Raw genomic sequence first — 144,179 nt, 5'->3', positions numbered from 1 at the left:
TTACAGTAACTATATCAACTTTCTGGATCTGTTGCCTACTCAGAGACTGTGAGTTCCAGGAAAAGCTGTGTGGGTGTTAGCAGGGAGAATTATTTCTTCAGTATGCATAAGCCAATGCTTTTACCAAAAACTTTTGGTCTTGACAGATGGATACCATAGCTCTCTATATACTCCTGTGCTCCTCCAGGGCCACTTTGTGCAGTACAAGAGTTAGTGGTGTGTCAGACTGTGACATGGGACGTGTGTGGCACATGGAGCAGGGAGGACTGAAGCAGCTCCATTATATCTGCACAAATCCACAGCTATCCACAAGTGGCACACATGGTCATGGAGCTGGAAGGGGAATATGAGATTGTCTTGAGTGAACCATGAAAAGAAATCTAAATGCCAGTTTCTGCTATGCTGTAGCAGAGCAGGTGAGTGTGCTGTGAAACTGAAGATGTCGTGAGTGCTGCTCTGTGAGCGATGCAGTGATGTCTTACAGACCTTGGCTTTCATGGATAATGCTGAAATTTTCAGAATATTCTAGGGAATTTGAATAACTACTCCCAAAGCACCCCAAAAAGAGAATTGTCTATGCTTTTCCTGCCAGAATGAATGGAAAATGTTCTTCTTTTCTGTGTTCTGGTTTACACAGAAGTAAACCTCTTTAGAGCTGGTGAGTGTGACGATGAGCCTTCCACGCAAGCATGAACTTCAGATGGGGTCCTTGGGGGCACCGGGTAACTGAAACATAGAAACAGTACACAGGCATATGGAAGTGTAAACCAAACTTTGTAGCTCAAATAATTTCCACAGGAATGAGCAGAGGGACTAAAACTTTAGTGGTAGAGAAAACATCATGGAAATATGGAGAGGGGAAAAAACAGAGAGGAAAACCAGATTATAGTGTAGGGGAAAAAAAAGCTGATGGAAAGCTTTCCAGGCAGAGAGTTGGCTGAAAGGAGGTTTGGAGCTGTGACAGAAGAATCTAATTCCTCTTTGACTCTTATTCTATTCAGGAAGACAGGCAGTTGTAAATTATTTCTAAATGGGGAGGTTTGCATCATAGGAATATTTTATTTTCTCCTCAGAGAAGAAAAGAAAAAGACTCAAGTTTGGTTCAAATAGCTCAGGTCAAATAGATAAAAAATATTTATCAAGACTTTTCTACTTGTGTCTTTACAGTGTGCCCTTGCTGGGGTTTATCAATGCCAAGAGCATATCATAATTCTAGAAGAAGGGAGGCAAGGGAGACCTAATAAATAAGTTACAGGGAAATTTATGCTTCCAGCCACCTGCTACCCAGTCAACTGTGTTAATGCCTGGCAAAATCGAAGTCCCTGTGAGATTTCCTGTCTCCTGAATATTAGTTTCCCCTGTAGTAGGTAGATACCTCTCTAATGGGTTTCTGGCCACCTGCAGACCTGTCCAGCTGGGTAAATTGCATTGCATTGTAATGAACCTGCTTAAGCAACCAGGAGGAAAGTTGCTTCAAAATTATTTCCATGATGGGAAAACAACCCCCTTAATTAAAATATTATGCTCTTAAGTATCAAATAGAACAGTTAGAAACCCAAAACCACTTAATAGGAGCTTACCTTTTTGTCCTATCTTAAATGGTAATGAGTGTAGCTGATGATACCATTGCAGCTCATATATTACCAGGACATACTAAGTTGTGTGATATGTGTAGTGAGACATATGGGGACATTGCAGGCATTATCTGGACATGCTGTTGGGATATTTTATTAAAATACATTTTCTAGACACTATGTTATGCACCTGGAGCCTAATGTATTCATAGTTAATAAATTCTAATGGATATATAAATGTGCAGAGAAAGTAAGGTCAGTGAGAAGGTAGATGTGCCCCATAAATAGCACACTCCAGAGTTTTTTGTCTGTGTGATGACAAATCTCACCTTCCTTTTATTTTCACCCTCCCCACACTAAAATACTTCTCCTGGGAAAAGTAGCAGAAGGATCCAATGAATATGTGATTCATGGAAACATCAAGGAGGAATGGAAAGGATAATCTAGTTTTTCACATTGCCATGTGACTTGTCACAGAGAATACTGTCACTGGAAAATCCTGACAGAAAAGAAGGAGGTTTTTCAAGCATGGCAAAGGCGATAGACAGGGACAGACATGTCTCACCAGAACAGCTGAGAAGGTGCTGGCCTTACTGGAAAAACCCTGCCTTTTAGTTTTCTGTCACAATTTTATTATTGCTCTCTGTTTTATTTTATTATTGGTCTCTGTTTTAATCTGTGTCTTACAAAATGAAATGGTCCTTATCTTTCATCCCCATCTTGTAGGGATAGAACTGAGCTGCTATTACCAGGCAGACACTGGATACTGTAGTTGCAGTCACTGGAGCTGTGGGATTTCTCCTTCAGCACCACACACTGTGTGGTGCTCAAATCCCTGCAGAGCCTTTTAGGGAACACCCATTTGTCTGCAAGTGCATGCTGTAAACTGGTAAGTTTGACTTTCCAAAATTAAGAGGAGCAGAGTTTTCCAGAGGCTTGATCTGGTCATCACTTCATTTGCCTTGTGATGCCTCGGAGGGGCTGGGTCCTTGTCTGCTCTGCTGGCTCTCCCAGCAGCCAGGATCCTGGGGTGGCTTTGGGTGGCAGAGATGGCTTGTGAGGTAAAAAGGGTCTTGTATTTGCAAAGAGAGACCTGCTTTGCCACTTTTTTTTTCGTAATCATAAGAAAGTGAGAAGAAAGATTGGAAGGATGAACTTTGCTGACCCTTAGGTGTGACAAAGTCAGTTTATGGCCCTGATAAATACCTGCCTCCTCTGTGTGTCATTGCACTGGAGCTGGTGCTTTTGCTTTTGGTTGTGCTTGAGTAAATACCATTATTCTGTCTGGGCTTGCCATCCTTCTAGCTCCTCTTGAGTTTCTAAAAGAACCTTTGTGCTGAGGCATTTCTCACTGGGCACATACTCCTGAACCCACCATGAAACATTCAGCAGTGACAGCTATGCAAACAAAATCCATGCCAATTCCACCTTTGAAAGTTGAAATATAGGTTTTTTACTATCATTTCTGAGACTCTTCCCCTTTTGTGATCTTTCTAGGCTACATGAAATGTGGTTAATTAACCTGCCATCACCTTATTTTCCATGAATCCACAGTCCCATTATCTACTTGGTATGCTGAAGCTTTTCAGTGATGTATGTTCTTCCCTGCACAGACATTTTATTTAACCTCTTGGTAATCTACTGAGTTAATTCCGTTTTGCATGAGTTGTTTTGGCCTTTTTTTCCCCTTGTGTGCTGGTATTCCTAGTCTTAGTTAGTGTTCTTACTGTTAATTTTGAAGCAGAAAATCCACATTACTGTAAGGTGCCCTGGATGGTCACTCTTTCAGTTTGATTTTTAACCCTGGTCTGGACTTGTCCCTGCTTTTGTGGAAGGAAAGGCTTCTGTGTCTTTGCAGAATATACCTTACAATACCTCACTAACCAAAATTTTGTTTTCTTAGATCTTAGGGATTTTTTTGTCTGTTGTCCTCGTTTTCAGTGAAAAGGAAAAGTACAAAAAGAGGAAATTTACATTTAATAAAGAGGCTATGAAAAGTTGAAGCTTAAAAATGTCCTCCTGCTTGAGGGAACCTTAGGATTGTGAAATAAATAGGTTAAATTTAGATAAAATGGAGAAAGATAGCTACCACTGCAATGCAGTGAAATGGAATTAAGGAGTCTGAGTGATTCTTTCTTGTAAAGGTCAACATCATTGACTGAATTTTTGTGAACCTAATAAATTCTAAGATATGCTATAAATAGGAGCATCTCAAGGGCAATACTTAAGTCATTCAATTGAAAAATGGGACAAAATAAATAGTAAAATGATAATGAGAAATGGCAAATCAAGTTAAAATGGTATGTTTAGACCTGGCTTTCTTGATAATACAATTTTAAAATGTTACCAAATCAATTCTTATTTAGAATGCATTTTGGAAAGAGATTAATTTACTTTGGATACAAACCAGGTTTCTATACAGGTTTTCAATGATGCCAGCACTATGTGTATTTGATTATTTCTAAAGGCTGTCGGAACAGTGAATATCTCTATTTACATATTTGCAATTTGATATGAATTTTGACCTGTAAATCCAACATTTTATAAGAAAATGAACTAATGTATTTCCACACTACATTCACTGTAGAATGACAATATTTTATTTTCATTTTCACCGATGAAAGTACCATTTATTAGTAAGGAGGATAATTAGTAACAGGCTTGTAATAAATATTGTCAAACTGTTTTTTTTGACCTAGAATTCAGGGAACTTATATAGTTATTACCTTGTAGGAGATCAAAACAAATTATCATGGTGGTCCATTCCTATTTTAAATGATATTCATACCTTTATAGAAAATGTTTATTTTTATTCTATGAATCAGACTTGAGGCTTGTCTCTTTTTCAGGAAGAAGAGTGTCAATTCTCAGCATCCAAAAATGTTCTGTTCCCAGCTCCTGTAAAAGCTCCTGTAGTGCATTTCATCCCTACTGTAAAAATTTCATTGTCCTAAGATCACATCATGACTCAGAGATCGAGTTTGTCTTTGATGAATTTGGGGCTTGATCAAGTAATTACATTATCAGGAGATGAACAGGAGCTGGAGAAGGGATTTGAGCTGGTGGCTGCTCTCTGCATCAGTGCAGAGGATGGCAGCTGCCTCCAGGCTCCTCGCTGTGCTCTGCCTCCACTGATGATGCTCCAGCTTCACCAGCCAGCCAGGAACACCCTGTCCTCAGCAGAACACAGGCATCTGTCAGATGGAGAGTTAAACTTCAAACAGGGGCAGCCCTGTAGGTGTATATTTTACAAAGCTGTCTCTGATAATAGTTTATGTAATATTTAGCCTCTTTCCTGAGCTAATGCTCGCTGGTCAGTGGTGAAGGACAGCATCCAGATCATCTCTGTAAGCTGAACTGTCATGTTAAACTGCATCAGAAGAAAAATGGGAAGCTGTGGACATATTTTCTATTATATAATCCACTTCCTTGGTTTAGAGATCTTTTTCATTCCCCTGTCCCTCAGATAGATATGCTATACTTCCAAATTAATACTTTTTGACTACAGTTCAGCCTTTTTCCACTTGTTTGTCTGCTGGGAACGCATGCAGCAGATCAAGGTAAAGCAATAACAGGAAAGCATCTAAGCTTAGAAGCACAATAACCAGAGGCACTCTCACAGAGCAAGTGGTAAGGTCATGGAGAAGTCACAAGGAGGGCAGGACCTAAAAGAAAAAAGGACTGAAACAGGATATGTACACAGAAATAATGCTGATAACATCTTTGTCTTGTGTTCAAAGCACTCTGGTCTGTAACAAACAAGAGCAATACGACTCAATGAAGGATGGAAGAGTAGCAGGTGGCTCTGGGCACCTGTAATTCTTGTCTAGCAGAAGTCAGGGTGGTGATGGAGACTTGCTTACTCAGGTCAAAAGGATTCAGGATGCCAGCAGATGTGCAAGGGACAGCAAATTGCCTGAGAGCACTGGGGGAAACAGCTGAAGCAGCTGCTGGTGTTGCAGGAGCAGAGGACCAGGACGAGCACGTGCCAAGCATCAAACCAGGAGAGGAGCCATCCCTGCAGCAAATCATCCCAGTTAAACTGGCTCTTGTTCCCCACACTGGAAACCTTTAGTCAAGCAAATGTCTTTCACCTAACTGTGCAAGTGAGTTTTACTTTATTTCTGTGCACTGAAGGTCTTATGAGGTCAGCCAACAATAAGCTGGGGGTTCTTAAGCTCTGTAACATGTAGTCAAGACTGACTAGGACAGAAAAAAATGTGGAATAAGTTGTTTTAGTTTGACCTTGGTAGGTAGCTCAGCCTCACACAGACCCTGGCTCACTCCCCCACAGCAGCTGGGTGAGGGCACCAGAAGGGCAACAGTGAGAAAACTCCTACACTGCTACATCAGCACAACAGAGCCCAGATACATCCAGACTCCAGTGGAGTTTGCCTGTTGTACACATCTTGAACAGCCCTCCCACTAAAAATGGGCTTTTTTGCTTTTGAAAACCATTAGGAAAATGTATGGATTTTTTATCTTTAGGGCAATTGCAATGAGGTACTCCAAAAGGGAAAATAAATACTCAAATTACTACTTTTCACCTTGTTTTGAGGAACCTAACAGCCAGACAGAGCTGTGCTCTATAATTATGGTATCCAAGATAGATGAACCTAAATAGTTTTTGTATAGATTTCTGAAAGATCAATATTGCTGCTTCTTTTTTAAGCCTCTCCTGTGACATAGATAGATACATAGCTAGAAAAGTTGTATATTTGGCTGCTGCAGATGTGGGAGAATTTCTGACAGGTTCCTTAAATATACTGAATGAAAAAATTAGAGCTTTCATTATATTCTCTGACATGGAAAAGTTTAAGATGTTACCTATAAAAGTAATGTAGTGATTTCTTCTGTAAAAATGGTCTAGCTTTTGGAGGAAAGAAGGTCCTCTAAGTGTATGGTATTTGGATACCTAAGCTTGTACCTAATAATTTGAAGGGGTGTTGGTAACGCTGGGTGATTTCCTTTCCCTTTTACAAACCCCAGGGACAGCAGAAGTGAAGGTCACATCCAAGACCTGCTTTTGTTTCCGAGTCCTGTCATATATTTTCTTGGGATCAGAATTTTAACAACAAACTAAAATGCAGTTTGAATCCCACTGTTCTTTTTCCTTCATGGGGGGAATACAGAGGGCCAGAAAACAATGCCAGGAAACCCTTGCATTTATTTTTAGGTCTATTCGTTAACGGCTTTCCCTCCTCCCCTCCAGACAAACTCCTGCTAAGCTGACGACTGAGGATTGCAAAACCTGCCCCTTTCTTGTGTGTGTTCTGCTCTCGGCTGATCTGAGGGCCTGGAGAAGTTCAACAGTTCAGTGAAGCAATCCTCTCCCCACGAGGGCAATGCACTGCCCACATGAAACTGTGATTGTGATTAAAACAGAAAAGTGGTAGCTGGAAAGAATCTAAATGCACATTTCCTCCTGTCACTGTGTGGTTTTTGCACTTAGCAGATGGCAGTTTCATACTTGCTGTGAATCCTCCTGTGTGCCCTGTGGGCAAAAAAGGCAGTCCAGCCTTTCTCCCTCTCTGCTCATCTCCTTGCTGGCTCCCTTGGGCATGATCTGGCAGAAAATTTAGCTCCCAAAAAAGGCACAAAGAGCTGAAAGAGCAGCTGTGGTCTGGTTGACTGTGTGGTTGCACAAGTGGCAGCAGCTGAGTGGGAACCTGCACCCAGGGATCCTGGGATGGTGGGATAACACTTGGTTGGTGGCTATGCAGTCTTCAGGGAGCTTAAACAATTTGTGATATATTGTCAGGTAAAGTTGGTAATGTGAATTACTCAGAGGTCTGTAGCCCCACAGGGATTCAGCAGTAGATGCCAATTAAAGGATCAAAGAACCAAATGCCAAAATTAGGTGGTGATATTTGCAACAGAGAATGATTAGAATAGTGAGGTGCTAATTTATGCAGCTGGAAGAGAACTTTAGAGAACTAACAGGTATGGGTGAAGTAAAAATAATTAAAATTATATTTAATGAGTGAAGTAGGAAAGCAGGTTAGCACTCTGCTCTCTGAGGAAATGAGAAGAAAGATAGAGTGAATAGTGAATAGAGTGAATAGAGAAGATAAATAAGAGAAAAAGTAGTTAATGGAGGAAAAATGAAAATCACTAAATTTTTCCTTTGTCTTATATTTCCTTTGTCTTTGTATTATAGAAAGAAATAAGAAAAATATAATTGTAACATCAGGGGAATTTCATATTCCTTGATGATGAACCCATCTCAGCTCCAGCAGTATTTGATCATCTGGATAGACATCAGTAGGAAAATCCTCTGTCAAAATTAATGAGTTTTAAGGAAGATAGATTAAAAAAGCTGTTCTGTAGATGTTTATTTGTAGCTAAGGTAAAGTATGCTTTTTCTGGCTGTATAGCACCGTATTTCTGCCAGTAGGTCGTGGAAAAGCATCTGGCTTATTCTTGCTCACAGAAAAGGACATAACAGTGCATTGCATTGTATGGTGAAACTACTGACTTGAGCATCTGTTACAATTAGGGAGGAATTTATTAATATATTAATGTTAATGCCATATGGCTTATAGAGAGTTTCTTGCTCTTAAAATTCCTGCTTTTTATATAGGGCTGGTCAATTGTAAACCAGCAAGTTGCTCCAATTGTGAAGCATTACAGTCTTTTGTGGGCACTGGGAAGGTGAGAGCCCTGAGACAATGCTGTTGGCATGGAGGGAGGCAGTGCCAGAACTAGGGACAGAAAAGAAAGCTCTTGATCTCCTGACTACAGCATTTTGCATTAACCTAATATCTTTCTTGAAAAAAAAAATGACACGAAGAAAACTGGAAGGTTAAAATAGCAAGATCAGTGTACTCTGCTAAATTAGAATTTATTAGCATGAGAAGCCAGTGGGGAGAATTTCAGGAGGGTCTGAGTGCTCAGCTGTTTGCATGGCATTTCCTGAAGGGGGAGAAAATCCTTTGCAGAGCCACAAAGGTGCCCCAGTAGTTACAGGCACCCTTCCATAGCTCATCCCAGTGTTCCCATTAACTCCCCACACCTTGAATCCTTGTCTCTGAATATCATCTGAAGAAGGTATCTTGTTCATCAGAGGAGACCTTGAGTTTCAAGCAGTGTCTGGCAATTGCTTGGCCACAGACAGTGTAATTCAGCTATTGGTGTGTGCATGTGATTGCTCCCTACAAACCCTTAGATCCTGCATCCTGCTTTCCCTGGCAGGCTCAGCACCTGTCCCTATCTCCTGGGCAGCAGGAGGCTCTGCAGCTCAGACACCCAGCATCACAGGCTGCCAGTTCTGCCTGCCAGCCTGTACAAGGGCTTCTTGCTGGTTTATTCCTCAAACCTCTTTGGAGGTGGCCTTGTCTCACTCTGGTGGCAGCAGCCCCTGGTGCAGATGCCTCTCTTAGGCTGTGTCTGATGTCTCCAGACTTTGGTGCTTCTAGGCAAGCCACACGTGTGTACCTGACATGTGCTCAGCCACACTGGTCTCTTTGCCCATTAAGAAGCAGTGTGTGTGTGTGGAGGGAGGATAATTAACATGAAACTCATCAAGACACTTTCCTTGAACTCTATGTCTGTATTTATCTGGTGGTTTCCTGTCAGTGAGTTCTCTCATCTCTCCTCAGGAGGACAGAGACCACCGCAACATCCTGCTAGCCCTCTTAGCTTCAAAAGCATTATAGAGAATTTATACTTTAGCATGTTTTAAAACACAATTAAAGGTACAATTTGATCTGTCTGTGGCCTGTCTAGAATTGCTGTATACCACAGGGTATTCTTATTAATGTATAATTAATATTCATTAACATGGATTGCAAAGAACCAGAAAGGCTTTAATGGTGTTTAGGGAATTCTGGAAACACAGAATACTTGCAAAGAGAAATTTATTATTGTCTTTCCTGACAAAGTGATTTTTCAGGTGTGAACACATAGTGTCACACAGAAATACAAGTTAACAACAAATATTGTGTTGTGGTTTAACCCCTGCCAGCAGCTAAACACCACACAGCTACTCACACACACCTCTGCCCTTGGGTAGGGAGAATTAGAAAAAAAATTGAAACTTGTGGGTTGAGATGAGAACAGTTTAATAATTGAAACAAAGTAAAACATAATGCTACTAATAACACAAATGAAAACAACAACAACAATAATTGTAATGGAAAAGAGGGAGAAAGAAGAATAAAGCTTTAAACCAACACGTGATGCACAGTGCAATTCCTCACCACCCAATGACAAATGCCCAGCCTGCCCCTGAGCAGCAGCCTGTGGTTCCTGGACGCTCCCTCAAGTTTATATACTGAGCACCATGTTCTGTGGCATGAAACATCCCTGTGGCCAGTTTGGATCAGGTGTCCTGGCTGTGCACTTTCCAGGTTTCTTGCACATGTTGCTTGCTGGCAGAACATGAAAAACTGAGTGAGTGCCACAAGCAACAACTACACCATCAGTGTGTTATTGACATTATTATCTACTAAATTCAAAACACAGCACTGTACCAACTATTAAGAAGAAAATTAACTCCATCCCAGCCCTAATCAGGTATGCATATGTGCACGTAGGTGTGAACTTTTTCAGAGATTTTAGAAGAGAACTCTACAGTGTAATTTCCTGTTTAGAAGAGAATGAAGAGGTTGTCATGTATATGAACACAAATACTTTGAATTAAAAGAAATAAAATATTATCAAACTGGAATAAAATGTTTGTTAATTTCAGGCAAAATTTGAAGGAAAAATTAAACCATATTAGTATTGTGAGTTGGGCTGTGCACAATTACATTATGATGTTGGCACATTGATGGATTTCTATAGTTTTAGCTGAGATATTAAATTTGTATCTCCTCAATTTTAACCATACAGGAATATTTATTCTTTCTTAAAGCTCACAGCTGTATTTACCTTGCTAGGTTAGATAAGCTAACATTTACTGTGTTCAGAAAATAGAGAGAGCTGGCAACAGTTCTACAGCTGCTAAAGGTCCATGATGCTGTTAGTGATAAAGCAAAGACTTCTTGGTTTTTAACATACATGAGTTGTAATGACAATGCTGTTATTGCATATGGGGAATTTGTTACAAAGCTGAGCCAGTTTGCCTTCAGTAATCAATCATTTGCTGTGAGAGGTTTCATGTCTTGTTTGAAGCTGCTGGTATAAATGTCTCTCTGAGACAGGATGCTAGACTTGATAGAAACACAGAAACTGCCAGGTCAGTTCAGCCTGCAAACTTTGCAAAATACCATAGGAGTATTTTTAACCAAGCTTCAGTACAGCTCTTATGACTGAACCTATGATATGGTGTGACAGAAATTAGGCTTGATTGCAGTTTCTTTTTATCATGGTATAGTTTTTCATCTGCAATAAAAAACCTTTTCTCCCGATGTGAATGATGAACATAGAATATTGTTAGCTTCTAAATAGGTTTGTTCAGTGAGAGAGACAGAGGGAGAGAGGTTGTGCTCCATTTGGCTCAACTGGAGTCATCCCATGAGCCCTCAGCAGTTCTCTGCCTTTCTTATGGCTTTTTTCATGCTCCCTCTGGTTCCCATAGAAAACCAGCAGAAATGAAACCCTCTTTTTACTGAGTCTCTGGCTTCCATGCATAGCTCTTTCATGATCCTGCTGATGTATTTATTGGCCTTTGGAGGTTAAGTGAGGCACAAATAGCACATATAGCTTTTGGAGATGAATTCCTTTATTCTGGCTATGTCTGGACCAGAGTTTAAATAATTGAGCTCACACTAGTTCAACTTACTAGTACTGGTATTAAAATCAGAACCTCTAATGTCATTGTACGGCTTGATTGGTTTAAAAACTCAAGAGGCTTGTTTGAACTAACACTTTTATTGGCGCTCTTCTGAGCCTGTAGGTGCAAAAGCTTTGACTTTCATTGGGTTTCTTCTCTGCAAAGAGAGCTGGAAGTGTCCCTGGGCAGTGTCCTGAGGCCAGCAGTAGAGCTCCTGGGAGTAATGCCAAATATATGAGGCATAGAAAAAATAATGAATTGAAAATAGTACTAACTAGGCCAATCTAATTAATACCTTATAAACCCAGGAGTTTACAAAATGAAGGATGCAATTAGGAATAATGTGAGTCCTTTGAAATCCTGGCCTTGAGACACATGGATGTTATGTGGTGTAACTAGAAAACAGGATTAGGTCATTGATAATATTCCTAAAAGAAATAGCAAGGCAGTGAATGGAAAAGACCAGGCTCAGGAGTCTGATGGTTGGGTATGGAAGTGCTTAATGGTCAGGACTCCTCAGCTCCTGTGACTGTGCTCAGTGAATTGAGCAAATTGAGTGTGGCAGACAGTTTGAGACAGAATTTTGGGCTACTCTTTTACTATTTAAGCTATGAACATTCAGGCTAAAAAAATACATGTCCCAGTTCACAGAGCATCTGTGGGCATTGGGTTTTTCACCTGGAAGGTGAAATAGGTATTGCTGGTAGGAAGCTGTGGCGTTGTTTATAGCTTCACTGTGATTTAATGGAGACAGAGATTCCTTCTTGGGCTGCAGAGGCTCAGACTATGAGTGCTTGAGTGGCAGTGAATTTAGATTCTCCTTTTGAGGGAGAAAGCCTGTTGGTAGGGTAATTCAGAGTGGAAATCACTGGTGCAATGATATTTTCTTTTTGACATAGCCTACACTTGGGTTCAGTTTCCTTGAACTTGCACAGTAATAACCCATGCACAGGAAAGCCCTGTCTTTGGCTATCTCTGCTGCAGCATTCTCTGTTTCTAGGATGCATGGAAAATACAAGAAGTCCAAACAGCCACAAGCTTTTTCTCCTCTGTTAATCATTATCTTTTCCATACCAGATCGACTCAGTTCAAAGATCTCCTACCTGCCTGGTCCAAAAGGAGAGCTTTGCCACTAACCTTCCATGTGCAGTTGCTTGGCAACACAAGGTAAAGATCTAAACAAAAGGACAAAGAAAAATGATTTAATTCCCAAGACAGCCTGAACAGATTTGGAGGTAGCTGCTGGTAGTAGTCTTTCTCTTGTTTGGCTCATGCTACAAAATTTTGCTCACAAAGCAGGGTGACACCCTCAGTTATCACTGATACGCTGAAAAAATCCTCGTTGCAGACACACATATGGCTGCAGAAATGAGTGTTTCCTGGCTTGGCTCTCACTGTCGGGGGGGGAAGGTGTAAATAGAACAACAGAAAGCTGCAGCTTGGTGGCATATGTTCCCCCTCACCTGGGAGCCCTGACAGCAGAGTCCCCTGCTCCTCTGGGCAGCAGAGTACCCCAAGCATGTGTCTGCTGTGACCCTGATGTCCCTTGCTTCTCTCATCTCTGGCCGGGAGGAAGCTCTGGGGGCTGATTCATGCCCGTCTCTTGCTGTCCCCAGCGCGGGTGACATGGCTCATTATGTACCGCGGTGGCAATTGGCACTTCCACTCAGTGCTGGAATGAGATGAGTCCTCGCAAGGCGTGTAATGTATGCGCTCTCCGTGCCAAAGTGGAGCCTATCTCTTGTAAAATGGCTTTGATACATCGATAAATGGAGCTAGCTGACAAAAATTCCTTAACAATGAAGTATCATTTCAAAGCCAATATTTTTTTAGAGTGCTGAAGGTACAAGGAGCCCTAATGACTAACAGAGGATCGTTATGTATGCAGGTGAAAAAGAAAGATGACAAGGATTTTAAATCAATCTATCACATTATGCAGTTACCTGCCAGCAGTGAGTTTTTCACCCCTTTCATTTTCCGCTGCCAAATACCACATATTCAGGCTGGTAAGCAGAACATTTGGGGGCAGAATTTACATTAAAAATGAACCTTTTACATAAATTATGACCTCTTTTGTTTCCCTCCTGACTGATGCTCTTTAGCTGTCACATGCCCATTGTAGAGGGACTATTCTTTCCCTGATGCGTGCATGTAATTCTCATTAACATCAAGGCGACTTACAAGTACTCATTTGGGAAAGACAGAACCCAAAGTGCCTCTAAATGCTTATGACAGGGGTGCCCAGATTGCCAGGTCCTGCAAGCAACAATCCAACATGTTCATCTGGCTGAGAGCCTTTCCCTCCCCAGTGACTCTCCCAGCCATCCTATGAGTCCCACTGCCCCGACCCAGATGTCCCCCCAGACAGTGACACAATCCCCTCCTGCTTCCCTCAACCCCCCCCAACAACTCGAATCCCTCACTGCCTCCCCCACACTCCCACATCTCCAAACAGCCTGGGCCATCACACCTTGCTGCTGCTGGCCCACCATCTCTGCTGGGTGTGCCTGCCTGGTCCAGCAGCAGCCCCGGCAGAGGCAGGCAGTGCCAGGCAGCAGCAGCAGCTGGTACGGGCAGCAGCAGCTTCTCCAGCACCTGCAGTGCCACCAGCTGCTCCCTCCGAGTGCCACATGGCACGGGTGAGTTCTGCAATCTGCTGGCTCCTCACACGCCGTGGAGCTTCCCGAGCTGGGGAGAGACAAGCACGTGTGAACCATCCCTCCTGCCCCCAGCAGGCCTCCATGAGCAAAGTGCCCTTCTTACCTGCCCACACACATCTCCTGTCCTCTAGTCTGAGCCGCTGTTCTCCCCAGGTCTGGTACATCTATCTGGTGTAGGAAAGTGAGACCATGCTGGGTGTAATGGTAACACAAACTGTGTGTGGAGCCCTGCCTTGAGGTCACTGACTGCTGGGACTGTGAAGTGATGGTGCCACTCTGGGAGGCCACCTCTGAAAGTGAGGAGCTGTGTACACTTTGAGAAACACTTTCAGCTTCATGCCCAGCTGACACGATCCCCATGTTAGGCACAGGCAAGGAATTTGGCTGCCTGCAGTTTCTCTTATTCCCAGATCCTCTTGCAGCCTTAGTACTGCCACAGAATGTGTGAGACGAAAACTGAGTCTCCTGCAGACTGGTGGGATTGGCAGGTGGGGGAGAGGGAAAACTGCACAGTTATTCCAAAGGGAAGGTGAAGGGGAAGATGTCTGATGAAAATTTGATAGGAAAGTTTGTTCAGTGCCTGTAACTTGTCTTTGTTGATAAAAGAGCATTGAAGCTTAGGTTCTCATTTGAATAGGGCTATCATTTCCTCCTCTGTAATACGTCCTTCCATCACTGTAAAATAAAAACCAGCCCAAGTAATGGCCTAACTGATGTAGGGGAGCTTAGAGAATGAAAACACCTCTATATCACTGATTTTTAAGGGCAGTCAGCCTGTATTCCAGCCTTTGAAGAAGCTGAAGATTAAGCACAACAATACAGTAACTCACAAAATAACAAAATCTCTACCACATTAGACAGAGAGAAAACAGCCTCATGGAGGAAAATTCCATGCCAGTGGCATTGGCATCATCTTAAAAGTAGAAGTCATGAAAGAGAGAAGTATGGCAAAACTGCAGTTATGAATCATGATTTCACCTTTGGGAAGAAGTAGACCTGTGCAGAGGAGAGGAGAGAGTGAGCTGCTCTCTGGACCAGCTGTTTGAGTGCTGAGGCTGGGATGATTCTCAAAATCATGAGGATATTGGGCCCTTGAGGTTTAGATGAGTTTAGAAAGCATTTTTTAATCTCCAGAATTTGCTCAGTATGAAGTCTTCTGGGTCTATCCTAAATTAAAACAACAGAAAAAAAACATGCCTCTGGTTATCTTATAATTCTCTATAAAGATGAATCTGGGGATATGCTAGTTTGAGTTAGACATTTGCCTCCTGCCAGGTAAGTGAATGAATTTAGTTTCATAATATGTTGCAGTCAAGTAAGTTCAACAGGCCTAACAATGCACATTGTGATATTTAATTTTGCAGTTATTTTCAGTAAGAAATGTAGCACTCTTCCCCTCCCCCCACCCCCTTAATATCTCCTTCTTTATTACTAATCTTATTTGGCAAAAGTCTTCTTTTTAGCAGCAGAATGGATGGGTAAACTGAGAGTGGCAAAATGCTCTTTGCAGAGAGTGAAACTGGCAAGTGCTCGACAGATCAGAATTGTATTATGTGGCAGGGCTCTCAGGCTGGTAAACATGTGCAGTTCTCAGTATTTGCTTTCATGTGGGGAGGGCGTGTAGTCTCAGTATTTCACATATGTCACCTCAGGGGAAACAGAGCCATTATACTGGTACAGACCAGGTGTACTGGTGTCTGTGCTGAAACCAGTCTGTTTTTCAGTAGATCTAAAATAAAACAAATTTCATTGAGTCTAAAAGTTCACATATCTTTCAAGAGTTTCTTCCTATGTCTGAAGGAGGGACTAAAAGGATGAGCTATAGAAGTTAGATGTGAGAGAGGATCAAGGCTGTGAGAATGGTGAGCAATGCATATATTGACATTTCAACCCTCAATGAACCAAGGAGCCTTGATTCAGAGGTGGCTGTAGCTACATGGCTGCTGGAACATGAGGGGTTAATCTTACCCAGACAGACACCTGAGAATTGTGAGCTGAATTGCCACGTGGAGGTGCCCATCTCTACTCACAGAAGGAAATTACATGGCTGGTTTAGACCCCATTTTGAATGACTAGAGAGATGAAGATGAATCCCACTGCTGTGACTCAGCGCTTGATCTCTTTTTTGGTGTTTTGCAGGAGGATGTTAACTCACTCCTTTCAAGTTTCTGTCTTCCATGTTCCTTTCTTTGCTTCTTTCCACCCTTGTCTTTTCCTCTTCCTCATGATATTCCTGAGCAACTCTTTGGCTAGAGACAGCAAATGGAATCATGGAATAGGATCATAGAATATCCTGAAAGGTTGCATTATCAAATTTTAAAATTTGTTGTGTGAAGTGGAAAAAAAAATGAGACCCCCATTTCGTGTTGCTTTGTTTTCTTTTTGGTGACTGACTGATAGCCTGGTGACTATACTTATCTACAGGATTCAGAGCCCTCTCTGCCCTAAGATCAATTGAACTGTGACCCTGGGTTTTACTGGGTTCCCCTCCACTTCTAGGAAATCTACCACCTGTGGACAACTAACATAGGAATTTTAATAGTAGATTTTTAATAGCAGAAGAAGCAGTAGAAATCTACACCTCTGAAAGCCTTGTGTTAAACTAGTTAGGATTTTTAAACATGAGTAAAATGAAGCTGCAAAATATTGCCCATTGTCAATAGATTTGGGATTTTGGCCTCACCCACTCTGTGACTCTGGGTGGGAAATCTCTGTCCCCCTTGTTTGTGACATTTTGAAGTCACTGCACCATGTATAAACCTGTCCAGTGTGATTTTGAAGTGCTAACTTGGGTTTTGCTAACAGGACATATGATGCCTTTCTGAACTAATTTGAGTTGTCTGTGCTGAGCTCCATGTTGTGGCTACACCATCACACTCAGTATGGGGCCAGAGTGTGAACACAGCTGCCTTCCTCAGACAATTGAACATGTAAGCAGAGAAATGCTTCAGTTTGAAATAGTAGCTTTATGTTACATCCTTTTTATGCAGGAGACTTTCTGTATTCTAGGACTGCCTTTATGTTTGCTCAGATGCAAGGGGAGAATCACTGCAGCAGTTCAATGGTAGCAGGAAACAATAATGTCTGGAGCAAGAAGGAAAGAACTATAACCAATTGAATCCAGACAGGTGGACTTGTGCCAAGCTAGAACTCAATTAAAACACTGGGATTAAATCCACTTTTCTAGTAACACCCTCTTTAATTAAGGCAGTAATATGACTAAGCTCTGTGTCTTCTTGTTAGCCATTCAGTGCAAAATCTTCAGAAAGAGACAGATGAACCTGTATGTTGAATAGTTAGAAAAATGGAACAATTTGCCAGAGCCAAATGCTCTGTTTTGTGAAAAGGCAACAGTGTTGGTGACAGCTGGTTTTATTTCACAAGCTAAAGAAAACAATAGAAACCATTGTCCGTACAGAGATGAAGACATATGTTAGGAAACTGCAGTTACACTCATTGCTTAATGAACTATTTCTCTTCACTTATATTTAATTATTATATCTATGTAGAATCTAGGGTCACACATAAAATATATAGTATTTTAACTACTCCTCAGTAACTCTTTCAATATACTCGAGCTTGTGTTCAAGTAGGTTTCAAAACAAGCTTTAAAAATATTCTCATAGTGCCAAATCCCTGCTTCGGGGGATCATTTCATCTTGATTGGCTGACAAGGTATGTTTTTATTCACTCCATGGGGGTAGTTTGTTTTAGAGGTCTAAAAATACCCATGGTCTTTGGAATATTAATTCTCAGAGCTGGACTTGCATTGCTCTTCGGTGTTTGGAAAAGAGTGAAGTCTTTGCAGTCAAAAGATAATGATTTATTGGAAGGTGGAATTCAAGCTTCTAAGATCTGAACTATGGTGCAAATAGAGTTCAATTTTTCTAGAGGTGAGATGGAATTTAAAAAGACAAATCCTGTCACTACCAATGGCCATCAAACAGATTTTAGAGTCATATAGTTTTGTTGTGTTTGGAATATTGAGATGATGCCAAACCTTACAGATCTATTTTAAAGTATTCTTGCTGATGCACATGATGGCCACCACATTCTTGGGTCAGAAATCTTGGATAGATCCATGTTAATCAACCTCCTCTGTTTTTTTCCTTCCAAGTGAAATAAAGATCAGAAGAGTTTAAAAAAACCTGAAAAACTGCTGAATGATTGTGATATGCTTGCCAATAGCAAACAGGCCAGCAAGTTCTTGAGACTTTGGCTTGCACTGAATAGTAATTTACAGCAGGAGTTGAGCACTGGAACTGACTCGGAGAGGAGAAGACAAGACTTGTCTTCCAAAGTTCCTTTTCTACTGAGAGAAATAAGCTCTCACAAAGTGTAATTCAGAGCAGCTAAATTGGATGCTTAATGAGTTCTGTGAGTTACGTGCCTGAAGTGAACCCATACCTGCTGCAGTCATGCACCAAACAGCACGGCTAGGGAGAGAAGTTATTTCAACTGCTTGAGGAATGAGGAGCTACTAACCTTAGAGAATGATATAAAAAGTGGCTTTGTGTATTTGCCAGCATCAGGAGTTGTTTGAAACTTGCTATCTGGGGGCTTCTTACATTCCTAACGCACATTACAAACTTACAGATCCTGGTTTTTGTACAGTAAAGTCAACAAATATTCTGCATTGAATGTAAAAACAGATTCAGTGCTAGGAGATATAGCTAAGCTGTTATGATAAAAGGCTGAAGCTCTGATCTGTGCAAACAGTTACAATGACTATTTCATATTTGAAAGTCTGGGTGAATTGCTAATGACCAGTTTTCTCTGCTTCTCCAGTTGGTTAACATCAACTTTGTTAATGTTAACCAATTGGAGAAGCAGAGAAAATTAACAATTCCTTCTACAGCCTTTTTTTACTATGGCAATTACTACTTCTCTGCTAGTAGTCCTCTAAGGCACTGACATTGTTTTTCAGCAGGCAAGAGTGAACAGTAGCTCTGAATATTTCTCAAAAAGCTCCATCTGACTTTCTGTGCATCTTTAGTTGACTAAGACCTGTCAAACTGGGTCTGGCAGCACCATTAGCAGGAAGAGCAGTGACATTTTGATTGCTCTGTACTTTCTCCAGCTTCAACATAGCTCAGCAGATCTGGGGATGTCTGATTACTCCAATTTAAAGGGCTTGGAAATGACTAGCCATTTTCCATTTCTCTATAGTCTGTGCATTTTATTTGCACAATATCTTCAGACATTTGCTAACACATGCACCTAAGAGATCACAGATGCCTCCTGTGCACACTCATATTTGTTTTAGAACATGCACCAAGCTGAGACAATAATCATAAAAGAAAAAAATGGGTTTTTTTAGAATGATTGAAGAGAGACTCAGAAAACCTTTATCTTCATTCTGCACAGTGAGGATGGAGAAACAGAAACTGTGCTTGGAAGTGACTATAATAGGAACTGTAGAGATTTGCAAAAATATTGCAAAGTAACATGGAAATAATATGAATGCCTGTGTTTCTTTGGTGTACCAAGCACCAAAATATCAGAACAAGCTTCCTCAAGATGGTGATTCATATAGCATCTACTGGGACCTGTCCTGTTTGCCCACATAAGTGCAAAAAGAAAGAAGACATGTCATGGCCCTTTTGTTGAAATATATATTCATATAAGAAATATGATTTTTCCTAATAAAAAATGATCAGAAAAGAACTGGAGGTTTGCTGCAAGCACAATGGTGTCAATAATAATAACTGTAATAATTCTTACTAACACCTCTGATGATAGTTTCTACCAGCTCATTTCAGGGTTTTGTCAGGTTTCATTAATATACTCACTAAGCCTTCTTCTGTATTAAAAGCAGACTATGATTTTGGGTCATCCTCATGCTGCCTGTCATGGACATAAGTATCCTTGTTGCTGAGAAAAATACTTAACAAACCATCTAAAGTAATGGTTAGAAATGTGTGTGAAGTTATAAAATAAAGCTGGAAGTTTCAGAAGTTTGAGACTTCCTGGAGAGAATTAAGAGCTGCACCTCTAAAATAGATGCTTTTTATTCACAGAGTCACAAGAGAATAAAACTGTAGGTAGAGCAAATCTCTAAGAAGAAAACCTTCAGCTTTATGTGAAGTTACACACATAGATCAGAACAAAACCAAATCACAAAAAGAAGTGAGAAAATGAATAGATGATTGTGAGGTAGGTGACTATAGGTCTGAACTGCAGCACTGTAGGAAACAGTATAATTACCTTGTAGAGCCAGAGCAATACCAATTTAGGAAGCAAATTTAGCAGGCCTATAAAAAACCAGGTTGAATTCTTAGTTCTAGACTGTGAATAAAGACATGACTAGACCCAAGGCTACCTAAGTATAAGGGTAGGATAAAGCTTCTTCTTCTTCAAGGCATATCATAAATCTGGAGGTAGCAGTGGCTGACACAGTGATGAAGGACCCAGTGTTCTACCTAACTTCAAATTTCATATTTGCATCCACTACCAAACCTGAGCCAGTGGGTTTTGAGACTCCTACTATGGCCTAAGTGGTGAAATTTTGCTTCTGCTCTCCTACTAGCAGGTGCACAATGCTTCCAGATGTTAAAACAAGCCATGATAAAAATCAGTCAAAGCAGTTAGGATCCTTGTCCTTGGTAAAACCAAACAAAGCCATAACTAGTTTGCAAATAAGTAGAACTGCTTAGGAATTTTTTTCATTTAATTTTATCCATCTAAAATATAGGCCCTTAAATCCAAACGATTAACTCAAGCTACTGTACAGATAAGAGCAACTGGGGCTGTAAAAGGAAAATTCACCCCATCAGGTAGGTGTTTGAAACAGTGAATGAAACTTACACTGTGGACATGATGCCCAACATAGCCAGTTATAGACAAGCTGGATGCTACTCTTGAAGACTAATTGACCACATTTTTCTTACCATCTAATGCTTTTGATATATTGATCCTAAAATCCAGAAACTGCTCTGGAAAATACAAGAGACAGAGCAGGAAATAAAGGTGCTTGATGAAGACTCTCTGTTCAGAACCAGCTGTGGTCACAGCAGCCATTACAGCTCCTCTCTGTGAGGTTGGAAAGCATTTTCTGCATCTTCTAATATTGCTTAGCTTTACAGGACCATGAATTGTGATCCTGTAGGGACTATCACAATAGAAACATTAAATACAAAGTCATTTATTTCAAAGAATATTATATGCATAAAATAGTAGAGCAAAGTAGTTGCCGAACATTAAAGACTTTCCCAAATCTGAGTTTTATGAAGTAAAAGAGCAGAAAGAACAGCCTGAAAATACTTCTGCTTGTAGAGAAGCTCTTTGCATTTCTAAATGCATTACACAATCAGAAGGAATCCACAAGCCTGAGTAAAACCTTCAGATATTAAATAACTGCACACGCCTTTACTTTTAGGCAAACCCTCCATTCTAGGGCTTCTAGTGCTCCTTCACTTTCTGATGTAGAACCATGGCTGCATCTCAGCAGATATGTACATATGTGTGCTTTCAATATTTAATGCATGAACGATGTGACATTGGTTCAAATGTATATATTGTTAATCAGCAGCAGCTCTGAAGAAAGTTGGCAACAAGGCTGGAAGTTCTATTGCCATTGATGTCTAATGAAGTGACTTTAGCAAATATGTGCCCATATGAAACCACAAAGGTCAGGCTTGTGATGAACTGTACACTGTATTTGAAACCCAGAAGAAACAGTAATCTATATTAAAGTTCACAACCCGTGTGAAATGAGACTTGATTAAAATTATACAAGTTGTTAGCTCTGAATTGGTTCTTCATGTGAAAAGAACAAAACTTACCACACATAACTGTTCAGTATAAAAAGCAGTGAAATCTTCTCGTGCATTTAAAGCAGTGCTTAGCATTGTAATAAAACTCATGGTTCAGTTGTAATGTGGGGTCAGTAATGCAAGGAGCAAGAAGTATGGCGTTAAATTAAGCAAAATGAGAGATCTGACTGACTATCAGTTTAGCACTATTACTCATGATGAGAAGTAAAATGAAGTTCATGACCCCATCTACTCTGCCTCTACTCTCTGCTCCTTCGTGTCCTTCATCAGGAGGCACTTCCTCAAGGAGATTCATAAATCCATGGTTTTCCCCAGTGAATTGGCAGGCACACATTCTAACTCTTCTAGCCACCTTCTGTAAACACAGAAAGAAAAGCTGCTAGTCTGAGGCAAGTTACTATATCTTCTAGTTGTGAGATGTTTGGTATTTTTCTCTTAAACCATATGGTGACATCCTCACAGCATTTTTTCAGTCTGTCTATCTAGTGCTGCATGCATTTGCATACAGTACACAGTACAGGGAACCAAATAGTCCTCATATTAGGTTATAATGATTATTATAATGCATATAACCTATTTATTACTCATAGTAATAAGCTGGTAATGTTTTATTTCACTTGGAGAGCAACCTGATCTTTTCCAGAAAGCAGCTACGATTTAGGTTTTCATAAGCAGGACTACTAACAGGATCTTTGGTAAGACACTTACCCTATTGAGAAATCCATCTTTTGCAATAATGGCTATTAAGAGCCATAAACTAATTGTAGATAATGGCCTCCCATTCAGCAGCAGTAATTCAGCCACTTTATCAAGACATATGGCTTTAAGTTGACCACTTTAAGACCTCAGTACGCATGAAGAAAAGGGTATAGATTGTGAAAAGACTTGTTAAAAGTAGCAAAGATGATCCTTAGTCACCCAGAGACTATGGCAGTGAAATAAGAGTCCGGATTTCAGGTGAACTTTCAGTAACCTCCTCTTACAAATAAGATAGTGATGTAAAACAACCATCAAGGCAGGAGAGGCTCGGTCAGCAGAGCAGCATCAGCTGGGAGAATGGGAGATCTGGTCCCACACTGGGCTTCCCAAGCTGGTAAATGGGACCTGGGGTGCACCATACAAGACAGAGCCTGGGGAAATGTGGCTTAACTGGCAGCCCTCATCTTAAGAAGAAAGACCAAAGAAATGCAAAAGGAAGCGAATGTGGTGTAGGGCATGAAAATGCATTTGAAATGCAGGTTATGAGTACAAAGTGGTATCACTTCCTGCATATAACTGTTTGGAGAATATGCAAAGGGCTTGGTGTTGAGGGCCTGTGATCTTGCACATGAAGAGTCATGGTTCCACCTTCTCCTTGCCTCAGTCTCAGAGGTGCATGGTTGTAAGGAGAGGCTCTGAAATGTTGCAGGGTCCCCAGGCAGGTGCAAAGAAGAGCCCTTTATTCCAAAAACCCAGCCTTTTAAGGCAATTAGCTGGTTATCATCAGCTACATAGTTTTTAATCATAACAAACATAATTCAACCAACCACCACACACCTCATTGTGAACACATGATGGTTACATAACTTATTTTTCTGCCTCTAATTCAGCTGAGTCCCTTTCTCACAGTCCTTTTCTGCTTAGCTGAAGTAGCAGGCCTGAGCCATGATTTTGGTAATTCTAGAACATGGATAGTCCATGTAAGCTGTAGGTAGGACAGAGTTGTAGTTCAGTCAATTCCATGTTTTGCCTCCCATCTTCTGAAGACTGATTAAAAGAGAAACTAATAGAACCAAGAATAAGAAGGTCCTTTCTGATTTACTCTTAACACTCAGTATTTTCTTGCTTTACTTCCATTTTTTTCAGCCATGCTTGGGGTAAAACCAATACTTGCCTACTTTGATATTCCTGTGTTCTCATCACTTGGCAGACTTGTTAACCCTTTCCAGATGTTACAGGTTAATTTTCAGAAGGTTTCAGTGGCTGTCTCCTTACTGCTTCACAGACATCTCAAATACTATCTTCAACCAGTCTGGTGATTTTCCTCTTCACTCCACAAAAACACATTTTAAAATAAAAAGAAATTTTTATTTCTTTACATATTCAGTGGATTTTTTTCAGTTGTGTAAATAGAAGTTGGACAAAGCTATCTTTCTTTTGTGTTGTTTGTTTTTCTTGATGATAGAGCTATGAGAAACATAGATTAGCAGGTTAAAAGTAGAGAAAGATGAAACACTGTGGTCTACTTAGTAGTCTCAAAAGGCAAAATGAGAGTGACCCACTGACCCACTCTGGTATGCTCACAGTTATAAAGTTAGTAAGTAAATATTTAGTAAGAATATAGATATAAATATTTAATAAATGCAAAGATATCAGGCATGATGTTGAAAGCATTGAGGCTCCCTGGAAGGCAGATTATTTATTAAAGATGTAGTGTCTGAGTCTCTGACATGGAGTACGCATCCCCAGCAGGGATGTGGAAGAGGAGATTTTGGAAAAAGTGGGCTCTTCTCTCTTCTGACACAGTGTGTGTGGCATTGGGTGGCTTATTTCATGGTATTCATTCCTTAGTAATGCATAGGGAAATGTTATAAAAGTGTTTGAGCAGTGAAGGAAGCATAAATTGCACGACAGAAAAATATATTAATAGTAGAAGATGACACAAGCCAGTAGTTCAGCCCAGGCAATTTATCTTGAAACAAGTGGCATAAACCAACATGTTGCAGAGGAAAGGGAATAAAGGAAGGGAATAAAGAAGAGATTTCAAGATGAAAATTATGCGAGAAGAATGCCAGTGTTAGAGCCCTGAGATGCTGCCTGGATCTTCAAAGCCACATCCACACCTGTTGCCTCTCTGAGTTAATAATCTGCCATTTAGGTTCAGCTAACAGATGGGTTGGTACCCCCACTCCCTTCTTCCATGCCTGTGGATTTAAAAAGTGCCTGGCAGATGCCAGAGACATTTTTATATTGCAGATATTTTTTCTTAGAATTGTGAGGTTGGTTTTTTCATTCTGTCAGGGAAAATGAAGTAATCAAAATGAAGGGAGTTTCCTGGTAATTCTCCTAGCAACTCCTGTCACCAGAAATACTTGTTTCCTCAGGCAAGCCCTTTATCCTCCAGACTCTCAACATTGAATCCCTCAGACTTTGTCATGGCAGCACCTGCCAAACCCTGCCAAAACTTGTCCTTACTTTCTACACTTGAGAGAAACACCTGCCCTCTCTCTCTGGTAGCAACAGTGCTTCAGTAAGACTGCAATTCCTTTTTCAATTCAGACCCACCTCACCCATTATGGAAACACAGCCATCTGTAATAAAATACAGTGCATGGCGCACAGTGATGCAGTACAATGACAGGGACATGAATCAACTGTCTGAGAGATAAGTAAAAACAATGTAAATTTAAATAGGAGAATATGATTATTGAAGATGGAATTAGGTTTGGACACATGATAAGACTCCATCCATCTGTGAAAAATGCCAGAAGATTTTTTAATGAGATTTTAGGTTATAAACGTTGAGACACCATCAGTCCTGAGGTGATAAGATTAGAGCTTGATTGTGTGTAGTTATGAGAATGGAAATGTATATGGAGAACTGACCTACTGTGGAAAAGCAATTAGGGACTACAGGGGGACTAATCAGCAAATAAAACAGCTATATAACATATCCCATGGCAAAAAAAAAAAAATCAGATGTACTCTGTTATAATTTAACAGACATTTGTAGATAAAATTGTGGTTATGGGTGACTTGAGGGATAAAATGATATAAAATAGGAAATTAAAGCTCTAATAAATTAATGTTGCTTGAACCAATATGCTGTTAGGCATAGTGTATTGCAAAGGACAGGACAATTAAGGAATGGGAAGGGAATTACTTCTGTGATGAAATGTCCAGATGTGACAGTCTAAAAATCCAACTCAACCCAGCTTTGACATTTGACTTTGGCAAAGTGGCTTAGAAGAACTGACTTAGGAACGGACTAATTGTACACATGAAAAGACTTATGAGGGTCAAAGTTATGGGTGTATTATCTTGCACCTGTCAGGTCTTCAAACACTTCATAAAAGGTAGGTTCTGAGGCTGGAGGGGCTTCATCTCCACCAGGACTGGCAGCTTCCCTCCAGAGGGCAGGTGGCACAGGTGGGCACTGCTGTCATTTCCATGCCTCACACAAACTTACACCAGCAGTGCTGCCCTCACCCTCTCCTCTGCATCTGCCTTTTGCTGTGCAATTTTATGTCCTGCCAAAAGGAAAGGAAATGGGACTGGCTATGTGGCTGCTGGATGTGGAGTGATACATTTGATTGGAGAAATAATAAAGGGATTTACTTTTACTACCAGCCAAAGACCCCTGTTACAGACCATGTCCCTCATAGCTGTGCACTTCTGGCATTGTTTGTCTGTAGCTGACCCATCTGTTATTTCCATCTTCTCTTTTTCTTCAAGTTTAGAAGTTATATTCTGAAAAGTAACTCAGATGCCATTGCACTATTTTTGTTCTTGCTTTATGCAGCCCATTTAGTGTGGAAAACTGAAGGTTTAGTGCCAAGCACTTTAAGCTTCTAGGCAAATCTCTGAATGAAAGAAAGAGAATTTTCTTAACTTTAAATACTTGTCTCTCTTTCTTGAGCTTCATCCTCAACAGATTGACTTTATAGATTTCCCTTTTTCACAGATCAATTCCATTGCCATTAATTTTGGTTGGTTATCACAGAAGCAAACAGAGTGCCATGAAGCATACTTCTAGTGAATTTGGGTATAGTGGTTCTATGGACAGCAACTTTCACAACCACCTTTTGGGAACAATCCCTACTCTGAGCAGGGATTTTGCTCAGGTGCTTGCTGAGTTCCATCTCATGTTTTAAACAGGTACACACAGCTCTGCTCCCTTGAGGAGACAAGATTCAATACATTCCTTTCAAGTGTTAACAATGATCAAGTATATGGTAATAAGCACAGTATTTTTCCCATGAGTAGTAAAGTAGCGGAAGTAAAATGTTTATACTGCACCTAATGACATACTGACAGCCTGTGCTTTGTTCATGTGTGCAATGTAAAGAAAAGATTTGTCAAACTTTAATGTGCAGAGTGCTGACTATTAAAAGGAAACAAAATAAGAAAGTATTGCATAAAGCAGGAAATGTTGAAGCTAAAGCTTCTGGTCTGGATGCAAGCTTTGTCAAGGTCTCTCTGCACATGACCATGTGTTCATGTGTTCCACAGGTGAGTTTGGCACCCAACTGATGCCAAACCAGGCCCAATAGGCTACCCTGACTGCATTTGTTCCAATCACCAACTTGTGCTCTGCCTTGGGAAATTTGGCCATGGCTGAGTAAATCCTGATGACTCCCCATGAAATTTGCAGGGAGCTTATTGGTACAAACTTTAATACAGGAGCAGAGACTTCGTGGAGTAACACATCAGAAATGGGCAGTACTTGGCAGTAAATCCCATCCCTGCCCAAGGGGGTTAACACCTGCACAGGGTGCTACACTGGGCAGCCCATGGCAAGGGGCAGTGGTGGCAAATCTGTCCTCTTAAATCCCAGCTGTTTGGTGAAAAAGCAGGAGTGTCTTCCAGCAAGGAAAGAGAATGGGTCAGGCAAAGGTGAATGCTTCTGTCCTAAACAATGAACAAACCCACCAAGGTGTCTGTTGGAGCTGCCTACTAACAAATAGAATTGTGATTGAAACACTGTGCTTGTTGCAAGATGCTAAATAAAACCATCCATTTAATAATACCAATCCATTTTAGTATAATAAAATACATCAGCTATGGGATATTTTATGAAAATGTTTAATTCAACTGTTTCTTTGGAATGTAGTAGTCATAGTTTGGAAATTTAAATTACAGTTCAGTTCTATGTGGTTTTTTTATGCTACTCAGTGTCTGAGAATACAAATGTCATTTAAAGTTAAGGCTTCGCTGTTCATTTTGAATCAACAATTTACAAGTGTCATATTGTCATAGAAAATAAAAATTTCTGTAAAAAAAATTTGCACAAAGTTTTATGATGGTACAAAACATGAAGCAATAATATACCAGTAAAATGAAATCATTTTACTACAGAAGATTTTTATAGTTTTTCAATAAAGAAAAAAATATGTTATTTTACACTTTAAAAATTATGAAACAATCTAAAACAATATAAACTGAACATTTTGTAACACTGCCTTTACAAATTAATAACTTTATAAACATATAATTTTTTTAAATATATTTATCAGTGCAAGATACTTTTCAATGTAAAGTTGCAGTATCATTTTTCCTTTATTGAAGGACAACTTTAATTCTATTACCTTCAGAGAAATCTAATCTTCAGTGCTAGATCCTCATTATCATAGTAATGTCTGAAGACCACAAAGGAGATAATTTTTTTATGTTCACAATTCTCAGTATGTTAAAAGAAGGAAAAAACCCACCAAATACCAGCTTTTCTTTTCAAATAGATCAAGACCCAAAGCTGGTTCGGAATCTATTGAAAATCAGTGGGAATATTTCAAAAGGTTTTGGGCTTGGGCTCCCCAGTGGGATTTTCTCTTCAAGGCAATATAAGCATGTAACTCTTAGTCAAGTTAGTGGACTAGAAGTTTTTCAGCTAAGGAGAATAGACCCTTATTTCCTGACTCACACAGTGGTGGTCTGCTGAAAATAGTTTTGAAAAATCCTTTTCTTCTTTGGGTTAATTAACTAGCTGCTGCAATGCCATTATGGTCAAATTACAGTGTTAGAAACCAATGCAAATCCTACCTCTGACAAAGTGAGTCTGTCTCTTGGGACAACTCATGGACTAACTTTTAGGCAAAACTTTTAGGCCTTAGGTGCACTGTCTCAGCCTTTGGAGGACCCAAGGTTGAGAGGCTGGGGAGGTAGCTCTTCCATCAATCTAAGGCTTGATGACCTGAAGTGGGTGTTTGGGTTTTTGGGATAGTCATTGCCTTTAGGACTCCTCTGAAGTAGCAAGTCTCCATACTTTTTTCCTATTGGGACTTCCTTTAAAATATTTTCAACTTCAAACCTCATTTTCACCTACTGTCTCCCTCCTTTTTCTTCCATTTCTGGGTTACTAGTGGATTTTCTACATATTTTTCTATTTTATAGCTCATACTGGTGAAATTATACACTTCAAAGCATTTGGTGTATAGATAGGGGTGGATTCTTTTGCTCCAAGTAATGCAAAGCTGAATTAGCCCTTCTTTAATCCTAATCCTGGACAGGATATTTTATTGCTCTTCTACAAAAGCAATTTTGGAAAAGACTAACTCAGAAAGTCCCGATCACTTCCCTGACTCTACTCAGGAATTTCAATGAGGAAAAACATGAGTTCAGCACTTGGTAGGATGTTACTTTCCCCACGTTTGCACTGTTTTTCTCTGCTGGTTGATGGATACCCAGGGGAAGGCTGATGCTGCCCCCAGTTATGGCTGTGCTGTGTGCAGGTCACTGCAGAAACCCAGGGGCTCCCCTTGCACCTGCAGGAGGGGAATGACCCCTCTGCTCTCTCACTGCCTTGCATGGACCCCATGGGAAACATGCTCTTGTTTCTTTTTACCCTGTTGGACCAGCTGCATAGGCTGTTGAATATTATTTGACCAATAGTATTTGCCCTAAAATATTAAAAAATTGCCCTAACATTGTCAAGCACATTTTCCTGACGGCTTTGAGTTCTCAGTTCACTGCATTGGTCACTGCCTGCACTTGTGGTCAAGCAGAAACCTCCTGCTATGAAATGACAACTGGATATAACATGATGGTAGGAACATACCCTACATACATTGTGGGACTTCATTCTGCCCTCAGTGCACACTCCTAAGCCCAATTAGCATTGATTAGCATGAAAATAGGGTACTGAGAGAACAGAACTCCGAGTTCAGGTAGGGGCAAGAAGAGGAAAGTTTCTAGTTTTAAAGGCAATCTTTTCTGTAAGGGAAGCATTTTCCCCAGTGTAATTAACAGGCAAGCTGTTCAGGATAAAAGATGTGTTTCATGACATCAGGAAAAAGGATACTGTCACTTTATGCTGTTAAGAAGAAACCCAAAGTTCGACTTTGGAGGATAAAGTTAAGAATTTTCCCTTATTTTTTAACACAAACTCTAATAAAATCCTTTGCCATTACCAGCAAGTTAAAGCTGAAGTTTTCTTTCCTTGGCAATGGCAAATGCTTATGAAACCTACTCAGAGAGACAAAGAGAGAGAGAAAGAGAAGAGAAAGGGAGAGAGATTTTACATTTGAAAATACATTCTATATGAAAGAACAATAAAAGGGGATATTGCAGCTTTATACAAAAGGGTCAAGAGACATGAAGTTGAAATACAGAAAGCAGAACAATCAAGCCAGGTTGTCAAATCTGATTAGCCCTTGCCTTGGCTGAGGCTGTTTTCTTACACTAAAATATACTTTTCTTTTAGTCAGTGAGCCATCAGAATATGATTAAAGACAAGGGCGTAACTGCAGAGAAGCTGTAGTTAATGTTAACACAATGAGAAGCAGTACAAACAAAAAGGCACTTGAGAGGACATACACTAGCCAGTGCCAAGGACTTTTTTTGTTTAGTTTTTAGGCAGTACACTTGGTTACCAGTTGTGTCTGATGATGGCACATACTCTTTTATGGAGTTCACAAGCACAAAATTTAGTACAACACTGAAAAACATCAATAAAATTTGACAGTATTGCTTCGTAAACAGAGCTGACACGCTATATCGGTACTGATGCAGCAGTACTTTCAAAAACATCCTAACCCTTCTTTGCCTATGCACAACACGAGCAATTATACACAAATACAGGTGCAGAAGTCCACTAAATTGCTGTTACTCCAATATTTTCTGGGCACTGAGCTATAGACAGCATGTCCATCCAAAGGACCCCACTGGATACATTTTGTGACAGCATCTTGGATTTTGCACAGTAAAAACGAAATTATCCATTAAAGGAAAACAAAAGAGAGGGAGAGAAAGAAAGACAAAATGAACTATAAGTCAATCATACTTGGTCTCAACACCAGCATCCGATTATTTCAAATAAAACCAACAGAAAAAGCAGACTGTACATGATTCAGGTTGTTAACACAGATTGTTGTCCATGTTCATCGGTTACACACTCATTGAAGCTCCTGAGAAAAGCTTGGCTCAGTGTCATCAATGCACTTTTCAGCCTGTACAGTAAAAGATCAACAGTTCCCCAGCACGACCGAGTTATGTCCTTCCATCCCGATTTTCTGACTTCTCCAGTTGCTTTACGCCTTCATGCTTCTGAGTATGAATTCTGTGTGTTTAGTTTGTCTTTTTTCAGTTTAACACCATCGACGAGTTCAAAGTTATAATTCTCCAGTGCAGACAAGTTCCTCTCCGACATCCCATTGTGCCAACAGGCACAGTACAGCACAACTCCACAGATGGCTCCTAAAAGCACCCCGAGTGCACTCATGGCTATGATGGTAATGAGGATTGGGTCTAGGGTCTTCAGGACATTGCCTGGCTTCCTGGAGATGTTGTCATCATAGTCATCACCTGGGCTACGGTATGGAGGTGTAAACCCTGAAATTGAATAAAGAATTGCAAAATTTTCATAACTGATCCCAGCGAGAACTTTGTTTAATGAATTGGAAATTTTGAGAAGGCCATCAATTTTTTTAACATAAGTTTTTTACATAGTTTTAAAATCTAGTTTCTGCAAGGTGGTCATAAATAGCTGAAAATTGTGATGTGGCCCAAATAGCTGTGGATTTTTTCCAGACTGTTCTCCAATCTTTAAATCTGATGCCTGTTAGTAGAGCTGCGGTTCTGCCTTGGATTAAGTGGGAGTCTTGGGAGTGAATAAGGAGGTCTTTTAATCACATGTTGCAGTATATAGCTCAAAAATGTTAATCAATTCCTACTCAGCTCAGAGTGAGAGGTTAGAACTTTGGACATTGGTTGGGAATATCCAGCCATTTTATTTCTACTTCAATGACTTTAGGATTGGATGTTGAAGTGTAAATAGTGGCAGAACTGACACAGAAGAGCACTCTGCCCTCTTGTGTAAAATATTCACGAGGTATCATAATGTTTTCCCTCAACTTTTTTAGTTTATGAAAATGATCCAAAAGCGCAAACCCTGTAATTGTTGTTGGAAAAGCCAAAAAGTCTTTTTGGACAAACTCACTCTCTTTCACTGAAATCAATTATAGCAATCCTGTTGACGGTAACAGAAAAAAAAATTAAGCTCATTGCCTGAAAAATGCAAGTATATTTTATTAGTGGAACAATATGACAATTATGATCCATTTAATGATCCATTTACTGTTATCATCATTGGAAATGATAATGCTTTGCTAGACTGGTCATAAAATGGCATTTTCAGCCAGGTCTGTGAAACATTTAATCTGAAGAGATTTGAGCCTAATTACTGAGGCACAGTGCAAGTCATAAATTGTAAGATATAATGATAGAGCTTTCTTCAGCAGTGGACAAGCCTTCTAGGTAAGAAAATATTGAGGAGCTATAATGTGCTTGCATGTATATGAATATAATGTAACAAATTAGGTATATGAAATTTCAAATGTTTGAGATAGGCAAAAATAATAAAAAGGACAAAAGTCCACATGACATGGAAGAATAAAACTATTACAACCCTCAAATAAATGAAAATCTGATCATCTCCTCCAGAAAAATCATAACGCCTTAATACAATATGCAGTTAGAGAACAAATCTATAAATAAATAAATAGAATGCAAAAATTCACATTAAAATACACATTAAAATTCATTCCCCTTTAAGAAATAACGCAAATTTTACCTGTTTGATTACTTTCTGGGTCTTCTTCTTCATCTATTTCATTCTCCACATCAGTTGATTCTAATGAAGCAAAAGAATTGACATTGATTATTAGGGTTACAAACACTGATTGACTATCATGCTGGCAATAATGGTATGGCAGATTTTCCTATGTCAGAGCATCATTATGGCGGCTTGACAGAGCTGCTCATTATAATGGGCTCTGAAAATTAATGGAGAAAAAAAGAAAGATTAAGAAACTCCCCTCCGCCCAGTCTTGGCACAGTTTTAGTTATCAGCAGGGGTTTTCCATGCCTGGGAAAGAGAAATCAGTGTGATGAATTAGCATCTCGTTCACTGTATTTACAATTTTGGAGCCCAATTCCATAACACTTCATCAGCATAGGCATAGTTAATCACAAGAGTAGTTTCACTGGCTGCAGTGAGACCACTTGTGTTTGGATTTCAGACTGAGCTTTTGGGTTTAGCTCCCTCAGGCAGAAATCTTTGCTCAACATTCGGTTTGAACAACCAAAACACGGAGGTAGGAAAGGAGTTATTTTCCTTTCTCATGCTGGAGTCAATTAAATGCAGACACTGTGGTCTCAGCACCTCTCTTGGCACTGGGGACAGTGCAGGAGGACTAAGCAGTGTGTCCTGCCTCCCTTTCCTGCCAACTGCCAACCTGGTGGCATTTGATAAACCCCAGGGGTTGGACCACGGGGTAAAAAGAGATTGTTTCCTCATCCTGCAGTGAAATTACCACATAGCTGAAGACTGTCATGTTACCCTCAAAAGGATGTTAGCTACAAAAGGTGAGGAACACCCTCTATTATTGCACTTAGTTGCATTGTTAAGTCACACAGAATAAATTTATCTTCTTAATGCTATGAGTTCTCATCTCTATTCCCTCTTTTATATAAAAGTAATTGCTTCATCTCTGCTATGAAGGACAGTGTTCTGTTGCTTGTGTTTATCTGGGGCTGCTGCTGCCAAATTACGTGCAGTACGCAATGTGCATATGATCAGCAGTGACTGCAATAACTCGAGACTGGCCAGGAATAAAAGGGCTCAAAGAGCATCTCAGGAATAGCCTGGCTCAGATATGGGAAAGGCCATGTCCTAACGTTGCCTTGTGTCCCACATGTCTGGGAACTGATGACTACAGCAAATGAGCCACAGCAAACTCAGAAGGACAGGACAGCAGAGGACAGAGCAGGGGCCTTTTCACCCTATCTGCTTATTCTGTAAGGGTTTGATATGGCCCTTTAGGAAAAATTAAGAAGGCTTTGTAGTAAGTGATCTAAAAAGGGTGAAGAAATAAAATTGGATTTTGTGCATTAGGTAAAACAGGGTCCTGCAAGAGGAAAAGCAGAGAAATTTGAAGAGGGCAGCAATATGAAATACAGGGAGAGACATGAAATTGTGAATATGCTGTGACCCATGTCAGTAGGATGCCAATTCTGATCCAAACTGCTGCTATACCAAGGTGACACCTGTGGCACTGCTATGAATAAAACTGTGGGCTGAATCAGGATATTTTCAGTGGAAACGTAGCTAATAATTATCTATCCCTTTCTCACAGATAAAATCAGCTATCAAGACAAAATAAACAATATTTTGGAGGAGAACTCTCTGTGTTCTTATAGTCACACTTACTTCGGCAATCCTCTTGTGCTACGTGATTGTCAATTTTAATATCATCCACAGCAATTCCTCCGGTTCCTTTTCCAATTTCTCCCTCAATAACCACCTGGAAAAACAAGATAGAGTTCACATTGTTTTCATTTTAGCATACAACTACAGCAGTCAGGATTTCTTAATTAGTTGTTAACACACATCTTCACTTGAAGTCACACTTGCGCTTCAATCGTGGCCTGAAAATCTGCATTGCCTTTATGAACTTATACAGGCAAATGTAAATTATGGACTGACAGGACTTTATGAAAGACTTTTGCATCAGCAAAACTGTGGCAGAGAGGCAGTTTTGTTACTGATGATAAATTATATATAAAGTATTTATTTGGCCTGTGATAAGAAAGTGATTGTATCGCAGTAATCTGAGATACCATGAAATATTTCACTATTATTAGTCACAGCAAGCGTAGCTCATCTCTAGGTGTAATATTGTCTACATAAATCCTTCAGTGACATCTTTTAATGTGGTGTGTGAAACACAACCAGCAAGGTGTTGCTGGCCTTGGCTGTGGTAGCTCAGTGAGGAACGGCCCAGCTCACCTGGTAGTGTTTCACAGACTTGTGAAGAAGAACACGTCCCTCCTTCCAGTAGTTTGCCTGGTGCCCACTCAGGGTCCACAGCACCTGGTCGTACTCATCGGGCTTCTGGTAGCGCAGTTTGATCCTGAGGGTGCCAACGTGCGCGCCCGACATGTGGTACCAGAAGGTCATGCAGTGGGCAGAGTTCTGCGAGTAAATCACGGGGCTCAGCAGCCGGGCCACTTTGCCTTTCTGGCTCTCATCAGCTTGGGAGTAAAGGAAATTGCCATCTCCTACTGTGACAGAAGAACTGTGTTAAGAATAGCCACCAGCTTTAATTTTCTTTGTCAACATAAGAATCCCTGACCACCTCATATCTTTTGCTTTCTTTCCATGCTTATGGGTCAAACATCACAAACGAGAGTCAGAATGCATTGTTTTGGGAGCTCTAGGAAAGCTGATATGCTTTCAGAAGAGGACCACAAAGCTGATCAGAGCACCTGTCCTCTGAGGACAGGCTGAGAGTTGGGGTTATTCAGCATGGAGAAGAGGAGGCTCTGGGGAGACCTTATTGCAGCCTTTCAGCCACTAAAGAGGACTTACAACAAAGATGAGGACAGACAAACTTTTTAATAGGACCCATAGTGACAGCCTAAAGGGTAATTGTTTTAAACGAAAAGAGAATAGATTCAGACTAGATATAAGGAAGAAATTTGGTGGGTGTTGAATCATTGACACAGGTTGCCCAGAGAGGAAGAAGGCACGCTATCTCCAGAAACATTCAAGGTCAGGCTTGAAGATGTCCCTGGTCACTGCAGGGAGGTTGGACTAGATGATCTTTAAAGGTCCTGTCCAACCCAAGCAATTTTGTTATTCTTCCCTTTCCTCTGGCCATCTCCTCTGCTGTTCACTGGGATATTTTGTGCCAAGGGTGAAGCCTAACAACATGCTCACCACATGAAACACACAAGGCATTTGTTTTGTTAAGGGAAGGGGGCACAAGCATGTTTGGTGAGACAGCATTATGTGCTCCATTAGTCAGTGTGCACCTCCTGAAAACAGCCATCCCTGGTTCAGCAGTGTAGAGGGAAATCCTTAGGGCCTGCTCTATGTTAATTGTGCAAAGAGCTATTAAAACAAAATTCTGTTTGAAGTAATCTGTGCTCAAGGGGCAAGACTAGAATGGGAAGAACACTGAGAAGGGTGAAATGGCTTTGAACAGCCATGGCCAGAGATCAGGAAATGAGATTTAAAGCATGTTCCCAAATAGAGGCTGACCATTGTCACAGATGGTGTCAGAATTATGCCCTTGATTATTGTAACAGTATGTTGGGCTCTATACATTTATGAGCCTTTTTCCTGAAAGAGTAAGATTATAGCTTATAATATATTATATAGCTGATTATAGCTTTCTCAAGGGCATAATGGATTCGTACTTGTTGAAATCTGAACACCTAATACCCTTAACTTGGAAACTTACTTTCTCAATCACACTGAGAGAGAAGCATGTGGGAGTGTGATTAGTTTGGTAACAGAAAATTGCTAAGTAAGATACTGACTATAGAGATGTGCTTCTGAATTACATCAGCCACGCATCCATTCCAGTCAGCTTTTGAACAGTGTCTTTGCAGAGAGTCATGGTGGAAAAACATGAAGTTAATCCTGGCATGTGTAAGAACAGATTGCATGTGCAATGCACTCACACAAAAGGATGGAGTCAGCGTTTATTGACATCATCTTATTGAGAGTAGGAAGGATAAAAGTAATAATAAAAAATACTATTTCTCAAGTATTGCTGAAATAAGTGTACATATCTCTGTTTATACCAATGCTCAAAGGAAAGAAAAGTAAAAAGAGGCAAAAGTTGTTTTGGAAGGGTGGTATTTTGGCAGCATTGGTCTTTGCCTATACATAATATCCTTGAATTTCATGTGAATAGTGTATAATTGGATTGCAATGATATAGTCCTGCACCAATGAAGACAGGAATCTGAGCATTGCTACTCTGGTAAGCATAAGAAGGACAGAGTAGTGAGATGGGAACCAGGAATAAGAGGAGTGGGTTAAACCCAGAGCCTAGACCTAAAAATAAGAAAGGAACACACTTCTTCCTACATGAGACAAGGGTGTTTTCTTTTGTTTGGATCTTTCTGTGAGCAGAAGAGGTATCCAGCCCAATATGTATGTTGAAGAATTGTATAGAAGATGATGTTATATTGTAAAAAAAATTAAGCTTTTTTTTCCCCCCCCGTCTTTCTGCAGTAGCATCTTGTCCATCTTCTTGAGCAGGAATGCTTGTCTATACATTCTTTCCAACTAACTTCACTTCTGTGCAGAGCAGCACAATGTGCAAATCTCATCAAAGAATGGGGAAATCCAGAGGGAGGAAAAAAGGAAAATAATCACAGCATTAGGATGGCTGTCTGAGTTGGAAGACCTACCACTGGCCAGATTTCATCACAAGATATATAATTTGAAGTGACATGCAGTGTATCCTGCCATCTACAAGCAATTGCTGTTGAAGATTAGTTCTGTGTATTTTTTCAGCTTTACACATGTGTCTGAGAGAAAGATGTGCCTGGGAGTTGCTCACTGTGGTTTTCCCAATACACAGGGTGGCCTTGTTGTGCAGCTGAGGGTTTGTTTGGGACATGAGTGCCATTCAGACTGCTCATGGTCTGTGTTCACACCCACCCCACTCACTCTGTGCCTGCTGGCAGGCAGGTCACAAACCTGGCAAGTGAAGGTGCCCTTAGACTCCAACGAGAATTTTGGAAAATACTGAAAGTGCAGTAGAAGAAAAAGGGGCAGCCTTTAAGATTTACTAAAGCTACAGCTCATGGAACAAATAAGTTTTCTGTACTAGCAGGGCACAGTGGAAACAACAAAATCTCATTTGAAGAATATAATTTCTTCATCTCCTGATTGAAGACAGGTTCTCTCTCTATAATCCTTGATGGCAAAGTGCAGATAGCTCTCATTTTCAGAATATTATTGCAGTGCCAGGTCAGGAACTCTGTCTTCATTGTCTTAATTAGAGCTTTACTTATGCATGCCTTTTAGATTTTGTCAGTCTCTGGCTAACATAGCTTTTAACCTCCTTTCAATGTCAGATCCTACTGAGCCATTTCACTTTACTCTACATCAATTTTTCCACCATTACAGCCTTCACTTCAGCTAACTGCATTTAGTTAATTTGATGCCATTTATTTGTACAATGCCATTTATAGTCAAAGTATTACAAGTTTTTTTTTCCCCTGAAACTACTGTACTTGTCTTAAGATTCAATTGAAAGTGTCTCAGAATTTAAAAAGTCCAATTTTGTCTAATTTCCTTGTCATTCTCATTAAGCAAAGGGTAGCAGGAGTGGGAAGGGGGAATCATCTCAACCCATTTGATTAATCTGCACGTATGCAAGCGAGAACACTAAAGTAAGAGGCTGTGCAGGTCACACGGTGCCCTCCCTTCTCCACTAGCCTGCAGCAAATTTATTGCCTAATTATGCTGAGCTATGAGTTAGTTACTGCAAAACAAACCAATCAATTCCCCAGCGTGATATTTTTTGAAAAACTGTTTGTGAGCAGAGGATGGCCCTAATCCCCAGCTCCTGCTGGAAAGGAGAAGGATGTGATAACACACCCATCTGGGAAGTTTCACTTACATATAACACTTTCCTGTGGTAGGTAGCCCCTGTAACTACAAACAGGAATAATGTGAGGTCATTAACTGACTGACTGTATTAGTTGGTCAGTGATATTTGCAAAATATTTGGTCATTCAGATTTTTTTCTACCCCAGGTGATGATTACCCAAAGGCAAGTCAGGGGAAGGGAATATCTTCAGTTCCTGACAAGAAGCAGTCTTTATTCCCCAACAGAAAGGACAATTACAGTCAGTTGTGATTACTGGTAATGGATTAGGTTTACTAGAGAACCATCTTTGTATCTTAGGCATAATTCACTCTCCTGTGATTTTGGTATTAAACAGAACAATCTCATCAAGTGTGAAATGGCTACATCATGAACTCATGATTACCTGAGTGGTCTTGAATCGGCCCGGTTTTGCTGGTCAGGATTGCCCACCTTAAATCCACCTGGTTGTCGTGCTCCCAGTGGCACAAAGTCTTTTGGGATCCCCAGCCAAAGCCACAGTTGTATAGTGGTGGCTCTGCAAAGGAAGATGGAAAAGAGGGGATGAAATAGGGTTATTAATCGCATAATTTGGAATTTGTACTTCAAAACAAATGCACACATTTGACTGTTAGCAGAACCATTCCTTCCCGAGACTCTGGGAAGCCATAGCAAGAACAGCCCTCCTGGGAAACTTGAAAAATCACTACTTTTTGTAAAAGATGTGGTTGCTTCTTGTCTCTTTATGATCCCTATGATGGGATTTTTTTTTTTCTGTGGTTAGATTAATTCTTCTGATTTGCCCGCATTATCTGATAACCACGTTGCAGCACAGAACACTCATAAGAAAGCTCTGGCTTACTTATCAGATGTATTTTCTGGTTATCAATATCTCTGCACTGTAATGGTGCCACAATTTGAAACTCTCAATGAGATTTGGAAAAAAAAATAAGAACAACCAGAAACATTAATGGAATGTCCTTGGCAGGAAAGGATTTCTGATGGAGTCTACGGTTCTTGGCTTCAATAAGGAACTTTTTCACCATCTTCCAGACAGTTAAGTAGGCCCACAAGATGGCAGCATTGAAATGGACAAATTGAGAGGGAAAAGGGACAAATGTGGCTGATTGCCAAATGAACTCAAAATAAGCTTCAAAACAAGCTCTGCATAAAATAAGGGAAGTCTGGTATTATGGTCAGGATGAGATCATATCTTGTTTTCAGCTTCTTTTCAATTCTGCCCAAAGGTTTAATACATAGTAGCTTATTTTCTTCAATAGAACTAGGAATTTCAATTGAAAGATTATACAAAGATAGCATATAAATCCTTTGCATTTCTTATTTTCAGAAGCAGTTTGAAATCTTTTGAGCATTTGGTTCCTACCCCCTTGATATGAACTTTTATCTCACCTTGAGCAGTGACAACTCCCAGTAGAGCAATACTCTCCCAAGAGCAATGTGACCAAATCTTGGAGTATTTTCTCAGGCATGACTCACGCCTTATTAAAGGAATAACTTAGGTTTACTTTAATGAGATGCTTTGTGCAAGTATGAACTAAGAACAAAGGACTCTATGCTTCCATCAATATCAGCTCTGAGGGAAGAATTGTGTTTCTTGCCCATTATTAATAAAAAAAGCCAGGAAAGATAATGCGACTCTTAGAATGTGCTTGTTTATTGTGGGAAAATAATGAGAAATATGGGAAGTGTGTTGAGACCTGCAGTTGGCCATACCTTTGAGGTGGAGCTCTTCCAGTCTAAAGAGGCAAAGACCTCCTGCATGTACTGAGCTGTCAGGGAAGGCTGGTTAGGCTTTTGAACTCACAACCCAGATTTTAATGGAAGGTAAACTAGAATAATAATTTTAACAACACAAAACCTCAGGTGAGTAGGCTGAGACAGAATGGATATAAAAAGGGTTCATCTATCATTCTCTCCTTGCCTGCTGTGTCCTTGTTTGGTAGGTCCTTGCTCCCAGACACAGTTTTTTCTCAACTCACTAGATTCCTGCATTGTGGCCACCGTGCCCTCTCCCCTCTGGCCCCTAGAAAATTTCCTTCTGTCAGCAGAGACATCTGAGCCTGTGGCAGCTCCTGCCCCTCTGCTCTGCCTGTCAGTGCCTCCCTTGGCTGTGCTGTGGTGTCTCTCTGCACTGAGCCCTCATTCTTCACTCCTTTCTTTCATCCTCCCCACCCCGCCTGCCTCCCCCCTCTCTCCTGCTGGCCTCCAGAGGGGTCTACTCCACATTGTCACGAATGCAGCATCCTAGCTGGGAACAAATGAATTCAACAGATAATGTCTGGAATTACACAGGAATTCAATGTGGAGGAAAGATGTTTCCTGGAGCACCCTAGCCCTTTCTAGGAAAAAAGTAGATTGTGGTGAATAACCTCTCTTTGGGCTCAAAATGTTGAAGAAGCAGAACTCAGTCTATGCACACATGAGTGCAGAAAGGCAATCCTGGAATTCTGTCTCTTTCGTCAGTGCATTAGATATTTTTTTCTAGACAATGGGGCCGTGATCAAAGACATCTTACCCAAAAGGGGACATCTGAAAATCAAGGGGGGTTTTAAAGGAAAGAGAACGACATTGCAATGAATTAAAGAGTTTTAAGATTGTGACAAATAGCCTTTCATTGTCAAGGAGGCCCAGGGAGAGCTATATGGCATGGCTTTAACATCAGAGCCATGAGACAGAACTTTAGAAAAGATTTTAGAAAATGTGGAACAAAATTAATCTTATTAGTCCCAAAGGATTATATCAAGCAAAGTGCTGATAGCCTGTGTGGTATTCAAACCACAAGAAAGGAGAACAGTGGTAGATAGATCACATCCATCTGAAGATACCACACAGCAGAAATGAGCACAGGGGACAAAGACAGGACTGGTATTGTTCAACTCTGAAAAAAAAATAAATAGCAGAATACATAGGAGAAGTATGTAAATGAATGATGAATCCAGAGACTCAGAACAGAACAATATTCTGGTTTCTCCATTTCACAGCCTAAGTAATGTGAGATACCCAGTGAAGCTCAAGGTGGATCAAAGGAAAAAAATCCTCATATGATGTGAGTGGTACTTGCTCCATTGAATGCTGCTAAGATTGAACACAATTCAAAGAGAACTGGATAGTGACATGGACAAGGAAAACATCCAGAATTTAATAGTTAATTCTAAAGTCCAGGAAGTGACAAAAGCCTTTTACTTCATGCTCTGATGACAGTTCTGAACACTGGGATCAGAAGGAGAGTTTCAAAACAGAGCTAAATTTCACAGCTCCATCTAATAAATACTTTCTTCCACTTTCATTTGAAATATATAGTCCAGGAAATTGGCAAAGAGCCTAAGTCTGATATGCTTTGGCCATGCCTGTGTTCCTTGGCTTCAGACTCAGAGACAGCATGGTGTAGCATAAAAATGAACTTGTTTTCCACGCAGAAGTAGAATCCACTGAAACTGAGGAGAATTTGACCAGTAACCTGCACACAGTTAGCTGTTTCTTGCTAGGTTCCTGTTGTTTTCTCAGAAGTTATTGTGTTACTATGTTCCTTAGACAATCATAGCAACGGGATTGAAGGTCAAAGGCAAGGCATTTCAGAGTGCTCTTATTTTACAAGCTTCTTAAACATGCCATCTCTTATTGCCTATTCTTATGTCTCTTCCAGTGCTTCTCCCAGGGACTCATAAAAAAGGAAAAATAGGCCTGCTAGCCAATTAATAATGGACACTTGTAGCATCAGGATAGGTTCATTATGGTTCAGTATGGACAATGGATCTGCCCCAGAAAAGGCAGGCTAGTTCAGCCCTTCTATTAAAGGTCCTGGGGGGCTGAGACAGTAGCTCACAGCAAGCTGCAGGCAATCTGTCCTCTTCTTTGTCCTTGGGCTATAGCTTGGCAGCTCTGGTGGAAGGAAGGAAACTGGGGACGAGTAGCAATTGTTGGGCTCCCTCTGCATTGCTGGCCCATTCCCATGCTAGGATAATTCTCCTGCCAATAGGTGATTGATCTCTGGGTTTGTGTGTATGGAGAGGACAAAGCAAACCAGCTATTATGTAATCAAATAGCAGCAGCTCAGATGAGAATTTGGGAGGGAGGTGTGACAAAATCCCATATGCCTTCTTCAAAATGTAGGGTACGTGATACTGAATTAAAACAGATTTATCCTCTCAAAGAATAACCAACAGCTGTACTTTTTGACCACATCTTGCTCACAGCTGGGACCATTACTGCACATGAACAAGAAAGTAATTTGAAAATCCAGTTGAGTGAGTTTCTTGCAAGTCCATTAATCTTTTGTGGCCCACAGACTTTGACATATTTTTATAACTCCTTCAACAAGAGGCAAGAAGAAGCATGATGGCATTGAAAATGATATGAAAATGCACTCTAAGATGCTCTTGCCAAAGGGTAAATCAACATTAAAATAGGAAATTACACACATAATTTGGACCACTTCAAAGTGGTATATTTGGTCTGATTTGTATTTGCATTTTTATACCATTTATGCTGGCAGCACAGAATTACCTTAAATGATAGTAAATGATAATTTAACGGCCTTAATATCCCTTTACTGATACAAAGTTGCTCCAACATAAATGAGAATCAGACCTATTCTACCTTTAAATTATTTTTAGCAGAGATTTTAACTTCAAGATTTTTTAGTTATATTTTTTCTGACATAGCTATTACATGTGTGAAAAACAAGGTACTTCTCAGAACAGTCTTCTTTACAAAGGACTAAGATTACACACTGAGAGCACGTAATGTAAATTAACAGCTTGCTCTGTATGTAAATAGCTAAGAGACAAGCATTTCAAATAGTCCTTTAGAATTTAAAAATATGTGCTCAAAAACGACTAGATGTTAGAAAGTCTTAGGGCTGAGAATGGAGGTATTTACCTTGACAGATGGATTTGTGAAAGACATCTTTTTAAGTTTGAGGAGGAAAGTAGATCCTCTCTTAAATAAAAAATAAAAATTCAAACCTTTAAACATTTTTAGCAGCTTGAAATCACGATTCTTTTTATTTTATTTCAATTGAGTCCCCTTGAAATGAAATGTAAACGTCTCCTTGATGGAACCGTTTGTTTATATACAGAGGCTTTCCAGCTATTTGCTCTTAACTGTTTCCATAGTGTATGAAAGCTGGTTGGAATAGGATAATCTCAGGCTTTGACACACACAAGCACATTAGTCTGGGATAACGAGATTAGGGATATTTGCAGGCTGGAATGCAGGCAGAAGGACAGCAGAACGTGCTGCTGGCACCTAGTGCAGAGTACCTGTGCCATGGCATGAGCTGCTGCTGCTGCTGCTGCAGACAGGGCTGGTCAGTCTCTGTCCCCAGGCACTGTGGCACCAGCTGCTGTGGCCACCACTGGCACCATGGCCCTGGTGCAGGGTCACCCACTGGAGCTGGCAAACTGGATCTGGAATAGCTCCTTGGCTTGGAGCTCATCATTTACCTCATGGTGCGTTAGCATCTTAAGGTAAACCAAGCCTTAAAGGGAATTAAGGCCAAAGCTGAAGGCTCAGTCCTTGATGTGTTAAATTCCTACCTTGTTCATCCTGAGAAGAGCTGAAAGGGTGCACTTATCCTCAGGCAGCAGAGGGCCAGGGGCCCCCAAGCAGCCCTGGAACTTCAAGGGCAGTTTAAACTGTGTTATTTGTGGCTGACAGGGCAGACTTGCTCCCAGCTGCACGGCCCCTGCTCCCTGTGTTTCACTGTGGCACTCGGGTCCAGCCATGTCCTTTCGGCAGAGGGAAATGTTTATACCACCTCCAGGCCAGGAGGGGCTTCCCCATGCTGAGGGAAATTTCTGTCTGCCCATTTTTGGGAGTTTTTGGCTGGTTTTCAGTGAGGGATTATGAGGCAGCTGGAAACCTTTATATCTTAAACTGGAAATTTTGGAAACCTTATTCTTATTTATTAGCGTCTGGCTGATCTCTATCTATGATCTTTGTAATGTGCTGCCATGTGGCAGCCTGGAGTTTGGGATGTGAACTCGTCCCTTATTCCCCGGAAGGAAATGGTTCCTACGAGCACAATGCAGGGAAGTAACACTGGCATGCTCTGAACAGAGCCTCAGAAACTCCTTTAATAGAGAAAAAACATGGCACATCCCAGAGTAAGCAAAGGTGGTGCAGGAGGGAAGTAAGGAGAGAAAATGAGGATATCTTAATCTCTGGTAGTAACAGTGTCTGTTACTGGAGGGTCCCGCCCAAGCCAAGGGGATCGAACACAACCTGCAGAGCAGCTGGCACTGCTGGGGAGGGAGTGAAACTGCACTGCACAGAGGCACTGTCTGAATTTGCAATTTGTTTAAATGCAAGAAGATAGTTCAAAAACTGTAAAAAATCCTTCATGTCATCAAAATAGAAACCTAACAGATAATTTCAGACATAAAAATTAAAATGCTTTGCTGTAAATCCACAGCACAGAATCTTTTCTCACTCTGCATCCCCAGCCCCTTTGCAGAACTGTGAGATCAGCAGCAGCCATCCAGCCCTTCAGCAGCACTGACTGTGAAGAGCAGGGTGTAGGTGTCCCAACAGGGGGGACTGGCTCACTGTTGTGTTTCTCATTGCACTGGCGCTCCACGAGTTGCCTCTGCTCATAAAGCAGGGCAGAGGTAAAAATAGTGTATGCTGACTTAGCCAATTGGGTGACCCTGGAGACAAATTTTGAGGAGAGTAAAAGCATTGGCCTCTGCAATATCTGAATGCAGAGGCCGAGAGTGGGAACAAAGTCTGAGCTAAGTCAGCTCTATTTCTTAATCAGATCAACACCATAAGTGTCCTTTAGGAATTTTTTTACATTATTAGTCCCTTTCTTTCACTTGAAGCAAGAGTGGATTGTGTCACATGGTTGAGGAAACAATGATAAACATTTACCCACCCTGTTAATAAATCACTTGCAAGACTGTGCCTGACTGTGCTTTAATGGAGGAAATGGGAGTAACTGAAAACTGACCTCTTTACTGCTCCACAATTATTGGTGCAAAGGATTTTTAACCAGTGCTTATAGTTTTTGGAGTTTGGGTTTTCTGCCCAAATCCATCCTCTCCCCCACTCCCAGTAAATTGCACAGGATATTAAAAAAATGGTATGAAAACTGAGGAAGCAGCAAACTAAGGAATTTAAAAGCTTCTAGCTATTGTATTAAGTAACAAGGACCTGCTGCCAGTGACAACTTGGTTTTCCCTTTTCAAGTTCATGGTAGCAGTTTATGTAATCCCATTTCAAGAAAACTTGCTAGAAAACAATATTGTAGAACTACCAGTTCACTGATGGAAAAAACTGGCAAACTTTACTTGTCTTAGTTTTGTAAAACCATGGATATAAATAGTGAGTGGGCCTGTGTGGCTGTTTTTGTTTTCCTGGAGTTTGCAAACACACTTTGTGTCACTGACATGCCACATTTAAACAGTGCACTCTGTGATTAAGTTAGTTTAATTTTGTCAGCACTTGGCATTTGCTGATGCAGAAGGAAATCTTGTTCTCTGCTGTATCTACATGTGGATGAAAGGAATAAAATATTTACTGTACAGAGCTAAGAGACCAGATGCTTCTTTACTTCAGAGACTTCAAGGAATGGTAAGTCAGGAAGTGCTGCAATTCATTATTTTGTCTCTGGCATGAAATTTGGGTATGGAATTTATTGTGGTTTTAATAAGAACATTTTTTTTACCTGGTTGTAATGTATTGTCAATTACTGTTGGCTTTTCTGTATTCAGCACTGTAGTCCCACCTGGAAAAGAAATTATGCGTATCATGATACATGTGACACAACAAAGGACACAGCAGTCATTAGGAATAACCTATATATAAACCTGAAATATTACTGTCTTTATTAGGCATGTAGGTAACTGAGTATGCGACCTTAAGCATGAAAATATGACATTAAAAGTCTGGTTTTCTTTATCAAAAAAGCCCCACAAGAACTCTTCATTAAATAAAGCTGTGTATCTTTGGAGTCCTTGCAAACACCAACTAAATCATCCACAACATGTCCCTGTGACTGTCCTTGATTTATAGACACTGATTTGCTCCAAATCACATGGGAAGTGAGCAGCTGGTCTTCATGACACCTCCTAAGAGTCACTATTTTGTTCATTTACCCATGACCTGCTGTTTCTCATACCAGGGATGTGAGGTAAAACTGGGCCTCCCTGTAAGTTGTTTCATAGCTGTGTTGTGAGACCAGCTCACAGGAGAGGTGCATGGAAATTGCCAGACTTTAGGATCTAGTCTAAGGTAGTTTTCACCTCTGTCTCAAAGAGAAGGAAGAATTAAGGACTTCCCCTTTGTCCTTTTCTTCAAGCAGATAAACAAGAGGTGAGTGAGGACATGGCCTTCTCCTAAGCTTACTAATTGATATTTTTATAATACTTGACTTTTTAAAGCAAGCCTCATATTCATAAGGAAACAAAAAGGAAATTAGTACAATTATAAATGCACGGTGGGGTGCTGATTGCCAGTCAATGACTCCTGTTTTTCTTTTCTCCAGCAAGCAAGTGCTTAAAGCATTATAGAAAGGATGACTATGATGACTTCCAATGAGAATAAATGCCCAAGCTGTCTCAGCTTTATACTTGTGAGAATGATCTGATGGGAAATGCTATATACCACGCAAATAGAGTAGCTCTGTATGGGGTCCAAATAGAGCAGGAAGGAATTTGGCCTACAGCACAATTAGAGTTAATTGCAAGGGAGGCCTCACTGTGGCACTCACATATGTGCAAGTGCTGTCAGGGCAGCGACTCTGCAGTGGCACCACACATAGAGAGGGCAAGGCACTCATGAAATCCCCTCTGCACTGCCCTGCTATCCTTAATGGGCCACAGGACCTACACACCTGCCTCCTATGCAGTTTGAAGGAAAAAAAAGAATGTTTACAATTAATTTATTGGTAAAATCAGTTCTGTGCATTTTGCTCTGTGCATTTATAAGCAAAACCATATATAGAATGCAGCATTTCTCCAATGTCCAGAACAACTGGGCATGCACTGCCTAGGGTTTCTAGGTGTTGTAAAAATAAATTGTACTTCAGTGTCTGCACTTTTGTAGGAGGGCAATGCAGTAATTTTCAATATTAATACTGAAAAACATTCAGTTCCTTAGAAGAGATGGTGCTCAGGAAGGCTGGCAGCTGTTCCCTTGTCTTAGAGATTATAAATTGCCCCCTAAGCACAACCAGCAGAAACTGCCAGAAGGTTTTTTTTCTGCTCAATAAACGTTCCCTAAGGGACATGTGGGATGGAGTCCTGAGCTCCTTGAAGTGCAGAGACTATGAACATGGAAGGTGCTTGCATAGATCTGTCTGCTTTCCCTGACAGAGCCTCCTCTATGTGCAATATGTCTCTACCTATTGGGCTTTGCAAGACAATGTAGAGCTCTGCAGGAAGCTCTAGTGTTCCCTGACCTGCCTCTTTCTTTTCTGAATAATAAATAAATAAATTACATTATTTAGTAACATTGAAAGCTTTCTGAGCTACCTTAACACAATACAGACTATTTTATCAGACTCCCTTCATGGCTGTTTTCAAAAAGAATAAGGTTAATCTGAGACACTGATTTGAAAAGCAGTGACAGTGACCATGCACTGTCTTTTCCACTCAAGAATTGTTTTTCAATATATGATTTGCAGTGTGCAATTACAGGAGATATTGGCAAGCTCAGAAAGGGTTTGATATTGAAATTTCACTTTCATTTGTATCTGCTGCCTGATGTTCTACTTGGCTCATTCCAAAAAGCCAATCTCTTACCTAAGCTCACCCAATGACCTCTTGGACAGCTATTGCCAGATTTTAATGCTATTTTATGTCATGGATATAAGAAGCAATAAACATTTATTAGATAAGCACATCAGGGAGCAGTGATGAAATAACTTGTGTCACTGCATCTAAAAACAACCTCAATTACTGCAGATGTATAGATCTAATCAAACAGACACAGAGATTTGTGGAACAAGTGACCTCCAAGAAGAGATCAAAAGCATAGAGGTGCAGTGTCAGCTGCCTTAGAAGAACTAATGATTCTGTGCAGAAGTGTGAGGATATGAAACCTAGCAAGCTTCCTCTATTTCAGATGCAGTTTATGTTACATCTCCCCCTCCTACTTTTCTGCTGGTGATAGCAGCTTGGAGAACATCAGCCCCTCTGTGGCTGTAATGCTGTGTCAGCAGGGAAGCTCATGGAAATATTTCTGGCAGTGTGAGTATGTGGCAGTGCACTCTGATGAAACAAATCTGTTTTGTTTCTGTCTAGGAAAGATTTGGGAATGAGATTTGAGTCCTATACTAAGTTTTAGGTAGGAAACTTATGTGTAAACCAAGCAATATTCCAAGTTCTTCAATCTCAGATAATAAATCTCAAGAGTATTGTCCAGCTTTTCTTCTTCGTAAGAGAAAGTTTGATTAGAAGATTTGATTAGACTATTTGATTAGACACAATTACCACTCAAAAAATTGCCCTCTCTTCCATCTAGTCACTATTATTTTCTTCAAAAATTACATAGCTGAGAAAACAATCAAAAGTATTGTCATATATAAAAGGCAGATGCCCATGTTTTGACAGCACTAACAATACAAACTGCATACTAATGTCCATTAATATTGAGTGGTTAAATCAGCACAAACATTAAGCTGGTGATGGATATGAGCTACAATGAAGCTGCAATGGAATGAGGATGGTTTCTGCACCTGTCAGTTGGTAGTCATCACCTGTGCCACTGTGACAGTTTGCCTGGTCATCATCACACTCATCCACGGGCTTGCCTTCGGAAACGGTAGGGACAGCGGTTGGAGCTGAAACAAAATCCATTGTTCAGTTAAAACACGAACTGGAGAACCATCCTGCAGCTGGGAGTAACATCCTGATGAGCACCATGTGTTGTGTCTGAGGATTGAAGCAACTCTACTTTGCAGGTTGCTTAGTAACATCCTGATGAGCACCATGTGTTGTGTCTGAGGATTGAAGCAACTCTACTTTGCAGGTTGCTTAGTACTTCTTTGGAGTGGGGAGTATCTGCTCTGCCTCCTGCTCTGAAGGGCTGAGCAGAGCTGGGCAGCAAAGCCCCAGACTATCTATTCACTGGGTGTTTGTTGTTCCTATCAAGGAATACTGAAAGCCTGGCAAAGCAGAACAAGAGTCCTGGAGGGCTGTGTGTGGGGTAGAGACCCCATAATTTTATTGCTCTGCAAAGTCCCAGGGAGTGGGCCTGTGCAGAGGAGCAGGGGGGTGCATACTCAAGGTGGTATTTCCCTAGCACCCAATGCTTTGCTGAAGAAACCTCTCTGCAGAGCACACATAAGGGAGGAAATGTCTGAGCACGGTTCTGGTAACAGCAGCAGGAAGCCAGTGTGATGTGGAATGATTTTGTGCTCAATGAGGACACATGGAAGGTGTTTCTTTTGTTTTCTGTTGAAGCTATAAATAAATAAGACATCAGTGATGTCAGTCATCCCTCCTGGCCACCTGCTTGCTTCTTACTGGTGCTGACTTTCCGGTAGCTGCTGCCTAACCAGTAAATGTCTGAACTTTGTTATTACAGTTAAATGCTTCAGGTTCGTGTAAGATGCCAGAAAACACATAGCCCAGAATCTGCAAAGCACACCACATCTGGAAAACCAGAACACAGAGACTTGGTGCTACGTTTGTGTTTCATGCCACACATATAGTTCCCTGTCTTCAGTTAAGCATTCCTGGAATGTGATCCAGGCTTTTGTCTCTTCTCACTTACTGTTATTTTCATCAGCAATCTTTTTCACTCATTATAGGCTATGCAATAATGTATGTCTTTTGCAGATTCTTCTTTTCCCTTCTACTGCCCTCAGCATCCGTTGGCCACAGAAGATCACATACACTGACTTCTTGGCTTGAAAATGTCAGGAGAGGTTGTAGTTTTTCAAGTAGCTGTATTATGGGATAAAACATGCCTCTTTAGGACCCTGACCTATGCTTTACAGGTTCAATCTATCCCTAGTTAGAGAAACAGTTCTGTACCTATTATGAATTATGCAGAACATTTGTTACCCACATTGCTATAAAAATCCCCTCTGGGGGATCCCTCTAGCTTTCTACATCCAGTTAAGTTTCTTATCTTGATCTTTGTGTCCCTGTATAGCCTCAAGCTTGCCTGCATCTCTGCCATCATTTCATGTATGCCCCCCTGGGATGCTTCAAGCACACAAACCTTGCCCTTGCTCATTACTGCTGGAGAGCTGATTTCTACTCCCCTCTGTGCCAACTTCCATGCTTCTTTTCTCATCTCAACTCTTTTCTTGCTCAGTAAATCTCAAGTGACTTCATTCAACTCCCTCTTAAGGTGCAATTATACAACATTAAGAATTATTGTCCTTCTCCCACAGGCAAATGGGAACTGACCTCGCCTGTCCATGGGTGACCTACAGGTGAGCGTACATCAAAAGTATACCATAGCAGAAAGAAAAAATGTGAAAAGATGTGTCCCAGTGGAAAAACAAAAATGTCCTTGCTGTTACAGTTTGCCTAAAAGCAAAGGGTCCTCCATCTCACTGAGCAATATATTCTTGTGAGGTGGTCCAAGACTCACTCCTGGATGGCTGCGTGGCTACAGGAGCCCTGTGGCTGAAGGGCCTTGCCCAGAGGTTGTGAGTTTACATAAGGCAGGTGCTGGGTTTTCTTTTTTCTGAGCAAGTAGCACAATAGTTTGCAGGAACTAAGTATTCCCACAGGAAATGAGGACTTCCTGCGGGAACTAAGAAGTATTTCCAGCCTCCCCACTTTCCGGGCCAAGTAAAATCATACTAACTCAATCACTAAACTAAAAAAAACAACACAGAACTCATCAGTTCTCACAGCAAATGCCTCCCACACTTCCCTCTTGGGGGAGAAATGGTGAGAAAGAAATGGAGGTAAAGCAGTTGTTTCCATTCATCTTGGGTTCAGCTGCTTCTATAAGAGGTGTCATATGAAACCCCAAATAATATGGTTTGTTTTCTGTATTTTTAAGCTGTGTGGTTTATAAGCCTCACCACTGTGTCATCATCCACCAGATAAAATTGCTAAATTCACATAGTGTTATCTGTAGTTATCTATGAAGTTAAATAATTATGTTTATATAACAAAAATCAAAGCGGACTTCATGTCAAAGTCCAAGGACAAATGTCTAAACTTTGCTTTTCCTGCTCTTTCATCTTCTACATATTCTTGCAAAATTAAAGCTTAGTAAAGCACAAAGAGGCCCCCTTTAGCCCCCAAAACTAACAGCACAGACACTGTCCAGTCAAGTGATCTTTGCCTACCATTGTCTGTGGTGTGACTTTCAGGTCCTTTGAAGGATAGAGGGATGTAATTACTATATTTAGTGCAAAGCTCCCTCTGCATTCTCAGAAAACATCTCCTCCAGGGTTGTATCATGGTAACATAAAATTTAAGTTCCTGTCTTTATTCTCTCCTAATAGCTCTATGATTCTCAAAAGTATAATCATAAGGATGCTTAAGGGGATGGAAAACCATGTGGAGAATATCACTGTGATTCAACAAAGGAACGGGAAAAAGAATAATAATTGTGCCTTGGGTGCATTTAAATGTTGCAGAGAGGAGCTGAATAGGCCAAGAACCAGCACTAATGGCAGTCATGGAAGTGAGAGTCCGATGTGCTGCCTGTGCAGACACAGCAGTCTTCAGCAGCAGACCAAGTAGAGAATGTATTTATGAAAACAATAAAGTGCATTCATTTCTAGCAGAGCAATTACCTTCAAGTTCACAGCCCAGCAGCTCCATTCGCAGCCCCAGTCCCCCGTGCGTGGCTCTCTCAGGGTAGACACGTATGAATCGTGTCGATACAGGTTCAAAAGTCCGCAGCTCAGGCGTGTCGTAGTTGGTGTTGCCTTCAAAAGTCTGCAAAGCATGACAAATGCTACTTGTTAAAAAAGAAAGAAAAGTCCATTTTCCACACTCATCTTTTTTCCTTCATTCTGCAGCCTTTGAATTAGGTGAGCCGTAGGCCATATTCTAACAGCTTAGTAAGTGTCAGGCATTCCTATCCTAAATGAGAATGGAAAATACATTGTTAAAGCTTCTCGGAAAAGTAATGCATTTCATTTTTCATAAACTCAGTAGCAACTAATCCATCAGGGTCATAACAAGAGCTGAGTGTTTAATGAGACATGTTTTTAAATGACGCTCTGATCTGAGGTTTAACTGGGTGACATTTCCAACACTTCTCAGGGAAAAAAATGGCTGAGGTGAAGATCCTGTCACCTTTTAAGTGGTTACAATAATAATCCAACTATTCAAGAGAAAATTTCAATCTGATTTCCCCCAGTGACAGAGCTTCACAAGTTGTAGCTATTTCAAAAGGCATAAATTAAACTTCAGGAGCAGTGGCTGCAAGAGTTCTTCCAGTGAGCTGGCTATTGAAGAAGAATTAGAAGAAAGAGAAAAAAGCTGCTTCCTGAAAAACTGCAATATAATCCAACAGGGAAGGCAGGTCAGCAAATGTACGTTTCAGACAAAAAATCTCATCTCTGAATCGCACTTTGGGCTCTTCAGACATAATACAACTCTCAATGGCATTTCTTTGATACCTTCAGTTTCTCCTTTTCACTAATCTTTTGCAAATAGAACACATTATAATTTGGACTTACAGCAACGCCTCAAGTGCCTCCATGTAGATGAGCAGTCCTTAGAAGGAATCAACTGAACAAAGAAATGGTCCTTGGCATGAAAGCTTTATAGCCCAAGATAGGCAAAAAGCAAAAAATGCCTATTTCATAGCAAAAAATGCCTTCAGAATATAATGTACAAAAGCCTTTAAAGCACAAAATATGGAAATGCATATAACAATGAAGTAAAAGTATTTCCACGTTGTCCATGAATTAGTGAAATGGCAAAACTCTAAAAAACATCTCTGTACTGCAGTTCAAATTTAAGATTAGAAATGCTACCATAAGATACTTCTAAGATATTGCTGTGAAACCGGAATCATTCTTCAGGAAGAAGCCATCAGCTGCCCTTCATTTTGGATGAGAACAAAACCCAACCTGCAATGAACTCCTTCTATTCATCTGTAGCAGAGAAAACAGAGGCCATGGGAAGAGCTGGCTGAATTCCTAAGGCAGAAAGCCAGCGCAGGTAATCCCGATTGCCTCTTGTATTTTCAGTGCAGTTCTAAAAGCCTTCCTTGTTTTTACTGTACACCTCTGCATTATGATCACAATCCTTCCAGCCACTGTTTACAGAGTGCCAGTTGCAAAAGCCAATGGTGATGGGAGACTGTGAAGAACTAAACCAAAAAAAATAATTTTAACATCAATGCCGCTTCTCCTCCTTCCTAGGGAAATTGCACCTCCAAGGTGGCTTCAAGGGGCACTGGCTGACCCAGTGTACTGTCAGTGCTTGGAAGACAGTTGTCACAAATTCATGTGTAGAGGGCCTGTCAGATCTAATTGACATGGAATTACATATTATTATATTTGAATAACAATATAGTGCAAATGATCAGAAAAGCTACCTACTATATGAAAAAGAATGAATGCCATTTTATGTGTAAAAAGTAGACAGACACATGTATCTGAGGAATCCTTGCTCCCTTTTTTAATAGTAGTCTTAATAGCAACATATAATAATGAAAACTGATTTATAAAAGACATCACTATGGAGTACTGACACATAGACATTAGGATTCAATAGGCATCTAGAATTACATTGAATCACTGTCCTTTGTAGAGCAGAGCTGCCTGTGATTCAATTTTGACTGTTCATTTAAAACACATACTGATACTCTTTGTGGGAGAGGAGAGAGGAGTGTACAGCAAAACTTCACTTGTGAGTGTCCTTTATATAAGCTATGTCACAAATTGCTGCACTCCACAACAAAGATAAGGTATAATAAATAGTAGTTAAACAAAAGAGGAACAAAAATGGTGAGCAGAAAAAAAATCTGCCTAACTTATTTTAAAATCAAAATAAACATTGCAGAAAAATTTTAAAAGGATGTTCCAAATGGCAGGGTGTTCTGAAGTTTCTTGTACCAGAAATTATGAGAGGAATTTTAAAAACAACAGCAAAAAACTCCCACAAAACAACTCATCCTACCCCCATAAAAAGTGGAAGGAGGAAAAGAAGCATGAAAGAGAAAAATTACTTTATGGAGTAAGCATGAGTAAGCAAGCCCATGGACAAGAAATACAAATTGGATCTTGAAATGGAGTTCTGCATGGTTATTTGATGATTTGTGATTTTCACTCCTTTGAGTGCTTGAGCTAAAGCACTCAAAGGGGGAAACATTTTGCACACTCAAAAACAGCTGAAATTGGGTCAGCCAAAGAGGAAGGAGTTATGGCAGTCTTTGTGGAAGCAGCTGCAGGCATGAATGACAAGATCATGTTAAGAAACAAGGTGATGTTTCACCCTTTGGACACATTCTGTGGTTATGTTTAGCCTGTCACTGCTCTTTCTTCTCTGAAATGCAGTTGTTTGTTTATTGAAAGTCACAACTTTAACCAAGTGAAACGATGTGTTTCATTTCATATAACAGGGCTGTTTCTAATCCATGTTCCTGCTGTGACTCATTATAGCATCCTGTCCCATCCAGCTCTACTTACAGTTAAAAACACTACATTCCAGTATTAACATTTTAAATTCCTCAGGCTCCAAAATCATGGGATTTATCCTATTCTCTTTAAAGAAGACTTTTGCTTTGGAATAAAGTTTATTAAATATAATGAATTTTTAGGAAGGATTATAATTATGCCACAAGAGATTTGAAGTCCAGCCCTCTCTGTTCCATTAATCTTGAAAGTTAATTTCTGGTGGTGATGAAAACTGAGGATGGGCTCAGTGCATTAGTTAGCACACTAGTTTTCTTGTCAAACTGCTAACTTCTGACAATGATGGCAAGTGCCTGTATTAGAAAACAGAAAGCCATGCAGCAGACGGCGCGCTGCTTCGAAAGCATATGGCATTATTTTTTTCCCTCGTTGAGCCACAGTGTAGAAGTACATGTCAAAACAACATCTATTTTAGAAAGAAAATGGTAAGATCCCATTGTTGATTTACACTCCCTTCACACTTTATGATGAAGTCAAAACTCATGGTAACAAGAGAAAGGAGATGACTGCAAAGGCTGAATCCATTTAGTTTTAATCCCCCAAACAAATGATGAAAAGTGAGAAAATGCAGACATATTCAGTGAGATTAAAACAGGAGAGAATGAAGTCCAATATTTACCAAATGTGCTTGGAAAAGCTACATCCATGGGCCCACTCAGCTTTTCCTTTAAGGAAACACAGGTTCCTCCAATGGATGAGTCTATACAGCAAAACAGCTTTTACATCTAATTTTCAAACTACCACAGATGAGATATGGAGCAATTCCCAGGATCCCATCTGCCAAGCACCACAACAATTTGCCTTTTGAGGGCACGTTTTGGTATATGATTCCTTGGTCATCTCAGTACTACAGCACCAATTTGTGAGCAGGGCTGCATGCCTACTCATTTCCTCAAGGAACTGGGTAGGAAGACTAAGAAAGAGTTGCGCCTTTTGAGGCAAAGCTGCACTTTGTGAGCAGAGATAGCAAAATGGGATGGAAGACTTCAATGGGACTTGGTGTAAATAAGCTAAATCCCCAGTGTAATTTAGGTCCTGAAATGCATACATCCAAAACCAAATCAAAACAGATACATTCCCAGAAACTCTTCTGGGCCACAATTATTTTCTTTTCCGTGGAATCTAACCCAGCAATTCATTTGGCCCTCCTTTGGAAATGGATTCCCAAGCATCCTCCAAGACGCTTCCCTTTTGAGCGTAAAATAGTACTTCTCACTTGAGATAACATGACCAAAATTTCATCACTTTCTTTTGGAGGGACTTGGATCAGATCATTACAGAGAACCTGTGAAACTCTCAAAGCAATCTACAGGCAGTCGAGAAACACAGTTGAGGTACCCCATTGAGCTGAGTAACACCATTCTCATTCTATAGCTCTAACAGAAAGAAGCAAACAAAAGTAATTCAAATAATTTTGTCTCAAATAAGTTTGTTCACTCTCAGTTTTAGAGTTCAGCTTTTAAGAGTAGACTTTAAAATCCCTTTGCATGGGATTTTGCAGTAAATGGTGAGCCAGAGAGGCACCCATGTTGCCAGGAGTCAAGCCTGAACTAAGTGCTGAATCAGCAAAACTTGCTGCCAGAGAGGTAAATGTCCTAAGGCCAGCTCTTGCCCTCAGGCATGGGACAGCTCCCACAGCATTCCTTCAGGGCTGCTGCCCTTGGAGTTCTCCTACTTGGCTTCACCCCAGCTGTGTGCTCTTCCTGAGGTCAGACAGAGATGTGTAGAAATGTAATGCAAACTTTTCTTCAGTGCAGTTTTTGTCCTTACCTTTATCTTTTTCTTGCTGGAATCCATGATCATTTTCCAATCCGATCCATTGTTGCTGTAGCCAATTTTGAATTTTTTCATGAACACTTTGTTTTCTCGGTGCTTGCCTCCTTGGACAATGATGCCCCTCACTATCTTTTCCTCACCGAGGTCGATCTGAAGCCATTCATTTGCATATGGATGGGTGGTTGGGGGCAGCGCCCAGCCTGAACGGCTCGTTATCAGGCGAGCATTTTCTGGGATCCAGTTTCGATCCACTTGGGTAGATGCAGTGATCTGAGAGTCAGGAATAAGGCCAGACACCATACCCAGCATCCCAGAACAAGGATAATCTACAGAGAAAAAAAAAATCCAAATAAATTAAATAGTTGTTCTGAACAAGTGCCAAAACAGAAACAGGACATGTCAGTCAATTCAACTATCATAGCTAATTACTTATTTATTTCTTATATTCAAAGTAATCTATTGTATTTGTATATAATTTTCATTTGTTCAAACTTGCACATCCTAGTTTTAGCAGGAAGTACCAAAATACCACAAGTATTTTTGGCTTGGTGGGAACCAAAAGGATCAGAAAATCCTATTCTGTTCTTGTTTTCTATTCTTCTTGCTAAAAGAGTGGAGGGCCATCTGAATTTGTGAATATTTCCTCAGAGAAAACTTCCAAAACCAGCCAAAACCTGGTTGCAGATTACCTAATTTTGGTGACATTGAAAATGGAAATCTTCATAACATTAAAATATAATTTACTGTTGCACTTGAGATTTTCCTAATGCATTTTTTTGTCTCTCAGACTTTTTCAGGTGACACAGAAGCTAAATAGTTGCTTCTTTTATTAATCTAGATAAAAATAAATTAGAAGTACCTGCTCACAAGAAATTAAGAATTCTAATATAGAATGAAACAGTAGATCTGATTACCTACATCTAATCTGAAAAGATTTTATAGAATGGCTTGGAATTCTCTAACAAAGTAATCAGTAATCTTATTTTCCTTCTGTATGGAACCAGTTCTAAGAAACATTTTCAAGACTAAAGAAATACTTTAAAAGAAAAAAAATCCCTAAATATTAAAAATTAGTGCCATTGAACTGTATTAAGTGCTAAAAATGTGCTAGAAAAATTAGCTTTCTAAAGTCTAATAAATCATTATAATTTTCTTTCAACTCTAAGTTGTATTTCTACTTTACGGATAAAGGCACTTCCACTGTGTAGAAATTATAGAAAACCTAAAACTGTAAAAAAGATATTTCTAAAAATTTTTGACAGGTAACTGTGTGATATAAAGGAATTACTTTGCCATACTGATCATGACTGGGAACTTGACTACAGCCACCAGTTATTTGCACAGGCTGCAGATCTAAGTGCTTGTACCTTGCAATCCTTTTAAACCTAGTCATGTGTAATGTGTGTTTGTTCCTTGAGAAACCTACTCAGAACCACCTATGAATAGCAGACATAAGAGAGAGGGACTGGAGGGTTAGAAGGGAAAAAATGACATGGGAATTTGCAAAATATCTGTGTATCTCTGGAATTTTGCATGAAGTAGTAAAGTGATTGCAATAAAAGTAATTAAAACTAAAATAGAGCATCATAAAAACATTCAGATAACACTGGATGTTTGGTTTGTGGTGTTTTATTATCTTATTTTTAAACATTTCTACATTCAGATCGTGGTGGAAATCATGTTCATTCATTTTACTCATAAAAATAAATCCCACAGTATAGGCACAATAAATTCCCCATATTTCATAATCTTTCCCAAGACCTACCTGTTATCTTGCAGCCATACACTTCAAATCTCAGTGAAACTCCATTTTCCCAAGACACAGGTCTAATTCTCACAAACCGTGTTAAAACTGGTTTGGCAAAAGCTCTGTAAACAACATCAGTGGGATTGCTATTCCCTTGAAACACCTTTGTGTGGAAAGAAAAAGTATTTATTTGTTAGGCTTTCTCTTAACTGGTGCTTACAGTTCTGTGTTTTACAGACAGTTTTGATATGAGGTCTAACCAGGGTTGGTTATGGGGGCAGAGACAAAAGACTTGCATGGGAAACTATTTCATTAATCTACTAACACAACTTTTGCAGACAGGTTTACTTTCCTTAGGGAGGAAAACGAAGATGTAAGGTGTTCAGTGATACTAAAAAAGTTGTTCCTAATGCCCAGATCTACATGCAGGAATGACAAACCCAGGTCTTCGTCACCCAACGACTCCTGTGTCCTGGAAGAATCCCCCAATGCCCCACTAGAGCCAGTTCTATTTCTTGTACACTCATCAAATAATGCAGAAAGTTTAAGAATCTGAGGCTCAAATTAAAGATTTGGATTTTAATTAGACCATATAAAAATCCTATATGGTTATGATAAAAATATATATTATTTTGCTGACCTTGGGCTTAAGATTTTTAAGGTGTATTGTGCAAACTTTGTTAACACCCTGTTTTCAAATCCTTTTCAACAAAGTCTCAGAATTTCTTTCTCCTTGCATATTGAGATTGAAGTCTATTTAAAATCTGTATAGCAGGCTCCAAGATTTTCCCTGCATCCCCCGAGGCTGGCAGTCAAATTAGATGAACAATGAGACTTCCACCAGAAGCACATGACTGTGCTGTGCTTTCATGTTGAGGATCCTGCAGACACACTCTTTCCTAGCCCAGCCAAAACCTTGCAATGTTCCAGTCCAAAGAAGGTGATTCAGCTTCCTGCTTCTTCCTCACGTAGAGGGGACCAGTTTCCTGTTGTTTTCCATGGATGCAGACCCCTCTCCTTTTATGGGAGATCCTCCCATTTCTTACACACACTGTCCTACTTTCCTGTTTGTTCCTTACAGTAGCTGCATTAATTTGGAACGGAGGCCAACAGCACACAGCTGTCAACTCATAAGGCTCAGTTACAGATCAAGTAATTTAATATCAGAGTTTCATATCTAGTAAGAGATTTTTAATGGAACTGCATTTCCTTCCTGTAACTTTTTTTTTTTTTTCTGTGAGGACCTGCTGTAGTTTTCTCAAAGTTTGCATCTGACAGAGAAAAGGAGTCTTTTCTCAAAAGTACACAGATTCTTATATGTAGTTAGTGCAACACTGGTGTATGGCTGCCTTGAGACCTGCAGCTGCAAACTTTTCATTTGAATTAAAATATCTGGGAGGGAGACTGGTGCCTATGTTTTTCTTGTCTTGATCAACAGCAAAATACTGCCATTTTAGAAAACGGATTTTTTTAATGAACCCTTTGTACAAGTGACACAGGTTTAGGAAATGTTCTCACTAATTAAAGACGGCATGTGCAAGAGAAACTCATGTAAAGTACACTTTTGGGGAGTTTACAAATTGAAGCTGGTAATGAAAATCAGGCATGGCCTGATTTTGAAAGAAGCATTTGTTCAGATTACAGAATCCAGAGTGAGGAAACTCTGTGTCTCATACCAGTCACTGCACCGGCCCCTCTTGTGACTTTGGGCAAGTCAATTATTGTATCTTTATATACATCACTGTACAGTGGCCACATAGTATCATCTGACTTTCAGAACTTCCAGTAAAATCAGGATAATACCTGTCAGAGAGAAGCTTTCAGTATTCATTTTTTATTGTTTTCCAAAGGATTTCAAAAAAAGCAAGCCATATTTGTTAAACACTGCTACCACGTTGATTAGATAAATGTAGTGGACTTGGCATAGCCCTTGCAGATGAGTCAGGGACAAACCAGTAACCAAATATTTAGAGCTAGATAGGGTTACACTGATAGACATTGATATTGTACAGCTCTTCTGTGTCTTTACAGAGGGGTCACAAAAAAGCTGTTTTGAAGGGAGGTACCACAAAACGATTCCAATTGCATCAGCCCCTGGCAGCCTCTGGGGATGCTGCTCTCAGGCACATCCTGAGAGAGGTGGGGAGGGAGGCACAGCCTCACTGGGGCTATTCATGTGTGAGCTGGAGCACAACTGACTTCTCAGTAATGAGCTTTATGCTCATGGTAGCGGATAATGACAATTTTTCTTATGAGTGTCTAAAGCTGTTTCATTGGGGGGTCACAGAGAGCAAATCTGCTGATAAATGGAAAGGTGATAAAAATCTATAAGGATGGAAAGATGTGCCTAATCATCTGTCTGCATGACCCCCATCACTGAGATACTTGGAAGTCTAACAAACCACTAATCATCTGCTAGCAGTGCTGCATGGCCATGCACAGGGAGCTGAGGCACTGACTTATTGCATATCCAGAGCTTCACTGCACATAACAGACAGACACATTTTTTGAAAAGTTCTGCATAATGTTTTTCTCAAGGTCACATAGAAAATCTCTGAGAAACAGGGAAATAGCAGAACAGTCCAGGAAAAAGACACAAAATGACTCAAATTATAGTGAGTTCAATACATAGGGCATCACCTTACACCATTTTCAGCTGCTCTTGGCTTTGCATAAACAATTTCTGTGTCCCATTACTACTGAGACACAAGCTGGCTTTTGGATTTGGGAAATAGTGTGGATCAACCTGACTAAACCTTATTCCTCCTTTTTAAACAGATAGTAACAACTAAACAGTTCAACAGACTATTTCTCAGCTGAAGAGAGACAAAAAAAGAAAAAAAAAATACTTACAACAGGCTTGTTTCCCTCCTTCAGTGTAATCCAGTCCTCTCCATTGGAGCTGACATCCACACGATATGTTTTCAGATAATATTCTTTCTTTGTTTCTTTTGAGATGGCTCCTTGGGTCCCAATTCCAGAAACAAAGCGGAGAAGGCCCAGGTCTACCTGTGGTAGAGAATAATTTGAAATGTGAGGACAACTAGTTCAGAGCATAACAACATTGTAGCAGTGGCTCACCCTGCCTTACAAAAATAACGAGGATTTTATATAAAGCAAACTGCCAAATATTGTGGACATTAACATAGGCATAATCTCCTCTTTTGTAAACGGTGTCATCACAGAATTCAGGAAAATTAGCCAGGAATGTTCTTCACACACCAGAGAATTCTCTTTCCTCTGTGAGGGAGAAACCAGAGACACCATCAGTGCAAGTGGGAACCACCAGACTGCAGAGGATCTACTAGAGAAATTCCTCAAGGACCAGTCTGCTGAACAACCTTACTTAATACTTTCATTAAGCACTTGCATAGATGCTAATGAAATTCCCTAAGGACACTCAGCTGCAAGGTGTTGCCAACACTGTGGCAGTAGAAATGGGGTAGAATTTACTAGGATAATGTCAAAGTTGCACTTATCGAATGATAACAAGAATTCTGCTAAAACCCAGAAGATCATTACTTGCAAATAGAAGAGAAGAAAAGAATCCTGGTGTATATTAGTTGGTCACAAGATAATTACAAATCACTGTGTGATTTTGTTGAGAAAAAGGCAAATTAGTTGCTAGTACTGCATGATGTATTTGGGGAAAACAGAAAGAAGCTTTAGCACAAGTGTAGTAATTCTGTTCCAACTGTCAAATGCCATGAAGTTCTATCAATAGAAAACAATGTCATTTTGAACTCGCTGGAGAAATGCACATGAATGTGCATTAGAGGTCATCTCTCTTCTTCACTCTTCTCTCTCCTCCTCTCAAGGAGCTACATTGTCCACTACAAATGGACAAGTGATTTAGGTTAACCTTGCTCTCCCCCATTATTTATTTTTCATCCAGGTCTTTTCCTTATCTAGTTCATCAATCGGCATCCAAGAAGTATCAGCATATTTGGGAGCATGATGTGGGGTGCAGGAATACAGCTACTCAAGTAGCTGGCTACTCAATTCTGCTGGCAACAGAACTCATCCCAGTGCACAAGTCCAACTGCCAAATAGCTGAAACTGGGAAAAAAAGTTATGTTGGTGACCACAATTTTGATACCTCTGCCATTTCCTTACAGCCTTTTTTAGCCATAACAACATACCAATAAAACTCTTCACTCTCTTTGTCTGTAGTGAGAACCTTTAGCAGGTAATTTAATTTCAGTATAAAATGACTATTCACAAAATATTAATCAGTGTAATTTTTCCCCCTAACTTCAGTTGTCCAGAGTTTAGTAGGATAATAGGTTGAATGAACCCTTCTCAAGTGAATGGCCCCATGAATGTCCCAGTCTTTCTCATTATTTCCAAAGTACGTAGGATGCAGAATATATGCGTCCTGTGTCCCACAGGCATCCTTTTTCCTGGATGTATGTCATATATCCAAAGGCACTGGAGCAGTTAAATCAACATGCTGTGCATTCTCTCTCAAAAGGCTGAAGGAAGTGCTATTGAGGACAAAGTGTCACTCTCTCAGTGCCCATGTCATATGCAAGACATTTTGGAGTTGTCCAGCGCAAGAATAGCAGCCTTGTGTGTGACAGATAGAACTGGCTTTCAGGGCAAAGCCCCTGCCCCAGTTTGTTAGGCTCATAAAGTCTATATGTAACATTTTAGCCCTTGTCTTTAGGGGTGAATTACTGCAACATTTTGTTTCTGCGTGATAAAAAAATTTCAGTCTTAAAAAAAAAAATAAAATCCCAGCACCACCTCACAAAAACAATCAAGTGATTTAAAGTAACTGGAGAGTCTCAGATGTTAGATTGTTGCAATCTGAAAGTTAATGGGGGAATCTGGGCATCATTGCTCTGAGCAATCTCAGCTTAACTTCAAATGCTCTCCAAGCTGTACTCTACTGATTGTAAAGTGTGCTGCACTGAGTTATGTCCAATACCACATTCACTTCCAGGCTGAAGTGCACTTGAAAATCTGGAAGTCTGAGGGAGCACAGAGCTAAGTTATTTAAATGATCTGCCTCTCTTACAATTTGAAACAGCTCTTCAGTTTTGAAATGATTAGGGTCCCAAGCCTGTACCATTCCAACTGATTTGAAATTATTCTAGTAGAGGCTTTTAAATATACAGTAAGTACTTCATTGTGAATAAAGTCAAGCAATGGCCTTTTGCAAGAGTTCTAGGTATTTGAAATCAAGTTAAAATTTAACATTGGTGGCTTAGGAATATTTGATATTTGATGCCTGACTTATCAATTGCTACCAGTCACTGATCATTCAGGCCTCAGGCTTGTCCTGTCAGAAAACTTCAGGCCCCCAAATTTTGCCTGGTCACAAATTCAGGGATTTAATACACCTTCTTAACTCCAGGGCACTGAATATCATACAGCATCCATCTTACTGCCCAGGATTAAGTCCCAAACACACAATGGATATGGACATGTACTTTCATGCCTAGAACCTGGCAGAACTCTCTCAGTGGGAGAGAGGGAGATTCTGAGAGGACTTCTGATTTATTGCCTATAAGTAAGTAAGGAAAGGTAACCTCATTAGCACTCCTGGCTCCAGTAACTGAGGAAGACATTACTGGAGGAAGGAGGGCTCTCCTTCTTACAAGGCAGCACATCTCTTCACATGGATGTGCTTTCTCTCCAGGTCAGCAAATCTTTGTGTGCTCTTGAAAACTGGAACTATGTCAGCAGTAGTCCTCTCCTGGAGTGCCTGGAGTCTGACAGCTCGAGTGTTCAGCACAGCTTTAAACCCCTTGCAAAAACAAGCTGTGACCCCAGACCTGCTGCATGCCAGGGGCAGTTTGCTCACAAGCTGATAAAGGAAAGAAGAACAACATTTCTCCATTGGTGTTTCGTGAGAAAGAAGCAGTGCAAACAAGAAAGATGAGATTAAACAACAGAGAAGCAGAAGGGTCTCTTGGAATTTTTAGTACTAACTCTGTCAGTGAAAAAGTCCAGGAGAGAGGTAGGGCTTAAAGCATTTACTTCCCTTTGACAGTTCTTTGCCATGGCCTCCAGAGGGGAGCTGCCCCTCTCCAGGTGCATGCAAGCAGAATTGCAACACTGTGCACCCCGCTGTGGTGCCTAGGTATGTTTGCAAATTAAGCTTTAAATGTAACAATCTTCTCTAAGTAAGGTGATAGAAATGAATTATGTAGAAACTGCATGACACATTTTAATGGGCTGTTAAGCTCCCCCTCATTAATCACTTTGTGATGCATTTTGTTTTTGTTCCAATGATTTTTGAAAGCTTGCTTTCTATAAAATGCAAAAAGTTGCCCATAAAACAGATTCTAAAAGTCACTGGGACTGTTCAGAATTGAAGTGCAACCATATCAATTGCTAGTAACAACTGGAAGCTGAAGGTACCAAAGTGTAGCTGTGATAAGACACAGGTCTTCTGTATTTTTCCCAGAGGAATCAGTGCAGAGGGTAATCGCTGTGGAACAGCTGTGCCACCAGACAGGAAGTCTTTTTCATCTTGAAGCTTATGTCTAGAGAGTCCACCTCTCTGTATAAGTTTCAGTCAACACAGTATGTCCTCTCCAAAGAAGTCTCCAAGTGTTAATGTGACCAGAGGTAACCCATTTTTCTCAGATGCAGGCTACTCCAGATATGATTGTAATATAACTCTTTAATAACTAGCTTTTTGTTTTGGCATTCTTGTCCTTTTTGTTTCAAGAACTTGTGTTTCATGTTAGAGTGACTGTGAAGAGATATGGTGTTGAAATACAGTACTTTTGAAGATGAACATCAAATGCATTTCCCTGCAATTATTTGACATTTAACGTTCTGCACATATGATAAACAAACATCTGGTATTTATTTTAGAAAATGCAAGCGATTTTGTAAGTTATTGCAAGCCTTATGGCTGTGATCTGAGATAGGCAGCTGTCTCCAAACCTGAAATCTTCACATTTTGTTTCCATGACCAGACTTTCAGCTTTGACTAACAGCAGCATGTTTCAAGTTCTTTTTCTTTTTTTTCAAATTTTCACTTTCATTCAGTTTAAGAAGCATATCTCTCTTGGAAAATGATGCCTAAGGGCCTTATCCAAAAACACAGCCTTTGATAGTTGCCTGCACTGTAATGTGAACATCTTTATTTGAAAGTGCAAGTCTGGGAGCAGACTTTGCTATAGGAATGGGCCCCTACCTTACAAAAAATGAGGAGCATCTTGAGTGTGTATTTTTTTTCTTCCAGGAGAGAAATGTTCATGTTTTTTTTTCAAAAAAGCCTCACTTGTTCCTATTTCTAAAATCAATTTATTTCCTACAGAAGCATATTGCAAGGCACTAGCTGTTTCTACATATGAATTACTTCCTTTCTATTTATTCTACAATATCTCCTAGCATCAGGAGAAATATTCTTATTGCTGTAGCACTGTCTCCAAAAAATGCAGGTGGGTGACACATTTTTAAGACAAACATATGCAAGGGCTGGCATATGCATTTTACTTGAGACCAGTTAAGGAGAAGGAAAAAAATAGCATTTAGCTCTGCACAATGCATCACGTAGCAAATCTGAGCAAACTGCTGGATAAAGAATGACACACAACACACACACAGCTTGAAATTAATATTGCTTCTTCCTGTCATCATACATAACTGGGTTGTAGTATGGAAGACCTTATCTTCAGGATGAAAATCTGCCTTGTTAAATAAAATACAGTCATTGAGGGAGCTGTAGCAAGGGAGCAGTTTTGCCAGCTTTTAGCACTCCTACTGTAGGAGTTCAACAGCCTGAGAAAATAAAGTACTGAGTGCTGGAGTTTGATTAACAACAGGAAGCTTTTTGTTGTGGGCATCTCTTGTGGCTTGAAAAGCTGTACAATCCATCACTTGACACAACATACCAAAGCAAATATTTTTAGAGAACCGTGTCATTTCCCTAGATAGCATAGAGTGCTCTGAGTCAGATTAACTGCTGTGACGCTTCACTGTTCTGTCAAATATTTAATTAAGCAAGAGTTGATCTACTTTCTTAACACTGCTGTTGATTTGGCCAATCATGCTTTCTCATGAGGTATACACAACTATGACTTAATTCTTTAATTTCTTAGATTGTAATGCTAAGTAGGAATGGGACAGGCTCCAGTAGAAATTCTGAAAATAGTCTAATTAATTTGGTTGGAAAATTACTTCCAAAAGTCTTCATTCTCTTGACATGAGTAGTCATTACAAGAGCACAACTCCTTGATTAATGACAGGTTGTAAATATTCATCCTGGATTTAAGTGAAAATAGTTAATCTTATAAACTACCTCAAATCTTTGTGTAAAACTCTCAGTGATACTTGCAGCAGCTCCAGAAAGAAGGTGGGGAGAAAATATTGCTCTTATTAACATCTCTCCTTAAGAGACTGAAGTCTTTCTCATTGACCTTGACAGCAACATCCTGAAAGCCCCAAAAGGGAAAGCAGTGACTTGGCAAACAACAGTTGTGCCTAACAACTGTCCCCAGTCAGCATGTTTTACTGAACTGATGCTTATGTGACTTGGCAAAAGGGGGAAGCATGGAAGAAGAGATGAGAAAACATTCAAGCCAAAGACACAGGAATTCTTGGCAGCAAAAGGGAAATGAGCCTTTCTTTAGCAGTTGAAATATATATTTCTCATAATCTTCACCTTCTGCTCAAATCCCTTTCTGCAGAAGAAAAAACATAAGTGTAAAGATTCCCCCCACCTGAAAACAAAGAATAGAGTCAAAAGATGCTATCAAGTTGAGCTACTGATGCTGTGGTCACAGAATTGAGTACAGCAACTTTTCTCAGAAGAAGATCAGGCAGTTTCTATAGGAGAAAATTTAGGATAATGGTGAAAAAGTATGACTGATAAACATAAGAGAATCTCAGTCATCATTATGAAGCTGGTTCAAGAAGGAAAAGATGCAGAAAGCCTAAGAAAAATGAAATCCAGAAACATAAAGAAAAAAGAAAAGACAAGAAAAGAATAAAGCTTCTGTGTCTCTGACAGAGAAAAGATAATGCTTGTGTGGGCTGTGTTGCATCTGGATTCATGGCACATTCTCCCACTCTTATGTTAATTTTTTTTTTTGCATAAATCAGAAGCAACTAATTAAAAAAGAAATATTTAATTCTGACATGTTCTTTGAACTGGTGTTCCATCTGGTTTTGTTTGAATAGTAAAATCTGCTGTAGTCATAAAAATTGGCAAGCAGCACTCTGGTAAAGAGAAACAAAAGAGACTCAGTACAGCAGGTTAATACACTACCATTTTAACTGGAGCCATTTCCAGAATTCAGCAAACCAAATCGCTCCAGTATGGGAACCGTAAAGATCAAATGGGAAAGAGAAAAGCTGCGAGGGGGCCGGGAGCGGCGCTGCCGGCGGCAGGAGCGCGCTGTGACAGCGGGGTGTGACAGCGGGGTGTGACAGCGGGGTGTGACAGCGGGGTGCGACAGAGGGGTGTGACAGAGGGGTGCGACAGCGGGACAGGGGCACTGAGCTCGGTGTGACAGCGGGGCTGGGGTGCGGGCAGAGCCCGGTGTGACAGCGGGGTGTGACAGCGGGGCTGGGGGACAGGAGCCCGGTGTGACAGCGGGGCTGGGGCACAGAGCCCCGTGTGCCAGCGGGCTGGGGCACAGAGCCCGGTGTGCCAGCGGGGCTGGGGCACAGAGCCCCGTGTGCCAGCGGGCTGGGGCACAGAGCCCCGTGTGCCAGCGGGGCTGGGGCACAGAGCCCCGTGTGCCAGCGGGCTGGGGCACAGAGCCCCGTGTGCCAGCGGGGCTGGGGCACAGAGCCCCGTGTGCCAGCGGGGCTGGGGGACAGAGCCCCGTGTGCCAGCGGGCTGGGGCACAGAGCCCCGTGTGCCAGCGGGGCTGGGCACTCGCAGCCGGGCAGAGCCGGGCAGGAGCCGCTCCCGGCAGAGCCGGGCTCGCCGCGAGGGTGAGACGCACCCAGGGCACACGCAGGGACACGGAACCATCCCCCGGCACTCATTTGCAAGCTCCATCTCACACATTGATGTGGGGCTTTGATGAAGCGCCGTGGTTATTCAGAAGACTCAGAAAATACCTTTTTCCTAATTTATTTTTCTTACTGGAACACTATTTAAAACCTGAACGCCAAGATACAATAAACTCTGATAACAAAGGGTGGAAAATGTAATCGTATTGGGTTTTCTATAGACTCTGGGATCTAAGCAATCAGCATCTTGTGCCATTCAAATCCTCTCTGTAGCAATGGAGAGAAAGGCTGATTAACTCCCAGTGCTTTAGAAAAAGATTGTTTTACATCTTGCAGGAACATATCTTGCTGTGAAATATTACTTCTTTAAAATGAAAACCTTTGCTTCAGCACTACATTAACTTGCAAATGGATAACCTAAGACATGTACAATGACTTGGTCAAAAAAAAGGAGGAATGTGAATGGCCCCTTTCTCCAGCTAAGATACTTAGGAACTCTTGCTGAGCAATAAATGAGTCAGGAACGTAATACTTTTAATTAACGTTTTCTGAATACTTATTTGTAATTTACATTTAATTTTAAACCTGAGCTTAATCCTCTGATCTGGAATGAAGACAACTATTTAGTGCAGTTTGAATGTGACCTTCCCTGGTTTGTGTTAGAAACTATAGAAAAGGGAAACTCTATAGCAATACTTGCAGAACCACTCTTTTCTGAGAGAAGGACATAATTGTAGGACTTTCTTTCCCCTAAGTGTACTGAGCAACTAATACACAAATGGGAAACAAGTAATCCAAAGCTTCTCATTCAGCCTTCTTCACATGCGAATAACCAGACTTTGGGCGGAAAAAATTGAATTTTGCCTATTAAGTTCTTTTGGTTTTTTGTGCCAGCTGCTGTCAGGAGGTACAGGCAGAAGGGCTTGATGTATAATTGTGCTATTTTTAGTACAATACTACATGTGTAAACACACAGTAATAACTTCTCCTTCCTGTTTCACAGCATACCTGTGCTAATGGTAGGAAGCTGCTAAGCAAGAGATGATGTGCTGGGCAAAATTAAATCTCTCCTATCTCAGACAGCACACCTTGATGGCATAGATAGATCTGACTGTGCAATCACTGTGTTCACTGTCAGTTCCACTGAAATAACTGGAATTTACTACACTCAGATATTTTTGAGAGTTCAGGCTTCGTGTTTTCTATAAAAAATCACAGCAAAATGAGGAAAAAGTGCCAGTGTCTGTGATATAATACTTTTTAAGTCTAATTTCACTGGAATAGGTGTACAACCTGTGTCACATGGAAATACATGTATTTTCTTTTGATCAGCTTTCTCATCTTGGAAAATCGGCACAGTCTCTTTAAATCAGTCATTCATCCACAGGAGTCTGGATTCATTTATTCTCTGTTAAATGGAACTGTCAGTTTTGTTGCATCAAAATTCGATTTTCTATTTCATACACATTGTATATGATGATTTTAATTTACTGCTGGGTCACCAAGCAAGTCACTGCTTTTTTACAATATGAGTTTCTGCTACCTTCTAGAAAAATGTCAGGTAGCTACAGTTAGACAGTGTGGTGTGGGTGCTGTAAATGTTTGGTGAAAAATGAGAGACAGACTGCACATGCAAAGATTATTTCACTTTTCTGGTATGTTCCTCACAGCTCTGAGGAAATGAACACATGTAGATTAAATACTTCTGAGGCTGTGACTTGGAGAACTCACTGCTGAGAGTGGAGCTCTTGTCCTGTGCCAGAGGAGGAAGTGGGACAGCAGAAGGGATGCACAGGTCACTGACTACCAAGACAACTTCCCCCAAGTGCTAAAGCAAACCTGGGAGACTGGCTACCCCCAGCTCTGTCCTTCCCTCAGCAAAGCATGCCCAAAATTTAGGCAGGAAGATTTTATTTACAGGGTTTCTTTGGCCAGATAATAGTGCCTGGTTTTTGTATCCCTACTCTACCTATCTAAAAGTTACTCTATCTGCAGTTATGTAAAGAGAAAAACTATTGATTTTTAAGAGCTGTGGCTTTTAAAAATAAACACAGGATGTATTTTCTTAGTTAAGCAGATCATGAAAGGGGGGAACCCTCCTATGGACGGCTAATTTTTGAGGCCTGGTAAGAACATTTAAAAATTATTCTGTGCTATGTTAACCTTTCAGTCCGTCACCTGAAGTTAATGGCATTTGCACTGGAGAAGAACCTGCTCCTGTTATGGCTGAAAGACACTTTAGTGCAATAATCTGTAACTTAAATACAACCAGTTAAAATATATCCTGGTCTGATATGTGATGGGACACATGGATCCTTTCATCATCTTCAGGAGGATCAACACCAGAAATGAGTTTAGCCTGAAGTGTTCAACACAGAACGCTGCAATGAAGAGAAAGACCAGACTCCACAGGTACAGCTGGTTGCTGAAGTTATGTGTAATCAGTACTTCCCTGATGAGAAGCCAGTTGTGCCTGAAAACTGAATCTCAGCTCAATGTTTGGTAAACTGTATTTTCTCTGCTAGCAGCTTTTGTTTACCAGTCAGCTTTGGAGGTTATTCTGATGCCTTTCAAAAGACTCTTTTTGAAACCTTAAATGAAAACATTAGAGACAAAGACAAAATGAAATTAAGTGTTTCCTTTTTGAAAGATACTTTTTTTTTCTTTTTTTTCTGCAGGGGCAAGAAGACAAATTGCTTTCTGAAGGGCAGGTATTTACCACTTGGAAGAAATCTCATTTATCCTTTCACTTTACCTATTTTGTTACTGCTGTGAAAATGTCACCTAATGGGCAGAACAGAATTGAACTGGGACAGAAAAGCAGGATGACACAAGGGCAGGAGAGGTAAATAATAGCTCAGCAACAGAAAATCTGGAGCCTGGATGCTGGGATGGGGAAGGGCCCATAGGACTCATCAACTCTACAGCTTCATACTACTGTGCAGGTGTGGAAAGAGTGAATAAAAATGCATAATCTTCTCTGCAAAGCACTCAGCAGCACACTCTCATCTCCAGCCCAGGGTCGGCCCCACGAGAGCAGAGACCTTTAGCTCAGTAATAACTCTGCTTATTAGAACACACCTCAGCTGTGTGCTCCTAGCCAAGGCTCTGTTTCCAGCCACTGCCCTTAGTCACTTAACTTCTAGCCCTGAGCTTTACCTCACCCTAGTCTGACACCTGCCTAGTCTCGTAGATTAATTTATTTCTGCTAGACTCAGAAAAATCTCCCTCTGAGATGCCTTCCTTCACATCTGCACAAGGTCCTGGCTGGGGTTTTGCTTAAGATGTGCTGTTTGGTACCGAGTGGGCAAAGCTGCCTCAGCCCCCACAGGGTCTGCAAACCATCTGGGAGAGAGCAGAGAGCTCCCCTACCCAGCAGAATGGCACAAACCACTGATTTCTTGGTGTGATGGCAGCTTAAAAGCCAGCAAAATAGAACAAGTATTTTGAGTCAAGCCAAACATCTGAACCTGGTGAATGGGAAAAATAAAAACAAAAACAAAAGAGAGAGAAGAGCCACTTTGTACAAAGTGGATTTAATTTCTGTGAAATAAAGAAGAACAAGATGTGATGGAAAAAAACCAAAAATGAAATTAAACAAGCCAGTGGTGGTTAGTTTAAAACTAGTTTTAGTTTAGATTTAAAGATTTTAATTTCTTTCCCTCCTGGAACCAACTAGTGAAACTGAGATAAATGTACAAAATTATTTCAGTAGTTGCTGAATCAGTGCTTTTGGTGGACACATTTTTAATTCGCTATCTCAGCTCTAAAGGGCCATCTGTCTGACAGCCATTGAGGGGATGTAGGGCTGGCCTGGGAAGTAGATGCATAGGTAATTACAGAGCTACATACAAACTACTCAGATCTCTGCACAGTGGATCCCCTGGAAAAAAAATGAAACTATTTTAATGATTGGGCTGGCAGTGGGGGCTCAGAGGGGCTCTGCTTCTGCTGCTCCTCCATATGTTGCACTCAGGATTGCTTGAAGCCACACAGGACTCCCCTCTGTATTAGGCCTGATGTTGAAACATTTCAGAGGGAGGTAGAGAGGATTTTCTTCTAAACTGCATTTTGCACCTGCGCTACCAGAGCAATAAGGCTGCCAATGGTTTTGCACAGTTCTCTGAGCATCTCTCCAGCCTCCCCAGAGTGATAAATCTATGGCTGGGAACTTTCTGGTACTAAAATAGCTCTTAAAGCACTTTGAATAATCAAAAAACCTTCATACTTTGTAGGGCCCTTTTATTTCTCACTCTCCCTCTAGTTTAATTTCAGTACTTGCCTTTGTGAAACTCTACCATTTATTCCCATGTCACAGTAAATAAAGGTATGAATGTATCCTGCTGGGTCAATTAACCCCGGTTCTGTGCTGTGTCACAGTCTGTGCTGGCTGTGATTTCCAGAAAGGAATATTCTTTTGTCATTCTTTGCCCATGTGCAAAGCATGTTAAGACCGCTAAGATAACTGTAACACTTTTCAACACAAAGCTAACTCTGCTTTTTGTGATTTCTGGAGTGCAGTTATGAACTGTAAAATGACATGAACTAAATTCATGACTTATAATCTAAAGTGGCAGAGAAGACAAAGGACTGACAGTTTTTGTGCTTTAATGTCAGTGTGCTCCCTAATGATGGGCAAGCCCCACCACAAAGCCTTGAACTCCAGCTCTTAGGTTGTCCTTCAAAGGCCAGGAAAACTGGGAGGCTGAGATTTCCCAGTTTTCATGCTATTCTATACAGTAATATGCTGCACTTTACTTCTGCACCAAACTCCAAAAGAAACCAGAAATCATAATAAAAATAACAGGCACTGTTGACCAGCGCATCCATGGCTTTTTATGTGAAGTATTTAGATAAACTTGCTGGGCAAAGTCAGCCTAAACATCTGCCTGATGTAAGAATAAACCTGTTAATGAAATGAATGTGCTGTGCAGCAGCAAATATAAATACTGACTATGTTTTTAAGTGAATACCTGATAAGGAAATCAGCTATGACACAGATGAAAGGTCAAGACACCAAATGATGAACTGCAATTATTTTCAGAAGTGATATGGAAATAAATCAGTATTAATCTATATACCAGTTCACATCAGTGATGCATGCTCCTGGGTTACACTTACAAAGGAGCAAATAATGAAGAATGTAGGTTAAAAAGTAAAGGAATGATGACAAATGTGGAAGGTAAATTCCATCTCAGAGCTCCCTCTCAATTCTGATGAAGTAGTGTATACAGAGAAATGCTTTAAATCAATGGGAGTATATTTTCCTTGCACAGCAGAGTTAGTGTTAAATAAACAACTGATATTTCAATCAGTGAAGGAAAGGGGGATCTCCCAGGCTGTTTTTTGAGGAGACCTATTGTTACCTCTCTGGCCTTTCTCCAGACTCCTGAATGCTGAAAGATGCAGAGGGAGAATTTTGCACCAGATCAGCTGACGCTCCAGGGCTGTCTGGTCTAGAGGTCTCGATTACTGCAGGGGTTGTAGGTGCCAAAGGGCTGGGTGGGCAGTGAGATAGGGACTGGCAGGCAGAGGCCAGAGGGAGCCTGGTGCTCCCTGTGCCAACCCCTGAGTTTGCAGGTTCATACGTGGTATCAGGTCTGTGTCCTGCTGAAAAACCCCGCAGTATAAATTTGGGCTGGTTTGGCTGGATTTGTGTCATATTAGCCAGAACACACAATAAGGAGTTCATCTTAGTGTAAGGCCCCATGACAGCTGCAGAATGACAGATAATGCTCAATCCAGAGCATACTGTCCACTTACGTTAACACCCTGTTAATGTTTTTGAACAAGTTTGAACTGGCAGAGAGTGCTTATATCAGGCTAGTGCTTTTTGGTTTATGGCTGCAAAGTTTTGATCTGATACCAGGATTCTTAAAGCTGCATTTATGGTTTTCTCCTACCCCAGACATAACGTGAACTGAACATCTCATGTTATTAACGAACACATTTTAGTCTCTGGGCAAAGTGGAGGTCTCACTCACTGTTACAGGATGAGAGAAAAATTGTGCCACCCATTCAGCTTGGTGGGAGCACAAAGATTTGTGTTATATGCATTAGAAGAAACATTTTGATAGAAAACATACAGATCCTGCAGTAAAAGTACCCAGAAGGTGTTGCTCCTTGTAGGTTTGAAAACCCGCCCCGCGATGAGGATTGATGGCAGCCCAGGCTCCCAGTGACCCTGGTAATAGGCAATCAGTCTCCCCTCAAAGCCACACACGTGGGTTTCAAGTGTCCCTGTGGGGGCTCCTCTGGAGCTCCCCCTGCTCCTGACCTGGGGCTGCTGGCCACAGCCCATCGGGGCATCCCTGAGCCACAAGGTCTTGCCAGGCACAATGGCCTGTGGCTCCTTCTCAAAGGACTGAGAAATAAGATGCAAAAAGACCCCTAGTATAAAGATTTTGCATGTTATTTTTTCAGAGAAGTGTAAATGTAACTGCTTTCTTAAACGTGAACATTAAATCTACTCTGTAAAAACACAATTACTGCTGCCATGGCAGGCATCACTTGTCCCTTTTGAAGGAATGCCTTGAAAATGCAATCATAAAATCCTTGTGCATTATGGATTTCATTAACATTGTACTCCCCTAGGATTCCCAATTGCACAATAACAGGAGTTCTTTAAATTTTAAATACCACAGACAGGAACAATTTCACTAAAACCAGATGTGAAACCCTTGCATGGGCCTTCTTACTGGTTCTAAGTACTGAAACTGGCTGGTAATTGATACCTACTAACATGTTTGTTGTTCAGATTACAGAAATGGAAACACTATACTATTTTTCCTGTGAAAGGATACATTAATGAGGGACAATGACTTACATTGCAATGGCAGTTCCCTGCTCATGATTAAATTAAAGATCTGGTTTTATTTTTTATTCTAAATTATGCTGTTTCAAACTGAAGGGCAGTCAAGTGTGTGAAACATAAGTGCAATAAACAAGTAGGCTGGGCTTAAGGTTGGGATGCTAATAACATCCCATATAACAATAAACTACCTTCACACATATTTTTGGCAGCCCTTGTTCCCTCATGCATATCTTTATTCCATTCATATTGGAAAATTCACAGACTTATTAATGTGTTTTTAAAGAAGAAATTCAATCTAGAGTGACTCTGTTTCTGATTAAGGAATCACTCCAAAGCTCATGTTAGTTGAGCAATTTTCAAAGTGTGTTTGAGGGTAAAAATAAAATGGAGAAAGTGCTGGGCAGACTTGCGGTGCGACTGTACTATGGTTATTTTGAATCTAAGCTTTGAAATTGATTTTCAAACAACTAAGGAAATGAAGAGAAAGGCAACTTTCACGTAACAGAGCCCTGTAAGCAGGTGGAACTCAGATGGACTCAGGAGTTCATACCTGTCAGCCACAAAGGAGCAATCTAGTTTTTCCACAAATGATAGGATTCAGGTCCACAGATGGAACTCATGCAAATCCATTACTATTAACAAGCCAACACAATTTTCCTAATTATTTTCATCAAAATGGTCCCAAAGATTTCAACAGCTCAAAGGAGACAATAATATCTCATGCCCTCCAGACGTCCTCTAGATACCAATCTCCTTTGGTTGATACTCAACGAGGTTTTCTGTTTCTTTTGTCTTAACAAAAACATTAACCTTGAAGGGAGAGGCAAAAGGAAGAGAAAGGAGAACTATAATATTTCCCCTATACAAAGAAACCCCAACACACTGAGGAGATTAATATTTGGAGCTGAATTTTCAAGCTGTTCTGCCCATGTATGACTGTACACAGATCATATAGATGCCCTAGTTGCATATGCACATTAGCAGCTCAAAGACAGATATCTCTATTTAACCAGCTGCAGTGTTTGTGTAGGTATGGAAACCTGCAATTATGAAAAAATTAATGGTTAACTGATACACACAAAACTTCTGTCTCCCAGACAAGGGCATATAGGCAGAAATCTTCACTTTGAAAGTTCTAAGTTCAGCATTGCTGTATCCTTCAGCTTTGTTTTTTTGCTGTTGAATATCTTCTAGAGTTCTGCACTGTGCAGCAAAAATCCATTTATGCTGCACTGCACAAAAGCAAATACTTCACATAAATGACTAGTTTACAATAGCATGCACAACAAAGCAGAACAAAGTGACCTCAGTCCTTCACATACAAGTGCCTTCCTGCTTTTTATAAAATATTACAATTTTTTTCCTATGGATAATTTCAGAGTACTTTATCAGTTACATGTCCTTGGTTGTTTGTCTGTAAGCTCTTATGGAGATGAACATCTGTTCCCAGGGATATTTGTACAGAGGAAACATGGGACTTCAATATTTTATCCAGAAACAAATTCACAACATGCACTTACTGCCAGTGGCATCAAGACTTTGTAGAAGATGGAGGTTCATATGCACAAGGACCCTCTTATTGAGGTTTCTGGGAGTCCAAAGCCCTTAGCACTCATCACAAGATGGTCAATTAACAGGAAAGCATTAGGAAAGAGTTGGAAGTTTGAATTATCGATGTCAGTGTAGAACTAAACCACAATAAAATAAGCATAATCAGAGCCAAATAAAAATTATCAGAGCCAAAGATGAGTTAAGTTGTTGTACCTTGTAAAAGGGGATGATATACTGAATCTCTGAACTAGCTCAGTTCCTTCTGCTGCACAGGTTGTGTTCTGCAGCAAGTGTAAAGCATCTCTACTCAACACAGTGAACCTTCAAGCAAGAACTTGTAGGCTCATTCCTGACAACAGGACACAGCTACAGCCTAATTGCTCTGTGATGAAATCTGCCTTGGGGATGCTGGTCCCTCCACACAGGCCCTGGGAGCAAACGAGATGTCCAAAGGACTGCTCAGGGAAATGGCTCCTGCTGCTCTTTCCAGACCAGGAGCTGCGTGAAGAAGATGAGAACTGTGGCATGAGCAGCACAGCATGCAAATAACCACCAGCTTCTGGGCAGATGTGGTAGCTGAAGGCAGCAAAAAGCTGCTAAAAATTATGCTCAGTGGTTTTTTCAGCCCCTGAGCACCCTGGTTTATGGCAGGAGGAAAAGGAGGCTGAGAAATTCATGTGCAGGGGGCCTGAGGTACCCTGAGCTGCTTTAAGCATAAAACCTGGAGTAGTCTGAATTCTGTTATGTGTCTATTATTAAAGAAGTTTATGGTCAAAAGAAGTCCTTTGAAACTTTTTCTCAGAAAGATCTAGTTCTAAGTGAAAGGATTAAGATATATAGATATATAGGCAATATATAGGTACGTAGTTATCACAATTTAATAAAGTTAATAAGCACACAGAACACATGAATGAGATTTGACTAACTCTCTTGTTTTGATTATCTGGTCATAAATGTGCAAGTGACAGCAGAAAAGAAGGAAACAAAGGAAAAGTGGCGGCCCTGCGACCAGATGAAACACATGGAATTTGATTCCGATGCATTCCACCCTTTTTCCATGTGCATTCCATGGCTTGCAAGTGGCAATGATTAATAACAAGCCTTGCACTTAGATAAGGTTGAGGAGATTTTAGTGTTTATTCCTAAATAATGAAAAAGTATCAACAGATATTTTTTTTTGCCTCTCTGAAGTCTGATTAGGTCCATTGTACTCAATTGCCAGGAGCTCAGGATGCACAGGGGCCCCCAGGCAGGACACCTGAGAGGCCCCTTGTGTGCCAGGGATCAGAAATGAAAGACTTCCCCCTCCTTCTTCCCTTTTCTAACTATTACTCAACACGTTTTTGAGCTTTCTTGCAGACATCAAACCTCACAGGAAACATCAGTGTGAACACTTGTATGAAAGGCTAATAAGGCATTGTTTTCATATGTCAGTTAGTAATTTCCTATAGAAAATAACAAAAGTAGGAGGAATGTCTCAAATCTATGAAAAAGTTTTCAATATTAGTAATATAATATGCTTAAGCATTTCTCTTAGCTTTTGCCAACAGAAATATATTCTAGGTTTCAGGTAAGTATTGTAAGTCAACTTAAAATTGAGGAAAATCAATGGTTTTTCACATAATTATATTAATACTTCCCTGCTCGTATAGTTTTTTGTACACAGTAATTGATATGAATAATCTGAACCTGTTCAAGAGTTATGTACCATTCAGCTATGTACCTGATGATATTTAACAAACAAGTCCAAAGAGACTGACTGAACTCAAGGACTCTCTTCATGGTAACAAATGTTTGCAGGATTTCTCCTGTGCTAGCAGAGCAAAGCCAGGGCAGCCCATCTTGGTAATGAATGTTGTGTTTAAGGATGTGGAAGAATAGCCACCAGACAGAGACCATTGAGCTCATTCTGTGAGTAACACATTCTAGAAGGGACATAGGTCTTCTGAGGTGAAATCTGAGTGCATGAAAACACCACATTGTATTAATGCTTAACTGTAATCAGCTAGAGACATAGCACACGCTCAGTTTACTGGGACATTCCTCTTTAAGTGCATGTTAAACTAATATTGACTTTTCCACTAAACCAAAATCTCCGTTATTTGTGCCCAGAAGACTGAAAAAACAATAGATGTGGGAAGTAGAAGAATTAATCTTCCTGACCTTTTCTTTTTCTGTGCCTTTGGGAGTAAGTCTTTTTTTGTCTGTCTAATGGGGAATATGAGTTATTCCCTTGCAACAATTCTTAAATTATGTAGAAGTACTTCACTGTGTTATTATTTTTTTCTTTCTTTTGCATTCTTCACATCCAATAAACTCCACAGAGTATTATTAATAACATCTTTAAAATGTTATCTTTTTACCTGTATCCATTCTCTGATAGAATCTTCCCCTGGGGTCCATCCATTCTCAGGGTAATTTAGCCGGGCCCTTTCTGAAGACCAGATAGCACTGTACTGGGAGGAGACAGTGATCTGATCAGAGTGAATCTCTCCTGACTCCATGCCTAGTGGTTCCATGCACTGGAAATCTGAAGAAAAATAAATTACCATCATTATTATGGTCAGCTTTTTGATTTAGACTTTGAATAATAAGAACATTTACCTGCTTTGAATATGAATATCTAAGAATTTATTGTTATGTGACTTTGAATACTTTAGCAACTTTAAGTGAGGCAGTGTTGGGCTTATGGTGTCATTCTTAATACTGCCATTTGAGTTGCCATGGCAATTCCTGCAATAATAATGCTATACAAATATTTTAGCCCAGTATTGTGTCCATTTCAGTGCAGGACAATAGAACTGTCTATCCTAGGCTAGCACAGACACTCCTGTGGATTCATAATATAGAACAATCTATGTTCACCTCAAAATTATGCAAAAACCCAGAAAAGACAAATTAGACTATTTTATGAAATAATTTGATTTTAAAACTATTTACTTCAGTACAAAAAATATAAAATGCTTAAAACATTTATTAAAATTTTATCCATTCTCTTTGGATTCTGGACACTGAATGAAATAGATCAACAAAATTTGAATTCAGGCCACAAAATTATTGACCTAAGGAAATTACCAGCTCTTCTGTAATGTGGTGCATTGTAAATGAGTTGATCATCTCCATTCAATCTCTTTTTGTTTACACAAAAATTACCAAGCTAATTTAGAATCAATTGACTTCCTAATCACTATGGTGAGTTCAAAGGTTGGTAGGGCAGAGTGACTCAATTCTTCTCTCAGTCTTTAAAAATAAAGGCTGCAACCCCTACTAAGGGAAGAGAAGCCACGAGCTTCAGACAGATCCTCACACCCAGGTGCTCCTGGGCCTTCATGTCAGTACAAGGGCACCCCAGTACAAGGGCAAGAGAAAAAACCCCATGTACCCATGCTTCTGTTCAAGGACTTCACACTATAAAATAGAATTAATTCCTTTATTAGAAATTAAGCTAACATAACTCTGTGAAATTGAGTTGGATATATGTTGGATATATGCTCCTTTTTATTGCACCTTCTCTGGAGCTGATGTGTCTCTAATAGGGGTGGGTGCTGAGCTGAAAGCTTCAACAGCCATGAGTTGGAAAATTGAGCTTTAAATATACAAAGTTTTGTGTTTTCAATGAAAATTAAAGTATTGTGGGAAAAAACCCAAAAAACAACTTAAATCTTTTATCAGAGATCCAAAAATTTACATTTGGTAACATTCTCAGAGTATTTTACAGGAGCTGTAGAGGGGGTTTCCCATAACTCAATCATACCAACAGCATTTCCTGTGGAATAGGACCCTCTCTTCCAGTTCTGTGCTGCTTCAATGTATTAGGTACACGGTCAAGTACTGAAGCTGAACTACAGCAGGGTAAGACTCAAAGGAAAGGAACTTCTGCATGAAAGCTACAGGAAAGCCATAAGGCACTACAGAGAATGCAAAGCATGATAGGAGGAGTAATACCAAAATACCTAAAAAGTGTCTGATTTGATCCAGACACATTGGATTTCCCTGTAGGCTACTGAGAGGGACAAGTAGCTCCTGGGGACACCTCACATGCCTGGGATAGTTAGGTTGGGCTGTCCTCTGGAGGTGACCAGACAACACAAAGAGTAAGGGTGGCTGAAATTAAGCGAGAGAATTTGCTTCTCTGTCTAAGTCTGCAGCATATAAAATGCTTCCTCTTGTCATCCAAAAGGGTTTTCATACACACCAACTTCTGTTCTGCTGTCCTGTGTTTAAGAGCTGAAGGCATCTTGGCATAGCAGATATTATTAATTCTGATTTCAGAGTGATGGTGCATCTACAGCCTGGGTAGGGTGACTGTGGAGGAGGGGGACATGGGGAACACAAATTGTTTGTGCCGGTTATGAAGGGATGGGAGCAGCACCTACATAAGGAGAAACCAAACTAGCTGAAGGTACAATGCTTTCCATCCACAGAGGCTGTGAGTCCCCCATTCCCTCTTCCTGCCTACATGTGTGTAAGAAAGCTGTTAAAAAGGCTTGGAGTGGAGGAGAGATGGGGAGTTACGGCTAAATTTTCAGTTTACTCATTTTTCTTTTGTCCCTTTTTTCATTAAACAAGTACATCAAATCTGTATGAATCTGCTCAAAACTCAGTAAAGACACAGAAAGGAGAGGGAGTTTGATATAAAGTGTTTGTTTTATCACTGAGGAAAGCAATGAAATCTGCAAGGACATGGTGTAACACAGCGTGTTATTTTCCTGTTTCCCTCACTTCATTTCATTCTCTGTCCAAAGGGTAAGGATGAAAAGGAGTCAACTGAGAAAAAAATACAAAACACAGAACAAAGCTTAGCTAGCTTATGAAATGGTTTAACAAGAGCACATATATTAAATGGGTTCTTTTTATTCAAGAAATCGATCATCAAAGCTTATTCCATGTAATAAAAGAAGGCTTTGGATAGTGCATTCATTGTTCATGTTTCATTGTTTTAATGCAAGTGTTCAATTGCTCTGCATTCCTGCGTTTCCTTGGTCAGCACAGTTTTTCACAATAATTATCCCAACTTCCTGGCAATACAGTGGAATAAAACTGCAAGGAGAATTCTGCTTCTTGCACTTCTTTTCAAAGGGCAGCTGTTCTTTAAAAAAAAAAGAAAAGAAAAAAAAGAAAAACAGAACCAATCTTTCTCTACCCTCTTATTTATTTAAGGTTTCTTTAAAGCTTCAGACAACACCTGGTGTGCAAGAAGACATAACAGAGAGCATTTTCCAAGAAGCTCTGCGGGATAGATAAATACTGACCTTCTGAGACACTGCTCTGTGACACACTGTAGTTTGCTGAGAAGCCCTCCTTTGCTATTGCACTGTCAGTGTAGAATACCATTGAAAGGATCCCCGTTGAAGAGCGGACACGTCCTGGGTTGTTTTGCCCACAATAACGCCCGATGTGTGGGCCAACTGCAAAGAAACAGGATACAATAGTAAACTGCCAGGGCTGCTCTGACAATTGGTGCCACTACAATATCCTCCCAAAGACAGTCCCTCAGCAGGAAACGGTCAACCTCTGTAACAGCTCAAAATAACAATGCCATCAATAATTCAGCGATGAACAATAAATTGTTTATCCTACCCTGGCAATCATACTTCTAAAATGCTCTGGATAGCACTCCATGAACCTCTGAAAATGTACAGACCCAGGATTTAGAAAAGTGTCCTTCAAAGTGTGCAGAGTGGGCAGTGATGCACAAAACTACTCATACAAAGCACCACAAGTATTTTCCAAAGTGTGATTGAAGCACCAATTTATGACAAGAGCAACTGAATGGCCTGATTTGCCAACCTAGTACACAAGATGCTGTGTACTAGGAGTTCAAACTGTGCCTTCCAGGTTTTATGCTCTATAGAGCAGATGATCTGTTAATTTCATTTCAAACTTTGAAAAAACATTTTTGACTCATATTGAGGCTATGACCAATGACTCTTCATCCCCCTTTATTTAGGCTTTCAAAACCCCATAGCTCTTTTGCCCATATCATCAATATTAAGGAATATTGAAAAAGAATTTGAGAGTGAAATCTTAATCCTTTCAAAAGAGCAAGAATTTCTTAAGTATATCTTCATGTCACAGAATACACACACATACACAGTTACATGATCTCTCTTCATGTTAATACTGTATAAACCAGATTTTGGTATTTTTCAACATTTCCTGGGCAGTGAGATAATCTTTTTCCTTAATTAAGCTACTCAATTCACAACCAACATATGTGGCCTTCTAGCACTTGAGCATTCCCTACAGATAGGTCCCTAGGCTGTGGAATGGTGGTACATCTGTGCTTACAAACAATAAGAGAAGATAATGCTAAAACCCACCCATGGAGCCAATCATGAAAATAATCATGAGGCGTCATTCTAATGCTTACACCACTGGCTTTCCAGGCTTAAATTAACACCTTGTCATTTCTCTAGGAAGTCCATTACACTTTCAGTTTAAAATGTAAAATGTTTAGATATCCTAATTATTCACAGTTCAAAGAAAATCTGCAGCTAACATAATTTTCTAGTCCTTTATTGGCATTTTCCAACAAGTAAAACAGCTCCAGCTTGGAATAACTTAATACTTACTTATGTAAGCTACACATTTCTGTAAGGCCCTAGAGTTGCCAGAAAGAGGGAGCTCAGATGTTATAGCTCTTGTTGCCAGCATGTGCTTTTCTATCCATATTCTGGCCACAGTAACTCTTCTGTTGCCTTGGCAATCCCATGGCATTTGAAATACCTGCCAATTCAGACTTTTTCCACTAAGGTTGTTCCATGAAGCATTGATAAAATGAAACATCCTATGGAGGATATGAATTGAATTCTTCCTCATCCTAGAAATCATTAAAGCTTCATGGTTTTATTTTTCAGAGAGAGAAATTTGTTTAGACTATTACCATTAATGGCTTTTTAAAAACATAAAATAATGCCCCCACATTCCAGGTGCTGCAGGTTTTTGGTTTTGTGTTTGCTTTTGTTTTCTTTTGCATTTTCTGTGTGCAAACAGCTCTGATCCTGCTCTTTCTCAGAATGGCTTTCAAGATTATAGCTGCTGATGGTGCTCTGAGCTGCAAGAATGTAAGGAGGATAAGGCTACCATGTTATGGTGCTCTGAGCCTCCCTCCTCCCATTTCCTGCAGGGAAGCCTCTTTGAAAGGGCAAACAGAAGAGAACTTTGTTTAAAGCAGACAGGCTTCAAGATTCCCCATGACTCACTGGTTTATAATTTTTAAGACATATTTAGTGATTATGCATTTGAGTCTTCAAGAGATTGGCCCTGCCATCACAGTACTATTCCCTTTGCCAGCTATGTGGATGCAAGTGCCAAAAAAGTGCAGAATATGACACAAAGAGGTATTGAATTTTTTGTGCAACGTGTAAACCTTAGCCTGCTGAGCTAATACGATATTGATCTGAGCACAACTGGATGAAATAGAAATTCTCCTTCTTCCATAAATAGCTAACACAAAGTTCCTCCCTTCCATCCTTTTTTTCCATTTAAGCCTTGAAAACTTTTGAATGACAATAAATTATCAAATATTTCATGTGTCACCACATCAAATAAATGCTGTGCAGGAAACCCATCTGAGGAATCATTCGGAGGGTGAGACTGCTGTCTGTTTAGGTGGACCATGCCACTGGTTATGTTTTACCATCTTCCTGACAATTCCTTAGGAAATGAGATGGGATTTCATATTAGACTGTATAGAGTTCTAAATGGGAATTCTGGGGCAAAAGGTGCTGAAAAGTCACTAGGCCAGCCACTAACTGTGGACCCTCCTGTTGCTATGACAGCACCCCTCAGTAAGGGCTACTCCAAATGTCACTTGGATTATGTCCTCACTCATGGATGCTTCTACACTACCTGCAGAACAAAGGCATTGCAGTGAGCCAGCCACCTCATCTGGCTGCCTATGCTGTAGCAACTTCTGAGACCTTGGCTTCTCTTTTCACTGACACAGCATTATACAGTGGAAATCTGAGTAACTTTCTGGTTAACAGATGGAGGGACAACTAAGAAATCTATTTTGCATGCATTTCCCAAAATGCAGAATCTAATTCTATAGCTGGGATAAATCCTTGATTATTCTTAATAAGTATTTTGGAAGGTTTACAGATCAGAGTGCAGAATATATAGTAAGTGGCTGGTGGTTTAAGACTAAACAGAAACCTTATCCTAACTGATTCTTCTTTTCTTTACCATTGTTTGCCCTTCTGCACAAAGAATATTGATATGAGGAAATTCTGAATATTACTGAAATACACTTTTACCTATCTAGCTGAAATATTAGCTTTTGGAATTAGGTTTAAGAACCCCCCCCCAAAAAAAACCCAAAAGCAAGGAAAAAAGGTGTATCAGACTTCTAAAATAGTAAAACAAATGTTATGTTAACTAGCCATGTATTTAAAGTTGTTTTTTATAAGCTTCCATGTATGTTGTGAACAGTATTTTCACATCACTATAATTTTTATTGAAAAATATTTGCACACAATTTAGGATGCTGAGGAAGAAACAACCAAAAAATTAATTCCATCCTCACATTCCAGTAGTCAACCACACTGAGCTTGTGTATGCTCTTAGATCTTAATGGTTTCTCACAAGAGTGTAGAAAGCAACCACAACAGGAGAAACACACTTAGATTAATAGCAACCTTCATTTGCACTGATGTTAATGACTGCAGTAAAGCATTCTGCTTTGCTCTGTAATTCAGTGGAAGCTCTTGTGGTATTGACTGAAGCAGCAATGCTTAGGCTGTGGTTCTCAAACCATATGTAAACTTCTTTAAATTACGTTTGAGCTCTAGTAGACAGCCTATAGAGCTTCAAAGAGAGCTGCATGATGAATATGTGCAATTCATCACTAAAGCTAGGCCTCCTCTTGAGTGGGCTATTTTTCTTCAAAGTCATCAATGGAGTGTTCTCAGCAGATGTTGGCTGAGATATATCTGTGCCTTGGGCAAAGATATTTTTGGTATCTACTTTATTCATGCAAAATCATATCTTTCTGTTCTGAGATCTACTCACTCTCCTGCTCTAAATCCACCTGTTATCTCTTTCAAACCATGGTCCCTTTTCTGTACAATATTTGCAACAAGCACCTGTAGTTCTCAGATATTCCTCAACAGGGTTTTTTTCACGAAACAAAATGCCAGGTTTGAGACTTTCCTGAATGCCTAGCATTCCCCTCTTGAAACAGCAAAACACTTACACCACTATTTAACTTCAGTCCTGGAAGGGTCCTTGGTGAATTCCTTTTGAGGGCAATCTAACTTCACATGCTTCAAAGATAAGCATGCATTTTGTAGAATCAAGTAGCAAATACTCAGCACTTGCCAGCTTCAATCCACTGAAAGGACAGCCAGGTAGGCTGAGGACTGCATGATTGTGACAGAGCATTTCAGGATTTATGTCTTTTTGAATGACTGTTACAGTTGCTGTCAAATTCTCTAACAGAAAATTGTTTTCCATCAGTGAAATAGAAATTATGTAGAAGTAAAATGTAAATGTAAGCTTACTGACTTTGACATATCCTTTTAAACATCATTGTGAAAATTTGTTTAAAAGAACATTTCTCTTCTCTACTTTTTTGCTTTTTTGGGGGGGAAGGAAAGAAAAAATAATCACAGCTGTATAAAACAGCAAATTTATTTCCTGCTGTTCTCTAGGGACAATAGCTTAATAAATTCTATAGTGAAAACATTTTCTACTTATGTTGGGTTTCATCTGCTCTAACTTAGGCATCTGAAGTTTACATCTGACTTAGGGATTCATAGCTTTCATTATAGTCAGTGAGACAAGACACTCCAGAGGTCTTCTAACCATGTCCTAAAGTAGATGTTGAGACAGGACAGGGTGGGATGCTGTTCCCTGCTGGGAACAGAGGGATAGCTGTGCCTGGCTCAAATAAATGCTCATGCCTATTTTCCAGAGATGCATGTTCAGGGGGCTGTCCACCTAATTCTGCTGTAGTTGAGACAACAACTATTTTCCAAAAAACTGTTCTCTCTCTCCTATTACAATACTGCCATCATTCCAGGAAACCACAGCTGTGATGCTGTGGAGCAGGGGATGTGAACTGAGGGATAAACATTTTTTTCATATATTAAAAAAACACTGTCACATTTCTATCAATGCAATACCAGCTTTAACACAACTGGGCATGTGAGCAGCAATGCATTACAACAAAGAAAAATAACTTCCTTTTCTAAACAGAGTGGGCCAGGGGACACCCTCTGGACCTGCAGCCAGTCACAGGGACTGCTCCTGGGACCAGACCAAGAGAGTGACACAACCTGCCCCTATGGGGCTCTTACTGGCTGGCCATGTCCAGCTTGCCTGTTGAGAATGATCCCTGGCTTTCACTGTCCTCCAAATCATGCTTAGGAATTTCTTGGGAAAGTGCAAATTGATGTGTGCTAAAACTGTGCAAGGGAGTACACCAGCAAATTAGAAGTGCACACAAGCATATTAATTAATATCAGTTAATGCAGAATACTTTTGCACAGGCTAAAGGGAAATGGACAAATGGCTCAAAGACTCACCCTGGGTGAGTCTCCCTCCATCAAAGGGAGCCATACTGTATAATTTACCACTGTGCAGAAATTTACTATTTTCATGTGGATACAAGTTAGATTTATTTTTCCTCAGATACTCTCTCTATATATTCTCCAGCATACAGACATTCTCTATCTTCAGTTCATGGCCAGGTTGTACCAGTGGTTTCCTGTGCCAGATTTGCTCTTCAGCTGAAATAGTTCTCCCTCCCAGGGATTCATCCTGACATGCATTTATAGAAAAGCAATCACATTCCCTCTTTCTTTGTAGTGTTAAGTTAAACAAGAGAGACTGACTGCTGGCTGAGGATCATCCTACAGTGAAATGATGCAGCAAACATTTTTCCTACAACATTTTTGCTGCAACCTCCAACAGTTTATATCAAAGAAAACATTTTTTCCAGCCTACAATTTCTGTTGAATATTTACAAGTAAACATGCAAGTACCCTTAGTGGATGTCAGGATCATTTTCAGTGCAGAGAGTTTGTGAGACAGTTTGCAGAAGGCTGATAATGCCTGTTGATAATTGGTCTTCAGTATGGCTCAGCCACTTTTTTGAACCAGGAAATTACTGCTTTGAAACCCTCTACATTGACAATAATGCATTTCTTTTTGGTTATATTACACATAAATTGATTTACTGGATCATCTTTTCAAATATCAGTTTAAACCCAAGCTCTACAGGACAGATTTGGCCTATATACAAATAAACCTATTATTAAACGTTCCAGACATCATTATTGTACTATTAAAATATTGTTTTTCTAATTGAAGCATTAAATACTAAATAGTCTTTTAGCTACTGTTATGGGTCTTTCTTCACTCATTATTGAAGTGGACTGAAAAGAGCCATGATAAACCCATTAAGCATAAAATATGAAGAGAAAAGCACAAATATATGCTAAAAGACATATATTTCCTGCAGCATCAATGGAAGCTTTAAGCAAAATTATATTGGGGATTTATTTAGGAAAACAGTCAAGTTTTAATGCATTATTAAAGTGTATTCCTTAAGTTATGTTTTCATTTAAATCAAATATTAATGTAGGATTAGCAGTTTGTAGAAACTGCCACTGCTGTTCATAAAACAAACCGAAAAAATCTATTAATATGGGTTATCACACTAGTGGAAAACTGAAATAGTTGTAATTAGTGCCCTATACAAACAACATAAATCTTCAGTCACTGAATTTTGCTACAAATTAAAAATTAAGAAGAAAAAGGACAGTTTCAAGATGCTTCTCTTTATCAGCTTATGCCAAACACAGAAACAGTGAAAAAGGCATCACTAAATCAGCTTTACATAGCTGTTTCCACACAGCTCATATAGGCATTTGGGCACCCTAAAGGCTGGGCATTCAGCTTGAACAATCCCTTATAGGCTGGAGCTGCAGCCTTTGGCTCCGGCCCCTTGGAGAGTTGATACATGGCTGCCCTGCCTAGGGGAGATTTGGATCTTGCGGACCCAAGATTGTACATGAAAATCATAGAGAAATCATGTAGCTATTTTATTTGTCAGACTCAGTGTAAAACAGGGGTATGGGGTTGGGCAGAAGGTGAAATGAGGGCTCTCTGGCTCCATAGGGTTAGCTAATATCTAGCTATGCACTTAGTGAATGTGCACAAGGTCAAGTGTGGTCAACAACTAAATGGAAAATTACTGAGATGGCAGAGACATTCCACAAGGGTACCCAACCCAACACACCCGCCCTGACAAATGAGGCCATCTAATCAGAGATTATAAATTAACAAATTAAGATAAAACCTTTGGATTTGCTTAAAGTGTTGGAAGAGAGATCACTATAATGGAGGAACCCTGCAGTGCCCAGTCACTGAAGTCACCTGAATGAATAACTCAGTGACTGTTTACTGACCTGGGTAATTGTTTAGTCACTATGATTTCAACTGCATGGACACCACATTTTCTCTGGCAAAAAGATTCTCTGCTTTGGCAGCTGGTCTGTAACACAATTCCTCTGCAAGTCAGAGGGTCAGTACCTGAAGTCCAGTTTCTGCAATTTGTTGGAAATGTCTGGACTATACTCTTGGGTTAGCTGTGAAAATTTGAGGACTCATTATAAGCCTTCACATTAATTTATTTTAGTGTAGGAGGTTCATCACATATTACCACTGAACACAGATGTTTCTGCTAAGCCAACTGTTAAAACTGAACATATTTCATTAAAAAAAAAAATCATTCACACTATGATATGCTTTACTGAATGAATTTACAGAGCATTTTCTCCATTTCTTTTTAATTCAACTCACTTCACATAAATCAAGCAAGGATCTCTCTAGCATGACAGTTTAAAAAATGGGACTATGCCTTCTGCCCGCCACTACATAGTAATGGTTATGCATATTACAGTCCATTTTTCTCTTACCATCGGGGAATCCATCCCAGATTTCCAATCGGTCATAGCGACAGAATGCTCCCCCTGGAGTATTTGAATCGGGTTCTAGCTCAAAGCTTTCAAATTCCAGTACAATCTCTGACATCTTTGGTGCAAAGATAATGTAAGTGCATTCAAGGCTATTGGGATATTTTTCAGGGAATCCAGGGGACTTTATCACTCCACTTGATGAAGTAAAGTTTCTGGAACATTCAGGTCCTGTAGGAGAAGGAGAAAAATCAACGGGGTTAACACTGTGCTACTAAGCAAAGCAGTTAGCTGGAAAACAAATTAGGTTGTATTGTCTCTCCAGCAGCAAAGGTGGCTTTTCAATGAAACACCTCATTTTAATCGCCGCATTAATCATTCAGCCAGCTTGTTCCTATTATTGATAGTCAGTCATTTAAAGCCCAATCCACATATACTGTCTGATCTTCAATTTTCAATTTGTATGGAACAATATGAAAACTTGTACCAGCTCTAGAAAAAATTATGACAAATACAAAGTCATGTGGGAACAATGAAAGTGTAAGCTGCAGAAATCTCGACAGAGCCCTAGAGAAATAATTATAGCCCCTTCAAGCTCAAATCTTTAAATCTTATGGCTGACAGGCTTTTATTGGTGAAATAGAACTTTTTACAAAAGCGGGTGAGTGAATTCAGTAGAGGGAGTAGTGGTTTCAGATTCCTGGAGCACTGACTCAGTAACTCTGCCAGATGTGACCTATGCCTCCTTGACAAACTAAATGTGAAAGGTAATTCGTACATGTACTGAGGGTGAGTGACTCATTCTGAGTGGTGTTGACACAGGTGCACCAGTAAAATGTTGCTGTTAGTGTGGGCATGATAAACTGTGTGATTACAGGCAGTGTTGCTAGAAGTCACCTAATGTCAGTGTTGACACACCAGCTTTGCCTGATGTTCCCACCATGGCATAATGGGATGCTCCAAACAGTGCTCTTGGTGGAGCAGGAAACTGGTAGTGAAGATTGGAAGGTATAAAAGGCCAGGTCACTGGATTTGCCTTTGTGAGTACCGGGACAAACTGGAATCCCTCTCTTGTTGATAGATCTCATTTCTCCTTTATTCAGGTCCCTCAGGAATCCTCTCTGTGGATCCCACACCTGCAGATGTACTCAGAAGTCAGCTGCAGGCACTGCCCACACATCTTCCCACAAGGTCTGCCTTTTGACCCTCCAGATTTAATAGAGTGATTTACAGGACTTGGGGCATTGGTGGATATCAGCTGGCCTGGGGAGTTTGAGTAGCATGACTCAAATGAAGGTCCTTAGACATGGAGCAGAGGAAGGACACAGGGAGCAGAGCTTGGTTGCAGCAGGCAGGTCTGTGCTGGAGGGTGGTGTGTGTGAGGCCCCAATCTGGATGAGGATGCCCAGCATCCTTAGAGACTGTAGTCAGGAGCCTTAGAGGATTTCCAATGCCTAACACAGATCATTGAAGGAAAACAGTCTGGCTTGTTGCATATATGAATACTCTTATTTCACTATAGAAAATGTTTTCATTGTGAATGTGCCAAACATATTACCCTCCACAGATCTGGCCACCTCCCAGCTAAATTCAGCACTCAAGAGAGAGGTCTGAATGAATTTACTCAGTTCAGGTATCCTTGCCCTTCAACAGACACTGAGAGGAAATTCTTGAACTATCACATCAATATTCAGAACACTTCATGGCATATTTTGGAAGATGTGGATATTGATGCTCATGTAACCTGACCCATTCCAATTTGGGAAATTACATTTTGCCTATAATTAAATCACCCCCTTACACATTAGTTGAATATTCCTCTTCTCTCCCTGTCATTCCCTTGTCTCCTTGTCATGTAGGGGAGGGTTATATTCTGGTTGTTGCTCTTCACTCCCACCAGTAGCTGCTGTTCCAGGATAAAATAGCTTTGCTATGCCATTCATAGTATAAACTGCTCTGTACTCCTCTTGGAATCCAATAAAAGATGCAATATAAAATGTAAGCCAGGATCATTATTGCTTTATTAAATACAGCCAGATCCTGGCTCCGAGTGTGTTCACTCGTCAGGCTCTTACACTCACACATAGTATCTCGATGCCAGCTTGCTTTATTTTAAACATGTTTGAATCAATCTGGTGCAAGAAACAGAAACTGTTTTCAGGGGTGCTTTCTCACTAAAATGCCCTCCAAAGATTTTGACCCTTTACTGACACTGTGAAGCAGCTGCAGGAATTATATCAATACTGAGGCTATGAGGAACTCCATGGGCCAATGTGCATGGAAAACTGGCAGAAAAGGTTCCAGTGGAGATACCAAAAGTAGATACTTCTGAGGTGGAGAAACTACATGTGTACATGTGCATGAAACAAAGGAAGAAATATGAAATGAAGGAAATACAGAGAGGAGGCAACAGAGAGAGCAAAGAAAAAGAGATGACATTGGGGATAATTTAATCTGCTATCTGTGGGTGTCACTGAGCCAAAAAATCATTTGCCTTCTTGGTCGACACTTTCTTTTCTCTCAGTTTACACCATAAATTTAGTTGACTAAAGTTAGGAATGTTGAATGTGAACTGTGTAGATCCTTTCCTGGTGAATACGTCACTCATGCGCCCTAAAATAGAATGTCTGCCCAAGCCAAAATGATGCAAATTTTATGTGGGCTAAGTGTTGGGCAAAATGTTTTAGTCCTGTTTTAGTTTTACAACTTCTTCAGTGTCTCTCTGGCTACGGAGCTGAATGAGAAGTAAAGAGTAATGGGCAAAAATAGATTGTGTGCTGGAATGAAGCTCAGCCTTCAGCTCAGCACCACAGGACCTTGGGCTTGGGATCATTCTTCCCAAGCCCATACCTGGGAAATGATGAGCTAAGTTATGAATATGCTAAACCAGACATACTTGTCTGGTGTGAGCAGCTGAACTTCACCTTTCACCTGTGCAAAAGGGTGAACTGATTTATTTGGCACAGATATTAAAATGCAAAACTGGTACAGCATATATGCATTTTTTCAGAAGTTAAATAGGGCTGTGTTCCCACAGCAATGATAATTTGTATCCTTTGTGTACACATGGCATTTTCTAATACTGCATGGTGATAACTGTCCTGCCTTAATATACAGTTTATGTGGAATGAACTGGAGTTAAAGTTGCTCTGGGAGCCATAATTTTGCGTTTCTTGACTTCCATGTGTGTAAAATCACATTCATAATGCCATCTTAACATGGTAAATGTGCATCTTTGAGGCATGTAAATGACCACACAAGGAAATAAACACAATGTTCCTGTCAGAGTTCTGAGTTGTCACTACACTGTCAGGAAATAAATAAAACTTTTTTTCTTGAAAGGGTTCAGTTACTAAAATAGATTGTTTCACAGATCATTCTTTCACTTCCTCTTGTGTTTCAGCCTTGTTCTTCATGAAAGATGGTACTGCATATATAAGCACTGAGAAACGTCAGAACACATTTTCAAGAGTTTAGGCTCCAAAGGATATCAAAATAAATAGAGATATTTTTTCAGGAAAGCTTGGTGTCATTTGGATGCTGAATTCTTTCAAAAAATGTGACCCTGAAGGTCAGCAAAAGAATTTCTGGGAGTCAAGAGTGGATTTACAGACAGGGAAGATGGTGAACAAGAGGTCTGTGGCCCCAATTAGCACTGTGCAGAGCAGCAATAGCAATAGAAAAGAGACTTCACTACTGTGTTTCTCCTCATTAACAGTACAGCTGCCACCAAGAGTGTGTGCTGAACACAGCTAAAAATCTGGCTCTGGTTTAGGTGCATAAAAGGGACTTGGACTGGTTCTGAAAATGGGGCACCGACTGGGAGTGGTGTGCATTGGAAATTTGAAGTTTTGAGCTGCTTTTGTGAATATGACCCTAAACATTGATGTTGAAGTCAATTTTTTTTCCTATAAAATGAATGTTATTGTCTTTTCATACATGATGAGTTTTGGTCCTGTATTCCCCAGGAATGGAATATATGAATTATTACTCTCCATCCAGCTATAGAGAAGATGTATGCCAAAAAGAGTGACCTTACAGCCCTTCTAGCTATTGACTCAGGAAGAGTGTTATAAAAGAGGGAGTGTCTCTGTCTGGTTAATCCTGCACTCTCTGTTTCTCTGTGCCTCATGAAGCTAATTGTGCTCACTGGCACTAATACCTGGCACGAGCATCCAGCAGGTCATGCCTGATCAGTGTGAGCTGCTTCTCCCTTTTACCTCCCAAACATGATTTGTGAAAGCAGCAGCAACATCATCTGCTGCCCACGTGTACTCGGGTCCTTTCCGAGCCCGCAGCCATCTCTTGGGAGCACAGAGCAAAACACTAACCAAAATAACCCAGGGACTCAGAAGGTTGCAGTGCTGTTGAGGCAGTAACATTGTAAATCATACAGTAATTATTAAAAAAAAAAGGAAAGCAATAAAGCTAATGGTTTTAAGATGGTTGAAACAAACAGCTGACGAAAACTACCATATTTCATGCAGAGGAGTCAACCCTCAGACGCAGCTGACCCACTGGACTCATGATGATTTATACCCACTGAACACACACCCCACCTTGGAATGACTGGGGTAATAAGATTTTCCTTTCAAGCATTTTCATGCATTTTCCCCATTCCAAAGAATTAAGGTGAACTTTCTGATGCAACGTAAAAATGAATAGTTTCTTACCTCTTTTGAAAACTTCATAACGGATAGAAAATCCTGCTCCATGTGTCTCATAGTCAGAAACAAATTTAATAAAAAGATATGGTCCTGTAGACACTACAGGAGGGGGAGCAATTTTTCCACAGTACTTTCCCCATAAGCGTCCTTCAGCATTATCTCCATCAATCACTTCAACATAATCATACCTGGTAGATAAATGGAAGGAAGAAACTTTTAACTTCCAGGAAAGAAGGAGACCTAATTAATTTAGAAACCATAACACAACATAGATAATCAAGAAAAATGCTAGCTTGCTTGGAAAATGCATTATGCTGAAAGATGTAAGCAAAATGAAATAATTAAAATGGACTACATTATGTCTGTAGACATCATCTGGCAACATGGAACTATTAGGAAGAATGGTGTCCATTATGCTTGCAGACAATGTCAGCTAAAGTAACCAATTAACAAAAAAAAAAAAAAAAGGAAATCTCACGAGCACAATTCTGTATTATTAAATTGTGTTCCTTTGTCTGTGTAGTGTTGTTATCAATACATAATGCATAGCATTCTTTTCAAACTGTGAAGTTCTGTTATGAATTCAAAAATGTCTTCTTGGCTGTAGCTCTTTATGAACAATGCTTTGATTTCCATATGCTGTCCTCCAAACATATGTCCACAGAATAATAAATAAATCCCTAAACATTAGATTTTGCTCAAAACTCCATGATGCTGCAGATCAGTGGTAGAAAAATCTGTTCTTTTCCTTATTATCTGGACAAATAGTTTGGAGCACATCACAAAATCCACAAGTCAGTCACAGCACTTGGCTTTTCTCAGACAAAAATTGTTTCAATACAAATCACCTTTGCTTAGGTATTTGAATCAAGAAGTGCACGTTACTACATTTATATTTGTACAGCATGTGATTACTAGACAGACTGGGCTAAAAATCTCAGTGACGATTTACATCAAACCTAAGACTGTATAAGGAAAAGCATGTAATAACCAAATAATGATTGCTAGTAAAAGTTTGTCTGTGAGCAACACTTTAGGGCTCCTCAGCCCTGTCACCAGAGATGCCAGTGTGCAGTGTCTGCTCTGACAGATTTGGTGTTCAAGGGCTGAGGAGAGCAAGCCCAGCAGGCTGGGGGTGCTAAACCAGCCCAAGGAATACAACTGAGAATGAAAGGAGGGAGAACTGCAGGTGCAGAGACAGGTCTGTTCTTAAGTTTTATTAGCAGATGATTTCACTTGACCACAGACAGGAAGGAGGATCAGACCCAATCTGTAGAAGCAGTTTTATCTTCTCCTAGAAAGTGGTGGCTTTTGGAGCTTGGGTTGTGAACTGTGACTCTTTCAGGCAGCAGCAAAAGGCTTTTCCTTGCTGCTGCCTCTGTGTCTCAGCCACGCTGCCCTTTCATTTAACAAGTTGCTGTTAGCCAGACAATCTCATTTACTTTTCATTATCTTACTACGACTGACATTAAAATGTTGCCATTAATTTGTTTAGACCTTTATATTCCACTGTTATGCTTACTGAAATGTTCCAAGCATATTAATATACAAGGAAGAGCTAAAAATGACAGGACAATAAAGTGTGTCTGGCATTTTTAAAGAGATCAAAGGAAAAAAAAATGTCTTCATGATGACCAATGTCATTTTTAACAACTCTGCTCCAAACCATCCAGGGCACATTACTTATGTTTACATGAAGTCCTGTGAGACAGCTGCAAAGATGATATCACTAGTTAAAGTGGACAGCTTAAGGCTCCTTAAATTAAAAATGACATTACCTCATCAGTTAAAATTGTGTGCCAGCTTTGGTGTATATCAAATAGAAAATAAAGCTGACACTGATGGAACTGTAAGCATTAACATATGTGAAATATTGTGCTAACTGCATTTCTTCTTATGCATTTGGTTTTTCTAGTAGCAATTGCTCAGCTCACTAGCTTCACTGTCCCAGTGCAGACTGGTGGAAATACAAAGCAGAAATATGCATTTCTGAGATAATTTTACAGATACTTAAGTAGCCTGTATTTTTTAAAATTAGACTTTTGTTCTTTCTATAATGTCTTTATGATATGTGTATAACAAGACTTGAAAGTAAGGAGAAGAACTGTAAAGAGACTTCAGAATTCTTGGGGTTTTGTCTGGTTTGTTTTTTATTTTCCCTTCTCAAAAATATCTTTAAAAATGCCAGCTCTATGTTCCCTGCAAAACCCATTGAAAGTACTCAGGGATACATGCTACTAATTTTTATATTTTGGGAAAAAAAAGTATGCTGAGAATTTTTAACAAGGCAACCTTTCTCCAAATAATCAGCTGCTTGTTAAAAAGAAAGAGTAACCACATAAACCCACAGCATCTCAGTGACAGTCTTTGCTCCATTTACCCCATGGTGACATTATTTCACCATTTTCCCAGGCACCATTCTTTGCTCAAGATTCAACAGTAGACAAATTTTCAAATGGTGTGAATAAAAATTAAATAAAAATGCTAAGCAAATTTTACATTCTTTTTTGCTTCATATATAAAGGAGATAAAAATTCAAAAGGCTTGGATTTGGTGCTTTTATTCTGGTACACCTTGAAAATAAACAATGTTATATAGTCTTACTATAGTCTTGCTTCCATATACAGCCAAAAAATAAGTAACCTGTAAGTACCAATTTTGCTATTATATGAAGTAAATTAGGCAAAAACCCCCTATTTAAATTAAATTCTATCACTCTCCTAGTTTTCCTCCTTTATAGCAATAGCCTGCCCACACTTTCCATTGTCTGCTGTAGTGACAGAATCGTAATTTATGGTGCTCTTCCTGGCTGCTGTGCAGTTGTAAATGACACAATTTGGTTACTAAAAGGCTTTCTTCTAATGGATTTTTGCAAGTTAGAGGTCATGCAGCCCCATGGAAGATTGGAGGATTTTTCAATTTTTTTTCTTTCATTTTGAAAAATTACTGACAGACAGTGAAGAAGTTTAGCTGTGAGACAAAGGGTAAGAAGAACAATTTGGAAAGAGGAAGCTTTAGAGATCAGCCCCACAACCTTCATATTCTAATGATCATGTTTTACTTTTGGCAGTTAACAAATGGATTTGGATTCTCCCACACTGGTGGCAACATATGATAACTGGGCTGCAGTAAATGAGTATCTATATTATTTTTTCTTAGAGAAATAAAATTACTCTGGATTTTACTAGTTTATACTTGGAAACCAACATCCTGCTGTCATTTTTGCACTTTTCAAAATCCTACCAGAGACCACAGCATATCACAAACAACTGGTCTTGTAAATAGGAGAAAGTACAGTCACAACTTGGAAATGGAGTTGCTGCCAAGGAAGCTCAGAAAGCAGCTTGCATGTCCCTCTGGACTTGGTAGCAGTTCTTTTCCATAAGTTTGTCAGAAGATGCTGTGCCAGGGATACAGTTGGCACGTTGGCATCCCTGTGAGAAGACTGAATGTGTCACCTCCGCAGCACCCAGACAGACTTGGCACCCAGCCCAGAATACTGAGTTTGCAAATTTGGATTTCCCATTTGGCAATTCTTCACTCAGTTACTGCTGTCAATGGTGTGGCAAATATTTCTTGTAATTTTATAGTCCTTTAGGGCTTATGGCAGAGAGATGTAAATATAAACATGGTGCTAGCCACTGAGTGCAGTTTCGGGTGAAAGACTCGAGCGTGAGTTCAGATGTGAAAATAGGAGATGCCTGCCCAGAAGAGAGGACAGTTGGTGAATGTGTTCATGGAGCTGCTTTGCCACGGTGCAAAAAGCATTCCCTTTTTGCTTGCCTGGGTCTTTGCAGATATCCCACTTCTGTTTGCACCCTCTGTAGTGTGCAAGGCTTTTGGGTGGGAGACTGATAAATAGCTGTGCAAGAGCTCACACACACTTCCTGCTCCTCCCAGCTGCTGCCTGCACAGGCCATACTAGTTAGCCCTAATTTTATGGTTTAGTAAAGCCATGACTGGGAGACATTTCCAGTGGAAAGAAAGGGAATCTAGAATTCCTCTACAAAGTCTTTAAGGAATTGCAAAGAACTTGTTCTTTTTTGGAAAGTCTAAGGTATGGTTTTAGGGAAAAAGCCAAACAATACCTATAAAATGAGCCCTGGGCAGTGAAAAACATAAAGAACTGCAGAATTCAAATTTTGGTGAATTTTCTAGTACCACTTTCTAGTAAGTGGTAACAGTACTTACATAGGGGTTCAGTTCTGAACATGCTGGAGACCCTGAACTGCACCATTGCATGTTGTACTGCAGAAAGTGAGGTGCTGGAAGTGCTGGAAAGCCCTGCCTGCTCCTGAAGCCAGCCATTCTGCCAAGCTACATTCTGCTTCTACACATTTGCCTATTACCAGGGCAGTGAGATCTCCTGCCTTTTTCCTTAAAAAATTCCTTTTCAAGAAATAGGCAGAACTCAGCTGAAATCTAAATATCTGCCATTTAATCTTATGAAACAGTCAGTGAAATATATAAAACTATAATTTACATCCAAGTATACCATATTTTTCTGCAGCCTACTGTGATCTACATAGTTGTTATGAATACTTTGGCTATTCACCTGTTAGGATGAAAAAATTTCCCAAGTGTTTCTTTATCACTCTAATTCCACATCCAACCAAGCTGCTAAATTTCTCCCTGACATGAATTATCCACCTTGGTCAGACTATCTTTGGTTCCGAAAATTTTCTTCTTAGTACGTATCTTTCTTTTGCCTTTATTTTATAAAGTTTTTTTTTTATTCCTCACAAGTCTCCACTTTAGTCGAACAGAAGGCATCGCAAGGAGAAATCTAAATAAAGAGCTTCAAGTTGTTCTGCACTGTGGCTTTGTGCCCCATTAGTTACTGAGGGTTAGAGGTGTGGGATTTACTGCAGTGTTTGTGGCACAAGGCAATCTGTATCCCAGAGCTAAAAGCTTAAAAGCTGCAGGCACTCGAGGGACACCAGCCTTAATCCCAGTTTATTAGCAAAAAGAAAAAAGAAGTACATGCTATAAAAAATAAAAAATTAGGCATAGCCCTGAATGGGCTGATTTTCTGCCTGTAACCTCAGCATCTGTTGCATTTCTCTTCATCTGAGCCTCCTCTGTGCAGCCTGAGCAGTCTCCAGGGCCTCCTGTAAGGTACCCCATCTCGTGGGCCCTGGGGCACTGACCCATTGTGTGAAGATGCATCAGCCTTCCCTCTAGCTGGGACTGTCAGGGCAGGTGTCTACACCAGGGGGAAATAATTCCTCACACGTGGGCCTGACAAGACACCTTGATGGAAGTGAAAGCAGCATGCAGCCCTCAGAGGATCCTGGGTGACTGCTGTGTCCTTACAAGTCTAAGCAGGGCACAAGTGTTCCCTGATCACTGGGTGACAAGGGAACGGCAGGGTTTTTTCCCTTTTTAAGCCCCACCCTACTGTGTCCTTCCTCCCTCCCTCCCCTTTTTTCTTCAAGTCTATTAAAACACCCAGCCGATATTTCTCCAAGGATGGACATGCACACTGTTGAATTAGGATGAACCAGGCAGTGCAAGCTCCATGAGAAGGGAAAGTGGGAGTCAGTGCCCATGGCAGGAGCTTTTAAACTGATTTTGCCTGTACTGGATTCATGGTGCAGAGGCAGCCCCCTGAGGGAGACAACAGATCATCTAAACCCCAGAGTTCTTTAAAGTGCTGGATATTTAAATGCACAATTTGCAATCGATTAATGATTTGTAATGTACTGTCAGTTTGGGGGGCCTTTGTTTCCATTGGTCTTTTGTGAGCTGGTGTTTTTATGGTGTTCACCCAGGGCCAAAATTCACTGGAGTTATTCATACAAAGGTCCTGTCAACCTAAGAGATTTCTGGGAATAAGGCCATTGGGATTTGGCCACTGTTCAGTAATTTACTAATGCCATTAACTGACGGTGGGTTTCCATTAAGAATGAACTACTGAGGGTCTATTTTAGTGCAAGACAATGAGGCAGTGAAAAAGAGAAAAGATGTAACAAAGACATCAATGAAGATCTACAGTTACCCACTGCAACAGTTAAATTCCAACCAATGTTAGCAGCACTCTTGTTATTACACTGGTTTCTAGAATAATTGAATGCATTGGGATTTGCACTTTCATTTAAAATTAAGCTTTTAATTCTCTGCTGAACAAAGGAATCTCATATCTTAACCAATAACATTTTAAAATCCAGAAGTAACAAAAATAATCATTACTATTTTAAAATCTGAGTATCCTTCATCTCATCACATGCTCCTTGCATTTTGGCTCATGTTTTTTGAGTACCTGGGACTGGCAGAACTGAAGATCTGAACCAAATAAGCAAGATTGTATCTGCACTTTTATCTGTACAGCTCCAGTGAGAACAATAGCCAGATCTTTATCTGCTGCAAATGAGATTAGGCCCTTTATACCAATGGATCTAAGTCGGTTTACACTGACATATGGCTAAAGAGGGTGCAAGTGGTGACAGAATATTTTACCTTGTGTTTACTTGGTTCTATTCTATTAATATCAAATAAAACCTGGAAAATCCTTCAACAGAAATGAGAACACCAGGATTCACTTTTGGAATGCATGTAACATTGTCATGCAGAAAATGAAGAAGGACCAGAGGTTATGGATTGGGTTTTGAAATTTTAGCATTACAATGTCCTAAGGGAAGTAAAAGCAAAATTCATCTGCTAAGGTCTTCAGCACATCTATTTGTAAAAAGCATTTCACCAATGAAAAGACTGATCTTGAAGTTACAGTAAATTCCACTGATTTCACTGCTTGCCACATACTGTAATAAATTATAATATAATGATCCCAGTATATAAAAATGAAAACCTCTTCTGGGAAGAAACTTTCAATTTTAAACCTCTTCAGTGAGAAACTTCAGTTCATAACTTTCTGGCACAGAAAAATGCTATCTTTTCACTGAAAAGGTTTCTGTCTGTCAAATAAGACAAATTTACAAATGCTTGACTTCCACTTTAAGTGGGGGAAAAAGAAACACTTAGCAGTTTAAAGACTTCAGAGAGGAAGGAGCTTTCTAGTGTCAAACTGGTGAAGTTTAGTATTTATAGGAATTTCACATGCCTCTAATTACTTTAAACTCAGTTCCCAAGTAAAATATGCCATCTGGAAGATATTAGAGTCATTTACAACTTGTTCACTTCCCTATTTCACTGCAAAATCTACCTCTTGCCAATTTTCCAGTGTTCTTCACAAAATGAAATGCAGTCTAATTTTTACTGGTTGTTTAATAGTTACTTTATCTATGTTGAGACAGCTAAGGGTTTTAGAAACTGGAAAAATAGTTACATTTTTTAAAACTAACTTTCTTATTACTCACTGTACCTCAAGCTTTTCATGTAGATGTTTCAGGTGTGAGGGTTATGCCTATGCTTATATTAGCATTTAGCCACTAATTTGACACGGTTAGATTTGGAAAGATATTCTAGGTGATAAGAGAAAGAAGAAAGATGGCACAAACAGCCATCATGCATACGAATAGGCTCTTTAAAGCAAAAAAAAAAAAATTCAAAAAAATTGACTATATGGTTTTGTTTTTGTTTCTATGACCTCCCAAGAGATGCCCATCAATCAGAAAACTTCTTGTTAGTACAGCAACTTCATCCAAGTATGCCAATCTGTTTATAAGTGAAGCTTTGCGACATTCCTCTGAGGTAAAGTTGTCATTCTCATTTTACATATGTGGAGACAGGAGAGAGAGACTGAGTGCCAGCAGTCTTACAGGAATTTTGCAAACAGCAAGGAACAAAGCTGAGATAGCCATATACTGTGTTTTGAGCATAAGAGCCCGGTCTAGCTTCTCCTGAAATAATGGAAAGATTCCTAGTGGCTTCTGTGGGTTTCAAATAAAGCTTCTTAACAGAGGCTTGAAACTTGGAAGTTTTCCTAAGCTATAGAATGACTGGAAGAAGGGCTGCAAAGTCTCACACAGAATCACAAATACATTTCTGTAGGAGAACTAGACTAAATAACTTGCATACAGAGACTCATGCATATATACACACTTGCACTCACTGTACACCTCTATATCCATCAAACATTGTTTTCATGCGCCTAACAAGTTTAATGATTTGTGGTTGGATGAGTGCTCTGTGCATGTACTGCTGAATTCACTAAAAAGCCTGCCTAATTGGTAAGTTAGAGAAGCCTTGGGTTTGCCTCCTCGAATGCTGAAAGAACAGAGAAAGAACTGTATCAAATGGAGATCAGAATCGGTTGTGACTCCTTTTTCTTTCCATGAAAGGAGGAAAGAAACGCTTTAAAGTTATGGCAACCTTATAAAACTCCATTTGGGAGTTTGGATCACTGATTAATTTGTAATTATCCTTTGGGAATCTATGTAGTATATTAATCACAACCTTAGGAACTCAACTTTTAAAAATATAAGGTAGATGTTAGCTTTTCATGAAACTGTGAAAGCTCAGAACATAAAATAAGTTCCACACTTTGGAAACTCAGATATTTGTCCCTTGTGGGCTGTCTACAACCTCTCTGACCAATACCTGTAATTAATGAAACTAAAAGAGGCTAAAGGAGAAAGGAAATTACAGACATACATATCAGCTTTAGATCAGAAGTTATAGCAATTCTCTTCCATAGCAACTATGTCCTGAAGTTCTGTAAATACAGTAAAATGATGGGCATTTTCATTTACTTCCAGTTAGGAACTACATAAGGGAATATTAAGGATGCAGTTTTAGGCACTTGCAGTTCAATATTTCTCAGTGTTGTTCCTTTTCTTGTGATTTCTGCATCACATGCCCTGTGGGCAGACCTTGGGCCAAGTGGAAAATCCACTGCGGGGTTAGTGTCTTCACATACTTAGTCTGTAGTGATATAAATGACTGCTGTGGGTCTTCCTTGCCTGAAAGGGTGACACATGTAAATGATTGGACTGATTTTTTGCTGAGACTGTATCTCAAACCTGTATATAGCCACACGATTAGGCATATGTACAAACAAGTGGAGTTATTGGAAAATGTCCAGCTTTGCATTTGAAACTTTTTGGCTTGTCAGTGTTTCATCATGTGCAGTTATTAGAGTTTTTCCTGTGGATTTTTACTGGGGAAAGGAGGGTCAGACTCTCTTGAACTATCACTGAAGAAAAACAGAGTTTTAACTACATAAAGGAGATCCAAACTTTCAAACTTTTTTCTGTATTGAAAACAGAGTCCTTAAGTGTGTGAGATACATGGCATTATTAGGTAAACATTCCCATAATGCTGAGAAGATCTTTGGCAGACTATTGTAACATGTAGATGAAAACCATCTCCTTACTTCTTTCTAATAATACAAACTTGGGAAGGCAAAGTGCCTGGCCATAACATCTAGGAGTGCTCTCTGGCACAGGAGGCACACAAAGCTGAATAACAAACATTTGTAGTTCAGAGATCAACCCACTTGCAATGTCTGCAAGTTTCCTGGCGAGCCGTTATCTCAGCACAAAATCATTTGGTTGTGTACATTGCCACTTTAACAAACAACCCTTAAGCACATGAGTAATACCTAGGGTTGGCAACTTTAAAGGAGCCCTGGCTTTGTGAAATCTGAATGATATTTCCTAAGAGCAGTGCAGGGAACATTTACTCAAGGATGGTGCTTTCAAATTCCAGACTTCTGATCTGACTGTGTGGTTGAAGAGCTGCCTGAAAAAGTCCTGTGGCTTGTCTTCTGTTTTGCAACTGGGACGTGTATGCACATATGTGTGTGTGTTTCTCTGTGTATATTTTTGTATTCTTTATACAAGAAAAGACCTGAATAATTTCAGATGCTTTTTCCTAAAGTTCATTCTCAGCCAGAGAACAGCCTAAGAAACGTTTCAGCCTGGAAGGCGTTCATTTCAAAACCACTAAAGCAGATGAGAGCTGGGAAACAGAGTGTCTGTGTAAATTTAAACTATAGTAATTGCCAACCAATGCTTTTCTATTAATTTGTTGTCTAACTTCAGTAGAGACATTATAAATAAAACCCCTGTTGATAATGCATGACTTATGCATGTCCTTACAGGTGTAGTCTGATTTTGCACACATCAGTGTGTCAATCCAACATGAGTGCAACCTCTCCCTGAGATTCTGCTCTTGAAATCTGCATTAGGAAAGTCAATATTACCCTCAGAATTATAATTTTCTTATAAAGTATGATTACTTAATGTTTATTGCAAACAGATCACTATTTAAAGTGTTTCAGATTTACAGTTTTTGTAATAGAGCTCACAGTTAAAGCATACCAATTTGAAACACCAGGATATAAAAGTTTGTCCCATTGAGCAACTTTATTGCCATTTTATTGTGGGTATCCTAGAACTGAAAAGTATATATAACTTAAATAAATGTATTTATCTTATGCTAAAATATACCATAGATGTTTAAAGCTGCTAAGCCTGAATTTAGTTAATTTTTATCCTGTATCACAGAGAATGTCACAGTTTTTATGTGTTTTGTGACCTTATGATTTATATGGGTCTTAAGAAATAACTATGTCTTTAGAAAAGAGGAAAACAGTGGCCAATAAACATTCCCAGTAGCCTAAAAACAGGAACAGCTTGTTAGCTGAGGTCAGCCATATGACCCAGTGCCCAGTGAAACTGCATTGTTATAGCTGGAATGTGGGGCAAACCAGCCATGCAAAAAAAACCCACCCCAGTGATTCACCTTTCATAAAAATGTCTTAGAAAGAGAGGCATGTGATAATGACTTACAGGAAGGAAAATGTGCACAGCAGATCAGCATCATCTCTGGTACAGATTTACAGGGTTTAGTGGCATTGCATCTGAGGTGCATTGCCCTACACTAATTTAAAATGGAAAACTAAGTGGAAAACCTATCAGAATTCACAAGGATTTGCTGAACAATTTGTTTTCCATTGTTTTCTTCTGGTACTTAATACTTTGGAAAGCAAGCAGGGTAATGGACATACACACAACACAAACATATACACAGCTCATGGGCTTCAGTAATTGGGACCATACTGAATACATGCATGCCAGCTCAAACCCCCAGCGGGAGCTGCACAAATGTCAAGGAAGTATTCATTAAATGGGACTGACTTTGTCTTCTTTCCACTTCCTTTTCCTCCCTCATCAGTGCAACTTCTTGAGCTGTACTCTCTCTTAAGTCTGCTGAGCATTTGGGCTCACACTCAGTGGACGCTGGATCTATTTTGGAGGGGCATGGCTGTGAGATGACCCCTGCCTTGAAATCAGGGCAATGTAAAACCTAAGTCAGGAGTAGCACACTCCCAAAGAAATTGCTGCTTTTGAGGTCAGAAGTAATATTCTCCTAGAACCACTCTCCCATCCTTGTATAGGCTGCTTTGACAGCTGTAATCAGGAAAAAGACACTCTTCAGGAAAGAGCTGTTACTGGTCCAAGAAAGTATGGATTATGATGTTGATATGTTTTCTGCATTTCATGGGTCAGGCTTCTGCCCTTGCTTTCTACTTAGAGAAATGGACAGTGTGACATGGGGCTATAATAATATATTACCTGGCAGACCAAGGGGATCTGCAAATAACTCAATGAATTGCAAACAAAAATGGCATTGCATCTTCTTTCCTTTTGTAATCCATAAGGGAGCGGTGTTCTTAGTCTTGTTTAATTAATTACAATAAATAAGCCTTGAAAGGCAATAAACCATTATACAGCTGAGGGAAACACTGCAATTAAATGGATAAAATACTGTTTTGATGGCTTTTGTTTAGTTTACACTTTCAGTAGGTATTTATAAATGCTTTTACTTTTGTTTGTCTACTTAGTGGTGATAAGCACATCCAAGAGCAACCTGTGTAAGACTCTGTGGTATTAAGCATTGATTCTTTCCTCTCCTTCACTCCTGGCAAGCAGCACACTAACTCAGACAGACAAGCCGTGAAATGTGTTTGGGCCGGATCCTCTCGTACGTGCAGAGAATCTGTGCGAGATAACGCCAGGCTTTCCTTTATGGTTTAATAATGCAAAAGACAGGCTTTCACACACTGGGGAGAACAAGGTTTGTTTGCCTTATGCATTCTTAAAGGTATAAATTGCCCAAAACAGTAGTAGGAAGTCTGGGAAGGAAATGAGATAATACACCATCCCTTTCCTCACTCTGAGCGCTCTGAGCAGGCTGACAGAGAGGGCTGACTTGCACAGAGGGACTCGGGGACTCCTTTTGGCAGCACAGCCTCCATCCTTCTGTTGCAAACCTCCCTGCGCTGTGTCTGAGGGGGGGCAGACCCCAGGGTGCTGCACACAGGGCACACAGTGCCCCTCTGGAGCTGCCTTCCCTGGCCAGCAGTACTCCAGACCCTGTCACCTTGCAGGGTAGCAATGAAAGAGGAACCGTGGGTTTGCTCTCTCAGTACCCAAATAACCAACAGCACGCCCAGCTTTGAGCCAGGTGGTAAATGCATCCTGTTCAGCCCCTACTCTGAATAAAACTGTTGGTACCTGGTAGGGGAAGGTCTGTAGCTGGAAAGTCTCAACCTTTGTGTCAAAACCACTTGTTTTTATCTCAGACTGAAACATTATTTTCATAATTTTTAAATACAAACCCTTCCTGTCTGAACAGCTCATGGGTTTCATGCTGCTGAGTCTAGGTGTCCCTGCTAGTCCCCCTTTAAAATTTTACGGTGTAACATAACCTCATTTTGTTATACTGTAAACATTTTCAAGATTCAGGATCCTGTTTTTTACTATGGGGGGAAATGGTAATAAACCCCCTCTTCCCTGAAACATGCAGAAAACCCTGTCAACAAATTAATTGTATGTGTTCCTCATTAGCTTTAACCCGGATTTGGTCTCGTGGGCACTGTAAAGTCCCTCTTTCTCCCTGAACAAAGGGATGTTAGGAGAATTACAAACCAGTGTAAGTGGCACAATCCTGCCTGACTCACAGTACCAACACTCTGTGATGAACAGATTCCTGAATCAGCTTCATTGAATTGAATTTTCACATATTTGGCATATAACATCCCGTTTTTCAGCTTTTCCTCAACTACTGCACGTTACTCCTCAAACAGATACCACAAAGTGTCCTCTGTCCTTACATGATTGCTGCATGGCTACTATAGGAACCACTCCAGCCAGACAACTTTGAGAAAAATTTCAAACCTTAGTCCCTTCCCCCTGTAAAAATGCCACTTGGGAATTAACAAAAATCAGAACTAGCAGATGGATAATAGACAAAGTGATGAAGGATTACCTCTTTTTTCCCCACAGGGATAAGGATCATGGAAACATGTGTCATGCCAGCAACAAAAGGATATGTCAGCTGGAAAGAACCTAAGGTTTCTACACAGCCCTGTGCTCTGGGAAAATCACAGTATTCCTTGTTAATGGTGCTGCTCAGAGCAGTGATAAACTCTACCAAAAACTGCAATCCTTGCATTTGGAGATGTGATTACAACACATGTCTGAACTGTTTTTATTTAACTGGCTGAGGTACTTATAATGTCATGGACTCTGCTCAGTGCTGAATGTCCCCACCAGGAACAATAAATCCTGTGCCACCACAGCTTTGCCACTGACTGGGCCAGAGTCTGGCACCGCTAGGCATGCTGCAGTCATGCTTTGACTGCAGTGCAGATGCAAATACCCAACCTGCAGCAGGTTGGAAGCTGGGAGTCGTTCTGCTTTCATCAGAGCCACTGCCTGGGAAGGCAGGAGCATTGGAAAGGAATTGGGCTGCCCAGGGGTTGCCTGTTCAGTCAGCTGTAGGCTTTCTGGTTTGTTACAGCTCTGTTCTGTTCACACAGTAGTTAGCAGGGCCATAAAGCTGTGAGATTGGAGACAGAGTTGGTATTTTAAGATGCAAATGTGAGCCTAGATCACCCTCAGTACGATGGGGCTTAGTTAGGTCATTTAGGGACATAGGAGCTGATGGGTGAAAGTGGGCAGACACTGGACTGGAAGGCTGAAAGCAAGCTCTTTACATCTGCCATGGCTATTCAGTGATGCCAAGTGTCAGCTAACTTCCCGGTGCCACAGCTTTCTGGACTGGAAAATCAGATATTGATATTTCCCTGAAAGAGTTTGAAGGCACAGGATGAACAGAGATGGCCACAGTACTAGTGACATTGGCATTAATTCTGTGATTCAATACATCTCTTGTAAATAAATATATTTAGTTGACAGCTCTTCATTCTTGCTTCTAACCCTTTTTAGCTGTGATTTCAAATTTTTACCCTTGAAGATGGACAATAACAAGAACAAAGAGACCTAAAATACTGTGTATTTTTTGACTCTCAATTCCAAAACATTCATAGAGTGTTTTGCTACTCTTGACACTACATCAAACCTTCTTCTATGAAGCCCATTATAGCAAGCAAAAAAACTTCTTTATAGCCCAGAAATAATCATTGATGTAGCCTTGCCTAGATGTGCAGGGATTTAGACAATTAATACTCAGAAGTATTAATAAGCCCCTGCATAAATCCCTAGGTGCGGAAGAGGCAACCATGTATCCCTAAGCTCCTTAGGGTAGGTACATACAAGGAGCCTGAAAAACAAAGGATTTGGGGCACAGTCTGTACTTCAGCAGAAAATGAGTGTTTGACATCTGGGAGACACAGAGTTACTTTGAGTTACCCTAAGTGACCTGTTGCTTTGGAGAACTGGTTATCTGAAGGACGTGCTCTGGCACGTCATGGTAGGGTGCCCCAGCAGGTTATCCACTCATGTTTCACTCTTGACTAAACACATTGGGCAAGTGGATTCAAAGGATTTCTCCTTTGAAGAGGAGTATTTCCAGTAGCTGAGCTCAGGTGTGAGAGGTTGGCCAGCTTTCCCCCAGACTATCTAAATAAGTGATGATGATGATGATGATTATACTGCTGTCAGCAAATTAGAGTAGGAAAAAAGGAGGTGTGCTACCCCCTTCATAATCCTGGCAGAATTTTCTATTTGAATCTCATCTTATTATGCTTTTTTACTCTGATAATCCAGTAATTTTGCTGTGAGGTGGAGTCTTTTCACATAAAGTTATTGCAAAAAAACCTCTTGTTGCATAAAAGCCTTAGCTAAATTGTATACAGGATAGATTGTATACACACCATGAAGTTGTCAAAACATTGTGATTTGATTAATGAGGCTGTTAATTTTCAGACTTGTCTCCCATACAGATCTCGAGCCTCTTCAGTCACATCAAGACTTGTGAGGTTAATGATATTCCCTGCCAGCCTTAGCATGAGTCTGTCACGTTATAAATTACTCTCCCTTCATTTGCCATGTAGGAATTGTCTTAGGTACCTGGGGCAACACGAGAGGATGAGAGCACATTAGCAAACACTTTGCTATGGCAGGCATTCTGAATGTGACATGCCTTTCACCCAGTATGACCAGCACCCTTTGCACCCAGAAGCTTGCTCCTCCTCAACATGCATTTTGTCTCCCAATGCCTTTAATCCTTAGGGATGCAAGTCCTGCTCTGTTCAATTTTGCAGTCTCCTGCCCATCTGCATTAAGCCAACGTAATTGTGAGAAGAAAATCAGGGAGTTACTATAAGGTAAGTGAACACGGTTTCGTATTAATTGAATCCTAAAAATAGCCTGTTTTGTTTTCCTAAATCTGCAATATCTGTGTTATTCTGTAAAGAATCCCAAAGGCATTGACATAAGTAAGGAACACAGAACAGTGCTGAGATCTTTTTCCTCTTTCAGCCCATCCTTCATACAGACAGACACACAGACATGCAAATCCACGATTAGGGGACATGGTTCAAACTGCTTTTAAGTGTGATCATTAATCATGTGTATATTGATGACCTTTTATTTGTACTTCTTTCATGCTAAGCACATAAGTCTTGACTGATTGGAGCTTTTTAAATTGGTACTATCCGCTACTCGTACGATTTAGGAACATGAATTACTCACTAAGCTAGAGAATTTTAATATTCAGCCAGTCTCATATTCAGACCATATGGTCTACCATACAAAATCTGAGATAAAAACGACAGCAGCAAGAATTTATATGAACATGACTTATTTTAAGAATTAGACTGTGCAGCCCTGCTTTTGCTGACGTCAGTGAGACTATTCATGCACAAGGATTTAGCAGCACAGAGGTTACACACAGAGCTTGGGAAAAAGGTTTTAATGTTCCGCAGTATGACATCAGGTTGGAACTGTATCTATCTTTCAGCAATAAAGCCAATCCAAATAACAAGAAAAAAAATCTCTGCTTATATGGTCTTAACAGTTTCAATTGTTAAAAACTCAAAAAGGCCTTTTAGCATATGTATGTGAATTAGAAATGCTCAATTCCTAAAGTTGAATCACTTAACAGAATTACAGATAAGCCCTTCTGTGTTACCCAAGTGCTTATCAGCTTCACCTAAGGCAGGTTTCTGGGTTATTTTTTGTCAAATAAGTTTTATGTCAGTCAATATGGGTTAAGAACCTGTTACAAATCCCCCAGTTTCTGCATGACTCAAATACCTTTGTATATTACACTGTTATACAAAAGCACATTTTCAAATGGTGTCCAGTATTTCTGCTGGAGAGCAGAAATACAATTTCTACATGCAATTGCACCAGCCTGTCAAAATCAGCATAAAGGGAGAGAAGAAAACAGGCTATGTGGTATGTTTTGCTATTGTCAAACCCAAGAGGGCATCTCACCTAATAATTTAAATGAGATCCTGTTGCCTGACATTTTTAAAGCCTTTTGATCTTTTTCTTCTGGTTGCCTGGGTTGTGGCTCTGTAGGGTGCAGTAGACAGAAAGCTATGGATTAAACACCATGTTGCCTATGCCCCCCTTTACTTTGCCAAAATCCCTGTTAGTGGACAAAATGAATGTTTGCTTTTATGAAACACTACTCCACTGGAGATGGTGGAGAACAACCTTTACTAAAGGTTTTTAGACACTGGCCAATCTATAAAACTGCCAAGTTCAGATTTTCTGTTATTATCAAGGCAATAATTCTTAGGCCCTTTGTTAAGAAGATTTGACAATTTTGTTGGCACAAATTAGGGACTGAGATTAATCTGATTTTGATAATCAACATAATACTCACTGGATCCCCAAAATCATGTAGAGGGGTTTGTTTTGCAATTTGCTGCACTTGGATAGAATGCTAGGAAATGACAAATTTTATCTTTCCAGAACAAAGACAGAAAGAAAGATACCTTATTATCACTGGTTCAGTGAGAGGAGATAAGCCTGAACAATTTGAGGATAAAAAACTTAGCAGAATGTTTAGAACTTGAGCTATGCATCTAATTTAGGCATTTTCTCACTGAATGCAATGTCAGCATGATCATTAACTTCGATAGAGGAAGACATTGCTTAAAAACTTAGAGATATTGAATTATAAGAAGAATTTTGTAAAAAAAAAAAAAAAGAAATAGGCATGAGAAATCATAGTGACTGGGAGCAGACCTTTTTTCTGTTGTAACCCAATTAGTTTCTAAAGAATTATATGAAGCATTACTACAGACCCTTATATTTCCAGTGGCTCAGATTTAGCGTAGGAGATTGTAAATTGCTTTGTGGCAAACAGCTCAAAGCATTTGCATTCAATTTACATTTAGAACATGTAACACAAGCTGAGAAGAGGTTGTAAAAGTCCTTTCAGAAAGCTCCATTTTATCTGTACATAAGCATTAGCTCCAAGCATATCTGTGAGATCCGTCGGCTCCTTTGGTTTGGCAGAAGCCTCTGGGGGAGCTGGGTGCCACTCCCCCTTCACAGAGAAATGCTTATTAATTATTCTCCCAACCAGCACTGATAGAAAAGTGTCACTTCCAGCCTTGACTGTCTCCCCTGACAGCCTGCTACTTTGTTTAAGTGATCTCACAGTTACAACATTTTTCATAATATTTAACCTAAATTTTCCTTGCTGCAGATTAATCCTACTCCTTCTCTTATCAAGTAGAATAACTTCACGGCTTGAAGACAGCATTTCTAACATGAAACAGGGATCTAAGCAAGGGCTCTTAGAGTACATGATGTCAAACTGACCTTTGACTCTCACACTTTAAATACATCTCTTGGCATCCTGTGCAGAAGAAAACAGACACCACTTGTTTCCTAACGATTTTACAACTGGCTTGGGCTAATTAATCAGTCTCCAGCACACACAGCTCTGTGCTTACCTGGCTGGAGGAAGTGCAGATAACAGGAGCAAAGTGAAGCTTCTCAGATCTGTTGTTCTCCAGGTACTTCATTAGTTACCAAACAGACAAAGGGAAGTCTCCTCATGGCTGCTTCTTCCTTTCTGCTACTGTGCAGCAATCCCATTACCCATTTGACTATTTCATTATATGCAAAAATAGATTTTGGTTCCATGGCCCATTTCGATTCCTGGTGTAGTTTAGCCAAAGCCAGTGAAATTCCAGTAGGAACAATTTGGCCCACAGTCTTTAAGCATTTAACCATCTGCATAAAACCCACAAAAGAGACGCCCAAACCAAAACCACTCATTTACATAATAAGGATGTGAACCTACTACAGCCATGTGAAACTATCATTTTTCACATGTGCTTGTGAATCTTTTCCCAGGCTTTTGCAGAGGGAGGGGCAATCTGAGGGCTGAGATATATGAAGTGAAGAGAAATGTGTGGGTGGGAAAACCAAGAGTTTTAATTTTTTTCCTTTTATACTGTAAGAAGTATGCAGCAATTACTTCTGTATTTTAAAGAAATGGTAAAAATACCCAGAGGTTAGAGAATGATGCTTTTCCTTAATGTTTATACAAATATAAACATTCATCTAAAATAAATACAGAAGTAACTGGAAAACACCCACCTCTACAATTACAAAATCACTTTCCCATGGGTAAATTTTATCATATCCCCATCTGTTAGAACTTGGATTGTGCCATGAACCATTATGGCTTATATCCCTTAATTATTTTGTATCATATGAAATGTAATTGTGGATATTCCATGTCTTCATTGAAAATCCCTAATTTTCTTTTGTAAAGCTACCTATATACTTGGCCTAGTTCTCTGTTGTGGAAATGAATTCCCAGGGTTAATTAGGTATAACAGAGTAAGCTGCAGTCCCAATCCCACAGTCTCTACGTAAGTTAAATTCCCACAGAGAGAACAGAAATTTTCCAGGCTGAGAGGAAAACAAAAAGGAAAAACACGCTCAGTGTGTCTGAGACCAGGACCCCCAACAGAGACACGCAACAACTGCCCTGGGCAGAGCACCATGACAGACACCTTACCCAACAGGGAACCCAAAAAATCTGCACTCTGCAACCACACTCTCCTCTCTGGCATCTAGCCAAACTCTCCAGACTTTTGGTAGCAGAGGGCATAGCAGCACAAAGGTGATGCTGTCAGGAGGGGAAGAGATGTTCCTGAGTGGAGAATCTCAGCTCTTAAAGAGCAATATGAATCTGCACTTGGAAAATATGTTCAAGTCTTTCTCACAGAGCTTTTCTGGTCCTGCTTGCAGGATGTGCATCCTGTTCTGTCCCGACACTACAGCTCCACCAAAGTTGTTAACTCCATTAGTTTAAGTGGAGGCAATTTAACCCGCTGAGGTCTAGCTCAAGGCAAGTCCTCCTAGTGCACCTATAAACATGTAGCAGTAGGTTTATTTAATAGCTGCTTTTATACCTTGCAGCTGAATTGTGGAATTCCTTGAGTGAAGAATGTGGAATTCATAAACTGTAGTGGTTTGACAAAACTCACATAAGACCAGAAAGTGCAAACCTCCCTGTGTAACCTATGGGCAACCAGATAACTTGCTTCTGAAGCAGGTATGCCAGACTCCTAAAAGCAAAGGGAATCTATACTCCTGAGTTGTATTCCTAAAAGAAATAGTGCTTGTGATGTTACCAGGTAGCTGATGAAAATAAGAATTTTGTGATTTTGACTTGAAGACGTGGATTTTATTTTTCTAAGAACATTCTTCCATGACTTTGAACTAATACCTGCTTTAAAGCTGTGCCAGTTTTCTCATACTGTACAGCTGCTTTGCCCCTTGGTCAAAAAACAGGCTTATTATGGCAGACATGACAACATCATGAATGTATTTTCATGACAGTTCAGCAGAAAGCCTCAGATCCTCACATCCAAAAGGCTGATATAAAAAAGAAGATAGACAGCCTCTGTTTGAATTACAGGGCTCTCCTGACAGAAAAAAGGTAATGGATTTCTTACACATCATTTCTTACTGGATATTAGATATCCTCTAATAGACTCACAATAAACTGCAGCAGATGTTTGAAAAGCACATAATTTGCAATTGATTATACACATATATCATAAATCAAACATTATACAAATAATAGTTTCACTGTAATCATATTGCTTTTGTGAATGAGAGATTCATCTATTCAAGTATTGGTTTAATTTTTATAACTGGTCTTCTGTAGTGTCCCAGCTTTGACTATAATAGAGTCAATGTTCTTCCTAGTGGGTAGTACAGTGCTTTATTTTGAATTTAAGCTAAAAATTATATTGATAACAGTGATCTTTCAGTTGTTCCTGAGCAGTGTTTACACTAAGCAGTGTTTACACAGTGTTTACTTACTTTCAGCTTCTCACATCACCTGACAAGGGAGTAGGCTGGGGGTACACGAACTGGGAAGAGACACAGCTGGGACACCTGACCAAAAGGATATTCCAGACCATACAGTGCCATGCTCAGTTTATAAACTAGAGTGAAAGTTGGCGAGTGGCTGCATGCACTTGCCTGGGCATTGGTCAGTGGATGGTGAGCCACTGCAATGTGCATCACTTGTTTTGTGCATTATTATTACTGTTATTGTTATTATTATTTTCCCATCCATTTCTCTCCCATTAAACTGTCTTTAGCTCAACTCATTAATTTTACTCTTTTTTTTCCCACATTCTCTCCCCCATCCCACTGGGTGGGAGGAGGACCAAACGAGCAGCTGTGTGATGTTTAGCTACCTGCCAGGTTAAAGCAAGACATACAGGAAATATAACTTTGAGGTACTTAATACCTCCCAGCTACAGTGACTTTTAGGTATACATAACAAAGCTGTGACTTCCCTGTGTGCAAGCATGCTTTTTACCTGCAAAATGAATCAATCAGATGAGAGCAGCTGCGTTTGCATAAATTCACCTGCAATTTATTACTAAGCTTGGGATCTATTCAGTTATATAGATAAGATACAGTGAAAAAAAAGAAGGTATTCTGTTCTGCTGTCAGGTAAGGAGGAAAAGCCAGTATTAGGGTTTGGCCTCCAAGCATGAATCAGCTGGAGCAGAGGAGCAGAGTCAGAGCTGGGAACCCAACACCAAGAGCAGAGTGTCAGGCTGGAAGGGGTTGGAAATAAATTTCCTTCCACTGCTTGAAAGCTGGAAATGGAAAGAAGGGTTTATTCTGAAGATTTTGAAAAGAAGAATAGATACATCATGATCATTTCAGTATTATTCAGCCACTTTGACATAATCTTTGTCTCCTTGGTTTATTCCTGTCTGCTTTCACATGAACTGAGAAGTGTTGAAAATATACAGACATTTCCACACAAAAGAGCACAAATACATCATTTGAATGTGAAAGAGGTGCTAAACAGTGTTCTCATCTAAATGATGTGTAAAGCCAAGAGACACAAAGTCTAAGATATATGAGAACAAGACACAAAACCATCTCTACCATGTTTAAAAGCACATTTGTATAACTTCTTCATGCTGAGATTACATTCAGCATTTTTCCCTAGGCCTGGAGTTGCTGAGACAGACAGAACATAGCTGACCTTTGGAGCAGAATTCTTGCAAAATAAATGAACTGGATGGATGAGCATAAAAGTTACAAACCTCTTTAAAACACCATATGTGAAAATCTTGTAAACAGTCCATAAATATCACCTGCTGGGTAAGATTTGCAGAAGCTGCTGCAGAATTTGCCAATAATATCTCCTCACCAAAAACATTGAACCATCTCATAATGGCAATTTATTCTATAGCTTTCCTGTTTTTGTGTGCCTACAATTATAGAACCTGTTATCAGCAGCTTTGGTCTGGAAGCAGCACCATCCCACAGCCTGGGATCAGGAGCACTGACACTTGGACTGAAATGCTGGTAAGGCTGAGGCACCCGTGGTGACACCAGCCCAGTGTTTGTCTTCCTCCCTTTGGAGGTAACTTTGCTGTTATTATAGGTGACAATTTTAACAAGCACAGTGGTTGTAAAACTGAGCTCTTAGTTTTTCTTCCAGACTTCAACTTCCTGAGGAGGAAGTTAGCATTGATCTAATTCTCACTGATACAAATGAGGTTTTTCCATCTGCAAGCCAGAGCTGGACCAAGCTCAATAGTGTAACTTTTGCGACTATTTCTGCTAGGACTGATTTTGTGAAATAACAAAACCACTGTCTGCTTTAAGGGCTAATTTTCTACAGAGGAAATTTTTGAAGTAGATTTACTTTTCAGTCACAGATCTATGAAAAATGTTTGAAAAGCTTATTCTTTTTACATATGAAACTTCTAAAGTGTAAAAATTATGCCTTTTTATTTTAATAATTTGTCTTTAAATAGTCACTCATTGGCTGGCTTTAATCCTGGGAGTGAATTTTTATGGCTGACATTTAAACTCTTGAAAATAGAGTCTTATAACAGAATCTCCAATGCAGTTTAAACTACTGTGCAGCAGTCCTGGCTGGCTCTGCTTTAGGTAGCATGCTTTTTAATCTACTGTTTAAATACACAACTGAATAAATACTCTGGATTTTAGTGGACAGAATAGTTATAGATCCTAAATGACTTGCCATGAGAAATGGAATTAAGAACAGTACATATGGTTTAATAGCTTTATCATTATGAACAGGCACAAAGGCTGACATTTGAAAGTCATTATCCTCTTGCACAAGCTGGTACAATTATACTTTTAATCAAGAATTTCTACTTCTTTTGTAACTTCCTGTCTTTCCAAGTTCCTGTGATATACAGTTCCCATTTTGGCTTCATCCTGTTTTGCCCTGCTTCTTGTATGTTAAGGAGTCTTGCTCTACTCTAGGCTAGCATTTTTCAAATGCAGCAGCATACAGTAAACAGGAAAGATTCCCTTAGGGACACTGTTGTTTTTAGCTGATCAAAAGGCCATTCTGACATCCGCTTCTTGCTCAATAAAAATATTATTTAAGGAAAAAGAGAAACAGCCCCAGATTAACATTGTGTCCCTAGCCAGACTAAAGCCTCAGCAAAAGAAATTACTGGCGTCATTACTGCTTAACCTATTGATGTTCCAGTCCACCCAACTTCAGTTACATGGGGTAGAGACAACAAATCAGACTGTAAGTGAAAATGCAGTGTCCTCTGTTTTTCCTGAATTTTAAACAGAACCTCTTACTACAGTTTAGCAAAACATCACAAACTTAAGGACACTGCCCTGACCATATGCCAGGAGTCCATGAACTGCATCCAGTTTACATGTTTCAAGCCTGTGGGAATTTTGAAAGCAACAGGAACTTCAAGATTTGGGCTTCATAAATTGGTCTAAGACAGTCATTGCTTTGACCCTGATTAAAAAAGAGTTTTGAGCTCAGACTCGAATGGATGCACATGAACAGTCTTCTGAACAGAAGCATTTCATAGTGCTTCATCAGTCCATGTGGTGTGGTCTGTACTGATCACAAATCCTAGCGTGCAGTGCTCCATCTTAATGGAAACAGTCTTGTCCATGTGTTAGAGCAGGAATATTTTGGGCCTTAATTCAGGCACATTACTAAGCATATGCTTAATTGTAAGTTGGCTACGTTATATTAAGCAGGATTCAAGCATATGTTAAACAGGACTGAGCGTGTGCTGAGAGAAGAATGAGGAAGTCTAAATGAATTAATGACATTTGTTGAATTAGACAGCCTTTGTTGTGTGCACTTACACTCCAGTATTTTTCTTTCCATTCCCTTCCACTCCAGGGATGTTGCTCGTATCACTGTGTCCTGTACCAAGTACCTTTGCTACAGAAGATCTCTAACTGCTGACCCCTGTGCTCCTGCAGTGCCTGTGCTCTGCAGGAGTGACTGAATGCCACAGCCCAGCGAGCACAGGTCTGTCAGCCTGTCCCACCCAGACTCCCACAGGCTTTGAGCCAAGCCAGGGGCGCTGCAGGCAGCACTGCCTAAGCAAACGCAATCTGACGCTATCATCAACGTGTGGCACAGTGCAACACAACTCTTTCAGTTCTTGAAGAAAAGTTTACTTTCATAAGAGCAGAACTTAAAGGTCTTGTGCTCATTTTCTGTTTTATTTTTCACTTGTAAGCCAATTATGCCACTTGTAGTGCATTAAGCCTGTGACACAACAAAAAATTTCAAAACAGTAGTAACTTTTTTTTCCTCATCAGCATGGGCAATATTGTACCAACCCTGGCAATCAGCTCTGTGTCTGCCATGACAGAAATGAGTTCCAGCAGCTATCTAAGACTGCCAGCTTTCCTGTCCACTTAGGGCAGCCATTTGTGAGGATTTGGGGTGGAATTTATTTCACCTTATAATAGTTGTCTAAAACCCAGAGAGATACTCTGAGCTAGTTATCCCTTGGTAGTCTGGGGAGAGAGATAAAGGCACCTGGAAAGAATGATTTATCCTGGTGATTGGTCTTAAGATGGGATTTATTTTTGCTCCATAAGCCACAGAAAAAACCCACATACCCAGATTAGATGACACACACATTTTTCTGGAAGATGAATTAGGTGAAATTACGTGGATTTTGATGCTTTTTCATAATTTTCCTCATGATTATTTTTGAATGACACTTGCTTATCATTCCTGCTTATGCCTTGCACTTTCTTCTGCACAACAACTCTGCAGCAAAATACCCTGTTTATTTCCTGCCCATGTGCCAACACCGTTTTCTGCTACATGTTCCCTCTACAATGAAATTAATACTGGGCAGCACTCCTTTTGCCAGGAAAAAGCCTCTTTGGCAGATCACTGTTTCCCAGCTGTTTAAAAGGGCCTCATTAAGAGCAGTTTTGAATTGCCAGATGAAAAGAAAAAGTTGCAAAGGAACAACAGGTAGGATAGTTTCAAACATTAGCAGCGCTCTTCTGAAATCTAAGTTGGAAATGCAGTTATAAGTGTGGATGAGAAAGGTGTTACGTTGGGGAAAGACAGGAAATTTAGCTTCTAAGTTTGGCTTATGGCTCTAATTTTCATGTGTGCAGCATACAGTTACTAGACACCTGTGCTTGGGACTTGAAACTTGGCTGGCTTTGCATCCACATGGTGTAAAATGGCATAATAGGACTTTGATATAATGATATGACCTAATCTTGCAGGAAGGACAACTCTGCTCCTGACACTGCAGGTCTGGGTGAGCTAGCAGTTTTTGTGGCTGAACCTGCAGCAAGATCGGAGAGTTCAAAAGTGAGGGTGGCTGCTCTCGTGGACAGAGCCAACAAAGGCAGGCACTTGGCAAATACAACCAATTCCTGCCTCTCTTATCTTTGACATTCTGCCACAGCTCTCCAAACACCTTCCAAAGGAAACGTGCTGCAGTCGGGCCAAAGCAGCACAGTGTGCTGCCACTGGCTGGGACTCGCTAGGGTGCTGAAGTGGTTGTGCACGTAAGCAGGGAGGATGTCAGGCATTCCCAGAGGAGCACGTAGTTTGCAGGCATCAAAGGAAGCTGAAACCCAGGAGATGGCCCACAAACCATGTGTTCCTGCTGTTTGTGGCCTGCAAAATGCAGTGAAGCACTCCCGGACAACTGAGGTACAGATGTGGGAGCTCTGGTACATGAGACAAGACTCCAGAATCAGTCTAGGAGCTACAGAAATGTTTAAAGTCTGATTTACTGCAAATGGGATGTTGCTTGGCTGTTGCGTGTGATCAAAATGGGTCATCCTTGCCAAAGAAGGCAAATGCAATTCTGTCAAATAGCATCTAAGTGCTTCCTTTGCTAAGTGGAAACAATTGCTTCTCCTCACTTTGCAGACTCTTCCTGGTGTTTCCTTAGGTGGCACTGACACAGTTCACAGATAAAGCATGCCTGTGCTGCTAATATTAAAAAAATAATTGGAACAAAATGTAGGAATGTTGTTTTTTGATTTCCCACACCAAAATTTCAACTTCTACAAAGAAATATGCAATAATGTTACTATCTGTGTTGCTCTATTCAGGCCCTATCCACGCTGCAGCTAGGAGAGTGTTCCCATGCTGAAACACTGCATCATTATTAGCAATTACCAATGTAGCTGTGTTATTAGTAATGGGACATCTACAGCCAGTTTGCATCGTCTGTGCTGCTCTTGTTTATTTTGGAGAAACAACAAACATAAAATGTCTCTGCAGGATGCTGACATGGTGTGTATAAAGGCAGATGTCTCTTGCAATCTCGGGGGTGGACAGGGAGGAGGTGTCCGAGGGAACTGCTCAGGCACTGAAAGGTACTTTCATCAGTGTTTCCTTTGGAAAAGGCTGCTCAAAAAAATGCTAGGGGAAAGGTGGGAGGGAGGCGAAGAGGAGAGGGAAGGAAAGAGTCAGAAAAGCCAAAGATGAAAAGTATTTTTCTCACTGTAGTCAGCTCAGAAGCTTTTTTGACAGATAATTGCTAATTATTTGAGAGAGATGGGCACTTTTCTGCAGGTAACTGTCTCTCATGCCTTAAAACCCTGTAGAGCTAGTATGGAATAGCCTTTAACAGCTACTTAAAAAAATCCTAAATACAGCAGACAGCAAACAGTCTATTTAACACCTGGGAAAAGCAGATACACTGCAAGAAAATATTAATCTCGTTTCAAAAACAGATGATTCAAGAGCATATTTTTAGAGTGCCTTTTAACTTAGACACCAATTCAGTTTTCTGGTTAGTGGGTCAGGGTGCTCAATGCCTGCGTCAGACAGGGACGATGCATGAGTGAAGTCCTGGCTCAATGGCAAGGGAATGAGATCTGCTCTAACGTCTGAGTGCACAGTTGTGACTGCTTCTCTTCAGAATTTGCCAAGAATGCACATTAAAAGAAGCTGCAGGGTAAAAAACTACAGCTGCCTGACAGACAGGCAGCAGCCTCATTTTGCACAACTCTTGTCTGTACTCTGCTGAAATAAAAACAACAGGCTGATTCATAACTTCTAAATTATCCATGCGAGAAAAGTGGATTTTCCCCTGCTATAATGAGAATATAGGAGCCTCCTTCCCAAGCACCATGCTGGGGCAATGGTCCACAATCTGCCCCCTCACTGCAGCTGGTCCAGACCATACACACTACAACAGCCTTTAACAACTCTTTTGCTAAAAGCTTTTCCATTGACTGTGCTTGATACAGTCCTTAAGAGAAAGTCTATTTCTGATCCTTTTCTCCAGATCTCAGTCTTGGTTCCAGATACTTTGGGAGGGTTTGCCATGCTGGCTGCAGCCATGACTGCATGCTCTTGCCACGGGTGGAGGCACAGTGGTGATTCCTTGGTACAGAGTAGAAATTGTCAGATAGCTGCAGCCCTGATGAGCTTTGGGAAAAACCTGCCTCCACCTGGACCAAAAATATTGGGTATTTTGGTCCTAAGTCCTGCCTGCCCTGAGCCTTAACACTGAAGTGTTTCATCTTCATGCTCTTTCTTTAAAAAAGTCTTTTTAGGGCTTAGCTGAGGGGACAGACCATGACCCAGCAGGGCCCTGCAATCACTGGGTAGGGACATGCTTGTGGCCCTACCCCTCAGTCCTCCCCTCCTAGGGAAGGCCAACCCTCCATGACACTTACATGTATTTTAAAAAAGAAAAACAGAAGGGAGCCTTATTTTCAATAAAAACATTCGATCTAAAATTTTAAAACTAATAAGCAGAGCTAGTGACAAACTAGTATTGACTTAAGCAGAAAGGTTGGGATAGTCAGTGAAATAAATGTTCTGAAACACCATAATTAGATCTTTGTCTTTATGGAAACAGACATTAGCTTTACATGGATTGTTTCATTTTATCTTTTGCATTAAATAAAATGCAATTTCTTTGATTAGTAAGTTGAATGACCTCCTAGACCCTTCTAATCCAAATAGTCCTGGGATAGGGTAAACAAATCTAATGCAACTCAGTAAAATTTTATTTTCATATAAGATTAATAATAAAAAAATTCAAATTGAATAAACCTTTCATCATTTTATCATCAAAATTCAAATGAAATTCATGACAAAAATTGAATTGAATGCTTCCCTTTTGCTTTGTGGGGGAGGAGAACTGAACAATTGGAATTTAAGACATTCCAGATTCAGACAATGGACTTTGCCAGGTCTATACAATACATGTTTACAATAAAACTTCCTAATGTGATTTAAACTAGTTTTTCCCATGATAAAGATATTTTCTACAAAAGTCTTCAACTGTTAGCAATTGTTGCAACCGTGTTGTATTTTTCAGTGAAGTTCCCCCCCCCCAGGCCCAAGTCAAAACCAGACAGTCATCTAAATAACACTTTCTCTGATGCTGAGATGGAACTCATCTGGAAAATTTTTGTAGTACTTTCCTGCCAACAGCTATCTAAGATCATACCTTACTAAAAAAGCATTTTCCCTCCAGGTTCCTCAGTGGCAATACAGCAAAAAAAGGTGTTCCCTGGGATGCAATAAATAAGCATGTGCATGTGTAGATGTGCAGATGTGTGAGATTTCCCCAGCACAGAAACATACAATTGAGGTTACAGCAGTGACAGTTCCATTATAAAACCATTTTCACATGTTTGGAGCTTTCTGAGCTGTATTATTTTGTCACAGAGGTTTACATTTGGCCCCTAGCTTATAGGTGATATTTTTTTTGAAGTTTCACAAAGTCTATTAATCCATTTTGAGTTACCAGAGGGTAAAGAAATGCTTTTCCCACCTCTTAGACTCTTGTAGCCCTGTTATGGCATTGATTTTTGCACAGAAGTCTCTGCAGAGTTTAATAGCAATCAGCAGCCTGATGTGCCTTAATGACTTCCTCTGTGCATTCAAAAAATGGCTAAACTTGACAAGTTGAAACCTTCCAAGGGGCCAGTGCTCACTGAGTAATGGCTCCCAGGCCAGTTTGGGATTATTATTGTAAAGCAATAACAGAATAAAGACATTAAGATTTCCTTGAGTTTATGAAAACGTTTCAAAAATTGGTTTTGTCTTCAGAACAGCCCCTGAGTTTAGAGCTATGCATCCACTTCTCAGCTTGTGCACATCAGATTAGACCCACTGCAGTTATTGTAACTGCAGCAGGGAAGGATCCAAACCATTAAGGAAACACAAAGTGGTTGGCCACAACTTCATTTACTTCACTAGAAACATGCTGATAAAAAAATGGTACAGTTAAGCGCAGGATGGGCCCGTTTATGTCAGTGTTAGCTGCTTTGCACCATATTTTTGTGTAATATCTGAATGAGAACAATCCCCTGCAAACATAAGCCTGCACAACACATAAAAGAACGTGGCAGAGACAAGTTTCTTGTGTCAGTGCACCTCATTTATGGAACGCAGGACTGGCAGAGGACAGCTGTGGCACAGGGAAAGGATCCTGAAGCAGTCCAGTGTGATCTTTGTACCAACCACGACAGCAATTTGCAGATCAGGTTCTTCCTGAGCCAAAAGTCATGTCCTGGTATTTAATGGCTTTCAATCAAATTTTTTCTCATTGGTGTAATCTGGTTTTTAAGCCAAGCAAATATATGGTGGTCACCATAACAGTTCAACTCCTAATGCTATTTCATGTGTTCTCAGAGAAAAGGATGGTAGACTCAGAGGTATTTTCTTTCTGGGATGAGTTTTGATTTCTGCAAATTTTGATCATACAGTGATCAAACATAGATCATCAGGTGAAGAAACATAGTCATGCAATGAAATCAATATAAATTAACAATTCAATTTCCTTTTGGTTCTGTTTTTCTTCTATAAATCTTCCCTTCAGTGGGAGTTTCAGGGCTATGACTGAGAACAGCAAAAGCATCAGGAAGTTGTGACTTTAGGAAGAATCTAACATTACCAGCTCTCATTATTTTTAGCATGAGTAGCATGGAATTTGGTTGCATATTTCAAAGCATCAGCTGTTGATATTGTGGTATTGCCAAACTTCTCATTTATGGCAGAGAAAAGCACCCAAAATATACTTGATAAAAAATGAAACAGGAACCAGCAGTAAATTTTGAGATACAAGGACTTTTATAAAGTTTCGCAATTTTTTGAGGCCTGACTTATGATGTCCAAAATTTGGAGTGGACAAAACTGATAAAGTGAACTGCTGTGTTTTACTGAGGAGAGTCTGAGTTTTCACATCAGCTGTAGAGAGGAGATAGGGAAGGACAAGGCATCAGGTGGAACAAGTAAATCATAAACCAGCCTAAAATGTTCTGAAAGGAGGTTAAGAAACAAGGCAGATGACCAGCACAGTACCTCGTGCATTACATGTACTCTAACAACAGAAAATGGTTGTGGGGTGTTTCTTGGCTTTGTTTGTGGTTGGTTGTTTTTTGATTTTATTTCATTATTGTTCCAGCAGTACAAATTACTTTGAATAATGTGCATTGAAAGAAAAATAATGTCCAAACTGAGAAAAATCCTACAAGAGACACTGGCACCACTGAAGTGCTCTTCAAAAAAGGGTTTTTTGGGGCCTAAAATAATTTTTTTTCAGTCCAAGCAAGACTGGGGAAAAATTTTGTCATTGACTTGGAAAAAGTCAGAATTTCACCCTGTGCGCAAGAATGGGGAATGCTCCCCTCACAGCAGACAGAACAGGTCCAAAATCTTCTGTGTCATCTGCTTCCACCCAATAACAGCTTTATAGAAGTAAGTTAAGAATGAATAACTCAACAGCTGCCCAAGGCAGCTCTAAAGTGCTGCTCTCCCCTGCTACACATGAGAAGACAGCCATTAGTGCTGCTGCTGCGAGGTTCACTGCTCCTTGGGGGACTCTGCATTTGCAGAATGGCCTGGTTTTGTACTGGCAATATGCACACATCTGAAATTGCTTGCATTTGGATGCTGTTTGCTGCACAGCTTTGACTTAGTGCCATGTCTGTTACAGATTCTCCTCATCACAGATAATGTGTCTCTTGTGAGCATGAGCGCTATTCTTTATTTTTGTTTGGATAACACTTCTTTCTGAACGTTAGAAGATTGCCACATGCATTTTTACACTGCAGTATATTGTTAAAAAAATTAACAGTTAGAAGATGAACAACACAAAACAATGGAAAATTACTATTATACTGCTTTACATTTCCACCAGCAGTCTCTAAGGGTTTTGCAAACACTAATAAGCACATCCTCAGATATTTGAAAACCAGAGAAATATTACGCTCTCTAAGGAAGCAGAAGTACAAAGATGATGATTGACTGACCCAAGATCAAGCAGTAGGAGAGAGTTATCACTATAAGAGTCACAGAACCACAGCATCCAATCCCATACATTTCTTTAAAGATGTTAGTGGAAAGAGAGTTTTGTACACATATAGAATTACTTTTGTCTTTATTTCATCTACTTTTAAGAAGCTCCTACCCATTCGTTCTAAGTATTAAAGTGCAATCCTGATGAATGGCAAAACTTTAACTGCCTTCACTCTGAGTTAACATTTGTTCAGCTACAATACTGACCTTTCTTCTGAGAATTTCTAGGGAGCTGTGGAAGTGTAGAGTCAGCTCCTCACTCAGATGATATAAATCACCGGGGTTCTACTAAGTTCAGTAGAATGATCTTTAAACAAATTAGGAATATAGTCCATGAAAAACAGGTTGCTTTCTTTACATATTTAAATCAAAATTATCTGGTGTCTCTCAGATGGGAAAGAGCTGAAGCTGGGATGTTGAAAGGAAAGATTTATTTTCTTTTCTATGCTGAGCATATGAGGACATGCAAAAGTTACCTGGGGATCAGATATTTATTTTCAGAGTACTCAGAGTTTGATTTCAGAGCATCAGATGAGCAGTGGTTAACATCTATGAGCATGTTTTTACTTTTTAATTTCAGGTGTGGGGGAGGAACAACTAAGAAACTTGCACGTCACATAGAAGATCACAGGGTGAGAGTGTGCATATGGATAATTTCCATGGAGTAAGTCAGGTGCTTGAAGGTCACACCACAGTAATTTATGTAGCTGCCTAGTAACACAAGCTCAAAAAAACCCTTCCTGGAAAGCATAAGTTACAGCAGGCAGAGGAACTGCTTAGCTTAGACACTTTGGCTAAGCTTTTGTTTGAAGACTAAAAGCTGGGAGAAAATGGATGTGTCAGGAGGGCCCTCATATGCACATCTACATTCACATTGCAATTTGCAGCTTGCAGTCACTAAGGCAATCCAATTAACTTTTGCTGATAAATGTAGCTAATATGGGATCCCAAATCCTCTGCTAGCCTTGGTGACTAGTTATGTCACACAAAAGTAGGTTTGTACATTGTTTTTACAGGCACTATAGCTTCACCAGTTTAGAAACCTCTCTAGATAAAGCAGTCTTTGTTGAAAGCTGCTGACATTAGCAAGGTTTATTCTGTGAAAATACTGACATTAGACACCTTTATACTAGAATATATGCATCCCCCAGTGCATGCTGAATTGTTTTAAGTATACACAAACAAAGCCTTAATTGAAATTAAATTGGTCCAAAAATCAGTGCATGAAGACTAGGCTTAGAAGACAAAGATTAAAATTCCAAGGAGTACACAGGTACAGTTAGTAAAAAAAGTGTAAAAATGTGCAAAGTATACATGTAATAGCCAGTAGAAGGAGTCTAATTGGCATATATAAGACTGGTGCTTGAGGTAAGTTTTAAGTTTAGTTTGGGAGAGAGCTATTTGTGTGGGAAAGGATGGTTTCTTGAATAATGACTTACTATAATGAGAAGAATGAGAAGCAATTTGGGCACTATTAGCTACACTATTCAACAGTAATAAGGAGCTTGAAAATGATGTCAGAGAAATGAGATAAAGATGACTATTATACTGTTGGAAGGCCATCATCTAGTATAGCTGTGGAGAATAAATGAAAATGGAAACCAGTAAGGAACATAATACGATATACTTATGGTATTTTGTTTGAGCTATTAGCAGGTGCAGCTCTACTGGCATCAGTGGAGCTGTCTTCACTTGCTTCACAGCTCAGTGTAGTCCTGTATCTATTTTATACACGTACATTTTATAGTCTATCTGCTAATTGGAAAACTTTTGAAATGCATTAGAGCATTAGACTATGTGGAGTGGTTAAAATGTGTACCTGATTTAACTGCTTGCCATCTGGAGCACAAGGAGATGAACCTAAACTGTCTGCTGTAATGCATGTAAAGAAGTTTTGGATTTAGGCCCAGATATGAATATACAAATAGATAAAGTTTACAGAACTGTGACACAAAGTCCCAGGGGTTTTCTGGGAATGTCAAAAAACACTCAGCAATCAGAACATATGCCTTCCATGTTAATATATCTTATGCCTCTGTCTCCAAAAGAGATTATAGAGATGACTTTGAAACATGAAAAAAAAAGAGTTTTCATTTAAGAGCTACCTTTGCATATTTTTCTAGACTTAGCTAAAGCTACTCAAATGAAGCGACAGCCTAGGATTTCCTCTAAGAAGGGCTTTTAGCATGAAGGATATAAGCCTCTCATTTTGCATCTGGCAAAGTGGTGTGATTGCTATGGAAATAGGCAGTGTAGCCTGCATTTCTACATGGTGATCAAACTAAACCTTTTCTAAATTGCTGATCTGCTTTCCTTGTTACAGATGAATACATCAGAAGAAAGTCAGTAGAAGTTGTCTGGCTTAATGACAGATTGGCATAAGAAGACAAACTTTGATTGTTACTCATGCACTTAGGAACTTGTTTCCCTAGTAAGACCTAGGAGCTGGAGAAGAGCTAATAACCTATTTATCATGATCTATGAAGTATGAGGCTGAATCTTCTACTGTGTTGTAAATTGCTCTGGAAACATCTGAAAACCACTGTTAAGAAGCGATTATTAATTTGTGTAGTGCCAGAAATGTATGTCCTACTCATTAGCCCTGCTCAAGTGAGTCTGTGGTTTTAATTGACTTCAGTGTGACTGTTTATGTGAATGAGCAAAACTTTGGCTTTGAGGGAGCAGTTCTCAAAGCTCGAGGCAGAATAATCACTCTGGTGTGAACAGACTTCTAGTTTTCTCTAGGTTACCAAGTTTCAATTTAATACAGAGTGCTGCAAGAAAAAAAACAAAAGGAAAAAGACTACCAGTATAACTTTTTCAAAGAATGGCATGGCCCCAGCACAGGGCTGAGATGTGAGCTCAGTCCTGCCCCATCTGCAGTGGAGTGCTCCAATCCCACTGCCACAACACAGCTCTGATGGGCTCTGTGCTCACGTGGGGGCACAGAGCAGCCCAGAGCACAAATGTGCAACAGGGCCCCAGTGCTGGGAGTGTAGGGAAGGGATTAAGCCAAGCTCACTCAGCTTGAGGCTCAGCCCATCTGTATTTAGGGAAGGCATGGGACGTGTGGCCACTGCAGCTCCATGTCAGTGTGGAAGGCAGCAGACAACTGCCCAGTTTCTCCTGAACAACAGCTGGTTATTGTGCTTCTGGGATGTGCATAGTTTCTTCTGGATGAAATCACATTAAATGGGTGTCTCTTACATATATGGAGATATTTTCTCAATGGTCTTTTTGAGCCATCTGAATTCTTCATTTTATAGCATTACATAAAACCCTTGTAATGATATTAACCTTCAAGATGAGTCTAAATATGCACAATCTGATAATGTTTAAATAAATTATTATAAAGTTCACACAGTTCATAACCAGCTCTGCAGATCACAGAGTTTCACAGTACCTTGTGCATGAGAAACAATCAGAAATTCAATTTCTGAGGTTACACTTTTAAAAACCTTTGATACTGCCCATGAAAATCAATTTCCTCCATGGAAGTTTAGGACTTGGGAAGGGAGTTATTCTCACATTTTTGTGAATTCCTACAGAAAAGCAAATGACCTATGCTCCCAAAAAGTTGGCAGGTGACTTATTAAACTTCTCTCAAATCTCCTTCAGGAAGTTAATTAAAAGTCTATTTGGAAATGGCCAGGTGCTTGCTTCCCACAGTGCAAGAGGGAAATCTGTCACCCTGTTTAAAAAATTGTTTGGTTACTCAGGATAAAGAAATAATCATTATACCAAGCTGTGTGGTTTTATGATGGAAAACTGTGGCTTGGTGAGAAAAGTACCAAGGTCAATACAATGAAAAACCCACAGTGAACTCAGACATGATTTCCAAAGCCAGTGGTGGATAGAGGCCAGGAGAACAAAGTCTTTCCTGCGGTTCACTCAAAAACAATTTTTAAGATTATGGATAAAAATAACTCTCTAGCTTGAGAGAGTTATTAGCTTGAAAAAAATAATTAGAAAATATTTTTAGATGTTTTATAAGGATTGCTAAGGCTGACAAAATTACCTTGTTAAACACTGGATCCTGTCCTAAAATACTATGGCCAAGTCAACTAACAAGAGAATAGTAGGGCCTTTTTCATTCTTTATTCTGCCAAACCACTGCCTCTTGCAATCAGGATTGATTACAAACACCCAATTAAGAGGCATTTGGAACATGATCTGAACACTAATCCTGTGTCTTTTTCTCTTTATACCTAATTATCAGCCTTAAGATGGGTATTAGGGCTTTAATTAGTAGATTTACTTTAGGAACTTCTACATAAACTAAGAAATCTATAACATATACATAAATACAGGCATATGTGCACAGCCCTAAAGAGGTGCACATAAAATATGCCTATATCCAAGCAGTTTGGTGTGATATATAAGCCTAGACATATACATGTGAGTGCATGTATATCTAGTTTTCAGACATAATTTCATTCCTTGGAAATACTGCAAAAGAGAATAATTTAATTTGGGTTCACATTAGCTGTAAAAAGATCTCTATATCATAATTATCAAATTATGATCCAATGTTATAGCTTTCAATAAACTATGATTAAGAAACTAACAGAAACACAGTTTTTTGTTCCAATTAGATTAGCAAAGGAGAGGAGGGTGGAGAGAGGAGCAGTGTGGGGTTGACTGAAAACATATTGAGAGTTTCACAGAGCTAATTCCAACAACTCTGGGTTTCAATTTAGAAAGGACTTAGACCTTTGTTCTGAATTTGTTTATCTCTGTTCACAGAAAGGATGAAGGATTAGGCTTAAGGGAATCCACATTTGACCCTCAAATTTTTCCTGTCTGAAGGGCATCTGGTTGTAGCACATCTAGACAGAATTCCCCTCAGAGTTAAGTGTTCAGAGTAATAGAAACATCCATATATGATGTTTATATCATATATACATATGTTTCATATATACATCCATATATGATGTATAAATAAAAAACCATGTATATGGTTTTATAGTTTTAGTGTGCTGCTGTACTGAGACCCAAGTCAAGACTTTTCTGTGACAGGGGATGCACCCATACACAGAGTGCAATAATGGGCTCTGCAACCCACCCCTCAGCCCTGAACACAGTCCTGCAAGGCTCTCTAGCTATGACCAGGCACTTTGGTCATGGATTTCCTAATACCTTTTCCTGAGAAAACTCAAACTAAAACCATTACTCTAAAAGAACAAATTGTTAAACAGTTTGACAATAGAGACTCTCACAAGAGTTAAATGCTTGGATAAAAACCAAAGGAATTGTTTCATTACACTGTATAATCAGAAAATAATATGATTTCCAAATTCTTTTAATTCTCATTTAGTCCCTACAATAAAATAACAGCATATTCATCCTTAAATACTTGCTTCTCTGTGTGCAAATACACGTGGAATCTTGTGGCAAAGAGATATTATATATACTTTCATAATGCAAAATCTTCAAGTTAAAAAAATTTTTGGGGTACAAGAGTTTCTTGCTTCCTTGCTCCTGCACAGGGTCTGATCTGATTCCTTTCCTTGACAGGAACCTTTCCTGCAGCCATATGGAGGGTACCAAACAGCAGTGGTCTCCAGAAGGGCTGTCTGGGTCTAGCCGAGTGCTCCCTGAGAAATCTTTTTGTGTGCTTAGTACACATGGCAGAGAAATGCCCTCAAAGTACACCCAGAAACATGAGATACCACATGGCTCCTAATCTACTGCAACAATTCTTCTCAAACTAAGCCAAACCCACTTGTTTCTTGTTTTAGGAATAGAATGGACAGCCCACTTCATCCCTTTAATACTTCCAACTTTAGTGCTTCTCTTGGTAACCCCAAACAGCTCTTAGGGACAGATTTTTGAGGGAGACAAAAAGGGTAAGATGCTGCCTCTTCAGCATAGGTATGGCCTTGCCAGTGTGTCAGTGCCCACATCCCACTCTGGCTTTGACAGAGAGATGTCCAGGTCCCTGCCCACCTCTGCCTGGGCAGTGCAGCCCACGGTGGCTGACTCCACACCTTGGGCTGGGTGGATTAGTGAATCCAGTCCAGAGCAAGCAGGGGAGTGCAGGCATCCTTCCAGCTGCCCTCAGCAGTGAGGAGGGGGAATTCCCATGTCTCCTGGATACCTTGTCCTGCTGAAATTCGCTCAAAGGCCAGTGCTGATGCTTAGCTGATAGTGCCAAGCCAATGAAGCCATATTTCTATTGGAAACCTAAGCAAAAGACCTTGGCTCCTTCAGACCTCTCTGCTCTGTGGTGGACAAACACAACCCCTGCCTTCCCCAGACCTGAGCAACTCTGCTCCTGTGCTGCTCACCCTGCCTTGTCAGCTGCAGGCACTGCGCCTGCCGAGCCCCATGGTGGCCAGGCAGAGGGAATTAGGAAGCTCTGACTGACATTTGCTATCCAAATAACCAATACAGTCATTAACCACCCTACGGGGCCTGCGCTGAGCCCTTCCCCACAGTCACCATGAATGATGGGAGGCAGCTCGGTGGGAGTGGACGGCAGAGCTCCCACTGCTCCCACGGCCAGCGGGGCTGCACTGAGCCCAGAACACTTTGGGGCAGTTTGTGGGAGCAGCTCAGGGCTGTGCAGGCTCCAGGTGCCCCTGGGGCAGTCAAGAAGCAGCTGTTGTGTGCAGCTGATGGCAGAAGCCTTCTGACAGGCTCAGTGGCAGCCCAGCCTGGTGGTTCTGCAGCTGGGCAGCAAGGACATGGGCACTCTTACTCCCATCAGCTCAGCCCAAAGGGCTTGAACTACCCCTGCACAAAAGGAACCAACACGAGGCACGAGGCCTGCACAAAGCAGACCTTGCTGCATGGAGGAACAGGAACCAGGATTTAGACAAAAGCAAATGAAAGCTTAAACTTTGCAGAAACTAAAGGAAGGCCGAGCCATGACTTCCCTTGCTCCTGTTTATTTTACCAGCCTGAGTTTGTTATACCTACAGATTTGTAGCATAAATCCATTGACATTATTTAGAAGTAAAATGGATGAATGAATTTCTAACATCATTAGGTCTATGGGAGTTATGTGGAGCTATACTTTCACTCTGTAGGTCTGAATACCTACGCTTTCTTCCTTACCCAAGGATCTGGAGGAGGCATTTTCTTCTATATAAACAAACATAGATTTTTTTTCTCTGTATTCTATAACTGACTGCAATTTCTGTACAGCTCTGCTCTCATTCACGTAACTAACCCCTAGTAAATGCAATATGAAGAGTAATTATTTATGACATCTCTCCTATAACTTGAATGTTTCCAAAATGGACAATTTTTCCATTCTGAGAGATTTGACAGCACTGTTGTATATAATCCACAAGTGTTAAGCAAGAACTATATTTATTTACTACATTTATAAATGATGGCCATTATAATAATAGTGCTGTGTGGCATATCTCTGAAAACCTTGTAAAACAATACAGTCAAGTCTGGCAACAAAGTTAATAATTTGTCAGTAAGAAAACCACTGTTGGGCTTTTTCTACCCAACCCTCCACCTTTCTTAAGCCCTTTTCTTCTGAAGCTTCACATTCATTTTCTTAATGTTTTTAACCTAGTGTCTGTGAAATTTTTATTGCTCCCTAGATAATGACATCTGATCTGAATGTAACCACACACCTCTTTGCTCAGCAACATTTGTCACAAACCATTATAAATTATCATGCTGATAGTGTGCATTGCTGGGAAACCGGAAAAGTTCCATAAATTCAAAGTACTGTATCAGTGACATTCTTGTTTATTATCTAGGTATAAAGTTTTACTAGATTCAAGATGGCTACATTTACACAGTAGGATACTTCAGCAACACGAGACTTGTACAGCTTGCACTAAGTGCTGAAAAGCATTTACCACATGCAACAAACACTGGAGCATTTTAACTAATATGTGGCCATATGTTTTGTCTCTTCTATTCATTTTAACCATGTTCCTGACTCCAAGAATGCATGCTTATTTTTGGGACTTGCTTGAGAAAAGGCAAAACGGCAAACAAAAACTATTTTTCTCTTAAAGTACAACCATAATTTCTGTTTCTTGGCTTCTTGAAGAAGAGGCATAACACTCATTAAAGCTAAATGTTTAAAGACACTGTGAATTTCTTCATTATATATGTCCTTGATAACAATCTGTGGTCGACATGTTTGTGTACTTCCTGTCGAAACCCAGTATTTCCATAATGCTGTACAGTAGTCCTGTCTAGAAGATTCTTTATTAGATGAACCCAGCTTGTGTGAACATATTTTTAATTATTTGCCTGTCTTTATTCTTCAATACTGTGAAAGTTGAGTCCTTTGGAATGCTTCCAGAGAAAAAGGAATTTTCACCATGTTTACTTGAAATTTAAAACAACTCAAATGGTTCTGATTGTCAGAAAAACATACATATATGAATTTTATTAGCAGTCATTTGAGAAATACTTATTCATTAAAGCATAGCATAATAAGTAGGTAAATCAAGGGCATATTCTTAAATTAATTCTAAACCCTAACATACAGAGAGACTAACTGGGAACAGCTTCAGTAACAACTAGTGCTTAAATGTGCTGCTTTTGATTCTCCCCAGAGAATCAGCCTTTCACCAGTTTTACATTTCAATACATCTAGCCCTCTATATAGAGCAATATTTTTTAAAGTTAGGTAAAGCCTCTTGATTTTCTTGTTGGCACTACGGAACAAGAAGGTAACCGTTCCAAAGTCAAAATGTCTCCCTTCCTGGGCTCAGGGGGTCCCTGTTATTAAAGTTGTTTTCAATGCTAACTAAGGTCCAAGTTGCAATGAACAGCATTATAAAGAGGATTTTGGGAGCTAGGCCAGCAAGCTAATCTTCTCTAGTCTACTCTAATTGTATGGGACATTTTTTGTTCCCAGACATGAATTCCCTTATCTCCCATTTTCTATCTGCATTTCATATTTAAGTGGTTATTAATTTCCAGTGCTAAACCTTTCAATAAACTAGACTGTAACCTAAATTACACATTTCTAGATTGCAAACTGGGTTTCTAATAAGCTAAGCATATTAGAGAAACAAAATGTACTTAGCTGAAAACCAAAAAAATCTCGTGATACATTTATTGCATTAATCACCCGTTGTATTCAATATTCAGTACAAGGAATGTGAATTTTGTAAGTAGATGCTGAAATTTCAGACCAGAGAGATTGCTGACAAATTCCTGTTGCTGAAATAATTGCTCTGGTCCTAAGGTTTTGATGTTTTTTTTTGTTGTTTTTTTCCCCACAAATACAATCCCTCTCAAGTTAAAAAGAGCAATTTTCAATATAAATGAAGTAGCAGCTGAGTAATTTAGCATAGCCTAGAAAATTAGCGTTTCAGCACAGACAAAATAATGGTAAAGTCATCACCATCATACACTGCAAACACAATGCAAACAACCCTGTTGAGAGACTTCCTTCCACCCACTACCATCTCATTACTGCTTTGGGCTCCATTTCAGGGGCAGAAATAATGCAGCAGGGAGAGTGGACAATGAACACTGAAGAAGGAAGCAGCAGAGGGAGGGAGTCAGTCCTTTCCCTGGACCCAGTTCAGCTCAGTCTAGCACTGTTTAGCACAACACTGTGCCACAAAGATTAATTGTTCTTCAAATAATTGTAGGCTGTACACCATTTTACTGCTGCCAAAGACTATGTTGGTTTTACAGAGTTGGAAAAACATGCATTCTAGCAATGGAGAAAAAGGATTTGACACTGAAACATGCTTGATTTTATTTCTTAATTTCTCTATAAGAGGCAAAGAATGACAAATATTGTAAAGCATTAGCAGCATTCCACAGAATGAAAGCAAAACCTGTATCAAGAAGACACAGAGCAGTGAACCATTGCCTGAGTACAAGACATTAAAAATTAAAGAATGGGAAGTCAGCGTGTGAACATATGGTGTGAATATGAGCTGCAGCTCCAACACCACAGTAAAAACTCATTTTCGCAAAGTTTCGTTTTATGAGCACAGGGTTTTTCTGCGTTATCACTCAACTATGGCACTGAAATGCTGATCTATAAGTGGTTATAAAATATCATAAAAAAGCAACTAAGTACCACAATGCATCATTAAAAACTTCATTTTAAGAAAAAACAATAATTGCGATCTAAGTAATCAAGTTATTAAATAATAGGACAAAGATATGCATAGTAAAAATTAAGTGCTTGATACACTTGCTCTCTTTCCCTAAGTCCAACACTCTCATCTCATGGTCTATCACAAGCACTCCTGATAAACTGAACATCATTTTATGGGACCAAATCCTGAATACTACCGTGAAATACCAAGCACCACTGGCTATTGAGTTTAATCTTTCTGACAGGCAGAGAAAATCTTGACTGGTAGCATTAATCAACAGCACCTCTCTTGCAGTTATCAGTAGGGGATAAAAAATTATGATACACGAGAAATATTTAAGTAACTATGATAGCCCAGTCCAGAAATATTTAAATAATGAATCACTAAAATATTTTCTTCATGCAACAAGCTGGCTGAATTCAGAGGGCATGTTGAAGAGGGGAATGATCTGACCATATGTTGCCTTGTGCAAGCTGTGAGATTTACAGATTTGGGGAAATGTGGAGAACAGCTTCTGGGAGGTTCCGATTCTCCTTCTCACTTTTGGAATGGGTGGTCAAAGGGAATGCGAGGACAGGGGACAAAGGAAGCTCAGCTCCCTCCTTTCTCCTCTCAGGGCACTACAGGAGAGCAGGAGGAGGGGAAAGAAAAGCTACTGGCTATAAATCAGCAGCAAAGGGAGAAAGAAGGAAATACGACTATCAGTCCTCCAGTCCACCGCCCCTTGAAGAGTGAGGGTAATTGCCAGACTAACTCAGCATTAGGAAGATTTGCCAATTTATAAACGGCCTGTCTATTCCATGGGCTGCTTGTAGTCGTGGGGGTAAAAAAGGAAAAAGAGCTCCTTTTTCAAACTCCAACTCAAACAAGAGAGTTACAAAAACAAACGGGCCAGCAAACGGTGCCTCACCACAACCGCAGCCCCACTCCGCGCATCACCACCGCCCCCCGCTCGCAGCGCACCGGGCGGGCGCAACTCAGAGCAGCTTACAAACCTCAGAAAGATGTAAAGACATTTTTAACACCCACAGACACACACGCACACAGGCCCACCCGGACACACACTCAGAGCTCCCTGCCCCGCTCGCCGCCGGCCCGGAGCTGCCCGCGGATCTGCCCCTGGCGCTGCCCGCGGCGGCCGGCAGGTGTCGCCGTGGCGCTCCGCAGCGCTCCCTCCCGCGCTCTCACTCACTTGCAGTCGCGGTCCTCCAGGTCGAAGTGCGGGTTGAAGTTGATCATGATGCGCTGGTAGGGCTCCGGCGCCTGGATCAGCCACTCGCACTTCTGGCTGGGGTGGTAGGACTGCGGGTAGCCGGGAGACGTCAGGTACCCGGGGCTTAAAATTTTGATCGTGTCGCCACACTTGTCTGCGGGGGAAGGGAACACATGGGCTGGTCTCAGTGCCCCCGGCAAGCATCCGGGCACGGCCCGCAGCAGCGGACCCGGCAGACTGCCGTGGGAAAGCTGCGCGGCCGCAGCCTTCTTCAGGCTAACTTAGCATTCTTCTGCTTCTAAGGGCATCTGGGCTACTATCTACCGGCTACTATCCTTAAATCTGCTGGCTGTAAAGGCAGCAGACAGCAGAAGGCACTCCCATTACTAAATAGTCCTCCACTCCAACAGTACCCCTTACAGTGTTAAGGCCTTGCCCCTTCATAACTGCGTTAATGTTGGCTGAGAAGGGTACATGGGACATAATTAACTCCAAAAACTGTACTCTTCTTAAGTATGAAGTTTCAAGAGAAGCTGGGAGGAGATGTTAAGAGATGCCATTTGACCCCCTGCCCAGCTATGGGATAAGTCTGGTCTGTGTCACTGACCATTGGGATTCTATTGGTGGATCCAAGCTCATTCACAGGACAGCCTCCCTTTGTTTTATCAGTCCATAAATCTAGGCAGGTTGAAACTATCTGTGCTCTTCAAACCCAGGATAGAAGAGAACAAAGTAGCTCTAGTGAAGCAGAAATCATCCGCTATTTACTCTTTCAAGGACGTTTGTTCATGCTTGGAGACTGCATCAAAGTAATGGAGCAGAACAACCTCCCTTCCTCTTCCCTTCATTCCTTCCTCCCCTGAACAACAACAAAGATTTATTTCTAATAGCAAAATAGTTGCAAAAGTTTCTAGAATCACAAAGTGTGACAATTGCTCCTTTGGGTCAGCATTGTCAGGGTTGCATTTTAAGCTTTATAGGAAAAAAAAAAGGGAAAAAAATCATCCAGCCTACACAGTCACTCACTTCACTGTCCAGTGCAGGTTTGTGTTATCACTTTTTTTACTACTATGGATTTCTTTCTGTGCACCTTCAGGTAGGAAAAACTTTCTCCAAGTGTTGGTTGTTTAATTTTGAGTGATAAAACAAGACAGTAAACTATGGACAGGAAGAATGTCCCCACTAAAGCAAGACTATATATCACTACATCTCAATAATGGTATACACAGTCTGCAGTGCTCTATCTAATACATTCCCTGTGAAAGCAAAATGGCAATCCTTACTCTCAGCATGAATTTATAAATATACAGGATTTTATTGTAGGAAAAAACAGGTCAAATGGAAATGAATGAGGAAGTGCACATCAAAAATGCATAAAGCAACACTCTTTATAGAAATTATTTGCCATAAATTAGGAGGGAAGGGGTTGATAGGTACTCAGATGTATGGTCAAATCCCAGATACTGCCAAGCATGCTGCTGGGAAAGGCTATCTTATTATATTTCTGCCGTGCCTTTGCAAAACAGGCTGTTTTCCTCTGACCAGAACAAAAGGCATTGGTGCTTAAAGTTCAAAAGCTGTCACTGGTGATCTTGCTAATCCGCTCTCTGGGGCTCTCAGGGAATCTTGCCTTTTCCTCCCTGTGTAAGCATACTCGGAAAGTGATCTTGTCTCATTAAGCCCACTCCAGCCCTGCAAACATCATGGCAGGGTCTGGCATCTGTTAAATGCCTGAAATAAAGCAGTGCTGCTTCTAGTCACTTGACAGAGTCACTTCAGAGGACGCTGAGGTGGACTCACTACCACCAGCGCTCCTTAATCTGCGACTTCTGGGAAAGTGACAGTGTAATAAGATAATGCGGTCTGCTAGACTCCTTGGCTCTGTGCAATCTCCCTCACACTTGATTAAGAAGAGCAGTTTCTAATGACTTTGGACCATTAGTTCCAAATAAGGTTAATGAATTAATTTAGTGGACACTAATACTGCATGTAGGTGAAGGTGGCATTAGTAGGTCTGGTAGGCTGCAGAGAAGGTTAATGGCCTTGGTGACTCCAGCAGGACCACCACATCAACCACTCGTGGTGGAGGCTTCTGCCCAGCAACTTCCTCTCCTCCTCTGCACAGGAAGAAATGAGCAACAAGAGCATGGGGGTGGCCCCCTTCTGTCCCTCAGAGGTACAGGGGGGCAGTGTGGGTCTATGTGGGAGGCAGCTGCCCACACCCCGAGCTGGGCTGGGGGGATGAGCAAAGTGCACCTCTGGGAGCATCCCCACACCAGGCTTGGGGCACCCCTCTAGCACCTTTGCTCCTGTGCCACAGCACTGCAGGAGGAAGCTCCTGATTAAACTAAGCAGCCTCCTCAAAACATATTGGGAAAGAGATTAACTTCCATCATAAAACATGTGATTTTAATACTCTCGCTTGACACTCCACTTGCAGTCCCTTATTAAAACAATATACCAGTGTAAGTGGAGGGTGCTCTCTTCTTTTAATTACTTTGATTGAAAACCCAGTCAGGCAAAAGTAAATATTTGATAATTAGTTAATAATAATTGCTCGGGATTTCTTAGGAAAGGAAGATTCACATGAGCTGTTTCATGTGCAAGAGCTAAACGTCAAGCAGTCCCACAATTAGACCATCTTTAAAAATGCATCATGCAGTGAAATATTCACAGTGCCCTGGCATTGTTCGGGGAAGGAGGAGCACGCTGCTTTTAATTAGTTGTGTTTTCAAGGGTTGCTTGACAGTAAACTAGACGCATCACTCATTTGTTATGGGATTTTCTCCTCCTGGAAGGAAGTCTCGAGCCTTCACAGAGAAGCTCAGCTCCCCTCTTGGCACAGTGTAAGTTGCACGTAAACTGCAGACTTGGGAAAGAGGTACTCTAGAGAGTCCTCCGTGTGCAGACTATTCGCAGGTACACACACAGCTGGTAGGAGGCATGAGCTAAAATTTTACGCTTTGGAAAACAGAAAGAGCGGGCGGGGAAGAGAGCCTTCCCTTTAAAGCATTCATTATCTTTCAGATATCGAAGGAGAGACGTTTAATTGCCTATGGGACGGGACGCTATTAAGATAATTGGCTGTCCTGATCTAGTGAGAATGAGCAGCCTGCTTTATACAATAAACCCAAAAAGCAGAAAATAAAGTCGGAAAGCAATGTCGGGGAGGGCGATCCTCAGACGAGGACTGAACCGCATCCCTCCTCGGGCAGAAAGTTACCCCCAGCCGGGTTTATGCCGGTGCCGGTCCCACGGCCCGCCGGGCACCGCCGCCCGCCCCCCGCGCCCGCGGCCCCGGAGCCCGGCCCCGCATCTGCCCGAGCTGAGGAGAGCCGACGTCCCCGTGACACTCACCGCTCCGCAGAGCCCTGGCGAGGGTGAAGGTGAGGGCTGCACAGTGTAGGAGAAGTCCCCAATCCATTTTCCCTTCCGACAGCAGGGAAAGGAGGAAAAAAAAAAAAAAAATGCCTTCCACGCACAACTCTTCCTTAAATCCTCCAGCCGGAGTGAGGAGCAGAAAGCACGGTCCGCAGGGGCAGTCTCGGGGACAGAAGGAGGCTGGCTTCTCTCTGTGCCTCAAGCCGCCCGCATCCTGTCATTTAGCTCCGGCTCCCTCTCCCCTTCCCCACACTTGTTCCTTCTCCAGGCGCCGCTGCCCTTGCCATTCCCAGCGAGACTAGAAAGCCAAATAAAAACGAGGGGAAAAAATAACAAAAACAAAACCCAACAAACACAGAGACAAGACAGATAAAAAATACTGGCGGCTGCCGACACCTCGGGAGCGCTCTGCTGGGCGAGGGTGCTCTGCGGAGGGGAGATAAGGAAGGGAAAGAGGCCGTGAGCGGCGACCAGCCAGGCGCTGGAGTTTGGCAAACTGCGTCCCCGCTGCCTGCCCCGCTCTCCAGCGACGCGGCTCCCGCGGGGCCGGAGCCCGGGAGCCCCGGGGCGGCGGTGCCCGGCGGAGCCCGGTGGTGCCCGGCGGTGCCCCGCACTCACCTGCCCCGGCGGGAGGCGAGCGAGCGAGCGCGCTGCCCAGCAGGCACTGCCGGCCGGCCGGGGAAGTGGGAAGCGCCCGGGCGGCTCCTGCTCGCAGCCTGAGAGAAGAGGAGCGCAACTCAGCGGCAATAAGAGAGGCCGAGGAACCGCCGTCTCCCAAGCCCCAGTCCCCTCCCCCTCCCCGCCCTCCTCCTTCTCCTCCTCCTCCTCCTCTCAGCCCCCCAAGACATCGGCAGCGCGGAAGAACGAACGAACAAACAAACACGGCAAGCCCCAGCTCTGGCGCTCAGCCGAGGCGGGGACAGGCGAGGGGAACGCGCGGAGCAGAGCAGAGGGGGGCGGGAGGCGGCGGCCCCCGGCACGGCAGGTACAGCCGATGCGGGCGGCGGCACCACCTGCGCCCGCCGCCCCTGCCCGGCCCTGCCCCGCCGTGTCCTGCCGTGCCCTGCCCGGCCGCCCCCGTCGCCCCGGCCCCCCACACACAGACACGCACACACACACCCATCCCTGTCCGCCTCCCGGCTCGGTACCCCGCGGGAACTCTGCCCCGTCCCTTCCTGGGCCATCCCCTCTGCCACCTTTGCCTCCTCCGCCACCTTCTCCCCCTTCCAACACTCCTTTTTTGTTTCATGCGAGAGTGCGTGTCCCTCGATGTCCCTGCCCTTTCCCCACTGGGACACCACCGTCCCTTCTTGTCCTAGGGAAAGCAGGCTGAGCTGATGTGGGGTGAGCTGCCAGGACCCCTGTCAGAGTATCCCCAGGTGTCAGGCTCATCTGGCCACTGCATATCTGCCTCCCTGTATCCCCTCCCTTCCCACCCTTTTCCCACCCTTTTCCCACCTCCCTTCTCACCCACTCTTGCTGTCATTCCCGTCTCTCTCAGCTCCTGTTGCAGCTTTGCCCCCCTCACTCTGTCTGTCTCTCATGAAGCCTCTTGAGGGGCTGAGGAGCTACTGGGGTCCCCCAGGGCCAGCTCTTCTCCCGAAGGAGGCTGTGCAGCATGAAATCCCCACTGGGGAGTGTGTGTCTCCTCCTGAGCATTCTCCCCGCCACCACCACAGGCAGCAGAGGAGTGCAACAAAGCGGGGACATACCAGGCTCTGAATCCTGCTGCTTTGGCTGCACGGTCTGGTGCTCACCACCTATGGGCTCTGTCTCTTCCTTGCCCTATTCCCCTGCCTTACAGGCTGTCCCTGCACCTGGGGAGTGATCGCCTTGCTGAACCCAAATGCTTTTTTATGTGGAGTACTTTGCACACCCTCTGTGTGAGGGCAATCCAGTTGCTGAGGTAGGGGTTAGAGGGAGAGCTCCAAGGCTGAAAGCTGAAACACAGTGTTCAATGGTTCCCAAAGGTGGGTCTGTGCTCAGAAAATTACCTGCAGCCAGGGGTGGATGTCAGCCTCTGTCATGTCCCAAGGCAGTTCGAAAACAATTTGTTACTTGTGCACCGTCAAGGCAAACTCTGTTAATGCTTCATCAGGAAAGAGGCCTGAGAGAATACCTACTCCAGAAGGAGTTTTTCTGAAGGATGCCGTGGGAAAAGAGCTGGATTTTACTGAGGACAGGGTCATCCTCCAAGTGTAGCCATGGCAGTAAACCCCTGTCCACTCTGAAGATATAGCCTTGTTTGAAATAGTTTTCAAACATAGTTGTCAGTCTGCAGCCACACAGATTAACTACAAATGTGTTACATCTGTGTACAGAAACCACACACAAATCCAGCCTCCTCCATCCCTTTGTCTCTAGCCCTGAGTCTGAGATTTCTACTCTCACTCTCCCTCGCTGCCCTTTTGAAGCCCTGAGTTTAAGGTCAGCTGAAGTCTGGAGATTAAGTCTGTAGGAAATCTGTCTGTTGGTTTCATACTGCACACTCTCTCACCACTACTCTCTGAGTTTTTTCCAGACATTCCCCTTCTGTTCCGTGATTACAGTTCCCTAATATTGTGCACTCAAATGCAGTTTGATCCTGTTATACTTTCTGTACACCTAATTCTTTCCTTTGTTGGCTTCTGCTTCTGCCCCTGCCCATGACCCTGCTTCTGCCCATGCCTATGTCTGCAGGCGGGCTAGAAACAGGCAGGCTGGAACTAGTCAGATTGAGTTATTGGGTTCAGTCTCATTTCCCTGTCTTTAGGCAGTCTCTGGATCATCATTTGCAATACTTATGCATTTTCCTGATTGATTGGGATGTATATTTTATGGGTAGCACATTAAGCCCCCTTTATTTTTTTTTTCTTTTAGAGGCATTCCCAGAACACGGGGGAAGGGGAGAGTTAACAGTGCTTTCTGATTATTAAAACTCACTCTGCTGGACAGTCCTTGAGATAAATGGGTTCTGACCTGATCATAGTTAGGCTGTTTGAGCAACAATATAGCTTTTACAATAAAGCAAATCTATTTTTGAAAACAGAAATTACCTGCTGATGGTTGCTTACTAAGGGTTTGCAGAAATATATACATACATACATGTTTGTTTTAAAACCTGTTCCAGAAACCAAGATTAATTCTCTAAGTGACAGTTACTCAGAAAGCATGTGCATCAAAAAATACACTTACTGCATGACAGTGATGGCCCTATTGCTTTGGGATTAGCATTGTCTGTCAGGTGATTTCTAGGAATCTGCAGAAAGGAAATATTCATTGCCAGCTGTACACTGTAAAGATGCTCCAAACCAACCAACCAACCAACCAACCAACCAACCAACCAACCAACCAACCAACCAACCAACCAACCAATAACCAACCAACCATTGTGTTTCATCAGTTTTTTTCCCTATCTGATCAATAAGTTGATTTTTTGCAGATGGAGACATAGTTTTTAGTAGCTAGTGTATTTTAAAGAAATTCCTTTCTCTGGAAGAAAACACTTAAATGCAGAACATGTACATTAGGGAAGATGGTACAATGTGATAAATTGTAAGATAATGATGAAAGTTGCTTTTTATCACCTGAGCCTAGCCAGTAATCACTAATCCATATCCCAAGGTTTATTTCAACATGCTTATGTCCCAAATATCAGTGTTTCCTCCTCTTGCAGAGAGAGATGTGCAGCAGGCTGCAAAGAGAGCTGAACAGGAATGGCCTCTGTTGGGGCTACCATGGCCCATAGAAAAGGATTTCTGCCCTTCCTCAGCACTGTGGGGGCATTTTGGATTCGACAATGGGGCTTTATTATTTTTTTTTCCTGTTGATGTCTCAAGGCCTAGCAAATATACCAGAGTCTGGTACATTAATGTCCTTCCCTATCATAACATGAATGACACCAGTCTAATTTTTCCACCCATCTTTTTCTCTCTATATAAGCACAGTTTTCTCCTATGTATGAATTGCCCTGGAATGATGAGTAAAGACATT

General features: G+C 40.6%; 1 protein-coding gene across 2 annotated transcripts; it reads right to left on the bottom strand.

Moving 5' to 3' along the window:
• Positions 1-27,494: 27,494 nt before the first annotated feature.
• On the bottom strand, positions 27,495-140,424 carry NRP1 (neuropilin 1). 2 transcript variants are annotated; one of them, XM_036405351.2, is made up of 17 exons: positions 140,184-140,424; positions 136,806-136,980; positions 94,329-94,510; positions 89,659-89,886; positions 81,982-82,137; positions 79,093-79,259; positions 61,288-61,443; positions 58,453-58,597; positions 56,682-57,013; positions 52,053-52,197; positions 49,017-49,121; positions 46,005-46,064; positions 38,721-38,852; positions 34,709-34,980; positions 34,130-34,223; positions 32,492-32,551; positions 27,495-31,251 (listed from the first exon to the last, which is right to left on the bottom strand). In XM_036405351.2, the coding sequence occupies exons 1-17, from the start codon at positions 140,248-140,250 to the stop codon at positions 30,959-30,961; spliced, it is 2,769 nt and encodes a 922-aa protein (XP_036261244.1). In that variant the 5' UTR covers positions 140,251-140,424; the 3' UTR covers positions 27,495-30,958. The 2 variants fall into 2 exon arrangements, with proteins under 2 accessions (XP_036261244.1, XP_036261251.1); XM_036405358.2 differs by having other exon boundaries at positions 49,038-49,121.
• Positions 140,425-144,179: the final 3,755 nt, after the last annotated feature.

The sequence above is a fragment of the Molothrus ater genome, chromosome 1 (genome assembly GCF_012460135.2).
Source record: "Molothrus ater isolate BHLD 08-10-18 breed brown headed cowbird chromosome 1, BPBGC_Mater_1.1, whole genome shotgun sequence".
Classification (NCBI taxonomy): domain Eukaryota; kingdom Metazoa; phylum Chordata; class Aves; order Passeriformes; family Icteridae; genus Molothrus; species Molothrus ater.
Note: the sequence above shows the minus strand (reverse complement) of the source record. Positions and strands in the feature narration are given on the sequence as shown.

Excerpts from the sequence above, each read along its gene's own strand:
- NRP1 (XM_036405351.2), bottom strand. The coding sequence starts at position 140,250 with ATGGATTGGGGACTTCTCCTACACTGTGCAGCCCTCACCTTCACCCTC. Across the intron at positions 38,853-46,004 it reads TGACAATACATTACAACCAG|AGCCACCACTATACAACTGT; the intron begins GTAAAAAAAATG and ends CTTCCTTTGCAG. Across the intron at positions 34,224-34,708 it reads AGTCTGTGAAACACTACCAG|GTGGTTATTGAGGGAGAAAT; the intron begins GTGAGCTGGGCC and ends TTGTTTTTCCAG.